General features: G+C 34.1%; 7 protein-coding genes, 1 long non-coding RNA gene, 1 other non-coding gene and 3 pseudogenes across 21 annotated transcripts in view; 6 read left to right on the top strand and 6 right to left on the bottom strand.

Annotated features, from left to right (window-relative positions):
• The first annotated feature begins 8,281 nt into the window (after positions 1-8,281).
• On the top strand, positions 8,282-20,848 carry EMB1895 (ARM repeat superfamily protein). 6 transcript variants are annotated; one of them, XM_022302084.2, is made up of 10 exons: positions 8,282-8,519; positions 8,604-8,718; positions 8,799-8,936; positions 9,017-9,156; positions 9,440-9,885; positions 15,668-15,850; positions 17,602-17,709; positions 17,813-18,016; positions 18,099-19,981; positions 20,098-20,848. In XM_022302084.2, exons 4-10 carry the CDS (start codon positions 9,081-9,083, stop codon positions 20,657-20,659), a joined length of 3,462 nt encoding a protein of 1,153 aa, XP_022157776.1. In that variant the 5' UTR covers positions 8,282-8,519; positions 8,604-8,718; positions 8,799-8,936; positions 9,017-9,080; the 3' UTR covers positions 20,660-20,848. The 6 variants fall into 6 exon arrangements, with proteins under 6 accessions (XP_022157776.1, XP_087973829.1, XP_022157779.1 ...); XM_088117703.1 differs by having other exon boundaries at positions 8,914-9,156; XM_022302087.2 differs by having other exon boundaries at positions 8,282-8,718; positions 8,914-8,936.
• A 1,854-nt stretch (positions 20,849-22,702) lies between these two features.
• NUP155 (nucleoporin 155) lies at positions 22,703-34,719 on the top strand. Its single transcript, XM_022302074.2, has 13 exons — positions 22,703-23,062; positions 23,515-23,684; positions 25,110-25,236; positions 26,713-26,975; positions 27,345-28,974; positions 29,075-29,287; positions 29,786-30,033; positions 30,132-30,546; positions 30,772-30,977; positions 32,042-32,399; positions 33,191-33,409; positions 33,552-33,880; positions 34,385-34,719. The coding sequence occupies exons 1-13, from the start codon at positions 22,904-22,906 to the stop codon at positions 34,500-34,502; spliced, it is 4,455 nt and encodes a 1,484-aa protein (XP_022157766.1). The 5' UTR covers positions 22,703-22,903; the 3' UTR covers positions 34,503-34,719.
• LOC148209229 (U6 spliceosomal RNA) lies at positions 24,060-24,161 on the top strand. Its single transcript, XR_015787511.1, has one exon. It is a non-coding gene; the product is annotated as a U6 spliceosomal RNA (small nuclear RNA).
• A 1,640-nt stretch (positions 34,720-36,359) lies between the features above and the next one.
• On the bottom strand, positions 36,360-42,991 carry LOC111024397 (Tetratricopeptide repeat (TPR)-like superfamily protein). 6 transcript variants are annotated; one of them, XM_088117798.1, is made up of 4 exons: positions 40,254-42,991; positions 40,006-40,131; positions 37,536-37,798; positions 36,360-37,168 (listed from the first exon to the last, which is right to left on the bottom strand). In XM_088117798.1, exon 1 carries the CDS (start codon positions 42,374-42,376, stop codon positions 40,592-40,594), a length of 1,785 nt encoding a protein of 594 aa, XP_087973924.1. In that variant the 5' UTR covers positions 42,377-42,991; the 3' UTR covers positions 36,360-37,168; positions 37,536-37,798; positions 40,006-40,131; positions 40,254-40,591. The 6 variants fall into 6 exon arrangements, 5 of the variants coding, with proteins under 5 accessions (XP_087973924.1, XP_087973925.1, XP_022157769.1 ...); XR_015787286.1 differs by lacking the exon at positions 40,006-40,131 and having other exon boundaries at positions 42,703-42,965; XM_088117799.1 differs by lacking the exon at positions 40,006-40,131 and having other exon boundaries at positions 40,198-42,991.
• A 3,949-nt stretch (positions 42,992-46,940) lies between these two features.
• LOC111024406 (ARM repeat superfamily protein) lies at positions 46,941-73,295 on the top strand. Of its 3 annotated transcripts, none has more exons than XM_088117044.1 (20): positions 46,941-47,536; positions 47,625-47,738; positions 47,854-47,919; positions 48,365-48,454; positions 48,525-48,644; positions 49,255-49,283; positions 49,412-49,554; positions 49,632-49,726; positions 50,273-50,359; positions 50,503-50,610; positions 55,920-56,011; positions 56,220-56,301; positions 59,075-59,140; positions 60,017-60,132; positions 60,244-60,364; positions 60,909-61,070; positions 61,310-61,438; positions 67,262-67,330; positions 72,030-72,314; positions 72,747-73,295. In XM_088117044.1, the coding sequence occupies exons 1-20, from the start codon at positions 47,447-47,449 to the stop codon at positions 72,873-72,875; spliced, it is 2,193 nt and encodes a 730-aa protein (XP_087973170.1). In that variant the 5' UTR covers positions 46,941-47,446; the 3' UTR covers positions 72,876-73,295. The 3 variants fall into 3 exon arrangements, with proteins under 3 accessions (XP_087973170.1, XP_087973171.1, XP_087973169.1); XM_088117045.1 differs by having other exon boundaries at positions 46,946-47,536; positions 48,582-48,644; positions 72,030-72,326; XM_088117043.1 differs by having other exon boundaries at positions 46,948-47,536; positions 72,030-72,326.
• Positions 73,296-89,806: 16,511 nt separating this feature from the next.
• Positions 89,807-90,247, bottom strand: LOC111024404 (ubiquitin-conjugating enzyme E2 11 pseudogene; annotated as a pseudogene).
• Positions 90,248-93,562: 3,315 nt separating this feature from the next.
• LOC148209228 (uncharacterized) lies at positions 93,563-94,090 on the top strand. The gene is made up of 2 exons (XM_088117461.1): positions 93,563-93,789; positions 93,847-94,090. Exons 1-2 carry the CDS (start codon positions 93,563-93,565, stop codon positions 94,088-94,090), a joined length of 471 nt encoding a protein of 156 aa, XP_087973587.1.
• A 1,749-nt stretch (positions 94,091-95,839) lies between these two features.
• On the bottom strand, positions 95,840-96,251 carry LOC111024393 (ubiquitin-conjugating enzyme E2 11 pseudogene; annotated as a pseudogene).
• Positions 96,252-98,770: 2,519 nt separating this feature from the next.
• LOC111024403 (ubiquitin-conjugating enzyme E2 11 pseudogene) lies at positions 98,771-99,211 on the bottom strand (annotated as a pseudogene).
• A 3,165-nt stretch (positions 99,212-102,376) lies between these two features.
• On the bottom strand, positions 102,377-103,459 carry LOC111024405 (putative calcium-binding protein CML25). Its single transcript, XM_088116970.1, has one exon. It carries the CDS (start codon positions 103,318-103,320, stop codon positions 102,733-102,735), a length of 588 nt encoding a protein of 195 aa, XP_087973096.1. The 5' UTR covers positions 103,321-103,459; the 3' UTR covers positions 102,377-102,732.
• Positions 103,460-106,938: 3,479 nt separating this feature from the next.
• Positions 106,939-110,203, bottom strand: LOC111024395 (1-aminocyclopropane-1-carboxylate oxidase homolog 4). The gene is made up of 2 exons (XM_088117914.1): positions 109,231-110,203; positions 106,939-107,333 (listed from the first exon to the last, which is right to left on the bottom strand). The coding sequence occupies exons 1-2, from the start codon at positions 110,161-110,163 to the stop codon at positions 107,085-107,087; spliced, it is 1,182 nt and encodes a 393-aa protein (XP_087974040.1). The 5' UTR covers positions 110,164-110,203; the 3' UTR covers positions 106,939-107,084.
• A 5,590-nt stretch (positions 110,204-115,793) lies between these two features.
• LOC111024407 (uncharacterized) overlaps positions 115,794-115,964 on the top strand; it is a 4,696-nt gene continuing 4,525 nt past the window's right edge. Inside the window, exon 1 of the long non-coding RNA XR_002603327.2 lies at positions 115,794-115,964. This exon is cut by the window's right edge and continues 385 nt beyond it. This is a non-coding gene — a long non-coding RNA (uncharacterized LOC111024407).

The following is a 115,964-nucleotide window of genomic DNA, read 5'->3' as shown; positions in this document are numbered from 1 at the left end:
TAAATACAATTACAATTTTGCTAATTTTATTAATCTCTTATGCATATTTACTTTTTATTATCATACATAATTAATTAAACATGGATAAGATTAATCACTAAATTTTGTTGTAAGTTTCTTTTGATAAATAAATAAAATTAACTTGTGGTTAATTAGTTAGAGCATAAGAAACCTACAATTATCAACTAAGATGAGTTAAAGTTTATTGACATAAAGTTAATTAGATTTGACTAGCTTAGCTGAAAGACAATAATAATATAAAATCATGAAAATACCCTAAAGAATAATTGATAAGCTGCATAAATACTCGCTACAATACTGGAGCATCTGAAACATAGAACAAATAGATTGTGAATAAGAAATGATTTGAATGTAATTCGAGGGGGATTCGCTCAGATACTTTCACCCTTTAGTTAACTATGCTTTAGCAAACCAAAAATATTGAATACCCAAACTGTTGTGGTTCTCTCCCGAGATACCCAAACATGTTTAAACCCAACTCCCGTTGTAATGAAAGCAACCAATAAAAGCAGTTTATAGGCACAATAGGGTGAGTCTCATCCTTGAGTACTCACCATCCTACTTCAAAGAGAGGAATCTAAAGCTAATATAAGAAATCACACTCAACAAGGACGCTCTCAAACCTCAAGCAAAAAAACACACCAATAGAGTTGGCGAAACAAAATCAGTGAGATGGAAGAATAAAAACGCTTCTAATAAAACATCATTTAAGGTCACTAAAGCACAGTAAACAACAAGGTTACAACGAGCTCATCCCCCTGAAGTGGGGTTTAGTTCATAACAAAAGAAAAAAGAAGAAGGGTAGAGAATAAATGGGCTCAATCGGTGAAGAAGATAGCAGAGAAATGGAAGCTTCCTCAGCAGCAAGATGATGACGCCAAGGAGAATCAGCCCACGTCCTTGAGCTCCTTCTTCGATGAGAAAAGGTAATGAATGTTATCTAAGTTCTATGCCCAACTTAATTTTCTGTTATAGGGCTCTCTTTGGTGGTTGGACACTATTCTGCTATTTATATCGGGTCCTTAAAATTAGGGCAACACCTGGAAGTTGTACAGACACGGTCAAACTGGTGTAAATCAGTTGCTGCATAGTCACATGTGCTAGAGCATCCACAGACACCAGACTCCAGCATCATAACTCTCTAATCATCATAAATTCTACAAAACACAACAAAATAACATAAAATCAGCTTAAGCTCACTCAAATAAAAGATAATGAAATTCTAAACAGCTTAGGTGATTTCTTCACTCAATCCCTTTATTTTCTTGTTAATTAACCAAAGACCCTTACGTTTACACACCAAAATTGCCCAGATTACACCACAAAAACACTTTCTTATGGAGAGTTATCACTCCCGTCGATGTCGCGCTGTCCAAGCCTGCCTTTAGTATATACTATTCTCTATCTAATGGTTTCAGGAGAGGTGAGGCTATTGAGACCGCATTGGGTGTTAGTATGGTCGGCCCTACCTCCCCTACGATGGAGATTGAGTTTATCATCATTGCTACTGGAAATAGTCCTACTGAGAAGACCTTGGTCGATTTGGTGGCATAATTGAATGAGCCTTCGGAGGGTGCCCGAGACTCTACCTGTGATTATTGCTTTTACATTTATTTTCTCACTATTGTAGTTTGTTTTCACTATGAACTTTGTTGGCAATTGGCATGTACTTTCTTTTGTTTTTCTAACTTTAAGAAGCGCGACACTTTTATTCTTGGTAAATGACACTTTACTGTCCATATATATTGTTTGTGGGTAGTACAATTTTAAATGTTTCACATTCCATGGATGGGTTAGTGCTCTTTTCGCCGCATCAGGTAGGTAATAAGTTTCGGGTCAAGCTAGCTTAATGACCACATATGGGCCTTCCCATGTGGGTTCATGCACCCCATCGGTTGGTGTTGGACAACACTTTGCATAGAACCAAGTATCCTACTTGAAATGCTCGTGGTCGAATACGAGCATTATAGCATTGTGAATTGCGTTATTTGCACATAGTCATTCGTTGTTGAGCGCATTCTTGTAATTATTCTAGCAGATCTAACTGGATTCTTAGGGATTCTTCATTAGTGTCTGGGTCATAATTTTCTGTTCGAGCGGAAGGTAGTCCTATCTCGATTGGGATTACTACGTCGTTGCTAAAAGCTAAGGAAAAAGGAGTTTCTCCTATCACGGTTTTGGTCGTAATTCGATATGCCCATAGTATACTTGGCAACTCTCCTGCTAATTTCCCTCTGAAATAGTCCAAACGAGCTTTTAAACTTCTCTTTATGATTTTGTTAACGGCCTTCACCTGACCATTGGATTGATGATGTGCGGTACACGATTGAAAGTGTTGAATGCCTGGCTAATTACAAAAGCTTCTGAAGCCTCAACTGTCAAATTGTCTCCCATTGTCGGTTATGATCACGTATTGTTGGGAATTCTCGATCTCGATGGATAAGAGATAGCGTGCAAGCGCACACAGTCACGAGTAATACATGGAAAATATATTTTAAATTCGTATCCCTGGAGATTTTTGATTCAAAAAGAAATTTGTAAAATATTTCAAACTGCAATTAGGTTTATTGGTAAAAATAGTTTTGAAGTCGTGGTTTTGGCTTTGAAAATACCAAGCTTCTATTAAAAGTTAAGCCCTCTGCTGCCTGCCTTAGTTTTAAACGAAATAACACAACGGTGAAAAATGTGTTAGGCGCTACTTTGACTTATTGAACCGCTTTTAGTTGTTTCAGAACCTTGGGCAACCACGGATCATATGTCTATGCATACAAACCTAGAAAATTACTACCAAGTCATCTACTTTTATGGGCCAGATGACCCATGTCTAGGATCATATTTTATGTTCTTATGTCTAAGTTACATCTCATATATTAACTCCCTATTAAAATACTTAACCTAACTCTTTCAGTGTTATGCTTCAGTTTAGCAAAACTCCTTAGCGGCCAACTTAAGAGATTGTTTTTAAGATAAATATGTTGAGGAGTTAATCAACAATGCGTCAGGCGCTACCTGAGCTTTTTCTCCAGTGTTAAATTTAGATAAATTTTCCTAAGGCATTTCACATAGAGGTTGAAAACTAATTTAGTGCATAATGAAAGTGCGGATAATACTCATAAAAATTGAAGAAATTCTTTCCATTGATTGAAACGAAAGCTTAACACATGTACAACGAGCTTTAGCTTAACCTTCTTCTCTTCGAGCTAGAAGATGTTTAAATGTGAAAATAAATGAAGTACAAAAAAAATTGGAACTTGAAAAGATTTTGGAAAAAAAAAAGCTTAACAAACGTAATGTGATAAAATAAGGTTGGAAAAGCATAAAATTGAAAGAAATGAGAAGTTATTTCTAACTAAAAGGTAGTAAAGACTTAATGAATTATGCGAAGCTGTTCGATTTATAGGTATGAAGATGGCTGCAACTTGCCATCAAAATAGGAGGAACTTGGAGCATAAGTCATAGGATTTAGTTCAACTGAACGTATTATGACCCTAACAATGCCAACTTGAATGAGTATGTTGACTTTGGAAATGACATTGCTGCCCTCGTCGAAACGACGAGCTTTTTACAAAAAAGTAGCAAAGAAGTGCCAAGCCCTACTTACCTGCAATTTGATAAACATAAGTTTCTGCTGTATTTTTACCACAAAGTGTGCACTTTTACTTCAAAACGTTCTACTTTGAATTCAATGCAATAATAATATATTTTCCCCAACTTTTAACAACATGTAACCAAATTATGCAAACTATGAGAGGAAATATATCATTTTTCATATCAAAATGTAGCTATGAAATAAGTTTTTTAACCATGAAAAACAAAGCTCATCACGTACGAAATTCCAAAGCAACATATCAAATTTTGCCACACAAACTTGGTAATTTTCTACTTAGTGATTGAAACTAATGCTTCTGCTTTGGTCCACTTGGTGAAGTAGTTTACTGCGACCACTAAAAATTTTGTTTGTATTTTCCCATGCAGAATGGGTCCTATCAGGTCTATAGATTGGATGAATGGTCAGGCTCCAATAATGGCAGATAATGGCTCTGTTAATTGCCTGGGAACGGGGACAATTCGTTGGCAGCGATTGCATTTTCGGATATAGTTCTTAGTGTCTTGGTGCAAAGTTGGCCAATAATACCCTTGTCTGACAATTTTGTGTGCCAAGATCGTGCCCCTAAATGGTTGCCACATACGCCTTCGTGTACCTCTTGCATGACATAAACATATTCTTCCTGGCCAAGACATTTCAGGAGTGGTAATGAGAATACTCGTTTGTACAAGGTCTCTTGAGAATGACATATTGCACCAACCGATGTTGCACATGTCGGGCCTCTATTTTATTTCGGACAATTCTCCCATCGTCAGGATTTTATCAAAGGATCCATCTAGGTACCTCATTGAGGGATGGTCATTATGGAGAGGCTCTTGGGCTTTCCTATGCTTGGCTCTGTAATAAATTTCACTAGAATTTCCCATGCTCCTTCCATTCTATAGGCAACAACTAGTTGCGCTAATGCGTCCGCATTTCTATCAAACCGCAGTATTTTTCGAATTTCACATTCTGCAAAAGAAGTAAGCAAATTTTGTACCTGTGCTTTGTACTTGGCTAGTTTGGTCCCTTGACTTGGTAGTCTCCCTTAACTTGGTTTACTACCAGCATCGAGTCGCTGTGGATGTAGAGATGGGTCGCTTCATGTTCCCAGGTAGCTTTCAGCTCTGCAATTAAGGCCTCGTACTCGGCCTCATTGTTGAGGTTTTGAATCTGAATCGCAAAGCTGTTTCTAGATGGTTCCCCTTGAGGAAACGATTACTAATCATGTCGCACACATGTGGTTATTAGCGTAATCATCTACAAAAATATTCCATAGCCTTGGGGACGAGTCAAGTCCATCTATGGTTTTGTGGCTCAAAGTGGGGCATGTGTCTAATTGTTCTCCTATTGTAGGAGTTAATTCCGCAATGAAGTCAGCCACTACCTGCCCCTTTATGGTTATACGTGGTTTGTAACGTATGTCGTATTGACTAAGCTCTACTCCTCATTTCATAAGTCGGCCTGATGTTTCGGGTTGCTAAATGATCTGTCTCAAGAGTAGGTACGTATGGACAATAATGGTACAAGCCTGTAAATATGGCCGCAAGCACTGAGCATCGATTACAGGAGCTAGTGCGAAAGATATTGTGACTGATATACAAATAAAAAAACAAATTAGAGATTATTTTTTAACACGTGAGCATGGGAAGTAGTTATTAAATGATCAATTTTATGCCTCAATCAACCATAATTTTTGTGCCAACTCAATTTCATTAAAACATTGCTTTATTTTTCATCTTCCTGTTGTTATTGTTTCGAGTTCAATAACATATGAGATGGAGTCCAAATAACCAACCTTTTAATCGACCATATGTATGTCTTGACCAGTTCAATTAGATTCATATTAGATTTGATTTATTTATTCGTTAATATTATCAAAGATTAATGACGGTAAATTTCATAATGTCTATTTGAGTTTATGGTTTAATTTGATTTTTGATTTTTTAATAAAATTTTTTTAATTTGGAAAATATGTATAATTTAATTAAATTAAGGCCAGTTTGATAACCATTTCGTTTTTTGTTTTTGGTTTTTAAAAACAGGGTGTTGACCAATTCAATTTTATGTTTTAAACCATTTTGAAATTCAATTTTCTGCTTTTTTTTTTCTTTTCAAAAGCGATTTTGAAATTCTATGTAAAATTAAAAAAAAAAGATTTCAAAAACAGGTTTTTGTTTTCAAAAACTGTTTTTTTCTTCTAATACTCAACTTTTTTCTTTCTTTCTCGTGTTTATCTCTAAAAAATTTATTCCTCACTCTAAAATCTTTTTATTTCTAAAATTTCTCTTTACAAACTTTATTCTTCACCCTCTAAAATTTTCATATTTTGAATAATTATTATTATTCGTCCCTCTCCAAATTTTTATATATTTTTGTTTTTTTTCTAACATGCCAGTTTCATTTCTCTCTCTAAATATTTAATATTTTTCCTAACTTTTTTCTCTCTAAAATTTCATCGTTTATAACTTTTCTTTCTCTTTGTAATCTATTTTTTCCTCTGAAAATTATATTTTATTTTATCGTTCAATTTTCTTTCACTGTAACTTTTATTTATCTTTGTATTTATTTTTTTTTCTAAAAATTATATTTTGAATCTTGTTTTTATCTCTAAATTTGTTTCCACTATAATTTTTTCTTTCTTTATAATTTCTTTTTTTTTCTTTAACATATATTTTCCTCTCGACTTTATTCTTTTTCTCTAAATTTTTTTTCTTTTTGTCTTTAACTTTTCTTTCACTATTTTTTTCTAATTCTTTTTATTTATCGCTCTAAAATTTATATTCATAGGGTCGGGTCCCCAAAAATAGGAAAACCCCGTCCCCGTCCCCAATTCCATTTTCTAAATAATTAATATATATATTTATTACACTTTTTTTATACTTAAATTATAAAAATAATTAAAAACAATTATAAAACCGATAATTTTTATCGAGAACATCTCTCGGACAAAAGAATGAGGTGGAGACGGGGACTAAAAATTTTCACGAGCACGAGAATGGGGTGAACATCCTCACTCGCACCCATACTATTGTCATCTCTACCCTACATAAAATTTTCTCCCTCTAATATGTATTTTCAATTTTCTAACTTCTTTAAAAATAAAAAACTAAAAATGGTTATCAAACATGTTTTGATTTGCTGTTTTTTAAAAACAAAAAACAAAAAATTGTTATCAAACATATATGGTTTTTATTTTTCAAAAACAGAAAACTAAAAACCAAAAACTAAAAATAAACGGCCCTAAGGGCCGTTTGATGACCATTTTAGTTTTTAGTTTTTGGTTTTTCTTGTTTTTAGTTTTTGGTTTTTGATTTTCTGTTTTTAAAAAACAAAAACCATATATGTTTGCATTTTTGTTTTCTGTTTTTATGTTTGGTAACCATTTTTAGTTTTTTGTTTCTAAAAAGTTAGAAAATTAAAAATTATAAAGAGAGAAAATTTTATGTAGAGTAGAGATGACAGGTGGGAGGGATGATGCTTTCCCCGTTCTCGGGCTCGTGAAAATTTGTAGTCTCCGTCTCCACCTCGTTCTTGGGTTGAGATGTTCTCGAGAAAAATTATCGGTTTTATAATTGTTTTTAATTATTCTTAGAATTTAAGTATAAAAAAAGTGTAATAAATACCTAGTAATTATTTAAAAAATGGAATCGGGAACGGGGACGGGGCGAGGTCGAGATATGCATTTTCTATTTTTGGGACCCGACCCTGTGGAAATTTTTGTCTTCCCCTAATATAGAGACATGGAAATAGAGATGTAAATAAACTTTTGGAAGATAAATTTTAGAGAGATAAATAAAAATAGTGAAAGAAAAGTTAAAAGACAAAAAGATAAAAATTTTAGAGGAAAAAATAAAGTCAAGGAAAGATATGTTAAAGAAAAAAAAAGAAATTATAAAGAAAGAGAAAAATTATAGTGGAAACAAATTTAGAGATAAAAACAAGATTCAAAATATAATTTTTATAGAAAATAAATAAATACAACAATAAATAAAAGTTAGAAAAAATTGAATGATAAAATAAAATATAATTTTTAGAGGTGAAAAATAGATTACGAAGAGAAAGAAAAGTTATAAAATACGAAATTTTAGAGAAAAAAAGTTAGAAAAAATATTAAATTTTTAGAGAGAGAAATGAAATTGGTCTATTAGAAAAAAAAGAAATACGAGACAAATAACAATAAATATTCCAAATATATATAAATTTTAGAAAGAGAAAAATAAAGTTTATAGAGAGAAATTTAGAAATAAAAAAGTTTTATAGTGGAAAAAAAATTTAGAGATAAATATGAGAAAGAAAAAAAAGTTGAGTATTAGAAAAAAAAATCAAGAAAAAAAAAACCTAATTTTGAAATTTTTTTTTTAAAATTTACATAGAATTTCAAAAGGTAAAAAACATAAAATTGAATTGGCCAGTTTCTTAAAAACTAAAAATCAAAAATCAAAAACAAAAAACTAAATGGTTATTAAACGAACCCTAGATACATGTCGTCAAGTTTCGAAGAATGGACTGATTTAAAAATAATGCACATTTGGGCTTTTTATTTAAAAAACCGAAAGTAACGGTTTTCCCGGTTTACTTGAAACCGGAAAATATCCGAACCGGACCAAACCGAAGTCCCAATTTATTTATGCGGACCAAACCGAAAAAGCAGAACAAAAACCGCAGCGCGGCCGTTGAGGCCCTTTTCTCCACCTCTCTCGCCGCCATTGTTGTCGCCGACACCCATCTCCCTTCGTCACGTTGTGGCAAACGAGATAACAAATTTAGCATTATTTTTCATATAGTATTGTATCATAGGATTGGAAAAAATTTGATTCCGAAGGTAGTGCTTATTCGATAAACTCTTGATTTACTGTATAAATTCAAGTTCAATTGGTGAAAGACACTATTTACTCCATGAAGTTCGGAGGTTCGATTCCATCCCAACCATTGTAATTTTGTATTTTTTTTATTTATTCGAAAAATTTACTGGTTCAATCAAGGACCTGGGCAGCATTTGGACTGGAGGCATAAGCATCTTCGTTGGGTGGCGGGAGGCAGTTCGAAACTGAGCACCAGCCCTGTTGTCTAGCCGGCGGCGGTCGGAGGTTGCTCTGGGGTTTAAGAAGGTAAGCGCTTTCTCTCTCTATCGCCTATTCGCTTTTTGCCGCTACTCTTAGTTGGAGATTTTGATCACGGAACAATACAGGGGATTGTGTTTATTTTTCCTGCTAGTGCGAGCCATTCGTTTACTTCTCATTGGCGGTTGATTGCCTAATTGAGAGTTCGCTTAATCTGCGTGGTGTTCTGTTTTATCCGTGTAGTTCAACAATCAGTATCGACCAAGGTTCGTAGTCTGAAGATTTGGGTGCCGAATTTTGCCCTTCCTTTGGTTAGAATGGACTAATTGGAAATGATTTTGTAAAGGTGGGGTCTGTGGGTTCTGAATGTTCGCGTGGCACTGTTATTATTTTGGGTATCTGCATCAAATATGGAGAGGAATGCTGCAGCTTGTGCCATGGAATGGAGTATTGAGCTAGAGAAGGCTCTTCGTTCCAAGAAATCAGGTGTTCATCTGACTATTCTTTGATCACATGGTTTTAGATAAGTGGCGAAATGAAATTTTGATTCCGATGACAAAAGAACAATAATTCACGTACTTGAGAGGGAGTAAATTAATGGGAGAAAAGCAAGATTTACTACTGATAGATAAGATTCCTTTCACTTGATTCCCCATCAGTCGAGCATCTCCATTGAACTAAAAACAACGTTGATTTCTAGTTTGGGTTTGTAGTTATGTATTAACAACTTCTTGATGTAAAATAATACTTGCAATTTGTGATTATTCAGGTCGAGCTGCTGAAGCCATACTTCAGATTGGGTCTCGACTTCAGCAATGGAGTAGAGAGCCAGAACCAAATGTAGCAGTGTATAATATGTTTGACCTTGTTACTTGGGAAGATAGGCTATTTTCCAACACAATTCTCTTACGGCTTGCTGAGGCATTTAAGTTTGATGACAAGCACATTAGACATGCAGTCGTTAGGGTATTCTTATCAGAGCTCTACAGCCGTGACAAGACGAGAAGTAAACAATATCAAGGAATTCTTTCAAAGGCCAGGGTGCAAAACCACCATGAATTACTGACTAGAGTGAAGGTTGTTCTTGATGGAGGGGATCCCGAGTCTAGGGCACTAGCTTTGGTTCTATTTGGATGTTGGGCGCATTTTGCAAAAGACAGTACCCAGATACGTTATTTGATACTTTCTAGTCTGTTATCTCCCCATATCTCAGAGGTGAGTGCCGTATACATTTTCTTATCTTCTCACATGTAATCTTTCTATGACAATTTTAGTTTATGCTATCCAACAGGGATCATTATATAAATGCCCTTATGATGAAGGAATGTTTAAGAAAAACTTTCATCCTTTTTCTTCCTTAATAAGAGTTTCTTATTTGGCATAGAATGGTTTGCGGTGAGAGATAGATTCTCCTTTTTATTTTTTGGTAGACTCATTCTCCAACAAAAGTAGTGGTATGCTAAACATGTCGTTCCTGTAGGCTATAACAATTTGGATCATCAGTATTTAGTAAAATGCCCTCGATGCTCTTGATGCAAAGTTGGTTACCCGTACCTTAACCTACCAAGTGTTATGTTGTCTTCAACAATATCATTTTTGGTGTAATGATTTACTGTGTGTTGGATTATTCAGAATTTAACGAAGTGTATATGTTATTGAAAAGCCAGACCCAATTTTAGTTATATGTGGTGGGCATGCTGTTAGACCCCCCATTGTTAATACTTACCGTATGAGGGGCATAAAGGGAATTGTACTAGGGACAATAGAATGACGTTCGTGAGGGAATAACGGTTTGGGTGGGGCCCAGCTTTGTAATAGGGCAATGAGTATTAGAAGGGTGTCTTGGGATTGGGGAGAATCAGTCTTGTTTTGAGTGTAGAAAGGTTGTAAGGGAGAGAATGCCCACCCTCTCGAATAGGTGGGTCGGCTCTGTATCGCTTGCGGGCTGTTTTCATCATTTTAGTACTAAAAGTGAGGCTAATCCTCACAAATTGGTATCAAAGCGAGCTCAATACTGGTATTAACGATCGACAATGATGGTGAGGGAGTTGGAATCGCGATGTGAGGCAACAGAAAAGGAGATTTCCGATATTAAAGGAGCTATTACCACTCTCTGCGGGAAGGTGGAAGAACAGCGAGCGATGAGCGAAAGGATTCAGATGATGCTGGAGGGCTTTATGTCGGAGATCATCGGTGGGAACTCTCCGTCACTTCCGCAACTTGAAGAAACTTCGGCATTGAAGAACAAACAAATGGCCGATACTTCACGAGTGATTCAGATTAATGACCAGGGGACCGATCGAAACAAATTCAAGCAAGTCGAGATGCCGATTTTCACAGGTAAGGAACTTGACTCTTGGTTGTTTCATGCTGAAAGATACTTTGAGATTCATAAATGGAGAAATTAATTGTGTCCGTGATAAGTTTCGATGGAGTCGCATTGGCTTGGTATAGATGGCATGAGAACAGGGACCGCTTCACTGGATGGGGAACCTGAAAACTCGTTTGCTGGATCGTTTTCGGAGATCCAAAGAAGGCCGGCAACTGGCGAAGCTGTTAACGATCAAACAAGAAGGAAGTGTGACTGAGTACCAGGAGGCGTTTGAAGCCCTCTCAGCACCCCTGCCTCAACTATCGGATGAGGTTCTGGAATCCGCCTTCCTCAAGAGTTGGATCCCGTAATTAGCGCTGAGGTCTTAGCTACAGAGCCCACAGGGACAGACCTTAATGAGCTGGATCCAGTAATTAGCACTAAGGTCTTAGCTACAGAGCCCACAGGGATAGACCAGATAATGTGTCGGGCCCAACTTGTTGAGGACATTGCTGCAGCAGTCTAAGAAGTAGGGGAAGGAACAATTGACCGGAATGCGAAGATCAATGCCATAGGGGGGAAAGCGATATCGAAACCAGCAGAGACCCACGCTACTCATACGGTCACCTTAGCAAGTAAGCCGAGAACGGTGGCAACCTCGAGTGCGACAGCAATGGCGAAGAAGGTGCCCACCTACAAACGCCTTACTGAGGAAGAATATCGAAAACAAGGGAGAAGGGGCTCTGTTTCAAATGTGAAGAGAAATACACTATGGGGTACCATTGCAAAAATCAGCAACTGCGCATAATTGTAGTACACGATGGGGATGAGATGGAAATGGAAGAAGTAGAGCCTGATGTGGTTGAGCCGAATTGTACTAAGGAGAAGGGAAAATCGGTGATGTGCCGTCTGAACACCATCATGGGATTGACAACCCCTGGAATGATTAAGCTTAAGGGGACGTGAAGGGTTGCGAGGTGGTGGTTCTCCTAGACTGCGGAGCCACCCAGAACTTCATCTCTCTTAAGTTAGTGAAGGAGCTAGAGATTACTCAATCGGACACGTTTAACTATGGCATTATCACAGGGACAGGGATGGCTGTCAAGGGTCAGAGAGTTTGTTGTGGCGTAGTGTTAGAGCTACCTGAAGTGACTATAGTCGAGGATTTTCTTCCGATTGAATTGAATGACTTAGATGTGATTCTAGAAATGAAATAGCTCCAATCCATGGGCAAGATGGAAACGGATTGGCCAGCGTTAACGATGTCGTTTATACGAGGAGACAAGAAGATCACCTTGCGAGGGGATCCAACTTTAGCACGTTTGGAGGTGTCCCTAAAACGTCTCTCCAGATCTTGGCAAGACACGGATGAGAGGTACGTTGTGGAGCTGCAGGCTCTAACGGCTCAAGGAGCAGGACAATTGGAAGAAATGGAGGTCAGGGATGTGCATCTCTCGACAGAAGTCCATCAGCTTTTGGATGAATATCGAGATATCTTTCAAAGTACAGAACAGATGCCCCCTCAACGCGCCATTGATCATAGAATTCAGATTCAGGAACGAGTGGCCCCAGTTAATGTAAGGCCATACCGTTATGCACATGTGCAGAAGACGGAGATTGAAAAAATGATAGGGGAGATGATCCAAAAGGGGCTAATAGCCTAATACAGCCAAGCGTGAGCCCTTATTCCAGCCCGGTCATATTGGTGAAAAAGAAAGATGGAAGCTGGCGGTTCTGTGTCGATTATAGGTCCTTGAACAATGTTACGGTGTCGGACAAATTCCCAATCCTAGTGATCGATGAATTGTTGGATGAGCTTCACGGTTCGCGCAGTTATTCCAAGATTGACTTGAAATCTGGTTACCACCAGATTCAGATGGCTCCGGGGGATGTCCAAAAAATAGCGTTTAGGACGCATGAAGGCCACTATGAGTTTCTGGTCATGCCATTTGGGCTAACCAACGCTCCTGCAACATTCCAAGCTCTAATGAACCAAGTATTCCGGCCTTTCCTACGTAAGTTTGTCTTAGTCTTTTTGATGACATTCTGATTTACAATCCAGATTTATCATCCCATATTACTCACTTGACTGGTAAAGGTTTTCAATCTCTTGCGAGATCACTCGTTATACCAATCTCAAGAAGTGCTATTTTGCACAAGAGAGTCGAATATCTGGGCCATTGGGTTTCTGCAGAAGGTGTGGAGGCGGACCCTGAGAAAATAAGAGCTATGCTCTAGTGGCCCCTTCCTACCAACTTGTGAGAACTACTAGGATTCCTTGGCTTAACGGGGTATTACCGCAAGTTCGTGCTGAATTATGGGAGCTTGGCAGCGCCACTCACTCAACTCCTCAAGAAAGATGCCTTTGAATGTAGTGAGCAGGCAACCAAAGCTTTTCAGAAGCTAAAAATGGCAATGGTGACCTTACCCGTGTTGGCCCTTCCAGATTTCAACTTGCCTTTTGTTATCGAGACTGATGCGTCAGGAACAGGCTTAGGGGCCGTCCTAATGCAAGAGCAACGTCCTATCGCCTTCTTCAGCCACACACTCTCAAGACAGGGACAAGCCTAATCCGTGTATGAACGAAAGTTGATGGCCGTTACTCTTGCTATCCAAAAATGGCGACCTTATCTGTTGGGGAAAAGGTTTGTGTTGCGGACGGATCAACAAGCCTTGAAATATCTGTTGGAGCAACGGATTGTGCAGCCCGAGTATCAACAATGGGTTTCCAAACTGCTTGGATACGACTTCGAGATACAGTACAAACCGGGCCTTGAAAATAAGGCAGTTGACGCCTTGTCCCGCATGCCCATCGGCCCTCACTTAGCTGTCATGACCGTGCCCTCTCTATTAGATGTTGAGTTATTGAAAGCTGAGGTGCAGACAGATCCCGAGCTATCCAAGATCATCGCTGAGTTGAGAGAAAGAACAGAACCGAAGCCTCACTATAGTTTGCAACATGGAGTGCTCTACTACAAGAATCGAATGGTGATCTCTAGCCATTCAACCTTGAAGGCTGCTATTTTGCACCTATACCACAACTCCATCTTAGGAGGACATTCGGGATTCTTGAGGGCTTATAAGAGAATTACAGGGGAGTTATATTGGCAAGGTATGAAAGCTTATGTGAAGCGCTTTGTAGAAGAATGCTATGTTTGCCAAAGAAACAAGTCCCTATCCGTTGCATTAGCCGGATTACTTCAACCGTTGGCCATCCCTGAGCGGATTTGGGAGGACATTACTATGGACTTCGTCGAGGGATTGCCAAAATCTCAGGGACATGACACAATATTTGTCGTGGTTGATCGGTTGAGAAAATATGCTCATTTTATCCCCCTCAACCATCCTTTCACTACCAAAGCCGTGGCTGCAGTTTTTATTCGGGAAGTGGTGCGACTTCATGGATTCTCTTAATCCATTATCTCCGATCATGACAAAGTCTTTCTCAGTCACTCTTGGACGGAACTCTTCCAGATCCAAGGTACCAAGCTGAAGAGAAGCAGAGCTTACCATCCGCAGACGGATGGACAGACTGAGATAGTGAATAAATGCCTCGAGACTTACCTACGTTGCTTTTGCAGCGAGTCACCTAAGACGTGGGGGCAGTGGCTTTCTTGGGCGGAGTACTGGTACAACACCACCTTTCATAGCTCGTTGGGTATCACACCTTTTCAAGTCGTCTATGGACACGCGCCACCCCCACTGTTATCCTATGGCAGCCAGAAGACAGCCAATGCCACTTTAGATCAGCAGCTTGCTGAACGTGACACTGCCATAGCCGCGCTGAATGAGAATTTGCTAAAGACACAAAACCACATGAAAAAACACGCGGATACTCACCGCCGTGAGGTGGAGTTTCAAGTGGGCGATGAGGTCTTCCTAAAAATTCGACCATACCGTCAGAAATCATTGGCCAAGCGACGGAATGAGAAACTTGCTGCCAAATAATTTGGCCCCTATAGAATCCTGCAGAGAATTGGCACAGTGGCTTACAAATTGGAATTACCCGAGGAGGCAGTTATTCACCGTGTGTTCCATGTCTCCCAAATTAAAAAGGCAGTGGATGCCAACATACCCGTACAACCCATTCCAAACCAATTGACTAAAGATTGGGAGTGGCGGGCAGAACTTGAAGGGATTTTTGCTACGGGGATCAATGGGGATACAGGCTTGAAGGAAGCATTGATTAGTTGGAAAGGCTTACCGGAGGAAGAGGCCACATGGGAATCATACTTTGATATGCAGAACCAATTCCCAGATTTCCCCGTTGAGGACAAGGTGGAGCTAATAGGGGGGGAAGCTGTTAGACCTCTCATTGTTAATACTTACCGTAGGAGGGGCAGAAAGGGAATTGTACTAGGGACAATAGAATGACGTGCGTGAGGGAATAACGGTTTGGGTGGGGCCTAGCTTTGTAATAGGGCAACGAGTATTAGAAGGGTGTCTTGGGATTGGGGAGAATCAGTCTTGTTTTGAGTGTAGAAAGGTTGTAAGGGAGAGAACGCCCACCCTCTCGAATAGGTGGGTGTGTTTTTCCTGCGGGCTGTTTTCATCATTTTAATACCAAAAGTGAGGCTAATCCTCACACATGCCTGTTTAAGAGAGGAGACTTTTTCCATGATCACATGATTTTCTGAATATACCTGCCTCCACAAAGTGTTTGAACAAGTTTTTGTGTTCTTACAGGTAAAAGCATCTATATTTGCTGCAGCATGCATTGGTGAGTTAGCAGATGACTTTGCACAAGTCTTCTTAACGATGTTGGTTAATATAATGACTCCGTCTGCAAATTTGGCCATTAGAATGGCTGGAGCTCGAGTGTTACCAAAGTTGGGATGCTCACATTCAATGGCAAAAATGGCCTACAAGGTTATTTCTGATTTATCTTGGATTCAAATACAGTGCATATTTTTTTGGGATGATAATCAAGTCCTAACATGGCTTTGAAAGAGGTGGTATGTCCAATTATTTTCATAAATGTCATGCCATCTTGAAGTTGAGGGAGTGTAAAATTGGTTCAAAATGATGTTTACTTGTTTCAACTTGGAAGTACTTGTATATGCCTTAAATTAATGTGCAAGTTGACACACTGAGGGGCATTTTATTTGGTTGAGAGCTTGACAGTTTGGTTATACAAATGACAATATCTTAGATCTGATCCTACTACTGAACCTAAAAAAGTCTATTAAAAAAAGACAGTTTTCGGGACTTGTGCAGGGCTATGGGATATTTCCCATAAGGGAAAATTGGTGGAGATATATATTATATTGCTGACCTTAAATCGAGTACATTCTCTTAAGAACTTCAGTATTTATTATTTTCTTTTATTAAAAAAAAATTGTGGATAAGATGAAATTGTTCACTCCAAGCTTATGAGGATCTTAACCATATCTTGTGGAGTTGTATATTCTTTCATTTTCTCTCAATGAAAGCCGTGTTTCTCGTTTAAAAAAGAAAAATGAAAAAAGAAAAAATCTGAAAAAAATGAAAAAAGAAAAAATCTTTCAGTCCAAGCAAAAGGTTACAAGAAAAGAATAAAGGGTCCGCCCAAGCCGGAGGAGATCATAGGAAAGCACTCTAATTGGACATAATAATAACAATTTACTATGGTAAAAGAAACATGGAACAGCTTTAATAAATCCTTTTGAGGATGTCCCAAGACCCGTTTTCTTCTTTTCCATAAACTCTTTAAATATACACATTCAGCCTGGGGTTTATCTAAAGCCGAGATTATGTGCTGCCTTAAAAATTTCACACCCTTCAAAGGGCCTTTCGAACCAGGTCTTATAGGTCTTGGAAATTGGTTTGCACTACAGCCCTTCCAGGACAACCTTTTCTTCATTACCCTTTGTGTAAAACTTGGTGAATTTTAAAAAAAATAGAACTCCTGTTCAACGTCTCTCTATCACAAGGTTATTCATGGAACTAAAGACAAAATGATCTATGAAATTATTTTCTTTGTCCTGTGATCGATAATTTTATGGAAGAAAGTAGTGTAGCCATTCGCTCCTTTAACCATCAAGTCTTATTGTCTCCAAAGGCTCAGCTCCTTAACCACCTCCTTTAGTGAAATTCTTCACTTCTCTTTCAACCTAACTTGATTGATTTTAATTTTTTCCACCGGGTTCCTTTTTAGCAAGTACACGCAGAGTGTCCTTTTTCCAATATTAAGCTCAATTTTGTAGCGGTTTTAACTTGAGATACAAACCTAGGACTTCTTATCTAAAAAAAGAGGTACAAACCTAGGACATCCATTTACAGCAAGTTGCTCTACTTTTCCTTAACGAAATATGAAGAACCAGGGTCCCAAGTTCAACAGCCTTCTTGGACAAAAACATACGGGTACTAACTTCGATACTAATTCATACGTCAGATTAGATCTCTGCTTCAGCGATGGAAAAAGTTTTAATGATAAATCCAGTAAATACATGGACTAGAATGTATCATTATTGATTTCCAGAGTTACTTTTCTAGTGTTGATGCTCGTATTTCTTTGAACTTCAATTAGATACTTTTGGCTAAAAAATCCACATGCATAGAAAATATATCACTGTGCTGATTATGACTTTGCATTTCAAAATTATATTCTCTGACTTGGTTCAACTATCTAATTGTTTTAGGCTGGACTTGAGCTCACCTCAGACTCTTGTGAAGAGGATTTTTTGGTTGCAATGTTATTTTCACTATCCAAACTGGCTTCCATGTCAATATTTATTAGTTCTGAGCAGGTAACTATTCTACACAGATGGTGGTTGGTTTTTGACATTTAGGATTGTGGTCTTCTTAATCTTAATAGGAATATTGTTACTTTTTTCTGATGTCCCGACGCAGGTGCAATTGCTTTGCTCATTTCTTAGCAACAAAAAGTCTGTGCGTGTGCAAGAAACATCCTTAAGATGTTTGCATTTTATTTTCATGAAAGGAGCATGTCAGTTTACTAATATGGCATGTACGATCAGGGTTTTAGTCAATGCACTAGATGAAGACATGCTTCCAACTACTTTGCATTGCGATGTTTTACGACTGTTGCAAAAGGTCATTCCTGAGCTTACATGGATGAACTTGTATTTTAAATTTTGATCTTGAAATATATTGAATCACAATGGATAAGTTGCAGATTCTTTTCGATGTGCTGCCAAATCCTTCTTTTTTGGATGCAAACGAATACTCTAAACTGGTAACAGCTGTGGAGAGTGCAGCCCGATCTCCAATGAAGTTAAAGAGCCTCCTTGCTGTCCATACCTTGGTGAATTTATCATTAAAACTTTCTGGACAAATGGAAGTAGAATCAGGAGGTCGTTCGTTCTCTTTGTTGCCATCAAAGGTTATTTCACTAATCATGGATCAAATTGCATCATTAGGAAAGATGTTAGTAGATCTTTCTCAGTCAAAGTCTGAAGTGTTTCAAGAAATTAAAGGGCTGCTAAACCTTCTCCTGCTCATTGTAAGAGAACATTCAGACCTGTGGATTTTGCTTTTGGATAGAATATGTTTGACTGTTAAATTATTTATGGATATATATGAAGATTTCAGTGATAGCCAACAAACAGATATGAACTTTGAAGGAGACAAAAAGAATGATATCAGCTTGAGATTTGCATTCATTCTATATGGACTTGTGGCAATCTGCATTGGTTACATTGGTCAAGTTGTCTCCATCACCCCTGAAATATTTGACAAGGTGAAACTAATGGTCAACAGTGTGTGCAAAAGCTATTTGTTCAGTCGCCATACTTGCATGACCTACTCCTTGCTATTGAACTGTAAATTCATTTTGAGTTGCAGGATAACTGAGGATTTTAGTACTTGGAATATTGACAGGTTTCCATGTTTTACTTTTTGTGAAGATTTAACTGAAAACGAGATTCTTACGCTCGAGTGTGCAAACAAGTTGCTAAAGGATGGGGATGAATGGCCTACTTACAAAGCTGGGAGACACGCAGCATGTCATGGATCGTGGTTTGCTGCCACCTTGATTTTCGGCCATTTAGTGTTGAAGGTTCAGTCTGATATCTTCCATTGCTGGTTGAAATCTTTGTTTCAGTTTGCTCTTGCGGAGAGAAAAATCCACTTACTGCTGTTACCACAATATGGTTCTGGTTTGGCTAACTGGTTAGAGAAGGAAATGATTTTAGATATGTTTTCCACTGAAGAACCAATAAACCAACATCAAGCTGGGAGTATCACTGAGGCCATTTACTACGACAAGCTTTTGGAGGCCCACCAGTGTCTTTGCTCTTCAGGTGAGACCTTAAAGGCGGCTGCTGTTTCACCGGTTCGAGCATTTTGTTTCCAGAGATGGTTTTTGTCATTAAGAGCTAGGGTTTTAGGAAATGTGAGGAGCATACTTAAGCTGTTGGAAAACATATCATATTGCAACAGTAGTGACTATGTTAAGCTTGGGACAGTTGATACTGTTGCCATCCACGAAACTATGAAAGAATTTAGCAAATTATCTTTATTGATAGAGAGGTTGTCCCACGAATTGGATCTGATTGTAACATCTTTTATTGGAATAGACACCAAGAGTTCAAACGTTATTTCAGCCCTTGCATTGAATTGCTCTCTGTTGGCCTTCTGTACTGGTTTTGCCTTTCATGTTCCAAACTTGGCTACAACTCTAATGACTGAAAATGTGGAAGATTTCAGAACTAATTTACATGCTGAACTCATTCAAAATCTGGTTGGTAAGTTGTGGTTGGTGGACAGTGAAACAAGTAAGATCCTTCTACAGCTTTTCGAGATCACTGGTGGACCAAATAACTGCTTGCGTTTGCCCTCAAGAAGCCAAATGTTAGATGTGGGATATGAAATAAGAGACATTTTTGCTCTCTGTAGTTATGCTGTTTCCGAGGTCGTCGGTTTGCAGAGCAAATCGAATGGAACGAATGAGGGGACACTTCTCCAGGTTATCAAGAATGGCATGCAGTTTTTATCGAACATTCTTACGCGGTGGATGAGCATTCCATTCCGAGTGCCCAAGTACTTCTTTTGTGTAAGGTATACGGAGTTGTTTTCTCTTATAGTTTTTATTTCCTTCTAGTAGGTTAGCGGTTGGAGTATTTATTTTCATTCAATTCACTCACCTGAGTTCTGGAATTGATTTCAAATTTCAGGCCTTGCGTTGGGTCCGACCTCTTTGCCTCTACGGATGCTCGTAAACCGGATGGAATATCTATCCCATTCGGCTTCCACCTATCATTAAATCTTTGTCTTCAACTGAGAAACATCCCGCCGAATACATCAGTTCAAATAACCAAGATGTACTGCATTTTGTATTGTGGATTATCCTTTCAGGAACCGAGGCACACCGGCGAGAACAACGAACCAAAACAGCAAGCTTGTGAAGCTTGGGAGAACGACGACATGGTAGCAATGCAGAACAAACTGTTCCATTATGTGACCGAGTTGAGCAAAAACGAGGCCGATGTTGGCAAGCGTGGAACCTCGAGTTCTCGCACAACCGAGAGGGTAGTAGAAGTGTTTGTGCAGTTTGAACCAGATGAGAAAGGGCAAGGATTCTCAAATTGCTTGCTTGATGTGTCTAGTTTTCCTGTTGGTTGTTATAGAATCAAATGGTATAGCTGCTGTGTTGATAGTGAGGGGTCTTTGTGGAGCCTCCTCCCTTTGAATTTTGGACCATTATTTACTATCCATCAACTTCCATTGGTTGGGTGATTTTGCATTGGGCTTCCCTCTTGATTTTAATTTAATGATTTATATATTTGATGTAGTTAGTTTGAGTAGTTTTTGTTTAATTATTTTTGTTTTTTTTTCTTTAATAGTGTAATTACTTGATGATTATTTTATTTTTGGTTTTGTCGTAAACATTAAGCTTATAAATATGGGCATTTCTTTGTTTTGCTATCTACCCTTTAAGAACATTTCAAAATCTAAGTCAAAATTTAAAAACTTCAAGGAAAGAAATAGTTTTTAATTTTTTTTTTTAATTTGGGTTAATAATTCAAATGTGTTTTCAATAAATTTGAAAATGTGTTGAATAAATTGCGAGACATAAAACTTAAAACAAAATCGAAAGGGTCTTTAATTGGCTACTTTGATCCTCCACCAATAGAGCCGTTAGCTTTTGTGTTAATAATGTCATAATAAGATTCCATTAGGGAGTCAAATCTCTCATTTTATATATCATTTTTTAGTCTATCGTGGATAGATGTGCGATGCTATATTTACGAGTTCTTTTTTTATTTTTCGTATATTTTTATTTAGATCGAACTTAAATTTTTGTTTAGTACAATAAATTTGGAGACATGAGATTGAACCTTCGACTTTAAAGAAATGAGTAGGGTGTCTTAACCGCTAAATTAATGATTTGGCTATATTTACAATTATTTTGCCTTAGATTACTATTTATTCAATGACTTCTTGTAACTAATCTTCCCAATTTAATTCATAAGAATTAAAATACATTTTTATTTTTCCTCTTTTTAAGTGACATAATTCATGCTCTAAATTTATGTATACTCTCCAAGTATCACTCAATATGAGTTTATCATATTTTAACATTCAATGAAATAAGGACTACAACTTAAAAATGTTAAAATGTAAGGGACCATATTGAAACTTTTGAACTAGTAGGGATTAAATTAGAAAAAACATCCCAGCACTATGGACTAAAACATTTTTTTGGCCTATACTTAAATACATTAAAAGAATGTTAGACTATAAATTTGATCCTTATAGTTTGAGCTTAGTTTGAATTTGGTCTACATGCTCTTAAAAATTATAGTTTAGTCGCTATGATTTGAGCTTATTTTCAATTTGACCTTGTAGTGATAAAAAGTTCCAATTTGGTTTATAATTGATGAATTTTTTTTAGTACAACAAATGTGTGGTTGAGACTTGAACCTTCGATCTCAAAGAAAATAGTAGATGCTGCTAAGTCATTCTTATATTGGCGATAATTGATGAAGTCCAATGAAACTATGAGGACCAAACAAATTAAAATTAAACCCAAATATAACGACTAAGTCCTCGTTTGATAACTATTTTGTTTTTTAATATTAAGCTTAAAACCTCATTCCACCTGAGGTAGTTAAAACAATTATTTTGTTTTTAAAATATGGAAATGTGCACCCGATGAAAGGTGAAAAACAAACTTAAGAAATTGCGAGAGGACAAGTATAATTTAAAAAATCACAAAGCAGAAAAAACAGGGAATAATTTTTAATTGGTTGTTTTGGTCCATGTACTATCATTAATTAATGTACTTTTAAAAAGTGACAATTTTGGTCCATTATTTTTAGTTTAAACCTAATTTTTCTTATTACAATTTCAACGCAGCACTACACTCAATATACTTTTTAAAATATACTCATTGCTTTATACCAAAAGAGTTTTCATTTTGTGTATAATTTATGTTAAATTTTGCAAATAAAGACTAAAAATAATCACCTTTTAAAATTACAGAAATCAAAACAAAATGGTCTGAAAATACATTACTTAAAATGAACTAAAGTTGAAAGCATTGGAACAATGAATAATTCTAAATTACATAAACTAGAATGAAGGCTGAAAATATATGAAAACAAATAGTATTTAACCATTTTAATTTAACAAAAAGAAAAAAAAAAGAGGAAAAAACCGAGTTACAACGAATAACGTTAAAGCATGGAGCAGGCTCGACCGGCGGTCTAAACCGGGTTCGTAACGCTCCCCAATTAAATATCCTAAATTCCCCGCCACTGCGAACCCGCTCAAAAACCCTACCTTTATGCTCAAACACTTCCCAGCTCTGCTACTAAATTCTCTATCTCGATTCTCCAACGTTCAATTGTACAGAAACCAAGCGCCACTACACTGATTCAACGTTCTGATTCTTTATTTTTTCCTTCTACCCTCAAATCCCAGAGGTTGTCCACCCAATTTCGCTCCCCCAAATTCTGTTTTAGGGTTCCGAACTAGATGGCATTGGACGAGGATGTCGTGCTACGCGATGTCACGAATGCCGGTGTCGTCATCAGCGACCGCATTGCCAGAGAAGCTGCCACTCAACTTGATCTGGAGGAAGCGCTGGAAGCTTCGAGATACGCTAGCGATCCATATACAACCCACCCCAGAGAGGTAATTTTGAATCTCATGGATTTTTTTATTTTTTATTTTGGTGGGTTGATGTATTTACGAACGTCGTTACATGCTGGAAGGTTTTGGAAGTGCAGAATTATGTTTGAAGTATATGATTTTGATAATGCCCTCTTTTTTAACTAGCAGCCTGTGTTCTCAAACGTGATATTTGTGGGTTTCTTTTGTTCCATTGCGAAACAAGTTCAACACAATTTTATTTTTTTCTCTTTTTCTTAATGGAAGTCTAGAGCTTCTTAAGTTATACATGAATTTGACTCTATATTGATTAGTTTCATGTAAAAACAATATATATTTTGAATTGTATTTTCTGGTAGTAGTAGTCTTATAGTATTTAAGAGCATCATCTTAATGGTTTTGCTATGTACGACTTCGTTTGCTTGGTTGGACAGAAATTGTATTAAACATGCGATTATGTTCGTTACTTCTTATAGTGGCCTCCTCTGGTGGAAGTGGTGGACACTTGGGAGTTGCCCCAAGTGCTTATAGAAAGATACAATGCTGCCGGTGGGGAAGGAACTGCCTTATGTGGAATATTTCCGGAAATACGAAGAGCTTGGGCATCTGTTGATAATTCTTTATTTCTTTGGCGATTTGACAAGTGGTGAGTAAACTTTTGTCATGTTAGATAATTCCACGTATTTTGAAATCTAATAGTGAACTATAATGTCGTTTGCTGCACTTGGATGACTTCTTGTCCATAATTTTTAACATTTAATGTATTCTATTTGTAATTGTGATGATTTTGGAATCAACGTTCATCACTTGTTTTTTTCCTATTCAGAGAATCAATTATTTTTAAGTATTGAAAATACATTTAGTTAAATATTTTAAAGAACTGTGTGTTGCGTGGTAAGGAACTGGAAAATTGATATTCTTCTCTATTAAAAAAGTGGAAGAAATTGTAAAAAGGTTACTTCGCTTGGATTAAATGATAGTTGGAACAGTCAGTTTGAGTTTAAAGTATTATTCAATCCAAGTCTCTTCGAAGACATCTGATAAAATTGGAACGATACAGAGAAGATTAGCATGACCCTGCGCAAGGATGACACGCATAAATCGAGAAATGGTAAAGTATTATTCAATCTAATCCAAGCCGACCTATGAACCCCTTGTGTTAGTGTATTAATAGGGAAATATTGGGAATGTTATTAGAATATTAGTAGGGTAGAGTGGTTGTAAACAGAGGGAGGTAAGGAATTTTTGGATAATAGGTAGATTATTGGGAATCGATCGCCACTCCCATAAGGTTATACCAATGTGTATTTGCTTTTTTGTATGATAACTACAAGTATGCTAATTGCTACTACTATTATTAGTATTATTATTTTTTAATACAAAAAGCGGGGAGATTGAACCTTTGACCTCAAGGAAGGTAATTGGTGCCCGATTCACTCATCTATGCTCAGATTGGCAACTATGCTACTATTAATACCCTTATAAAATTCTCAATATTTCCTTATTAATACTCTAATAGTTTGATCATTGTTGTGAATCGCATGCTTACTTCAACCAAGATAACATCGGTATGAAATTTAATGTAGTCTTCTTGTAGAGATGTCAAGTTTCCCACATTCTCGTAAGTATCATGAATTGAATAGCTATGTTTATGAGAAATGAGGAAAATTTTGAAGGACTCACAAAAAAGAAAGAGTTTCTCGAATTAGTGTTTTGAGGTATGCTTATCAAAAAGGCACCTCGCTTCCGGTGTGCGTGCATTAGTGGTAGTTCTACACAAAAGAATTAATACTTGTAATGCCAATTTCTCCAAAACCTGTAGTGTATTAGTACTATAAAAAGCCTGCCATGAAGTTTTCACATATAAAACAAGTGCTATTGAGATTTTTCTTGATTTCACTATATTAATTGCAGACTAAGAAATGAGAACTTTATTTGGCAAACAACAGACGTATAAACATTACCAGCTGGCAGTAGATCGTTAGGTGTTTATTGAATATTTATCCTTGAAGAGTAGCTACCTTGTCAAATTACGGTGCTTTTTATTTCTTTACCACTTTATGTTGGTCAGGGATGGTCAATGTCCCGAGTTTAATGTGGAGGAGCAAGCCATATGTGCTGTTGGCCTCACCAAATCCAAGCCTGGTGTTTTTGTTGAGGCAATACAGTATCTTTTAATTCTAGCTACGCCAGCTGAGGTAATAATTTCCCAACAGTTCTTTTATCCTTAACCTGTTTCTTGTATGTTTCAGATTGGCCCATTCTAATCGACTGGTTATTCTAATGCAATATTAATGGAAAAGTAGCACATAGGATATTTTCTTTGAACTTTCTGGGTTGTGTTGACTTACCCATAGCCTGTGTCTGGATAAATAATTTAATTTTTTGGGGACTTTTTTGGTTCCAAGTAGCTTTTTAGTAAGGTTCTCGTCCAAGATTGTGTCTCAAGCAGTGAGTGGTTAAAATAAAGATTTGCAAGAAAACATACAAGAATGCTGCAAGCTCCACTACCTAGAGTTACTTTGTTGATTTGGTTGGATTTCTGCACCATATACATTAACTTAGGCCACTGTTGGAATCTCTTGGTTGGAAAATTCTTCCTAGCGAGGAGGCTCGACCTCTTCCTGAGTCATCCGAGCCCTTACTAGAATTTTTCTGGAAGCAATGTCTACTATGAATGATGCTTTTTTATTCCCTCAAGGAAGTAATGCAACTTTGCTTCAACTCCAGTCTAGGAGAAACTAACCTAATTTTATGAAGTTTAGGATTTTTGTCTTGAATCTTCAAACAACTTTGCTTCACAACCAAAGCTTGTTTGGGGCTTGTTCTTATGTTGGCATTATGCACAAGCACAATAGTTGTAAGTTTAAGAAAACTTAACTCTTTTAGTGTCTCCAATTTAATGCTTCTTCTCTGCTCTTGAGAACTCTTTGCATTTTTCTTGGATAAGTCCCTTTTTAAGTGTTTTGAGACCTCCTTGAATGAAGCCTACGTAAATTATTTATAGATTGCACTGTTTTCTGTCCTTTTGTTCTAAGTTCTATAATGGGTTCACCTATTGCATCCCTTAGTGAATGGCTCGCGTGTGAGCTATATATAACTTCACAGGACACGTTTACTATCTTAATTTGCACCTACAAAGTCATTGGTTCACACATATGAATGGATAATACACCAAAGATTTGCTCACATACTGGACGGTGGATTTGACTTCTTTTAATTGACTTCAACTATGTGACTGCACTTTTTGAGTTTGTTTGTGCATTGTTTGAGCTATATATAACTTCTTGCAAGATAAAAACCTTACACACGTGCTCGAGAAAGTGTATGTAAGTTACCATTAAAGACGAAACTTGACTTGAGCCGTGTTTCATTAACTTACACTAGGTTTTGCTGCTAAAGCTGATTTGAAAATGTTGAAACACTTTTATGCAAATAGATGTATGTGTACAAAATGCTTATCAATTTTCCTACTCTGTTTTGTTTGGTTTGCCTCATCATCTAAGTGTATCTTTCATTGAGCTCAAGGCATATGATAGATTGTGGCGAAGTCCTAAAGTTTCCTTAACTGCTCTAATTGCTCCCTGGATTTCTCTTTTGTCAATAGTTTCATCCTTCCTTGTCCACAAAAAAAAAAGCTCCATTGTTTCTTCTCAGCATCTTTTTGTTACCAGTTGATTCTTGTAGGTGTATGCTCTTCTGGTGGTGCTGATGGTACAGATCCATATGCAGAGATTTCACTCCAGCCTTTGCCGGAGTATACTATAACATCAGATGGAGTCACTATGACATGTATCACTTGCACTGACAAGGGACGAATTCTGTTGGCCGGCCGTGATGGCAACATTTATGAGCTTCTTTACACATCCGGTTCTGGTTGGCAAAAACGATGTCGTAAAATTTGCCTTACTTCTGGTTTAGGAAGTGTGATATCAAGGTATCTTGTGGAATTAAATTCATAAAAGTTCATAATCATAGTCTCCTTATTGATGGTTTTATATTTGTGTTTGCTGGCATGTTCGTGATATGAAGCAATAATTTTAAGTTTTTATTTTCTATATTTATCTATTTATTATTTTATAAATTTGTATGGTTGAACTCCTAGTCTTTCTTTCGTTTGCATTATCTAGTGGAAAGGGTTGTTCATTATCCAAAAAGACATTGAGCATCTCAAACTGACAAATTAGTGCTCTTTTTATATGAATAAGGTTACTATCTAATGAATGTCCTTGCAGCATTTTACTTCTCTAGTGGCATCTGAATTTTCAAGGTTTCTACACTAACCTCAATTGCGTGGTATCTTCAGATGGGTTGTGCCAAATGTATTCAATTTTGGAGCTGTTGATCCCATTGTCGAAATGATATATGATAGCGAAAGATGCATTTTGTATGCAAGAACTGAGGAAATGAAAGTTCAAGTATTTGTGTTAGGACCCAATGGTGATGGACCCCTTAAGAAAGTAGCAGAAGAAAGAAATCTGGTCAATCAGAGAAATGGGTCTTATGGAGGTAGACAAGCAAAAGGACCTAGAGCTATAAATCAATCAGCAAAGCCATCTATTGTCTGCATTTCACTCTTATCTACACTCGAATCAAAGTCTTTACACCTTCTAGCCGTTCTATCAGATGGTAGAAGGATGTATTTAACCACTTCACCATCAAATGGAAACTTGGGAGCATATAGTTCCAGCCATCAGAGGCCAAGTTGTTTGAAAGTTGTGGCTACAAGGCCTTCTCCTCCTCTAGGTGTTGGTGGAGGACTTACATTTGGTGCCAACTCTATTTCTGGTAGACCTCAAAATGAAGAGATATTGCCAAAGGTCGAGACAGGTTTTTACTCTGCTGGAACTCTGGTCCTTTCTGATTCATCTCCACCTACAGTGTCTTCGCTTCTTCTTGTGAGTAAGGATCCAGTAGCACAATCTTCCATATCTGGTACTTCACCCTTAAATGCAAGGACTTCTTTTGCTTTAAGGGAAATTGTTTCTTCCCTTCCAGTTGAAGGTAGAATGCTTTTTGTAGCAGATGTTTTACCCTTACCAGATGCTGCAGCCACTATGCAGTCCTTATATTCACAAATTGAATTTGGGGGGTCAGATTTCCCAGATGAGCATAGTGAAAAAGCAGTTGGAAAACTATGGGCAAGAGGAGATCTATCTACCCAACATATATTACCTAGGAGGAGACTTGTTGTATTCAGTACCATGGGCATGATGGAGGTAGCTTTCAACAGGCCCGTAGATATTTTGAGAAGGTTGTTAGAGTCTAATTCGCCAAGATCAATTTTAGAAGACTTCTTCAATAGGTTTGGAGCTGGTGAAGCAGCTGCTATGTGTCTAATGTTGGCTTCAAGGACTGTACACTGTGAAAGTCTTATAAGCAATGTTGTTGCAGACAAGGCAGGTGAAGCTTTTGAGGATCCAAGAATCGTTGGAATGCCTCAACTTGAAGGCACAAGAAGTGCTGCTGGTGGGTTTGGCATGGGTCAGGTTGCTCAGGAGGCTGTGCCAGTATTTTCAGGTGCACATGAAGGGCTCTGCTTATGCTCATCAAGATTGCTTTTTCCACTCTGGGAACTTCCTGTCGTGGCTGTTAAAGGCATGTCAGATTCTACTGATGCTTCACGTAATGGACTAGTTGTATGTAGACTTTCTGCTGGAGCCATGCAAATCCTTGAGAACAAGCTCCGTGCTCTCGAGAAGTTTCTAAGGTCGAGAAGGAATCAGAGAAGAGGTCTTTACGGTTGTGTAGCTGGCTTAGGAGATGTTACAGGTTCTATCCTTTATGGTAGTGGTTCAGATTTTGTTGTAGGCGATCGGAATATGGTGAAAAGCATTTTCGGTACATACACAAGAAATATGGAGTCTGCTGGGAGTGGAGCTTCTAATAAAAGGCAGAGATTGCCTTACAGTCCTGCTGAATTGGCTGCCATGGAGGTAGTTTAAATTTTCAGCAGTAAATATGGAGGCTTTTCCTTCCTAGGATATGTTCTCATTTTTGTTCTTTTTTCATGATTTTATGCTCGTTCAACTGCAGGTTAGGGCAATGGAATGTATCAGGCAACTGCTTCTTAGATCTGCTGAAGCTTTATTTTTGCTTCAGCTTCTTTCACAACACCACATAACACGCTTGGTTCAGGGTTTGGATGATAGCTTTAGGCAGGCAATAGCTCAGTTGACTTTTCATCAGCTTGTTTGTTCAGAAGAGGGTGATAATATTGCTACAAGACTTATATCTGCTCTCATGCAGGTGAATGGCTTTGTTTCTAGTTTAAAATGGAAGCGACTATTAATTTAGCACACATAAATTACCAGCAAATGTTTTATTCTCCTCTTTTTTAATAAAGCTTTTTATTAAAGAAACAAGATTTTTGGAGGCCCCTTCCTTTGAAGCATTATATTAAAAAGTACAACAAGGCCATAGGCCGTAGAAAAAACACTGCAGAAATTTCATTTGCCTCTTGCCCATTTAATTCTCTCTTTCAAGCTTTTGCTTCCAAGTTATTTTTTTTTTGGTGACTTTCTTTTTTTAACTAAAAACAATTGGATTTTTATATTTTCATTATTTATGGCTGAGATACTTTTTTCCAGGCTCCTTTGTTTTGTGCTGTCTTCTATTTTTTGTATGGCTTACTCATACTTTCATTCCTCCTGACCAAAGCAATATTCGAAGTTCAAAAAAAAGTTTTGGATATTTTATATCTCACTTTGGACCAGCTTCCTTTAGCTGACGTGTTTACTATGCCAGTACTATACTGGTCCTGATGGCAGGGGAACGGTAGATGACATTAGTGGGAGATTAAGGGAAGGCTGTCCAAGCTACTTTAAAGAGTCTGACTATAAGTTTTTCTTAGCCGTTGAGTGTCTGGAGAGAGCTGCTGTGACTCTTGACATAATGGAAAAAGAGAATCTTGCTAGGGAAGCCTTCAATTGTTTGAGTAAAATTCCAGAGTCTGCAGATTTGCGAACTGTATGCAAGCGTTTTGAGGATTTAAGGTCAGTTTATTTTCAGGCTTATTGCTAATGCTGATATGTGTGTTTTAGGAGGCATTTTATTATTTTAGTTCGAGACTTAATATGAGTGGCCATTCCAGATTCTATGAAGCTGTGGTTCGTTTGCCTCTGCAGAAGGCTCAGGCTCTTGACCCTGCTGGCAATGCTTTTAATGATCAAATTGATTTGGCTGTTCGAGAACGCGCACTTTCTGAACGTGAACAGTGCTATGAGATAATTATAAGTGCTTTACGTTCACTCAAAGGTGATGTCTCACTGAAGGAATTTGGGTCTCCCATGAAGCCTGCCGCTTCAAGGTCCATTCTTGATGCAGCATCACGTAGTAAATATATATGCCAGATTGTTCAACTTGGAGTTCAATCCCCAGACAAAATATTCCATGATTATCTGTACCGGTCTATGATTGATTTGGGCCTTGACAATGAATTGTTAGAATATGGAGGACCAGATCTGGTACCTTTCCTACAAAATGCTGGGCGACATCCCATACAGGAGGTTTAAACTTTCTTCACTTTATTATCACTCATTTGTATTCCATGTAACTTGTCAGTCAAGATGTTGAAAATTTTCATTATAACCCTTGATATGGTAGAAGTGGAAATGAACATTTTATACCAAGGGAAAAGGTTGTGATATAGATAGATATATTAACTTTTCACTTCTCTACTCTAAAATATTTATTGGTTTATTGTATTCACATTTCTATTATACATGGTCTAGGTTCGGGCTGTCTCAGCTTTAACTGCTGGGGCTTCTCCAATTGGTCAGTCTGGTGCTGTCAATACATCAAATGAAGCAAATTTTTTTGATCTTTTAGCTCGATATTATGTTATGAAGCGGCAACATTTGCTTGCTGCTCATGTGCTGCTAAGACTAGCTTGTAGACGCTCATCTGATCCTGGTGATGGTCCTACTTTGGAGGAGAGGTACAAATTCCTAACATTTACCCTTTTTGTGTGAATGTTGTTGCCAATATATATAAGTCTATTTAGATTCTCAATATGCGTATAATTTCATGTAAACATGTTTCACCAGTAATGAATATGGTTTAGAGATGGAGAGTGTTTTCATTGATATAGAGACAGAATTGCTGAAAGAATTCTAAATGCTGGGGGTTTTTAATGGTTTGGCAAAAAACAGTGTTGAACAGTTATGATTTGGTCTAAGGTTTAAAGTGAATAGAAATGTCCTGTGGAAAAAATGCAATTACGGGTATGGTGTGGGAGTTATAGCTTATTGAAAATTACCGCATATTCAAAAAACGAGATAGAGATGGAGTCTTCAAATTGACAACAGCAACCTTCATTGTTCATGCGAAGTTCTTTATCAAAATCATCGTTCTAACTATTCTCTATTTGTAATAAATTTTAATTGGTTTTTTAAAGATAAAAGAAAAAGTTATGAAATGTTTCTCCTTGGTTGCAAAGGGGGCCGTGAAATGTGGAAAAGGGAATTAGTGTTGTGGTTTGGGTTGTTCTTTCCTCTTCCCGCACTGGGGTAATAGCTACTGACTGTATCAATGAAAGATCGTATTTCCTTTTCATATTTTCGTGCCTTTTAACTTGTTCTCTCGTTTCCTTTTCTTCCAAGTGTCCTACATTGTGGAAACCATTGTAAAATGATGTGCACCTTGTTTTTCCGTTATTTAAGCAAAATAAACAAATTACATACATACTTTTTGATGGTTGGAATTTTTTAAATTTCTGAATAGCCTTTTATTTTTGCATTTATGTCTTAATAGGGTTTATAATTTTCTTTGGAAGTATGGAGTTTCTTATTATGTACTTGTGCATGTCGTATGAAATATGTGGTTGGTTTTTGTGTCATTCTGAGCTCTACAGCCTTTGTTATACTGATGTAATGACCAAGCTAGCTTTTGGTTTTTAGTCTTGTCCAAATTTTGTTCCTTGAAACTAAGTTTTGGCATAAAAGAGTTTTTCTTGTTGAAGTCTCAGTTATGTTCTTATTTTAAATGACTCGTCCTACTTAGGTGCCAATACTTAAGCAATGCAGTTCTACAAGCAAAAAATGCAAACAGTAGCAAGGGGTTGGCAGGTTCTACTCCTGATACCTTTGACAATGGACTGCTTGAACAGCTCGAAGGGAAACTTGCTGTCCTTCGTTTCCAGATGAAAATTAAGGAGGAGCTGGAGGCTTTAGCTTCAAGAATAGAAGCCATGCCGAGTACATCTAATTCTGTCCAAAATGAAGTGATCCCAGATAGAAGTTTGGCTGCTAATTCCAGTATTGCAAATACTGCTCGGCAAAAGGCCAAAGAGCTGTCATTGGAATTAAAGACTATAACTCAGCTATACAATGAATATGCCATTCCATTTGAGCAATGGGAGGTAATTATTTGGTTTTTTTGTTTTAACTTCATCGAATTATATGATTTGCTATTCTCTTTCTTTTTATGTTTATTCTTAATCCATTTGTGGTGAATTCTTTTATATCCCCGCTCATAACTTTTTGGGTAAGGTTTTCTGAACCGAGTTCAGGTCAATTTTGATGGTTTGGTGTAATAAATATTTGATGGGCAGGCATTGAATGCCAAATTTGTAGACAGAAAATTGTTGATATGGATGGGAGGGGGGCCACGTGCGAGTATAATGAGGGGAGAGTCCAATTAGGCAGGGTGAATAATGGATTATGGAAGTAACATTGAAATCCCCCCCAAGAATTCAGTTATCATCACATAGAATTTAAGAGCTTTTTGTGTGCTTTTAGTGAATAGAATATATATATATATATATATTTTTTTTTTTTGAGATATTAAATCCTTGCAAGTTAGAACATTGCATGTTTTACCCCTTAGATTCAACTTTTGGGGAATGTAACGGGAATTGCCGATGTCGTAGAAGTATTATCTGCTTGCTCGCTAACCTTATTATTTTTAATGTGTTATATTAACATTTTAAATTTGTATTAATGAAAAAACTTACTTGTGAGGGAACATGTACTTTTCTAACGGGTAAGTATTTATGATTTAAAAAAAAGGAATAACCATGCATGAGACTTTAAGTGTCGAGTAAATTTTAGGATGTATTCAAATCAAGATTGGGAATAATTTATGGATTCTTATGTTAAATTGCTCTTCTTTATTCTGTCTGATGATGGATTTTCTACTTGCGGCTTTCAGATATGTTTGGAAATGCTGTACTTTGCAAACTATTCTTGTGATGATGATACTAGTATTGTCAGAGAGACTTGGGCTCGGCTAATTGACCAAGCTATTTCTAAGGGTGGCATTGCCGAAGCTTGTTCAGTATTGAAAAGGGTTGGCTTCCACATTTATCCTGGCGATGGAGCTGGAATACCTTTAGAGACTCTCTGTCTTCACCTTGAGAAGGCTGCATTGGTATGGTTGTGTATGTTAAGACATGTTTGATAATATTTTGTGGCGATTGATTGTAAATTGTAGTTATAATTTTCTATTCATGATGTTATTGATATACCTATGATATCAACTCTTTCTTCTTGTGATGTTTATCTTTATACAGGAGAGATTGGCTTCAGGTGTTGAATCTATTGGGAACGATGATGTTGCAAGAGCCCTTATTGCTGTTTGCAAGGGTGCAACCGAGCCAGTATTGAATGCTTATGATCAATTGTTGTTAAATGGTGCGATCCTGCCATCACCCAAACTCAGGTTACGCCTCCTTCAATCTGTGCTTGTGGTACTCCATGAGTGGGCCATGTCCATATCTTCACAGACTACGGGTAGAAGTGCAACTGGAGCATCTCTAATTCTTGTTGGAAAATACTCTTTGGATCAAATAGCTATTGCCAACCAAGGTGTTCGGGACAAGATAGCCAGTGCTGCCAACAGGTTAACTTCATGATTTTCTTTTGCTCGTTGATACTCATTCTGCTTTATAGAAGTTTTTTTGTAATAATTGTTAGTTTGATATATGTAATCTTATTTGTCAAAGAGAAAACTAGGAGATTTTCTTTGCTTCGCAATTTTGTGGAGAATTTGGCTTGAGAGAGATAACAAAATTTTAGGGGTTCAAAAAACTTGGGAGGATGTGCGGGATCTAATTAGATTTAACACTTATTTATGGGCTTTGGTTTCAAAGGTTTTTTTTTAATTAGTAGTTAGGTGTGATTCTTTTGGATTGAGTCTCCCTTTAGGTTTTCTTTAGGTTTTGGTTCATTTAGTTTGACTATTTTTTTTTATACTTTTGTATATATATTTTTTCATTTTTTGAATGAAATTCGATTTCTTATAAAAAAATTTCTGTAACCAGTCTAAATCAATATCTCAGCATGTTTAAAAGGAAAATATTCAAGTTATTAGTGTGTTAACTTTACTTCTGAACTTTTGTAACAGATATATGACCGAGGTTCGTAGGTTAGCACTTCCACAGGACCAAACAGAGGCTGTATATCGAGGCTTTCGGGAGCTTGAAGAGTCACTAGTTAGTCATTTTTCTTTTAATCAATTTTGATTTATCTTTGTTCCATATAATCTCTGTTGTTGTACCAAATATTTGAGATTTAAATTGATTTGTCCAAGATACAAGGGTAGATTTTTCGTGGCTGAAAAGTGACTTCTGTAACCCTGTACTTGATGTGCAATGTGCAATGTAATATCATTATAAGGTACTCGATGCAATGTGAGGTTAAATAATAGAAACTACCAACTTGTGTTGGCGTTTCGGTAAAGCTATCATAATTTTGTCTGTATGAACCGCTACTCATCATTGGGAAAACGAGAGGTAGTAACATTTCTTTTTTCACAGGTAAATGGCTTTAACATATGTTTTATACAGAGATAACAAAAGGAGGATAGCATTATAACTTGTGCCATTTTCTTAAATGTAAATGTTATCTCATTACTTAATTGCAGACCTCATTGCTGCTTCACTTGAAGTATGTTTGGTGTTACTTTAGTACACAGGTAGCTGGCCCGGGCATCTACGACGAATGTTTCAACCATCGAGGATGTTATGGTTGCTGCACATCTGCTCGAAATTTACAACATTGGTAATGCTTTTGTGTGTGTGTGGATGTAAATATTTGATTCATCCATAGTTAGTATCATTCCTATCCATCATGTTTGTTTGTGCCTGGAAATGCATTTCAGTAGAGTAACTGTTATGAGTTAGATCACCTTTTGAGAAACTCGGGGGCTGATTTGGCAGTGTGAGAGTTTTGAGCTCAATTTTCATTTGAAGCATATTATGTAATACGGACAAATGGCTCGAGGTCGAGGGCGTTGTAACGGTAAAGCGTTCCAAGTAATGTTGATGGTAAATTTCATATTGTACATGGAGCAATGAAGGCATCTGATTGTTTCATTGTATGTGATTTTTCATCTTTATAGAACCTGTGGTTTGTTTTTTTTTTTTAATTATATTTTGAACAGTTAATGGAAAAATAGTCCAGATTTGGAGGTGGAACTGACCCTCTAAAATGAGAGACTAATTGGTTTCTGTTTCCACTTTTTCCATTTTATAATGCATTCAACTGAAGTTAGTTCCATACACACAAACACCAACAAAATTAATAAGTCACAATCATGCCTTCCTTGGAACCCTCGTGAATTTTGTACCAAACTTTTTTTTTTCTTTTTCTCGTGATTCATTCAATAAACGTGAGAATAATACTTTTTAAAACAAAATTTCAAATTGAAAGTTTACTAGAAAGTCAAAACTGCAGCTCGAATATTGAATTTGATGAAATTGAAAGTTATGAATTCTTTTCATTTATTTATTTGAATATATGTTTGAATTATTAAAATATTGATGTTTTTTTTCAGTACTATTAAAATATTAATGTTCATAGATATGTTTAAAAGAATTATAAAAATCATAAACAAGTATCTAACTTAATGAATATTTTGTCAAAGTATTTTGTGAAATAATGGAAATATCGATTTACCTTTTTCTTCTCAGAATAAAAGACTAAACAAACAAATTACAAAAAAAAGTAAAGTAAAAACTAAAGTTTTACTCGCTACGTCTAGCATGGTTTGCGGTTTGCTAAAATGTTGGCCACTTCGTTTCAATCTCTTGAGGTGAGATTGAAAGTCTTCGCTTTCCTATATTTTCACAAGTCTTTGATTTTACCAATGACAGGTTGAATTTCATTATCAAAATGATATTTACCAATTATTAGACTTCGGACAATTTTAGAGTCGATTTCAACTTGCAATGAACGAATTCCTAAGTTTTGAACCAGAATTATTCCCTCTCTCAACATCATCGTCTCCATCAGTTCAACCGAGCCTAGTGGCTACTAGAGACGAGTTATTCTATAGCTACCATTACCTCCCCCATGTGGTTGCAAATAATTGCCCCATATCCAAATAACTCCTTTGAAATGGATGCATTTGAATTAAGCTTATATGTGAGTTCTTCGAGTGTATTATGCTTTAACCAACAGATTAACAATACAATCTGACCCAACAATTCCCAAAGGAGTGTATCAACTAGAACAGAAAGTTCAAATAACAGAAGTAATTGGCTAAATTGAATAAAGTTTTTGATAATCGAAGGTATTTTGAGAAGTACCAGATATGGAAGATTGTGCTACTGGATCCCTGCTCACAAGAAGAAGCGAAGACACTGTAGGTGGAGATGAATCAGAAAGGACAAATGTAAGTCCTTTCTCTTCAATTAGAGGTCTACCAGAAACAGAGTTGGCACCAAATGTAAGTCCTCCACCAACACCTAGAGGAGGAGAAGGCCTCGTAGCCACAACTTTCAAACAACTTGGCCTCTGATGGCTGGAACTATATGCTCCCAAGTTTCCATTTGATGGTGAAGTGGTCAAATACATCCTTCTACCATCTGATAGAACGGCTAGAAGGTGTAAAGACTTTGATTCGAGCGTAGACAAGAGTGAAATGCAGACAATAGATGGCTTTGCTGATTGATTTATAGCTCTAGGTCCTTTTGCTTGTCTACCTCCATAAGATCCATTTCTCTGATTGACCAGATTTCTTTCTTCTGCTACTTTCTTAAGGGGTCCATCACCATTGGGTCCTAACACAAATACTTGAACTTTCATTTCCTCAGTTCTTGCATACAAAATGCATCTTTCGCTATCATATATCATTTCGACAATGGGATCAACAGCTCCAAAATTGAATACATTTGGCACAACCCATCTGAAGGTACCACGCAATTGAGGTTAGTGTAGAAACCTTGAAAATTCAGATGCCACTAGAGAAGTAAAATGCTGCAAGGACATTCATTAGATAGTAACCTTATTCATATACAGAGCACTAATTTGTCAGTTTGAGATGCTCAATGTCTTTTTGGATAATGAACAACCCTTTCCACTAGATAATGCAAACGAAAGAAAGACTAGTAGTCCAACCATACAAATTTATAAAATAATAAATAGATAAATATAGAAAATAAAAACTTAAAATTATTGCTTCATATCACGAACATGCCAACAAACACAAATATAAAACCATCAATAAGGAGACTACGATTATGAACTTTTATGAATTTAATTCCACAAGATACCTTGATATCACACTTCCTAAACCAGAAGTAAGGCAAATTTTACGACATCGTTTTTGCCAACCAGAACCGGATGTGTAAAGAAGCTCATAAATGTTGCCATCACGGCCGGCCAACAGAATTCATCCCTTGTCAGTGCAAGTGATACATGTCATAGTGACTCCATCTGATGTTATAGTATACTCCGGCAAAGGCTGGAGTGAAATCTCTGCATATGGATCTGTACCATCAGCACCACCAGAAGAGCATACACCTACAAGAATCAACTGGTAACAAAAAGATGCTGAGAAGAAACAATGGAGCATTTTTTTTTTTTTTTTTTTGTGGACAAGGAAGGATGAAACTATTGACAAAAGAAAAATCTAGGGAGCAATTAGAGCAGTTAAGGAAACATTAGGACTTCGCCACAATCTTTATCATATGCCTTGAGCTCAATGAAAGATACAATTAGATGATGAGGCAAACCAAACAAAACAGAGTAGGAGAATTGATAAGCATTTTGTACACAGATCTATTTGCATTGAAGTGTGTCAATATTTTCAAATCAGCTTTAGCAGCAAAACCTAGTGTAAGTAAAAAAACTGAAACACTGTTGGAGTCAAGTTTCGTCTTTGTTGGTAACTTACATAAATTTTCTCGAGCATGTGCGTAAGGTTTTTATCTTGCAAGTAGTTATATATAGCTCAAACAATGCACAAACAAACTCAAAAAGTGCAGTCACATAGTTGAAGTCAATTAAAAGAAGTCAAATCCACCGTCCAGTATGTGAGCAAATCTTTGGTGTATTATCATTCATATGTGTGAACCAATGTCTTTGTAGGTGCAAATTAAGAGAGTAAATGTGTCATATGAAGTTTTATATAGCTCACACGTGTGAGCCATTCACTCAGGGATGCTAGAGGTGCACCCACTATAGAACATAGAACAAAAGTACAGAAAACAATGCAATCTATAAATAATTTACATAGGCTTCATTCAAGGAGGTCTCAAAACACTTAAAAAAGGGACTTATCCAAGAAAAATGAAAAGAGTTTTCAAGAGCAGAGAAGAAGCATTGAATTGGAGACACTAAAAGTGTTGGAAAAACATGATTTTGGATACATTTTATGAGATATTACCTAGTGAGTCTTGCATCTTGGATGAATTAATATGATGAATGACCAACATGAGCATAGTTCAGTGATAATTGGTTTGGTACTTACTCTTTTCATTTGAGGTCAGAAGTTCAAACTCCCATACTCTCAAATTGTAATACTAAAAAAAAGAAAAAATTAATACGATGCTTGAGTTAAAATGCATGCTTTAATATATGGTCGATGATTATCATTCAACTAAAATAATGTTTTGAATGTTTGGAATGAGATTGCGAAAGGCATTAGATGATAATACATTTATGAAAATAAATATAGTCATTTCATATTGGTTGAGTTAAAAATCCTAGACTCGTTTATTAAGAAAAGTCTTAAGAGTTATTTTAGGCATGGATTAGGTCTAGGATGCGACCCATGATTTTGACATATGTTGGGTTGAAATTAATAAGACGTTTTTTTTTTAGTATAACATGTGGAGGAACTCACAACGAATGAATTAGGTCTATTTGGTCCCTCAAGTTTCAAAATTGACATTTTTGGTCCTTAATTTTGAGAAATGGTTCTAAATGGTCATTTGACCGTTAGTTGACCATTTGTGATTTTCTCTCTCTTCCTCTTCTCTCTCTCCTATTTCGACCAATGTTATCGTTGCCACCGCTAACCCACCACCCGCCGTCGTCGTTGGCGCACTTTCTCCATCTGTTGTCATTCTGTGCCGTTTACACCGACGAGAGGACAGAGAGGGAGACCTCCTCCTCTCGCGGCCGACTGTGCAGGGGAAGGGAGGCTCCCTCTCTCCATCGTTCCAGATCTGGGACAAGGGAGAGAGGGAGACCTTCCCCCCACCGGTGACTTTGAAGGAAAAGGGAGGTCTGCCTCTCTCCTTCATTCCAAATCTGGAAGGAGGAAGAGAGGGATACCTCCTTCTCTTGCTGGAGACTAAGGATGGGAGACGTCTTCCCTATGCTCAAGTTAGAAAAAAAAATTTCCTCATCTCAATTTCTAGTTCCCGTATGTTTTCTCTTGAGATTCTGTATATTGTATTGCTAGGTCAGTATTTTGTATACTATGTTTTAACTTAGCAAAATTTTGACTTTTTTCTTTTAAATAACCTAATTCCACCTCTAAATATCTGTTAACTCACTAAGTATCATATTATATAAACTTGTCAATTTAACGAAAATTATATTATTTAAAAATGTTAAACCATAAAGAACCAAATTAGAACCTTTTCAATAATAGAAACTAAATTGAGAAAAGACCCAACATACATTTAACCTACTATTCACGGACTAAACAACACAAGAAAAACTTCTCATACGAAACTAAGAAAATGAGTTTCTAATAACCCTGGTTTTATTACAAAAGTAAAAGTGCTACACCTTGAATATAAGAGGCTGCTAATTGCCTGAATGCCTGATCAACAGATTCTTAATCTCTCCCAAGTACCTATATGTATACACACTATACCCCAAAATAACTTAATCTTTCCCATATTAGATGAGATTCTGCACATGAAAAATGAATAAACTAAGAGAGATCTCATAATTTCAATTTCAAACTTTCACACTAACCAGAGTTTTTCTGTGCACTTTGTATCAAATAATCCAAGGATCGGCTGATTAAATACCTGAATGAAGAATGGTAGTAGCTTGAGGAATGTAATCCTGGAGCCCAACAGCCGAACACAATGTATGAAATCGCATAACACTGTCTAACGACCCGCTCAGCTAGAATAACTAATAGAGCAATAAGCTTTGTCCCTTTCTCATTTGCAACATGAGCTCAAAATTCTGTTCAGAAGAATATCTTGATAATCAATCATGTTAGGAGCAGCGTTTCAACATCTCATTGATAACATCCTTGTATCAAATAGTAAGAATGCACATCAAACGCAGGTGCCGTGCATTTGTAATTAAATTATACAACCATCCAGCATAACGAAAATTGTTTGCCACGATTGACTGTTCAACCAGTTTGTAAATTCATTTTTCGTATTTCCACGGTGATACTCCTTGACATTAAGCCTCTCTCTGCAACATGATCCCAGAAGAGATGCAAGATGCGGTTGTCGCATCCGTAAGAAGCATTGAAACATCTATAAATCTTGAGCGTTACCATTAACCTTCTTTTCGTCATTTCGCATAGCATCCCTAATGCGAGATTTGACTTCCCCTCTTTCCAGTAAGCATAAGCGAGACTTGTGTATATCACACTGTCTCCTGATATACCTCTATGTTCCATGGAGTGGTATATTTTTTCGGCATAGCCAACCTTTTCTTTGTGACACAACCTTCTTATTAGTGCCCTACAAACTGATACATCAACACAAGTACCTCTTGTCAAAAACTCATCTAGAAGACTTATGATAGCTCCTTCATTTCCTTGTTCACAGTAACCATCAACTAGCCACGAATATGTACAATAAGCGGGACATAATCCTACATCGAGCATGCTAAATAAGACCTCTTTGGCACTTTCCATATCCCTTACCCGACAAAACCCGTGAATCAGCGCCTTGTATGTGAAGCTGTCGAGCTGCAGTCCAGCATCCAACATTTTGTTCTTCACTTTCAATGCAGACTTCATATCTCCTATCTTGCAGTAAGCATTTATTAGTGTGTTACAAGTGACATTGTCAGGTTCAACCTTCCGCTCAGCCATCTCATTCAAGAGCTTATTCGCATCCCTTATTCTGCCTTCCTCGCACAACTTTCGGAGAATAGAATTATAAGTCACAACTCCAAGGTGCAAGCCCTTAGCTTCCATCACCTTACATAATCTCAGTGCTTCTTCAAGATCATTCACTCTACAATACCCGTCAATTAACGTGGTGTACGTGACATGATTGGGAGAAGCATCCTTAATTTCTCGGAAAAGTTTCACCGCCTCTCTCATCCTGCTCTCTTTACAAAACCCATAGATAAGGGCATTATACGTTACAATGTCAGGTCTTATTCCTCCCCTCTCCATTCTATCTTGAACACACAAAGCTTCATAATGCATACTCTTTTTTGAATACAAAGATATCAATGTGTTATATGTGTAAAGATCAGGAAAAACAGATTTCAATTCCATTTCGCTCAAAATTTGTTCTGCCTTTTCAACATCCCCAGACTTGCAACAAGCATGAATTAGCACATTGTATATATGAATATTAGGAAGAACTCCAATTTGAACCATTTTCTTATAAATCTTCCATACCATGTCCGTTAATCTATCCTTTGCCAGAGAATTTAAAAGTACAGTACAAGCATGTAAATGAGGCCTAATCCCATGAAGCCTCATATATTCAAGAACCTGAATAGCATCCTGGGACATCTTGCAATTCACATATATTATCATAAGCCAGCTAAAAATATGCGCATTGACATCAGGGTTATCACAAGTGGTTGCCAAACAATTTAAAACTGATGGGGAAGACATAAAATCCTTACGTGCAATATTTTCAAGCAAATTTTGTGCAGTTTTGAAATGCCTGTGCTCTGTGAGAATGCAAACCATGGTCCATGAGGATTGCAAAGAGTGTTTATAATCAGGAATCAACTCAACCCACTTGAAAAACGCCCAAGAAAGTGAGGGACCTGAACAATAAAACGAGAGCCGAAAAAGAATCTGGTGGATGGATATTGATGTCAGGCTAGAACTAATCTTAGGCTTCAAGAGGTGCTTCCAGTGACCTTTTACGACAATCGCAAATACACTTTGAACAAAGAGATTCGTCTCGCCGCTAAGCGAAACTAAACCGGCCATTCTTTTCAGAAAGTGAAAACGGAGTACAGAGAGCAGTGAGGTTTCGTATAACGTTGTCTTGTTTTCAGAATATGGCAATTAATCTTCAGTATCACAAAATTCATATAATGAAATTTTGAACATAAATGTGTAGAACACCAGCAAATCCAAAAATTCAATCATGCCGATTTCAAAACTTGACGTTCATGATTGAATTTGAAACGAATGCAGGAAATCAATCTTTCTCAAAGCCTGGCAAACGAAATCCGAAATATTTTGGCCTGTTCTAAGTGGAAACAAAACATTCTGATTATCCATTTTCAATCCCTACAGATGATGATACTCACCCATACCACTTGCGAACCCAGATCGGCTAGAACTCACATCCATGGCGGCCTGATCTCCAGCGTTAACTTCCTCCTGACTGATCGCCGCTGCGTGCTACTGCTGGTCGTGGTGTAGAAACGGCGAGAGAGAGAGAGCGATGTGGGGCGGGTTCGGTTCGAATTACTACCGAACCCGACGCATAACTATTCAGGTCGGGTCGGTCAGTTTCTAACCCGTATTCCGTGCTTCTCTCCGTTTGAAGATCCGACCGATCCGGTGAAAGATTGACTTTTTAGGTTTTCTTTTTTTCCCTCCTTCAATATCTGCTGGCGTCCACTTCAAAAAAATAAAATAAAATTCTGCTTCTGCATACAAATATTGTTGTAATTTGTTTTTTTCTTCTTTTATTAATTTAAATTAACTATGAAATTAAAGCGCACTGATCTTTAATCCCTTTTTAATTTAAACTTAAAGGAAACTTAAATGTGTCTACCTCTCAAAATCTAAACCAAATCAATTTTTTAAATTTACACTTAAATCCACCTTTTTTAATTTAATTTTTTATTATTATGTTTAAACTTATTTTGAATGGAGAACTATTATGTTTTATTTTTAAACTTACAAAATCAATTCAAATTTTTTTAAGAGATTGATTCTGTGGAATCCACTTATGCCAACATACATTATTGAATTAAATATAGTAAACTATATTTAAATAAAAAAATTAATTTTCTAGGTCCACAATTTATTTAAAGGATAGATTATAAAATTAAATTTTGGTATATTGTATTTTTAAAAATGATTTTGTTAGATTTTTAAGAGATGCATTTAGCTAAAGTTTAAAATAATAATAAAAATAAAGTAAAACATAACTAAATAAATATCAATTTAAATTGTAATTGTCTTTTTTATTTATTTAAATTGTAATTGTTATTTTTTTCTTAATTTATTATTTTGAGCACTTTAAATTAATTAAATATCAACCATTCAAAAATTAAAATGGTGTTATGGAGGAAATACTTTATAGTTTGATTTTTGCCCTTTAATTTTTGTGTTTTTTCCCCTTCGAGTACACCTTTACTTTTTGTGTTGTTCCTGTTTTAATATTTTATTTTTTTTAAATCCAAACGTCATTTTTTAAAAGTATGATTTCAATAGATAAATAATATATCTTATTTTATAATGGCTTCATCTAAAAAAAATATTTTTAATTTTCAACAAACATAAGTAATTATAGGCACGTGAATGAATTGTGCTTCTTTTCCAGTTATTTTTTGTTGGTAGAGATTATGGTATTATATATAATTATCCTTTAAATATCGAAAAATCTTATGAATTTCCAATTCTATAAAGTTGCTTGAGAGAAGTAAAACTTGTGATATTTTTAAAGTTGAACGATAAAATAAAAAATTCTTAAAATTTTTAGAGATCAAAACAAAATTTAAACATTTTATTTTGTAATAAATTGAATAACTTTTAAACATTAACATCTAGAATTATTTTAAATATTCAAAGACATTATTTTGTCAACATATTAAAATATAAATATAGCATAAAATTTTTGAATAATTGGTTTAAAAATTTGAAAAATTTTAATTTAAAGTTTTATAACAAGAACAGTAAATTATTATTAAACATGTATTTTTTTAAATAAAATAATAATAAGAAACAAGAAAAAATTATCGAAGACAGTTATGTTTTTAAGAAGAAACCGGACGAAAAAAGAAATACCTACGTTATCTCCTTTTGGACCAATGAGCCACCCATGATGGTTACCTGTAAACTTGAATAATATATGTCGATTTTTAACCTAAACTTTCAATTTCATAGACTTGAAACTAAATTATGATAAGAATTTTTACTTCTAGCTAGGTTTTCGTTTGAATAATATATATATTTTCAATGGACTATAATAAAATTGTTTGAGATGAAATTGACAAAGGTTTTAGAAATAGATGGTGATAGGCATTATGGTTAAATTTGTGATTTTAGGCATTCGAGAGGTCTATTCCATGATCGATCTTGTACATTGATCTACTACACTTTAATTTTGTGCACTAATTAAAATGATTTAACATGCAATTTAGGCTTGTTTGATAATTATTTTATTTTTTGTTTTTTTAAATTTAACTTATACATTACTTTTCGCTAAATATTTCTTTACTCTGTTATCTACTTTCTCAAAATGTTTCCATAATATAAGTTAAATTTCAAAAAAATTTAGTGTATATATATCTATAATGTATTTAAATCGGTGAAAACATACCAAAACATTTTGAGAAGAATTAGACATGATTTTTTAAAAACAAAAGATTGAAAACAAAATTATTATCCTACTAGAGTTGAATAAACTATTAAAAACTTTTTAAAATACAAAGATCGAATAAATACACCCTTTAAAAGTCGAGTGGCCAAACGCACAACAAAAAAAATATATTTAGACATGGTTGAATGATGGTAAAAAACAATCCATTACAGGGTCGTATTTGATAATTGTAAAATATTTATTTTTACACCTAAGCTTAACTGCTAGTTTTTATTCTATAATTTTAATTTCATTAAATTGAATCTTGCAGGTACTATTGATAAATATTATTGCAATAGACTAGTATCATACGAATATTTGGGACAAAATTGACGATGTTTTTGAAAAAGACAAACTTTTGTTGAAATTCATGAGCTTTAGCTTTTAAGAATTTACTGGATGATTGATTGTCTTTTGAATAATATGCAGGTTTTTTTTTCATCATCCTTGAGTGAGTTTGATCAAAGCGAACATAACTCAGCAGTAATTTACATAATCTTTGACGTTGACTCTCACTGGTGTGGATGTAATTAGAGATGCCAATGAAATTTTGTAGGGATCGAGCGAAGATTCCCTATGAACACCCATAGAGGCGATATCAATCATCTCTAATTGTATATATGTCTTAGTCAGCAAAGAAATAGTTCACTTCTCTCACCAACTCAGTTATTTTAATCTAAGGTGGACCAGTGAATTGGATTTTAACCGTCAAAATTTGTCAAAGCTATCGTATAAGTTATTTAACGAACGAGGAAAACTCAATTCGATTGTAGCATAAAAAAACTGCGAACAAAAGGTAAATTGATTCGAAGAAGTTATAAAATTCATAAATGACCTAATTTTGATATGTGAGAGTGTATTAATCCTATGCAATAAATTACTTCAATGTGGTGTAATATTTTATCTTAAAGATTAGTGGATGACTTCGAAGTGGACGTAGATCCAATAAAGGATCAAACTATCATAATTTTTTTGTATTTATTATTTCTCCCTACTTTATTGAGGAATTTCTCCCTACTATCATAATAAAGGATCAAAGGTAAATTCCTTCCTTTTCAATTTCTAAATTTGATATTGAGGAATTTGTGAATCGTCGTAAACTTTGATAGTTTATTTAGTTTATTACTTTAACGATAAATTAAGCATGCAACAACCCCTTTTATTGATCAGGAACCTCTCAAAGCACCAACAATGTACTAGTATATTTCATTGTTTCTACGATGGTTAACATTTATAATAGACCCGATCAAATACTAAATTCACTTCACTAGTTTATTATCAATCATGTAATATATGACTTAAATAAATAGTTTCAAGAGGACTTTTGCACCGATGATATGATAGCAAAGTAAAGGTAGTTAGGTGGGTAATTAGAAATGTCTTAGGTCCAATTCGAGGGAGAATTTTAGAATAAAAATTAGGCTGTATGTTTTAATCCTTAATATTTGAATATTTTTTCAATTTAGTCCCTATTATTTGTTGTATCCTTCCCGTCGGTAAATGTCAAATTGCCCTTTGATAAGTTTCAAGACATGACGAATCAAAATTCCTATAGACTTCATAAAAATGGGATGAGGAATTAGAAACTTGATTTCTTTCTCTGCATTTATGTCAACATTAAACTACATAAATTCATCGTAAACCAGCCAATTTTAATATTTATTGATGAGAGAGGTACAATTGGAAACAAGTTAAAAATATAAATAACAAAATTAAAACTTTTTAAATAAGAGAGGCTAAATTGAAAAAACACTATATATTTACCCTTAAACTAACAACTTACAAGCAAAAGAGGTAAAAAAAAAAAAAAGTTTAGCCCCAAGTCCAAAGGACATGGGGTCCGTTTTGTGCGCAGTGGAGAGTTGAGTTTTTTAAGTCCCCTAACTTCTCTCTCTCAATAGTCACTGCTGTGGTTCCTCCCTACAGTAACGAAACAACGCGCTGTAGCGAGAAAAAAAAGGCGAAAAAGAAAGAAGAGAGAGAGAGGAAAGGAAACGAAAAGAAAAAGAAAAGTCTTTGCATAAAAAAATAAAAGTCAGTAGTCCCCCTCGGCTCAACCCATAAGAAAAAAGGGGGCAAAAAGTTGAAGAAAACTCCTCGCGACGACGAGTTTTGATTTTGGTTTTGATTTTGAATTTTTTTATAATTTTCTTGCGCCTCTTTCCAATTTGGGATTGGATTAGATTTGGGTTTTACCAATTTTTACTTTTTCTTTGGAATTTCTCCGTGTTCTAATCCCGATTGCGCTTTTCCATTGGTGGGGTTGGTTCTGTTTTTAATTTTCAGCAGTTTTGGTCATTTGGGTCTGATTTTGTGTTATTGGGAAAACGAAAAAACTGCCCCGTAGGCCGTAGAGATGTTCCGATTCGAGCAGGAGAAGATCCGAAAACGAATTTGATATTTTCCCAATTGGTTTCTTTGATCAGTGGAATTCGTTTCAGTGCTCTTAGGGGTCTGATATGGCTGATGCTCTCTCTGTCATCCCTGCATTTGTGCTCCGCAACCTGTCTGATAAACTCTATGAGAAACGCAAGAACGCTGCTCTTGAGGTCTACTTCCCCTTCCACTTCATCAATTTCCATTTCTAGGGTTTTTGATTGTCTGTAATCTTCGAAGGGGGTTGCATTATGTGTGTAGGTTGAGGGAATTGTGAAGCAGCTTGCCTCGGCTGGAGATCATGAAAAGATTACGGCGGTTATCAATCTACTGACGAACGATTTCACTATGTCGCCGCAAGCCAATCATAGGAAGGTATGACATGAATGCAAAAAATAATGCTTGTAATACTTCCCGTTTGCCTCTGAGAGTTTGGCTATTCGGTGAAATCTTGATTTTCTCTTTTTTAACCTTCAATTTAATTTTGTAGGGAGGATTGATAGGGCTTGCTGCTGCAACTGTTGGCTTGACTTCTGATGCGTCCCAACATCTTGAGGTTAGTGTATTCTTTGGGAGGTTTCGTAATTGAGTTTTATTGTTTAGTTTGCTTCTATCAGACCATCATTGGCTTCCTATGGGCTATTGCCATTATTTTGTAAAATTAAGTACAGAGTCTACTTACTTCAAGTGTGCCGGAAGAGTTTATTGGTTAGAAGATGGATTTATTATTCTAGCTCTGCAGCTTGTAGGCTAAAACTATTTAACTGCAGAGATTCTGGCTACACTGAATAACATTTCTGCAGAGATCTGTTTACCTTCTCTCTTTATGTGGTGTAACTTTAAGGGCTTTTCCTCGTTCTTGATGTATAACTTATATCATTGCTATATAACTCAGACACAAGTTACCATTTTCTGTGATTATATTTGTTCTGTTTTCTTCCATATTGGTGGTGTTATTATATTATAATTTTCCCTTCTAACATGACAAATAAACCTTCCAGCAAATTGTACCTCCTGTGCTCAATTCTTTTTCTGACCAAGATAGCAGAGTGCGTTATTATGCATGTGAAGCTCTGTATAACATTGCAAAGGTGAGAAGAATTGTCAGAACTGTTAATGTATTTTTGGGCCTAAGCTGAATATGTACTTCTACTGCTGCAGGTTGTTAGAGGCGATTTTATAGTTTTCTTTAACCAGATATTTGATGCCTTATGTAAGCTTTCAGCTGATTCAGATGGCAACGTACAAAGTGCTGCTCACCTTTTAGATCGACTTGTTAAGGTATTTACAACCTTACTCCCCCCCCCCCCCCCCAAAAAAAAAAAAAAAAATCCTTCCTTCCTGACAAGGTTATAAAGAAAAAAGAAAGAAGAATTCCATGTTCCCAACATTCTCTGGCTCACTATGGATTGAGAGGACCGCCAGAATGTTTGATGAATAGCACAAGGAGAGTTATGTATATCTTTGGATATTGTATAACATATGGCCTCATGTTTATTAGATTTAACACTCTTCTCTATGGGGATCGGTCACTAAGGCTTTTTGTAATTATCAATTAGGAGTCATACTTTTGGATTGGAGCCCGTTTCTTTAGGAGTTTCCTTTTGCTGGGCTGTTTTTTTGTATGCCCTCTTATTGTAGTCTTTATTCATTTATCTCAGTGAAAGTGCTGTTTCTTATAAAAAAAAAACATATGGCCTCATGTTGGAATGCTTTACATTTTTACATTGGGTCTATTGTAATTAGTATACCTATCTCATTGATGTATGGCGCACCTTCTTAGAAGTTTAGGGAGATGTCTTGTTCCAATTCTCTCTCTTTTTTTTCTAACTACTCTTTGTCTTAATGTATTTTTTTCCCCTTGTTTTTAATCTTATAAATTATATGACAGGATATTGTCACCGAAAGTGACCAGTTCAGGTATGCCAGTTATTTCTCAATCTGCTTCTTTAAATATTTTATTGAAGGTTAAATTTGAACTGCATTGCTTTGAAATTGTACTGCAAAATGTATTAGTTTATATTTTTTCGGCGATCTTCTTTCTTCAGCATTGAAGAGTTTATTCCATTGCTGAGGGAGCGTATGAATGTCCTAAATCCCTACGTCCGTCAGTTTTTGGTTGGATGGATCACTGTACTTGATAGCGTGCCAGATATTGATATGCTGGGCTTTCTTCCAGATTTTCTTGATGGTGAAGATTCCTGTTAAATGACCTTTACATGTTATTTGCTGAATGTTTATGATACTTAAAAATCCTGATAATCTCAGGTTTGTTTAATATGTTGAGTGATTCAAGTCACGAAATTCGACAACAAGCTGATTCTGCTCTGTCGGAGTTTCTCCAAGAGATCAAGAATTCTCCAGTAAGATTGCTTAGCTAACATTGAGTGCCTATAAATTGACTTCTAGCCTCAAATTGGTGCACACTTCTAAAATTAATTTGTAATCGCAGCCTTATTTTATTTTATTTTTTAAAAATTAATGCTAATTGGAGTTCATTTTATAAGCTCTTTGACAATGGTTTGTATTTTTCTTTTTTTAAATGAAGAGTTTTGGGTTCTTATTCAAAAAGAAAATTAATTTCATGTTTTTACTATTGATTATCACAAATGGTTTGGTCAACAAGAAAAATCAGAAAAATAGGAAAAAGGGGAAATTAAAATGAGAGAACAGATTCCTTGTCCCTTGGTCCTTAGGTTGTTCCCTGCCTTGTCAGTTTTTTTTGAATGAAAGTATTGCCTCGTTTCTTATCAAAACGAAAAAAAAAACATTAGTAATTACATGCAACCATAAAAATGCAAAATGGATTTATCAATCACCATCTACTTTTTCTACCACTTTTTCTTGCATGTGCTAAATTTATTTGTTCATTTAATAATTTTCTGACTCGAGCAGTGCTACTCTTGAAGTCTGTAGATTATGGCCGAATGGCTGAGATTCTGGTTCAGAGGGCTTCTTCCCCAGATGAATTTACTCGCTTAACGGCTATTACATGGGTACTTTGGACTTGAGCATCAATCATTTTTTATTATAATTTCAATAAAACTTGACTCAGTCTCACTTTATTATGAGGACCTATAAGAGATTTTACAGTATTGTGCATTATCTTTATAAACTTATTGTTTTATTGTATTTGCAGATTAACGAGTTTGTAAAACTAGGTGGAGATCAACTAGTACCTTATTATGCTGATATTTTAGGAGCAATTCTACCTTCCATATCTGATAAAGAAGAGAAGATTAGAGTGGTAAGATTTATGTTCCCCCTTTTTATTGTCACTTGTGCCATGAACACATGAATTGCACGTCATTTGATCCTATACTTTATGTTTTTATTTTATTTCTCTTTCAATCATCAATTACATTTTTCATATTATGAGTGTTTTTTATTTTCTTTAATATAAAGTTGTAGTTATGAAATATCTTAGCTATGTTATATTGTTATTTACAACTTATGAATTTCTATAAAATTTTTCTGCACACATGATTGGTTGACTTTCTCAGATGGGGTAATAAGGTGAGGATAATATTAAAACTTTGTCTTGCGCAACAAATTTCTAAATAAAAAGAAAATGAGTATGAATGTAAAAGTCATATGGAGTACAAATTTTGTGCTTAATATTAATAAGAAGAAATGTATTTAGTATAGAAGTAGAAATATATGAGAAAGTTGAGCCATTGACTTCATCTTCATGGTGTGATTTTATTTAAATTTGTTATAAATATACTTTTTCAATTAATTTTTTTTGAGATAATAAGTTAAATATAATTGTAAATATATAGAGAGTTGTGCGGTGGGCATAGAGCGAACTATTCTTTCGCCTTTCACTAAAGATAGTAAATATTTACAAGTAAATGTATAATTGTTACTAAGAATATAATTTTCATTTTAAAATTTGAATTTGTTTATAGAATTGTAAATATGGTGTAGGCAAGTTTGAGAGAAAACGAGGATTGTATTCAAGTGTAGGAAAAGTTACAAATGACCAGCTATTTATAGGAAATATCCTAGGATATGGGAAGAACTAACAACTTAACTATCTAACTAACTAACTAACTCAAAGTTAACTAAAGTAGTTACTCATAGTTACATCAATTTTTCCTCCCTCTAAAAAAAAACTCAACCTCGAGTTAAGAAGCCAATGTAAAAGAATCTGGTGCTGCGTATGGATATATGTCTGCCACATTGAAGATTGGGCTAATATTGAAGTCTGGAGGTAGCTGGATTTTGTAAGCATTTGGGCCGTACTTTTGTAATACCTCAAAAGGTCCCCATTTTTTCTTCTGTAACTTGTGTGCTGTACCAGAAGGCAGTCTTCCTTTAGTTAAGTGTATCATGACCAAATCTCCTTCTTTGAACTCTTGGTTGCGCCTCTTTTTATCTGCCCGTTGCTTGTACTTTGCATTCGTTGTTTCAATATGTTGGCGCACTTCTTCATGTAACTGTTGAATCCTTTTGGCCATTTGTTCGGCTTCTAAACTGAAATCAACAGAAGAGGAATATTAGCGAGGTCGACTGTTAGTTTTGGGAGACTAGTATAAACTACTTCAAAGGGGGACTTCCCTGTGGTCCTGTTTTGCATGTGGTTAAAAGCAAATTCTGCTTGTGCTAGGGCCAGATCCCACTGCTTTGGTCGATCACTACAAATACAGCAGATGAGATTGCCGAGAGTCCTGTTTGTTACCTCCGTTTGACCATCCGTTTGTGGATGATTTGTTGTGCTGTATTTTAGTGAAGTATCAAATTTGCGCCAAAGTGTCTTCCAAAAGTGACTAAGGAACTTGACGTCCCTATCCGAAACTATGGTCTTTGGTATGCCATGTAGGCGGACGATTTCCCTAAAGAATAAATTTGCCACATATATGGCATCTGATGTTTTCTTACAAGCCAAAAAATGGGCCATTTTGCTGAATCGGTCCACAACCACTAACATGGAATCATAACCTCGTTGTGTGCGGGGTAAGCCAAGGACAAAGTCCATAGAGAGATCTCCCCAAATATTTTTTGGTGTAGGTAACGGTATGTAAAGGCCAGTGTTCTGTTTTGTCCCCTTATTAGTTTGACAAATAAAACACTTGGAGACATAGCTATAAACGTCTTTTCGGATTTGAGGCCAAAAGAAGCGTGCTCCCACAAGGGTTAGTGTCTTATCGCGGCCAAAGTGACCGGCCAAACCTCCCGCATGTAGGTCTTTAATCAGAGCTTCTCGTAGGGATGTATGAGGGATACAAAGTTGATCCCCCTTAAAGAGATACCCATCTAGGATATGAAATTCTCCTGTATGGTTGTGTTGTTGACATTGAGTCCATATTTTTTCGAAATCCGGATCAGTTTGGTAAGTTGTAGGTAAGGCCGAGAAAGTAGTAACTTCACTTTGTAAAGTCGTGAGAAGAGAATGTTTCCTACTAAGAGCATCAGCTGCCTTATTAAGGGTACCATCCTTGTGTTTGATAACAAAATCAAACCGCTGCAAAAAGGACAGCCATCTAGCGTGCATACGGCTGATAGATTTCTGTGTGTGAAGGAACTTTAAAGAGAAATGGTCAGTAAATAAGATAAATTCGTGGCTGAGCAAGTAGTGCTCCCATTGTTTAAGGGCTCCCACAAGAGCATATAGTTCTTGCTCGTATGTACTCCAATTTTGGCGAGAGGGGCTTAATTTCTCACTAAAGTACTCAATCGGATGTTGATTCTGGGATAAAACAGCTCCAATACCAACCCCAGAAGCGTCTACGGCTACCTCAAAGGGTTGGGTTAAGTCGGGCAGTTTCAAAACGGGGCTGTTTGTTAATTTCTGTTTCATATGTAGGAAACTCTGCTTTTGAGCTTGAGACCACTGGAAGTTGCCGTTTTTTAGGCAATCAGTGAGGGGGCCCGCAATAGTGCTGAAGTTCTTAATAAATTTTCTGTAAAAAGAAGCTAAGCCGATGAAGCATTGGATGCCTTTTATGGAATTGGGTTCAGGCCAATCAGAAATAGCCTTAATTTTATCTGGATCCATTTGTAACCCCTGCTGACTAATAATAAACCCTAGAAAAGAGATTTCTGAGACTAGAAAAAGGCAGTTTCTGATATTTATGACCAGTTTATTTTGGTGTAGGGCTGAAAACAGAGTGTGCAAGTGTGTAATGTGGTCACTTCTTGTTTTACTATAGACTAAGATGTCATCAAAGTAGACAACTATAAATTTATGTAAAAAAGGAAGAAGTACCTGATGCATTAGGCGCATGAAAGTGCTTGGTGCGTTGGATAACCCGAATGACATGACTAACCATTCGAAGAGCCCTTCGTTTGTTTTGAAAGCGGTTTTCCATTCGTCTCCTGGACGAATTCTGATTTGGTGGTATCCACTGTGGAGATCGACTTTATAAAAGAAGTTTGCACCTCCTAATTGATCAAGAAGATCATTGATGCGAGGGATAGGAAACCGATATTTGATAGTGATCTTGTTGATAGCCCGGCTATCCACACACATCCGCCATGATCCATCTTTTTTGGGCGTAAGGAGTGCTGGTACAGCACAAGGGCTTAAACTAGGTTTAATATGGCCTTTGGCTAACAATTCTGCCACTTGATCATGCAAAATTTTGTATTCATTTGGACTCATGCGATAATGTGGTAAATTGGGTAATGTGGCACCGGGAATGAGATCAATGTGATGTTGAATGTCCCTCAATGGAGGTAAGGACTCTGGTGGATTAAGGAGGTCAGGAAAGGTGGATAAGAGTTGGTCAACCTCCGGTGGTATGGTAGAAGTAATAATAGTATCAGAACTATCAAAGCTTTTTATTATCAAACTCAAAATAGGAGCAGATTGTTGAAACATAAGTTGTTTTGCATTGCAAATGTGGAAAAAGATTGCCTTTGTCCACATTTTTTGAATTTGTAGGGCTGGTTAGAGGGAGTAGAACCACTAGTTGTTTTGCATTGCAAATGTGGAAAAGATTGCCTTTGTCCACATTTTTTGAATTTGTAGGGCTGGTTAGAGGGAGTAGAACCACTGTTTTCCCCATCCATGTAAATTCATATGTGTTTTCACGACCCCTATGGATGGCCTGAGTATCAAATTGCCAAGGACGTCCCAGAAGGATGTGACAAACATCCATATCAAGGACGTAACATGTAATTTGATCCTTGTAGCTGGTCCCAATGGATAATGGGATAGTACACAGGGTATTAACAAGGGCCTCACCACCCTTTCGGATCCAACTGATCTTGTATGGCGTGGGGTGGGGGGAAACTTTGAGGTTTAAGCTTGAAACCAGCTTACTAGAAACGACATTTTCAGTACTGCCACTGTCAATGATAATAGTACAAACCTTACCATTGACAGTACATCGGGTGCGGAATAATGAGTGCCGTTGTGGAGTAGGTTGTATCTTAGGGGTAAGTAAAATTCTTTCCAACACACAAGAAATTTGATCTCCTTCATCGGGTTCCAAATAGGTAATATCTTCGTCGGAGTCATGGCCACAAGCTTCACCCAAATCTTGGTCATCTTCCACAAAGTTAACCATTTTACGTTGTGGACATTCATTGGATAAATGGCCCACTTGTCCACAGCGAAAACATTTTCCCAACCACCGTGGAGAGAGAGCGGTGGTTGGTTCCGCTTCTTTGTCACCGAGTGAAGAATCTTCGCTTACCGGAGCATTCTTTCTTCCCGCCATGGACAATTACCCAAGGACGTTGGTTGCTCTGATACCAAATTGGTGTAGGCAAGTTTGAGAGAAAACGAGGATTGTATTCAAGTGTAGGAAAAGTTACAAATGACCAGCTATTTATAGGAAATATCCTAGGGATATGGGAAGAACTAACAACTTAACTATCTAACTAACTAAATCAAAGTTAACTAAAGTAGTTACTCATAGTTACATCAAAATAACAGGATTATTATTTTTAACATTCTATTAAAAAAATTCATCCTATATTTATACATATATTACACAATTTAATATTTAAAAATGAATTATAAGTGATAGTTCAATATATCAGTTTCTTTAGAATGTAGATTATTAATTTATTGATGTCAATGTAAGACAGGAATTTTTTAAACTATTAGCTCCATAAAGTGTATTTAAAAAATACAATGATATATTGAATAAGATTCCAATTTTAGAACTATTTTGCCTTAAAGAAAACAACATGTAATGTTCTTTAAGTTATCATATTCTTTGTAACTTGAAATGTTTATTAAAAGAAAACAGCACAATAATATTCTTTAATTTATTGTATTCTTTGTTACTTGAAATGATTATTAATTTACACTTAAAGTTCTAGACTTTTCAATTATAAAATTTCAGGGAATGAATTAAAATATAAAGATTAGTGTCTGGCTAGTTTTAGCTACATATTTAATTATTGATGCATTAATTTTTGACTTATTATAATTAGAGAGAGCCTAAAGAGAAATCCAAAGTTTCTCTTTTAAGCCACCTTTGAATATGGTATGGTATAATATAGATTTTCTTTCGCTTTTTACTCCATATGGTGAGGGGACTTAAATGGTTCTAATGAGATTTTAATGTAACTTATTTGCTTACCTTATGTTTGAAGGTTGCTCGGGAAACTAACGAAGAGCTTCGCAATATCAAAGCATTTCCATCTGAAGGATTTGATGTTGGTGCTATCCTTTCTATTGCTAGGAGGTACAGCTCCCCCTCCTTCACCTGCCCCTTCCTCCACCCATCTTTCTGAAAATGTGTTTGAAAAGTTTTTGTAATGGCAACTTTTGGATTCGTAGCATTCATGCATTGTTGGAGTCATTTGGAGTGGTTATGTTGATTTTTTGTTTGATGTAAACTTTTTGCTGTGATGAGTACGTTTTCATGATCATTGGTTATATTGGTTGATCAGACAACTATCTAGCGAACACGAGGCTACTAGAATTGAAGCATTGCATTGGATATCAACACTTTTAAACAGACATCGGACTGAGGTGACTATGACATTGTCTATTTTTTGTTTTTGTGTATTGCAGACAACTATCACTATGTGCTCCATAAGTGCCAAGCAGCCGAGTTAATATTTTGATTCTTTTGAAGTTTGGAAACTTCTCGTCTTTTACTTTACCTTGAATTATCGTATTTGATCTCTATATTATTTTTTCTTTCCATTAGAAATGCTATTTTCAGACTCTTCCCCCCTTTCTATTTGCTATTGGGTTTAGCCAGAAATAACAGTGGCAAGTGATACTCGGCAGTCATCACTCTAATATTTCTAGATAAATGCAGTGTGCTGCTTTTCTGGGCATACATTACCAACAATATGAGCAATCTGCATGGGATAGTGATATTTCAGTATGCAAGGCAATTGGGATTATCTATACATTGGCTATAGGCATGGTGTGGGATGATTACTTGTGTGTACTACCAAAATTAGGACCTTGTAGGCCTTTTACTGCTGTCAGGAAAGCTTAACATACTTTATATTGCCTCATAATGTATTTTGAGAACCATGTTGCTCTCGAAGAGGAAGAGGCCACCAACCGCCTTCACTCCCGGTGAAATAGCAGATACGCCCCTTAGTCCAAAATTTAGGTTGGTAGTGGTACTGGTAACAATATATTGTTGTGGAATGATTTCTGGTCCGGTGACTGGCCCTTCAAATATATATTTCCTAGATTATACAGTTTGGCCAGGTCCAAATCTTGTATGGTACAATAATGCAGAACCTCCAATGTTCATTGGATTATTCAGTTTCATAGGAACCTAACAGATGTCAGTTTTTTTCTTTTTTGGAAGGGTGAGAAACGGATGTGTTATAAGGTATTGACTGCTTATTGATGGAGGCTTTGAATGGTGTTACCGTGAGTTTTGATGAAGTTTGGTCCAGTCTTTGTCCTGCATCTAAGTAGTGCTTTGTCAGGGTGGAAAGGTTTTAAGGCATATAAGGGGCTTACAAGTTTCTGAAGTGCTGTTATGATTCTGAACCAATCAAGGTGGATGAATATTCTTGCCACAACTATCACTATGACCTAGTTACTGTCTACTACCCATTTGATTCATTCTTACTAACCATGCTAATTGAAGGGTCCTCTAAAGGTTTCTTAACCTTGCTGCTTCACTCATTGGCTGACTTACTCATCACTTCTACAAAGATAAGGTTAGTAGGGGAGGATGGGGTTTTAATTAGGATGAAAGAAGTGTAAGTTTGGATTTTACTCCAGGTAATAATCTTAAATGAGCCCAAGAAAGATATTCCAACCAGTTTTTTCTACTCCCTTTGGTTACTATGAGGCAACTCTTCGCTACCATTGTTGATCAAATTTGAAAATTTCTGCTAGGCAATCCCTATTATTTGATATTTTCTTTACTCGAAGCACATAGTCATCACACATTGTTTCTCGAAAGAATTCAACTACCTGCAGTGAGCTTAGCAGGTCTTTTGAATAGTCACAAATCCAAGAGAGACCAACTGAATACTGAATAGTGAAGGGAGGAGGAATTAGACTTTCTTACTTCCTTGAGTTGCACTTGGACGCCCTTGAAGCTACTAGCAAAGTCAAGAAGAAGTCCTTTTCAATTGAACATAGCATTTGAATGGAGCCATTGATTCTTTCGTTGAAACAAAGACGACAGGTTTTATTACAGTTCAGTTATGAAAATGGAGAGGTGAATTGGTGAAAGGTGAAAATACCAGAGGAGGGAAGCATGCCGGAGGGTGGGGGGAGGGAGTGTCTATGGACCTTCTCTTATTGCAATTTCATACATGACAGCTACAAACTAAAACCTTTCTGTTTATGTTCCTTTTCAATCTATCAATGAAAATTTTGTTTCTTGTTCAAAAAACAAAAGAACAAAAATTTTTTTTTTTTTAATTCAAATCTTTCCTCTTGTAAATAATTTAATTTTAGTTCCTATGTCTGGTAAAGTTGATTATTTTATAAGCACGATTCACTCGGTATTAACCAAGTGCTGCTTTTCATGGCAACATTTTGAATTCCCATAAAATTAAATAATTTAATTTTGTATCTTTTTCCTTTTTGTTATTTACTTTTCTCTCCCTTGGAAGTTTGTATCTTTGAACATTTTATTTTCTTTTTCATCTATCGTTTCTTGTTCAAAAAAAATTCCTGTAAAAATAAAATTTTCCTATAAAAGAACAACATTTTGAGTTATTTGTTTTTTAATGAAAATAATATTTATTGAATGTTTTCCCATAGTTTAGAAAAATATATATGAAAGTAAACTTTTTAACAAATATTCTGTGAGTTACTTATGATCACGGAAATCACCTGTTTGAAAAGGAAAAGAAGCTCATTTAGATAAACTTTGTTTGAGCATTCTTATCAGTCACTTGGAAAACGAAACTAAAGAATTTCAAAGATGCATACACTCCTTTGACTGTTTTTTCTATGCCATACTTTTTTGGCTGTAACATGGTGTGAATGTTCCCCCTTTCTTCTCTCATATCCAATTGGAGAATTTTTTTTTTAACTCCCTTGGATGGGATTTTACCCCAGTTTGTAATTTGATATCTTCAATGAAATTGTTTCTTATAAAAAAACCATGATATCATCACACACTCTCAATTCACCATATCATCACTGATTTTTCCAACACATTCAGCAGTGTAATTGAGCTGCCTTAGGAGAGGTAGATTGTTCCTCGTAATTATAGTTAGTCTACCTACTGTTCTTTCCTCTCTTCGTGTTCTATATTTTAGGTGCATTCTTAATGGGTGCTTAATCTTCATTCCATTTTGGATAGGTCTTGATCTATTTGGATGATGTACTTGACAGCCTTCTTCAAGCCTTATCTGATCCTGCTGATGAGGTAATCATTTCTTCTGGTGATTTATCTTCATTTCTCTGCAAAAAATTTTCTGTAATTTTGCATGTTAGTTTGTGGTGGCATTATATTGGTTCGCAATATCTTTTACTTTCTGATGCATCATCTTGTAAAATTTTCCACCCATTTGGCAAATTTAATTCTAATTTGTGGACATGTCATTATCTTCTGATTGCTTGATTATATATCTGTTATTTTTTTTTCGTTTTTTTGGTTAAGTGTCTATAATGTATTTTTTCCACTTGGCTCTAAATGCACTGTAACGATTCCAGAATATTTTTCTGTATAAAGTATATCTCTAGATTATTTAAATCTTTAGTGTTGCCTTAGTACTTTATTTTATAATATGTTGAAGCACTTCAATATTTTTAGAAAAAGAATATGTGTTCTTTATTTATGTTTTTATCATTGTTAAATGTTACTTTTAAACTTTTTGAACGATGGTTACCATGAAAGATTAATGTTGATGAAGAATTTGATGTTCTGGTAAAACTGGCTTTTGTTTTTGTTTTTGTTTTTTTGTTTTTTGTTTTTTTTTTTAAAAAAACTATTTCATTGATGTATGTAATTACAAAAGCCTCAAAAGAGGGGTTACATGAAGCACTTCCAATTGGCTAATAGGGAAGTGTAGCTATAGTGGTGATAGGGGAGGATTTACACCATGTAATGACTGGAAAGACTATAGCTTCATAAGTTCTGCCGTGTGGCTTTTATTACCCTGATATTATTTTTTGACCATTTGAAGTTAGCTGCATAAGTTCTGCCGTGTGGGTTTTTCATCAATTATTATTATTGCTGTTTTGTTTTTATCCCCCTGCTTGTGCTAGTTAACTTACAGTTTTATATTGGATGCTCTCCTAGGTGGTCCTCCTTGTTCTCGAGGTTCATGCTTGTATAGCGAAAGATCAGCAACATTTTCGCCAACTTGTCGTTTTCCTAGTGAATAATTTTCGGATTAATAATTCTCTTCTGGAGAAGTGGGTTTTCTTTCCCTCTCTGCTTATTTGTTGTTGCATACGAAATTCTGATGTATATTGATATTTAATTTTATGATTTACAAAATATATGTTATTTCATCATTTTCTTAGGCGTGGTGCATTGATAATACGCCGATTGTGTGTACTTTTAAATGCTGAACGGGTCTACCGTGAGCTGTCTACAATATTGGAAGGAGAGTCAGATCTGGATTTTGCTTCTATTATGGTTCAGGTTGCTATCTTATCAGTGTAATTTATTTTTCTCTGTTATTTATAAAGCTTGCATAATTAGCTGACTAAAAAAATGGCTAATGTAGCATGGCCAGTGTCTTATAAGTTATTATGATCAATAGAATTTTCATAGTCTGCATGATTTTTATCTTAATTGCCAAATATTTGGGGTGCGTTAGGAACATTGAGTTTTAACAATGTGATTATTTAGCAATTTGCTATATTACTTATTGTTCTTCCAAATGCTAAAAAGATGGAACAAGAATTTATCTGAAACTACATGGTGGTTCACATATGCTATTATTATGAGCGCTTTATCTCAGAACATTTTTTTTAATGACAGAAACAAAGGTGCTGAATTTGTTGCACTCCTTTTCCTCATAACCTGTCTTTTCTTGAAACCCTGACAATTGAATTCCAATTGTGTTTGAACCAACTCCCCCGCTTTTATTTAGAAATTTTCTCTGTAATTCATCGTTATTTTTGGCTAAAAGTCTGCTATCTTTCCCTTTCACCGAGTTCACTCTTTTTATTTATATTTTCAGGCACTGAATTTGATCTTGCTGACTTCCTCTGAGTTATCGGATCTTCGAGATCTTTTGAAGAGATCGTTGGTGCATGCAGCTGGGAAGGATCTTTTTGTTTCTTTATATGCTTCGTGGTGTCATTCCCCTATGGCTATTATAAGTCTCTGCTTATTATCACAGGTTGTTTTTGAATGGTTTTTTAGTTTTATTTTTCGTTTTTTTAGTTCAACAAACGTGGGGTGGGGATTTGAACTTTCAATCTTTTGGTCGAAAATATATGCTTTTAACCAATTGAGCTATGCTATGTTGGCTGTTTGAATGAGTTGATACATTATGTTATGCATCAAATACCTCAATATCTAGATGAGAGCAATACCAAATATTTGTGTTTTAATCTTTTATTAATTTTTGCATGGCAGTCATACGAGCATGCTAGTGTGGTGATTCAGTCTTTGGTGGAGGAAGATATTAATGTGAAATTTTTAGTTCAGCTGGATAAACTGATTCGCCTTCTGGAGACTCCAGTCTTTGCTTATCTAAGACTGCAGGTGCGGAATGACTGAATAGTTCACTTTCTTATTGAGTATATGAAATTGTATTCCATAGGAGTTTCTTGCAATTTCTATCCAGATTAGTAGATAAATTTAATTTTTCGACTGCCTATTCTTTTTCTCTCTTTTTCCTTTCTTTTCTTTTTTTTTTTTTTAAATTTTTGGGGATTAAAAGCTTGCTTTCAGAAAGTCAAATGAAAATAAAATAGAGCCTATAAATAAGCAAGCCTGACCATAGGAGCAACACAAAACAAAAATGGGCTCCATTTGTTTTTCTTACACGTTTGTTCTTACCATCTTCTTTTCTTTTGTTTGAGTAGGAGTGCTACTGCTATTCTCAGCAGCGTTGGTGTTAGACATGATCATGCTTGGACGCATGATTTGGAGTGATTTTTTAAAAATTTTGATAAATCAGGGATCCATGAGAACATGTTTTATAAAAAAAATAGTGATGAAAAAAATGATAGCTCTGCTCCCAAAGGATCACCCAGCTTGTAAGGGCTTGGGATCTCTTGGTTATATTGGCTTAGAGGTCTCAAATTTGAACCTTCCAATAAGCTTAATACCAAAAACCTTGATGTCCGGTTTGGGGGCGGGTGCAGGTGCCCTTGAGTAAAGGAGAGCAAAGCTCAGATTCAAAAGATAGCTTTTTCCCTCAAGATTAGGAATATTTTCATCAACAAAATCATAGATAAAAATGTAATAAGAAACAAAGAATGGTGTGGGGGGGGGGGGGGGGGGGGGATGGGATAGAAAATCTTCTTGACAAAATCCAGTGAAGTTATGTGATGTCAATAATGTTTGCGGTATAAGATTATTTTTGGGAGCCTTCAATTTGTTTTTTGTTTTTCTTTTTTTGGTCAAAATGTGATATAGACATATAATGTGTCGTCTTTTAAATTAGGAAACTGCTTCCATTAAAAGTAATCAAATAACATAAAAAGGCCGTATAAAAATATATGCCAGGACCAACGAAGGAGCCACTGGTAAAGAAAAAAAAAGAAAAAAAGTACAAGAAGCTTGATGTAATTCATCTTTTTGTGATATTTAAATTTGCTTGAAATTGAGTCAAATAGAAGGCAAGTGCTTATGTATTTTGAATCTTAATATCATATAATTTATTATAACTGAAAGCATTAATATGTTTATAAGTATTAATGTATTTTCCAATAAAATTTTAGCATTTCAGCTGTGACATTACCATTCTTTTCACAATCTTTTACATTTCTCAATGAAAGTTTGGTTTTGCATTAAAAAAAACAGAAAAAACAATTATATTTTTCAAAATGACATCATTTTTCTATGGCATGTTGATGACTGTCATCATTTTGTTCTCAATTTTTATTTTGGATTTATGAACTGGCTCCTATATTTTAGAGTTATCTCCTTATTATACAAGTTTCTAACTATATGGAGTGTTGTAACTTGTATTTTCAGTCAGGGGTCCCTAGTTTTGAAATTGTTGAACGCTGAGTGATTTGTGGATTTATGAGTATTAAGAAAAGAAATCGTTTTTTGAATGAAAAATCAGTTTTACTTCTATCATTGTAAAGAAATGGCTTTTGGAGGGCTACTTTGGCTCGCATTACTAGATTGTTACTAGTATATTTTTTGCGAGAATGATGTTAAGGGGTTTTGTGGGTAACATGGCTAGAAATGAATTTTTGGCTTTTTAAGGAATCCTCTAGAGAAAGTGAGAAAGTGTGGGACATCATTCATTTCAAGGTTTCCCTGTGAAATTTTTTTGGAATGTTTTTTTTGGAGAGATGTTTATGTAATCCCCTTTTGGCCCTTTAAGGTCAATTCCTCATCACCAAGTGTAATCTTTGGTGGGGTTGCTAAGACTAATTGGGTTATTATGGATAATTTTTGTCGAGATGGCCATGGAAGTTTAATATGTTCTAATTGGTGTTTAGTTTACACCTTTTCTGTTTGTTATTATATATAAAGGATAATTATAGAACTCTTTGGAACTCTGTGCCCAAAGAGAAGCTTTGATGCACTGCACTTAAAACATCCTTCCTAAACTCGCTACCTATATCTAAACTATTATATTTCTTTCGAGCTACAAATTCCACGAAATAGTGAAGAAAGTTTCTCGCCCAAGAATCCAACTCGTTTTCTGGAAAGGTGGACTACCAAGTACTAATCAATACTCTGTTCATATCACCGGATACTTTAACAAGTGGCTGTGACCTATTTGACCTTTATCTATGTTTTTCTGTTTTGACATGTATTGTGAAACTTTTTCGATTGTCTGCAAAAAGATCAGGGTTCATTAACTAGGTAGCTCCTTCCTTGAACTAACTTTTTGTTTGTTTGAGGAAGCCTTCAAATTCCATCTTTTTGCCAATATGTGGAAGTATATGGAAATCGTTAGATAGTTTCTCAATATTTCTAATTTTTTTTTTTATAAGAAACAAAAATATATTACTGACAAAAGGAAGACAGCCTACAGGCAGGGCTGAGGAGGCCCCCCAAAGAGCTACTGCATAACATTTTGCCAATCTTGCTGAAGCAAAACTATATTGTAGTTACAAAAGAATTTTCTATAGGTTAGGCACCAGGAAGCCATTGTAAATTGTAAGTTTTCACCAAAAAGGTCAAAAGAGAGCAAGATTGTTGAAAACTCATTGGTTTCTTTCCTTCCAAATACTCCAAAGCAGAGCTCGGGCTGCACAACTCCATAATATCTTCCCTTTTCCTTTCAAAAGGCCCCCTTGTGTCACCTCCATAAGCCAATCCTCAATACCTCTAGGAAGACACCCTGAGATTCCACATTTTCTCACTATGAAAACCCACCCTTGGTAAGTGAAAGGACAGTGTGTATCAGAAGGGGGTCAATATCCTCTGCACTTTTAAGGCATAAAGGGCAGACCGAAGGGGATAACACCCAGTTTGGGAGTTTTTTCTGCATCTTATCATATGTGTTAAGGCTTCTATACGCAATACTCCATGAGAAAACTTTCACCTTCTTTGGGCAGGGGAATTTCCATATTGCCTAAATGAAAGGAGAGAAGAGTCTTGGAGTCATCTCCGTTAGCTTGTGAAAGGCTGATTTTGTGGAAAACTTCTTTTCCCTTTCAAGCCTCCATTCCAACCTATCCTCCTCATTTCTAAACCGAAAGGAAGCCAGTAGATTCACTAGCCCGATACAATTATCCACTTCTTGGTCTTTTAGCCCTCTTCTGAACCCCAAATTCCAGTCTGCATGTTCATCCGATCAGCACTCAGCCACAGTGTTGTCTTTTTTACCAGAAATACTGAACAAATCCGGGAAGCAAACCTCCAAATAGTCTTGCCCAATCCAAAAATCTTTCCAGAATTTTAATCTCCCCATTTTGGGCCTTATACGAAGTAAACCTTTGAAAATTAGGTGTTTGCTTGACAATGTCTAGCCAGGGACCACCATAAGCCTTTCTTCTCGGCAAAGAGGGAAGCCAACTTCCATTTTCACCCTTTTCCACAATGAATCTTCTTCTTGGAAATATCTCCAAAGCCATTTCTGTAGGAGGGCTTCATTCTGCTGTCTAAGAGCTCCAATCCCCGGCCCTCCATAAATTCTTGGAAGGGAGGTACAATTCCAATTTACCAGATGGCGTTGGGGATGATGGCGAAACCCATTCCAGAAAAAAGTTTCTCACCAATCTTTCCGTCTTGTTGATGACCTTGGAAGGGGCTTTAAAAACCGAGAAAGCATAGCTGGGAATACTATTTAGAATAGCAGAAGCAAGTGTAAGTCTTCCTCCCTTTGACAACAAAAGGTTTTTCCATTTATCAAGCTTGGCCCTGATTTTGTCCACTGTTTGCTCCCAAAAAGCCGTTCCTCTGTATCTTGCTCCCAGAGGGATCCCCATATAGTTAATAGGAAGATTCTCTGCCCTGCAACAATAGTGAGAGGCTTGTTGTATCAGTCGGTCCTGTTCGATATTTATGCCTACCAGAGAGGACTTCTCCCGATTTAAAAACAGTTCGGCACCCTTCATGAAGAGATCAAGGAAGTCCCACCACCTCTTCAAATTTTCCCCTCATCTTGACAGAAAATCAGAGTGTCATCAGCGTATTGGAGATGGGTAATGGGGATTCTATGATTACCAACTACCGAGCTTGTCAGGAATCTTCTTTCACACTATTTCTAATTTAACCTCATATATTTTGACTTTCAAGTTATAATTCTATGCGGTGTAAAAGAAATTTGGGTGTTTTTAACTCAGCTACAGAACTCACAATTTTGTCCTAATACCTTTAATCAATGCATTATAAACATTCCTCTTGTTATTCATACCAATTGGGCAATCTTTTGTAAGGGAGGATTATTTTTTGAACAAAAAATACAACTTCTCATTGAAATAATTAAAAAAGATAATACAAGTGTTCAAGGACAACAAACTCTCAACAGAGTGCCAGAATTATGGAGAATCAATAAAAACTCCCCAATTAGCATTGATATGAGAGGGAGAGTAATGCAAAAATGAATCAACAAGAGGACACCAATGTGAGACCTTAAACTTAATGGAAGAGAAACACTCATCATAGGACCTTCGCTTGCCCTCAAATAACTGCAAATTCCATTTGAACCATAGCTCCGATAATAAAGCTTTAACAGCATTCAACCATTAATACCGAACTGAAGACGATAAATGGGAAGGCCCGTGTAATGCTGAAGGACATTATTCGCTGCCTTAAGATAAAAAATCCAATCAACATTAAACTGACAGTGACAGAGTTGAGACTAACATTTTTCTGCATAGGTACAGTGGAAAAATAGGTGATCATGATACGCCCCACTTGCTGCACATAAACAGCAAAAGAGGGAAGAAGAGCAGAGGAAGGGAGCTTTTTCTGAAGAACCTTGGCCGTATTAAGGTTACCTTGTAAAAGAATCTAGCAAGATACATTAACTATTCTTGGACTTTTGGATTTCCATATAGCGGCAAATAAATCCTTAGGCATAGATGTGGAAGAATTCTTCATTCTCAAAGCTCTGGAAAAGCTCCTTTTGGATCTAATGACCACACTCTACTATCATCATTAGCAGAAACCGAAAACAAACTGAGAGCTGATAGCAAGGCGGAAACCCCTCCATTTCCTCTTCTTTCAAGGCCCTTTGAGTCACCACATTCCGAGTCACCACCACATTCCAAGATCTAGTATCGGAATCCCAAAAACTTGAAAAAATTCTGGGGAAAACATCCTTTAAAGGCCTACTGCCAACCCAGATAGAATGCCAAAATGAAACTCTAAGGCCATTTCCATCCTTGAAATGAACAAAGTTGCACACTGATTTCCAATGCTTAGAAATACTACTCCATGGACAACATATGCAAACCTTATAACTGACTGCAGTAAACCAATCATGAGGATCAGATCCATAAAGACTTTCCACTACCTGACTCCACAAAGAGGAAGGTTCATTACTATTAACGCCATCCCCATTTTGTTAGTAGAGCTTCGTTTCTTTCTAGAAGTCCTCCGACGCCTAACCCCCCTTCCTCCAAAGGCATGGATGTAATTTTCCAATTAACCCAATGTTTCAAATTACCAGAAGAGCCACCTTCCCACAAGAAGTCCCCCATGGCTTTCTCAATTTGTTTACGAATACCGGAGGGTATTGGAAACAAAGAGATATAATAAGAAGGAAGATTAGCCAACACTGAAGTACAAAGTGTTAGATGACCTGTAAGGGAGGCTTATTATCTTCGTTGGTTTTGTTTTGTCTTGAGGAAATAGTAAATTTTTGTGTAAGATAACTTGGGTAGTTTATTTCTTCTTCAGTGGGATATATCTTTGGAAAATTCAGCACTCTTGTGATTCTTGCAGCTTCTAGAACCTGGAAGATATATATGGCTGCTAAAAGCATTATATGGTCTTCTAATGTTGCTTCCCCAGGTATGCCTTGTTAAACTTCAGTTGCTCCTTTTTCTACTTTAACTGAAGCTTGAATTTCGCTATAATGGCGACATTGTTATTTTTTCTCCCTGTATGTTAATCTTCAGGTTTTTATTTAATTTTTTTTTTAATTTATGAGAAACATATATTTCATTGGTAAGATGAAAATATACAAAGGGGAAAAGGACCCACGGGAGAAGAGTTACAAAATGTTCTCCAACTCATCACCCTCCAACTCATCAAAAGATTTTTCAAAGTATAACTAGAAAAAGAAACAAAGTAACATTTACACGAACTAAGAGCCATAAGCAGAATATTATTTAAGAATCTGAATCTGCTGTATGGTTGAAAATTATTGTTGAAAGTTCTATTGTTCATTTCCCTCCTAGACGCCAAATGAAGGCTCTGAGTAATGACCATAGAATCTGTCTTTTCTAAAGGGGTGGCCCCCAGTGATGCTTGAAGAAGGGGCGTGATGTTAATATGCATAGGAGTCTCCTCTATCAGGAAAGTCCAGAACTTTGAGCAAATTTGCATGTGGCGAATAGCTGGTCTTGCATTTCTGCTTCATTACAGCATATAATACATCAATTAGAGAGAGTTGGCTAGAGTAGGAAATCTTTGTTGCAATCTGTCATGTGTGTTAAGGCTTGATAACTGTCGACTGAGTTCCCATTTAAGGAACTTCACTTTTTTAGGGCATCTCTCCTTCCAAATATTCTCAAACAAAGCATAGGGTTGAGGAACTTGCTTTGAAATTAAATTGTCGACAACAGATTTGACTGAAAATATATTTTTGGAGTGATAGTAGGACGATGATGAAGTGTTGTTATTCCCCCATTTTCGTGACAAATGGCGTTTTCTTTCGCAAGCATGTTTTCTGGTTACTTTTTGGGTATCTGGCTGGAGACGAACAATAGATTATTTAGGGGGCGGAGAAATCTGTGGATTATGTTTGGGACCTCATTATGTTTAATACTTTTTTATGGGGTTCGATCACTAAGGCCTTTTGTAATTATCAGTTAGGTCTCATTCTTTTGGATTGGAGCCCGTTTCTTTAAGGGTTCCCTTTTGCAGGGCTGTTTTTTTGTATGCCCTCCTTGTTTTTTGTATCTATTTTTCATTTCTCTCAATGAAAGTGCAGTTTCTTATAAAAAAATATATATGTTTGGAGTCCGTTGTCCATAACCATTTGTCTTCCGAATAGAATGGAGAAATAGATATCAATTTTTGCAATAGAATCAGCCAATCTGCAATCTTCTCCTTTTTGAGAGGCCTTCTAAAATGGTAATCCCATGAGTAAGTGTTTTGAAACCATACATTGCAGACCCGTGTTCCTTTCCTCGTTGATACGACAAACAAACGAGGACACTCCTATGCCAAAGGAATATTTGAGGCCCGTTTATCTTTCCAGAAATTTACCACGTTGCCATAACCAATTTTGCATATGGCCCTTTCTTTTATGAATATAACATGTTTGAGGATTCCAGCCCAAGGGCCTTCAACAGACTAAGGGCTATTTACAGGCCATGAATCGGTTTCAGATGCTCCATATTTGGCCATAATCAGCTTCTTCCAAAGGGGTAAATTATTGTTCAGATATTTCCAGTGCTATTTTGATAGTAAAGTTTGGTTCCTCTTCCTGATATTCCCTATTCCAAAACCTCCTTTATCATCGGGGAGCTGTATTTTCTTCCAGTTGACCAGGTGCATCTTTCCTTCCATCTTAGGACCTTCTGAAAGAAAATTTCTAAGGACATTCTCAAGTCTATTTGCTGTTCCAATTGGAATTTCAGGAGTGATAAGTAGTAGGTAGGTGGATGTGTGGGGGAAAGCTTGTATTGATGTCATTCTTCATCTCTTGAATATGTGATGATTTATCCATTTTTTAAGTCTATTTTCCACTCTCTCAATCATGGGGCCAAAAAGGGGAGAGATTTATATCTGCCATTCAAGGGGAGTCCCAAGACTCTAAAGAACCAAAGATGGTGCATTTTAGGTTCAAACACGACCCCAAACTTGTTTGGTTCGAATATCTTTTTGTTTGGGGCTTGTTAGAACTTCAAAGAACCAAAGATGGTGTACTTTAGGTTTAAGCACAGCCCCGAACTCGTTTGGTTTGATATATTTTTGGTTGGGACTTATTAAAACTCAAAGAACCAGCTCTCATAGTACTCTTGCGATTATAGCACATGGAATGAGACTGATGGCCTATAGTCTTCTACTGTCCTGGCATCTCTTTTCTTTGACATGAGACAAATTTATATCTCATTTAGCCTAGCATTTATGATTCCATTTTTTGAAAAAATCTTAGAACACAACCACAAGATTCTTTTTATTATGTTCCACGATTTTTTGAAAAATTCAGCTGTGAGTCCATCTAGCCCTATAGTTTGTTTATGCCCAAATTCAGAATGGCTTGGTGAATTTCCTCTTCTGTAAATTATTTCTCTATCATCTGGCTTGAGTCCCTCAAAATGGGATCTCATTGGAGAAGGTCTTGCAAAAATCTTTGATCCTCTTTTCTTTTATACAGCTCTTTGTAGAAATCTAAGAATTTTTTTTTTCTTTTTTTTTTTGATATGAAACGAGTATTTCATTGATGGTATGAAATATACAAAAGGCCGCAAGGGCATTTACAACAACACCTTCCAATTGTAGATAAGTTCGTTCAGGGTGTAGCTATTGAAAGATGGATAGTAACTTTTACACCAACCAAGAGTTAAAACAGTAACTCTGTCAAAAAAGAAGTCAAAAGGAAGAGATTTATCATTAAAGACTCGGTTGTTTCTTCCTAACCATAAGCTCCAAAGGAAGGCTTTGATGAAAAGGGTCCATAGTGTTGCTCTGTTCTGTTTGAAAGGATGACCCACCAAGAGACTATCAAGGAAGATGAGTGGGTTGTTGTGCAGTGCTGTCTCCCATCCAAAGGTAGTGAAAAGACGTCCCCAGAATTTAGAGGCAAAGCTGCAACTGATGAAAAGGTGTCCCGGGGATTCCGATGCCCTGTAACATAGGTGACAGTAGCTAGGGGAGAGGGAGAAATGAGGGAGCTTTCTCTGTATCCGATCATAAGTATTCAAAGCCCTATGGCTTAGCTCCCAGCAAAAGAATTTGACCTTTTTGGGACATTTGCCTTGCCAAAGGTTGGAGTAAAGGGAAGATTCGGTATGGCTTCCATTCATGGTCAAATGCTAAAACAGAGCTGGTAGTGAAGGATTTACTCGGATCCAAGGGCCAAATCCAAAAGTCTTCGCGAGGGGGAGGGGTGCATGCATCGAGTAACTGTGATAGGCCCATCCATTCATCAAATTCCTCATCTTTAAGAGGCCTGCGGAAGCTGTAATCCCAAGAGGAAGAATTCTTGGACAAATTCATCAATTTTTGCATCCTTATCAGTGGCTATAGCAAAAAGTCTCAGGTAAAGGCTGGCAAGGGTCCCTTGTGGATACCATTTGTCCCTCCAAAAACTGCACTGACTTTCTTCCCCCACCTGGAAGAGAGCAAAATCCTTAATGAGATGAGTCTGTTGAAGGATAGAAATCCACGGACCTTTTGAAGGCAGAAGAGCATGGAACAGGCCAAGTGTTCATTGTAGATCCCATGTACTTAGCTGAATGAAGATCCTCCAAAGGTGGTGTCTGTCACTGATAAATCGCCAAATCCGTTTGGAGAGGAGAGCACTGTTTTTGTGCTTGATATTACCAACTCCCAAGCCACCTTCATTTAAAGGGATTTGAACCTGTTTCTATTTTACAAGATGAGGTTTGCCATTTGTGGATGTGCCTTCCCATAAGAAATCCCAAAATAGTTTCTCAATGGTATCCTGTGATCCAAAAAGAGAAGCCATCAGACAGGGTAAAGAATGGAAAGAGTGAAAACACCTTTTATAACTTTCTTATCAGAGATAGATGACACATGCTTGTACATCATTAACAGTATTGGAAAGGTGACGTACGAGCATGTGTCAGCTTAACAAAGATCATACCAAATTTATGTTTGAAATAATCATTCGTACCAGTCTATGTTTGAACAATCCTCCATGGTGGAATCCTTGATTATTGCTCCAGTACTGTTAAGGATACAAGTTGGAAGAAGATCCACTTGTGTGGACAACTTAGAAAACAATCCTGCTATGAACCTTGATCATTTCTGCCTTAGACATCGCCTCCAGTTCATGTCGAGTCTACCTGGATTTGCTTTGCCGCACTTGCCTGTAGCCCTGGACTAGCCAGTCTGCTCAGTTGGTAGACAACGGTCAACAGTGTGTTATGGCAACAAGCTAAGGCATTAAAATGGACAATTCTTCAAACCTAATCCATTATATCTGTTGTGAAAAGAAAAAACTCCTAATTTCTCTCTAGAATTGGTTCATAGGTTAGGTCTTACTGGTAAGAGCAGTATCTACTGTATTTACATTTTCATAATTATGAGATGTGCTTTATATATTGGATTTGCAATTTTCATAATTTATGATAAGATAGTTTATTATTGTATTGCATGATGTTGATTCATGGGCACCCTATTGGAAACAAACTTTGTCTACTACTGGCCAAATGATATTAGTGATGTAAATTTACAAGCTGATGAACTTTTGAGATTACAGAATTGTGTTCATTTCTTTAGTGAATGATAGTACTCTTGTGATGCATTAATTGACTCTTTGTTTACCTATGGGTTTGTTGGCATACAAACACAGCAAAGTGCCGCCTTTAAGATACTACGAACACGTCTCAAAACAGTGCCTCCGTACTCGTTCAGTGGCGAGCACTTCAAGCAATTTTCATCCGGGAACTCCTACTCCTTGATGCATCAGTTTTCTGGGTTGAATATAAATGAAGATGGTGATATAAGCCAGGATGCTGGGAACTCCCGTAATGGAATTAACTTTGCTGCTAGGCTACAACAGTTCGAGCACATGCAACACGAGCATCGCTTACATGCAAAAGAGCAGACACTGTCACGGACCTGTACTCCACCTCCGGTAACAACAACGGTTCGTCGAATATTAGTTTTTCTTTCCAAAATCTTTTAGCTTCACTAGCACCCTAGCATTATTTGACAGCTCCGTTGCAGAGTGATTTTTTTACTTCTATTGAGTGAAAAGCTTTTCTAATGATGGTCTGAAGAGAACTGAATATATTTCATACCTTGGCATACTACAAATAAAAGTCAGTTTAGGATTTGTTTGATAATTATTACTCTAAAAGAAGTTTTCATTTCATGATCAATGTTCTTTTCTGTTTGTTTCTCTTAATGTTGCTTAACTTGTCAAAATTTAAAACCAGTACACAGATCATAAACTACTTCCAACTCAAAAAAGAAGTCTTCAAACTAGCTTCTAATGTTATAAATCTCCCATTACTGACGATAGACCAAGAAAATAGAGTATTGAGATTGTGTTGGAAACATGCAGGGGGTCGAAATCCCGGAAGAAACGGGAGGCGGGGCACAAGCTGCAGCAGCAGCAGGAGCAGGAGACATAGATAGGCCTCCTTCAAGATCAAGGAGAGCAGAGTCAGCGCAATTGCAATTACAGTTATAATTACATGCCCCATTATATACAGTGGTCTCAGTCCATGGATGAGATTTTGTGTAGTTTGTAAAATTGTATATCATAGTAGAGTTTGGTTTAAAGACCTTTTTTTTTTCTTTTTAGTTGTGTGGTTGGGGGACTGTTGGTTTATAAAAAATTGAGATGAGCTCAGTTTTTGGCTGAGCTATTCTTTTCATTTTGTAAAAGGGGATATTTCTTACCCATGTGGTTGTGTTATTTTTTTGTTGAAGCCATAGTGGGTAAAAAGAGGGGAAGCTACTTAGAAGAAGAAGAAGGTTCAGTCTCTTTTTTTTTTGGGTCCTTTTTTTTTCTTTCATTTTACTTGTTCGTCCTCGTCTTGTAACAATCTTGTTGAATAAGTTCAAGCTAATTCATGTACAGACACTTCTTCAAAAGTGCTTTAAAGCAGTTGTAGTTGTGAGAGAACTTTGGCTATCCTTAATCAATCTTTGATTCATTTTGAAGCAGGGGTAAAATGGTCATTATGTAGTTTCTTAAAGAAAATTAATGCTTTTCTAGGGTGCTCGTGGTTGCTTGATTTCCTGAATGTTTTAGTTGGTTTGGGGTCAATCTTCTTTATTACCTTCTGCAAAAAGACATTTCTACAAAGGAAAGGAAATGGCTCAAATGGATTCTTTCTTTCTTATCTTCTCTTTTGAGGTTAACTATGGTCTGTCTTACCAAATTGCTCAAGGTCCCAGGGATGACAGACTTGGCTTAAAATAATTTAGGTTAAAATATTAGTTTGGTCTTCCTACTTTTCAGTTTTGGTTCATTTTGGTCTCTATTCTTCCAAAATGTTCGTTTTGATCGTATACTTTCAATTTTGGTTTATTTTATTCCCTGTACTTTTAAAATGTTCATTTTGGTCTCTTAATTATCTTCTATTTACACTAGAATTTAGACTCTATTTTAAGGTCATTTTGTTACGTGAGTGCTAAGTGAGTATTTTGTTGTGCCATATTGTTAAATTTCCTTCTCAATAACAGTTATCAAACTTATGATTGTATATTAGTGTGTTATAATATTGAAAATGGATTTTTTTTTAAGATTATAATTTCATAAATAGATTCATCCTACCAAATTTACACTTTTGTCTTAAAATAAATCCATTTAAGATGGAATCCATCAACAATTTACTAATATATCATTTTTTATATACATTTAAATATTATTAAATGGATAATTCAAAATGGTTGATTTGAAAGGTTAAATTTTAAATCCTTAACTTTATGCAACTTTTCACTTTCCTGAAATAAAAAATACCAAAATCTCTGTCTTCTTCATTCGAAAACAACTACCCATTGTCGATTTCTTCGTCCTCTTCATAAAAAACATAATTTTTTTCCGACAGTCTTCTCCATTTTCTCCGTTCGCTTGCCAACAGCAGCCCGCTCGCTTTTCACCATTGTTTTCAGGAGGCCGTCTCCTAGTTTTCTGTCGTTATCGTCTCCAGCAGTCTGTTTTCAACAACCTTTTGGTGGGAGATATATGCTAATTACCACTGAGTTATGCTCACTTTGGCTTGTTTGTCAATTGTAGTGGGGTATAACCGTATATACTTTATAGTTTATATATAAGTTTATCTGAGCTTGATTTTGGTGAATCGATTCTTCATACTACAGTCAACACTTATAATTTATACCTAGATATAATTTATATCTTCATATAATTTTATGCTATAATGGTAGTTGGATATATTTTATATTTTCATATAAGTTTATGTTATAACGGTTGCTGGTATAATGAGATTATTTTTATGCTATCTTACTATGTTTTGTTGTTAACTTGTATGTGTGTTTTTGGCTTGTCTATTATATTCATTTGTACAGTTGGAATGAAATGAAAAAATATTTTGTAATAAATTTAATTTTTAGTTAGAATATATTAAGGAGTAAATTAGGCGATTACGACAATAATTGATTTGGGGCTACAATGATTGAACGTTTAGAAAATCAAATTTGGAACATTTAATCTTTTACATTTAAATAAAAAACTAATTATAATAAATATAAATGTCATAAATAAGGGTAAATTTGACATTTGGAAAAAGTTTTAAATTCAGAAACCGAAAACTGTAAAATTTGTAAATATTAAATATTTGTGAAAATAAGTTTAAAAAACAGCCCGTCCAAGACATTATCTGTATTGAAAATGTTAAAATGAGCGGAATTAACATAAGTAGTACGAGTACCACCAATGGGTTGTGGCGCAGTGGGTTTGTGGCCTAATGGGGATACCCCTCCCTAGTTCAAGCCCCGTTGGACACGTAATAGGGGCTTCCCCTATTCCAAGACGAGTATAGAGATCCAACTAACGAAACCACACGACATCGATTATGGATTGTCAAAAAAAGAAAAAAAGCATAAGTAGTAGGATTACGTTCATATGTCGAGTTATGGATGAATTCAAGGGTATAAACATATAACTTTAGCTCATAAAATTAGAAAAATTAAGCTAATCACATGTTTTAAAGCTAGGTTTTCGTATACATATGTTAAAACTTTGCTCAATAACTGGAATTCGGGAATTATAAATATTTTCGAGTATTTATTTCGGGGTTTTCCGTTATTACACAATTTAGCATAGTAAAATGGATTTTAGAAGTTGGTATATTAACATAATCAACATGCTAAGCGCTTCATCTTTTCTTTTCCTATTACATAACAACATATGGGGTGAGAAAGAAGTAAGGTTGCGTCGGGAAATACATACCTTAATTTTTTAAGTTAAGTGATATGTGTTAGAAGTATAAGCCCTCTATACTTCAAAAGTAAGATGATATGAAGCAATAAATATTATAGCAATAAGAGAATAATTAGTAGATTATTTTTTATTTTCTGTTATTTGCTACAAAAGAAAGACACATTTTAGTCCGGACCAAAGTCTTAAATGTCAATATTAACCCTTTGAAATCTCAATTTTCTAGAAATGTCAAGGGAGATCTTAAAAAAAATTTCATGTCCATGAGAATTTATGATAAATTCATTAAAATATCTTATTATTGAAAAACTCATAAAAATTCTTATCATTGATATTACGTCTATATTCACGATATTTTGTTGTTTTTATTTTTTATATATTATCAATCTTTTAACGATATAAGAAAAATAGTAGTGTCGAACTTATAGAAATAAAAATATCTATGAAAGTATCGACATGCTTATGAAAATTTAATACACTGACTTTGACTACTTTGGATAATCCCAAATAAAGTAGTATAATTATAGTTTAATGAGCAAATTTTGTGTCCATCCACGACAAGAGGCCTATTGTTCTTGTAAAGTCTTGCAATCTCTATTTCAAGTGATCATTTGGATTTGGACGAGGCATCATAGAGCAAATTGCAACCAACACAAATATTACCTTTACTATTGATGTTGCGATGGTAAATTTTAGTTTTGAAGCTAACTTTTGGCGGCTTCATTGGGAGGTAGATATATGAAAAGTTTGAATAAACCTCTCTCGTAAGGGCTGCCTTGCCTTACCTTCAGGTCCAACGATGATTGCCTTCCACTGGTTGCAGTTATTGTCGCTGATGATCCCACCACTTCAATTTGATGGTGGGTCTCTTAGAAGATTATCATTTTTCTTTAGAATTCGAGCCATTCGACTACTCATGCAACAAGACATGGTAAATCAGTGAAATTTGAAATCGGCTAAAAGATAAAATTAGAAGAGGTATTCTATTATATTGGTTAGAGCTTGAATGTACAAAAATATGAACCATTTTGAAAGATATAAATTTGGAGGCGTCAGTGAAATATTACCCGATTATAAAAAAAACTTGTTATTATGAACTCACCATCACGTGAAATTACTTTTCACTCCTCCTCTCCCTCTTCCTTAATTTTCTCTTTCTAATTTTTTTTCTAATTCTTTATTTTGTTTCTTAGATCCTTTATTTTGTTTTTCAAGTTTTTCTCGAAATCTTCATATTTCTCATCTCCAGGAGAGAGGAGAGAAAAAAAGGAGCAGAGCCAAAAAAAAAATAATAAATTTTCTAACCTGCGGTCATATCTTATTGACCGTTTAAAATTAAAGTCATTCAATGCAATTTACTCAACCATTTTGCATGATATTTACCATAGTGGGATGTTGTAGTAAATTCAAAGTTTTAAATGTCGATGTTGGAAATTTCGAAATATCAATTTCATAGAAAATATTTCTGTAAAAGTTATAGAAATTAAAAAATCATAAAAATTATTTTAATAACAAATAAACATTTTCATATTTCTGAATAAGTTAAAAAATAATTAATATTAATATTATGTATATATTAGTGACATTTTGTTGATATTTTTCGTATTTTGTCGATTTTTTGGTAATATAATGAAAATGTCGATTTATCCCTCATATCGATGTCGAACCCATGAAAATATATGTATGTCGATGGAAATATCGATGTGTCGACAGATATTTAGAACCACGAGTAAATTACAAAAATTCGCCATGCATACCATCAATGCCTTCACAAAGAAAAATATTTTAAAAATAAGTGCTTTCTTTCCCTCCATTCCAAAAAATTGATGGGAAAATTCGAACCTCTTTAATGTCTTGAGATTTTAGATTTGCTATGAATCAAAATGTTAAAATATCATAAAAACATGAATAAAATATCTGTGTCAATCAATATTTTTTTGGAAGATTACAAAAATTTATAAATTTACAAAAATGATTTAAATGAACTAATAAGTATTTTATCGTTTTTAAATAAGTTTAAAATTTTTTATTATTAGTATTATGTCCATACTAATTAATTTCTATTTTGTTAGTTTGGTAGGATATAATGGAAATATTGATTTACTTTTTCTGTTGATGTTGAATCCCTTGACATATAAAAGTGTCGATGAAAATATCATACATCGATGAGATTTAATATATCGATCTGGACTAATTGAACTAGGTAAGATATTTTTTTAATGCAACTAATTTCCATTTAATTACCAATATTTGCTTATTCAATTCAAATGAATAACTCAAATTTAATTTAATTTAGAAATGATCTTGGATATCAATAGCTTTTGTGCTTCCATTTCCATTTATCTCTAGGGATGTTATTTTTTCCGTTGTGACCTACTTAAAGGGAGTGGAGAATCCCAATTTAAATTCCCCGCAATGAGAAAAGTATTTTTCCCCATTCCCTGTTCCCCGTCCCACCTCACTTTTTTTTAATTTTTTTTATATATACACTATAAAAATCATGTTATTATCTCTATACTAAAAAAATCATATTATTCTCAATTCACTCATATACAGAGGAGGATATGAGTAGGAGTGAAATAAAGTTTTATCGTTGAAAATTAAGCAATTAATTAGAAATTTCCATAGAAAAAAATATTTAACTGAGAAATAATTTTGAATATAAAACAATAAACGGGAAAAGTCCCATGAGGAACCCGATACCTGTGAACTCCTCGTGGGGAATCCCTACCCCAATTCTCACAAAATTTCATAGAGAATCTCGCGGGAATGAGAAATTAAATGGAGGCGGGGATGAGGAAGGCTCGTCCCTAAATTTGTGATGAAAGATCTTTACATTGTGAGACATGTAATTTACACAACTTACGTATCTTTACTTACTCATGAGATTGTATCATAAGAGTCATGTCATCCATGTGTCTCACAATGTAAAAATCCTTTTATCATAAACATGGATATGAGTAAAAAAATTATGGGCAAATTAAACTTAGGCTTAGATTTCTATTAGGTCCTTAAAATTTCAAAAGCAATATTTTCCATCACTAATATTTGAATTTAGTTTCTATTTGGTCCATCGAATTTCAAAAATGACACTTTTAATTCTTGAAGTTTTGATTTTATTTCTTTCTAGTCCCTAAGTTAATTTGACCGTTAGTTGACTTAACAGAAATATTGCTAGATAGTTAATATACAAATGTAAATTATTGACTTCGTTGGGTACACCTTAATTTTCAACTCACTCGAAAACATCCTAAAAGAAGTATACCACGTTGCTACTAACAAATAATATCTTATTCCCAATTAACTTTCCTCATCATGTTAGTTGTGTTGGATGACAACCCTAGAACGGAGTGAATAGGGTTTAATCACAATTTATAAACTTTTTACTATAGTGGGTCTAATTTAAACAATTATGTAAACTTTTTACAAATAAATAATTTTAACACAAAATTAAACAACAAATTAGAAATACAAACATTTCAAGCACCCTAATTAATTTCACCACCCAAATATTGCACATAAATATGGATAACAAATTATAACAATTAATTTCATACAATTTATAATAAAGAAAATTAATTGGAAAAATTAAATAGAGATGAGTTAGAGAAAATGACACCAGAAATTTATAGTGGTTCGGCAACAATCGACCTACCTCACTTCCCAAGCTCCTCTTGGGTGTTAAATTGAAGAACTTTGACTCTTTCCACGGCTTAGAGTCCAACCGGTACAAAGTTCTTTTTACTGGAACAAGAACGAACCTGATCCTTTCCACAATTTAGGATCAAACCGTTACAACACTATTTTTTGGACTCAAGAGCAACCCTTACAAAGATTTGGAATTTTGGATGCACAAGGTTACAAACTCTCTCAAAGAGTAGATATTCAAATTTTTACCCACAATTTTTGCAAGAAAAATTCTTACAAAATAAAGCCCTCAAATTAGCTAAAAGAAAATAAAAATTATAAGCTCAAGATCTCTCAAATACAATATCTCACAACAAATTTAAATGAACATTGAAGTTTTTGGAGAGATATTGAACAATAGATGAATTGGAGAGAAAATTGGGAAAAAAGTGTTGTTGAAATTTGATAGAAGTAGGATTTAAATAGATGAGGAAAAATTAAAAAGAAGTTTGAAATCAAATTTAAATTTGGACCATTGGATTTGAAATGATTAGAGATGAAAGGTTGTGATTTAATTGAATAAAATAATAATTGATTTTGAAAATATAATATAATATAATAAAATAATATAGTATATATATGTGTGTAAACTGTAAAAAAACATTTAAACCTCTTTCTTTTTTTTCCTTCCTCTTCTTTCTTTTCTTTTCGTGTCAGCGTCTCTGTTCATCTTTTTTGTTATTATTTTTATTTGTTATTATTATTTTTTTAACGGCTCTTTCTCTTTCTCTTTTTTTTTTCTTTTCTTTTCATTTCATTTTCTTCATTTCTTTTTCTTTTCCATTTCTTTTATAAACTAAAAAATTTCATGTCCTCCTCTATTCGTCATGTAGATTCAACTGCTACGTCATCCACTTCGAGAATTTATTCTTTCAACTTCAATCGGCTATAACTTCTTCGTTTGAGCTCCGATTTGAGTAATTCAAAATCTGTTGGAATCGTCGTAACGAGCTCTACGATATAGACACTTTAAAACACTAAAATTGTCCAATAACAAAATATGTATTACAATAAATCTTATAATATGATTGAAGCTTATAATAAATTATGCTTTATAACAGTAATTCTTACACACCAAAAACAATTAATACTAAGTGTGTTTGTTATCATCAAAACATTAATTAATTAAATTAATTAACCGAGATTAATGGCCAAAAAGCTAACAATCTCCCCTTTTTTTACGGGACAACGGTACCCCAAGTACCCCGACTATCTCCACAATGATGTAATATTGTCCGCTTTGGGCACAGCCCTCATGAATTTGTTTTTGGTTTCACTTAAAAAGCCTCATACCAATGGAGATAATTGTCCTCTCTTATATACCCATGATCATTCCCTTTCCTAGCCAGTGTGGAACTTTGTTTGCATTCACTTTACAAATCCAACAGAAGACTCCCCTTTTTTTTAAGCAATTTAACACTACCTCATAATAAGGGACAAAAAGACATTTAACAAGTTTTTATAAAACTCCCCCTCTCAAGATGCCTTGTAAGTAAATTAGCAAGAAAAATATGAGGCATCAATTATAAGCAATTCTAAAATAAATTTTACTTCGAAGAGAATTGTTCCCCCTAAATAGATAAACAATATGCATAAGAGGGGTAAAGTTTCAACATACCTCAATAAGCTTTAACATCAACACATTTGAGGTTTAATCCTTGTCAAACTTAGTAGAGGTGCTCATGAGAGTTTTTGCAATTTTAGCTTTAAAAAACTTGAACATTTTCAACAAATTCTCCCAACATACTCAACGTCGAAATCACTATACATACTCTTACATAAATAATAAAAAGCAATAAGTAGAAACAATTTCATCAAATTCATAAATGAAATATTATAACTCCCCCTAAAGATATGCATTCTCCTCCTAAAAAGACATATCAATAAATATCAAGGAGATAAAGGGATACAAGTAAAAATTATCCCAACAACTTGTACAAGATAGATATATTAAAAACAAATCATGATATATCAATCTATCTTAAATAAATTATCAAAATATTCCACAAAATTTTCATTCAATAAAATATGGCATAAAGACAAGTATAATTCTAAGAGAGCAATTTTAATTCTTACTATTAGGCACAAAAATATTCATATACATAAAAGATACTCTCAATTGAATTTATCGACTTATCTAAAAAATAAACATCTAGAGTAATGTATTGAACTCATAATTCATTAGATACTTTATATAGGTCCAGCCCTTCCTGATCATTCATCATTCAATTCGTTGCGTTCTTCTTTCGAGCGGATCCGTCAGCTTCCAGCCACCCAACCAATCCTGTTAAAACACCATCAATATGCCAAAAATATCGTCAAGATACCAAAAATATCAAATGCTAAAAAAAATGAAATTAATAAAGAACAATCAACATTGATATCAATTAACAACAAAACAACAATATCATCATTTATACCACTTAAAAAGTATTACAAATTAAATATAGGCAAATACTGATACCAATTGTTTCTGATTATAGGTACTCTCGATTTATGTCACCAAAAAAATATCGATCAAATAGAGAAAATCACAAAAATCAATTAAACACTTATGAGCACAAGCTAACAAACATTTTAGAAAAACATATTTCATAAATACTCCCCTGTGAAAATGCATTCAACAACTCTTTTCAAACAAAATTTCAAAACAAATCATTTTCAACATTGAGCAAAATTTTGAAATTAATTTTCATAGAGAGCACATATATTATGGCAAAAAAGCATTCAATCAAAATTTGTCAATCTCCTCCAAAGAAGATTCTCATGTAAAAGACATAAAAATCATAAAATAAACTTGTTCAAATAAAATGTATCAAACTATCAATGACCATAATTATCAAAGTAACAATCATCTAATTGACCAAAAATTCAAGACTTTAAAGTTATCAAAGAATCAAGAAATTTGGCTAAATTTACAAATCAATCAATTTGATAAACATCAACATTAAAAATCAATAATCCAATATTCAAGCAAGAAGCAATAAGGATTATGGATAAATCTCAACAAAATCTACCACATACTTTTAAGAGCATTAATTCACTAATTCATGAATAATCAAGTAAAAAGATAATGCCAAAAAAAATATATGCAATTTACTCAAGAGCATTAATTCACTAATCCATAAATAATAGATCAATAGATATAAGTGCCAAACATATTCTCAATTTAGTCAAAGGTATTTTATCTAATAAACAATAAAGTTCAAGAGACAAATTCAAACTTCTCTAACCCATCAAGAAGATATAATTATTCCATAAATTATGTCAATAGCGTAATAATCTAAAAAATATAAAGGTTCCAAATAGAAAATTTTCCTTTTGTTAGGTTCAAGCAAGCCATAACATTGCCTCATTTGAATTAATTTTCAATTTGAAGTCAAAGCAACCACTTGTTTCCTTCAAATCACACCTACAGAAAGAAACTTAACCAAAAGATTTTGGTACCCATCTCTTGGGTTCTTCAGTGTTAGTGAGCAAGGATTATGGAACCCATTTCAAATTATTTCCAATATTTTTAGTGTTCATTTTTTGCAAACAAATATTGAAATTATAATTAATTTTGCCACAATCATTAGACAAGAATTTCTTGTTAACAATTTGATTTTGCACACTATGTTTCATGGATAAATTCTTTCTTGGAGAATTTTTCAATTCAAAACAATTATGCCTAACATGACCTTTAACTCCACAAAAATGACAAGTAGGTACAAATTTGACATTATGCATATAATTTGATTTTCCATGAACATGCTTAAACACAAGTTTAGCACTATGCATATAATTAGTTCTAGTATAAGCATGTTTAGGCATAAATTTGGGTTTTACGTGCATATTTGTCTTTCCTTGCTTAGGCATAAACTTATCATTTGCATTGACATTTGAAACATTAGATTTAGACAAGTAACAAGAATAAGCTTTATTTCCATACTTGCCACATGAAGAACAAACAACATTATGCAAAGACTTATCTTTTTCAACAAATTTATGCACTCTACTTTTCTTACTTTTCTTTGAGAAAATTTCTTTTGGAGCATTGTGAGACTTTAGTCTTTGAGAAAAATTTCTTCTAGGGGAAGTAGTATGAGTATATTTCAATTTAAAGCACTTAGGTCTAATATGACTGTAGACATCGTATTTGGCGCGGCTTCATTTTAATTTTAATTTTTACTATTTAATTTTTGTTTTATTAAGTTTTATTTTTTTTGGTTTAAAATACTATAAGATTATTTTATTATTGGTTATAAGCTAAAGTTTAAATTAAATTAAAAAAATATAGATTTTGTTTTAAAGATTTTGATTTTATTAATAATAAGAATTAAAAAAATAAAGATTTTATGTTAAACAAATAGTTTGATTTTTAACAGAATTGATCTTTTCATCGTCAAAGTTCCAGCCACGTGTGTCTCCTATGCTTTCCTTTTCTTTTCTTTTTCTCTATGGTTTTACTCAACTCACGTTATTGTTATTTTTTTTTTTTGTGTATTTAAAGGGCAAACAACACACAGAAAATACACATAGAGTTAGAAACTCATCACTGTATCTTCTTCTCTCCATCTCTAAAACTCATCTTTTTCCTCAATAACCACCAAATTCATCTCTTCTCATTTCTTATCCCACCATCACCACCTTTTCTCCTTCATACCCACGACCTCCGACGACGCAAGGGAACGGCGCGAACGACACAGCAGCAACAACCTTCTTCACAGCTTATTCCAAGCCCGCTGACACTCCGACGATCTCCCAGTGGTGCGTTTTAAGTAAGTATAAAATACGTTGGAAAGAACCTTTTTTTTTTAAATAAGAGAAAATTGGCTTTGGAAATCATGTTTTTAATTTGAAACACATTGTTTTGTTTCTATAAAAAGATTTTTCTTTAGAAAAAATGTTTTTTTTAAGAAAATGTTTTTTTTTTTACTTTTTTTTTTTGGAAAAAAAGCTTTTAATAAGAAACCATTTTTTTAAGATACAAAAAAATCTTCTAAATTAATTTTAAATAAAGTTTTTGAAAATAAAATAAGGATTTTGATATTTTAAAATTTGTTTTAAAATAAAAAGGTTTTTCCTTTTCTAATCAAGAAGAGTTTTTTTTAAGTGAAATAAATATAAACTTAATTTTATTTTAATAAAAGATTTTACTTTAAAATTTTGGTTAAAATACGTTGAAAAAATATGAGTTTTTTAAAATAAATCTTGTTTAAAAAAATCTGGATTCTTTTAAATTTGGATTCAAAGTTTAAGAGATAGTTTTTATTTAAAAGATTTTTTTTTACAAGGTTTACTTTTTTGTGTCAAATTTGTTTTATTTTTTTAATTAAAAAAAATCTTCTGCGGTAGGATTTTAAAAAAGAGGAGATAAAAACAGAGTATTTTTGAATAAAATCTCATTTTTTTTAAAAATTTCTTTTAATGGTTTGGTTTGGTGGTTATGTTTTTGAAAATAATCTTAACAAAAAATCAGTTTTTAGCAAATAAGTTTTGTTAAAGTAATTTGATTTTATTTTTAAATAAAAGTTTTCTTTTCTTTTAAATAATCTTGTTAATTTCGAAATAAATAAAAAAAAGTTATTTATTTTTTGTTTTAATTGAACAAAATTCGTAGGTCTTTTTTTAGTTTAAAAAAATAAATTAAAACCTTTGTTTTTGTAAAGGAATACAATGTCTACATCTTACGATGTTAGAATAGTGGTAAAGGTTTGGTTTTTTTGATGTAGATGACCCAAGTTCGTGCTACTCATACCTATTAATTCATATCCTATTACAAAATGTGAATTAATATAATATGGGACATTTAAAATAAAATATTTCCTTTTTTTAGACCAAATAAAATAATAGGATAATTTTTTACAAAATGTGGTACCGTTTTCGAACGGGTGTCATAGGGTGCTAACACCTTCCTACGCTCAGTCGACTCTCGAACCAACAATCTGTTTTCGCAGACCTTGCCTTTATTTTTAGGTGACCAATCACACTTCGCAGATGATTGGTGGCGACTCCAAACCCTTATCTCAAAAGAGACCCTTCAGGGGATGACGTCGGCCGCTCCGCGTCGCGACGACGTTGCGACAATGACCTTCAATACCACAATGATGACAAATTGGTACAAAACTAGATTTAGCATTCTTAGACACAACCTTAGGCATATTAAGTTTAGGCACAATAGGAGATGTTTTAACAAAGATATTTTTAGAACTTGAAGGAGTAGAGCATTCATCTACATAACCTAAACCTCTCTTATTACCATAAGATTTTCCTAATTCAATTATTTTGTCTAATCTTTGAGCACCTATTGTCAATTTCTTAATATAATCTTTTGCAATTTCAAGCTCCTTATTAGCAAGCAATTCTTTTTCTTTAAGCCTATGCAAAAGATCATTTTTCTCATTAATATCACATTCAAGGAATTTAATTTTATCAATAAAAGAAAATTTCTCTTTTTGTAAAGATGTATTACTAGTTTTCAAAATATCAATTTCACTTTTTAAGCTAGCAATCTTATCATTTAATTCCAAAGAAAAATATTCAATTTTCTCATTCTTATTTCTCAAATCATTCAAATCAATTTTTAATTCGCATGCTAGAGATTTGAGATCCTCATTTTCTTTTTCAAGAAATTTAATTCTATCATTCAAAACATGTTTTTCATCACAACCATCATCATGCACTACATGATCATTTGTGACTCTATTTTTCAAACAAGTATTTTGATCTATCAAAGATTTATTTTCAATGGACAATGCTTTATACTTTTTTGATAGTTTAATATATTTAGAGCTAACTTTTTCTAAGTCATTTTGCATATTCTCAAAAGTATCATATAATTCATCATAAGAAAGGGATTTTTGATTTACCTCATCCTCATCGCTTTCGAGATCGGTCCCGTTGTTCGAATGAGCCATCAAGCACAAAGAAGATGATCCATCACATTTTTCTTTTAACACTTCATGGAACTATTTTTGATTTTGAGAATTATAATTCTCCTTCACATCAAATAAATCATTAGTAATAAAAGGAGATTTTTCAACACTATACATATTATCAAGAAAATTCAAAATATCATATGCATATGTAAAATGTGAAATTTTATCATATATATTTCTATCTAAAACACAACATATGATATTTATAGCTTGAGAATTAAAAGAAATCATTTCATCATTCAATTTTGCTTTTGAAATATCATTTTCACAAACATACAAAATGTCAAAATCAATAGATTACAAAAAAGTTTTCATTCTATGTGTCCAAACATCATACTTTCTACCATCAAAGAAAGGAGGTCTATCAATGTAATGACTTTCCAAAAAATCTAAAGTTGTCATAGCTCTAGCAATTAAGCTTTTCAAATTATTTTTCAAAAATTAACAAGATACTTAATATCAAAGTAAATTTTGAAAAATAATTTATGTAGAAGAACGAAACCTCGCTCTGATACCAATTGTTGGATCGGTATGACAACCTTAGAGGGGTGAATAGAGTTTAATCACAATTTATAAAATTTTTACTACAGTGGGCCCAATTTAAACAATTATGTAAACTTTTTACAAATCAATAATTTTAACACAAAATTAAACAACAAATTAGAAATACAAACATTTCAAGAACTCTAATTAATTTCACCATCTAAATATTGCACATAAATATGAATAACAAATTATAGCAATTAATTTCATACAATTTATAATAAAGAAAATTAATTGCAAAAATTTAATAGAGATGAGTTAGAGAAAATGACACCGAAAATTTATAGTGGTTCGGCAACAATCGGTCTACTCCACTTCCCAAGCTCCTCTTGGGTGTTCAATTGAAGAACTTGACTCTTTCCACTGCTTAACGGCTTAGAGTCCAACCGGTACAAAGTTCTTTTTACGGGATCAAGAACAAACCCGATCCTTTCCACGGTCTAGGCTCAAACAACACTCTTTTTTGGGCTCAAGAGCAACCCTTACAAAGATTTGGAATTTTGGATGCACAAGGTTACAAATTCTCTCAAAGAGTAGATATTCAAATTTTTACTCACAAATTTTGCAAGAAAAATTCTTACAAAATAAAGTCCTCAAATTTGCTAAAAGAAAATAAAAATTACAAACTCAACATCTTTCAAATAAAATCTCCCACGACAAATTTAAAGAAACATTGAAGTTTTTGGAGAGATGTTGAACAAGGGATGAATTGGAGAGAAAATTGGAGAAAAAATGTTGTTGAAATTTGATAGAAGTAGGAGTTTAAATAGAGGAGTAAAAATTAAAAAGAATGAAATCAAGTTTAAATTTGGATCATTGAATTTAAAATGATTATAGATGAAAGGTTGAGATTTAGTCGAATAAAATAATAATTGATTTTGAAAATATAATATAATAATATATTATATATTTATGTGTGTAAACGGGTAAAACAAAATTCAAACTTTTTTTTTCTTCTTCTTCTTGCTTTCTTTTCTTTCAGCGCCTCTGCTGATATCTTTTTTTTCTTTTTTTCTTTTCTTTTCATTTCTTTTTCCTCCTTTCTTTTTCTTTTCCATTTCTTTTATAAACTAAAAAATTTCATTTCCTTTTCTACTTGTCCATCTAGGATTCAACTGTCACGTCATCCATCTCGAGAATTTATCCTTACAACTTCAATCGACTATAATTTCTTCGTTTGAGTTTCGATTTGGATAATTCAAAATCCGTTGGAATCGTCGTAACGAGCTCTGCGCTATAGATACTTTAAAACACTAAAATTTTCCAATAACAAAGTATGTATTACAATAAATCATATAATATGATTGAAGCTTATAATAAATTTATGTTTTAATAACAATAATTCATACACACAAAAAACAATTAATACTAAGTGTATTTGTTATCATCAAAACATTAATTAATTAAATTAATTAACTGGGAGCCAAAAAGCCAACAAGTTGTCAATTCATTATCTTTCCTATAGACCTAAGATATTTGCTGATCATATAAATAAATAAATAAGACATTCTAGGTCAAATTTTTGGAAAATAAATTTTGAAAAATAACGATATGATGTAAGTTATTTATTTATTTAACATTTTAAAATTAACTCTCTCTCACCTAGATGGGCATAAGCTTTAGCGGTTTAGTCATCTTGTTTCTTCTATAGATAAATTGTTATTTTTAGTTAAATTATAATAAATATAGTACCGGAATTAATTCTCACGATTTTTAACTGATTTGTGAAATTTGCAATACGTCACTAATGTTTATATTTCCAGAAATAATACTAATGAGTTTACAACTGAGACAATTTTGTAAATAAGGTAGATTTTGCAATTTTTAGTAAAAAAAAAAAAACTTTACTCACCTTATATTACTTATTGTTATAAAACAATTGACTTATTAAAATGGTAAAACAGGAATAACAACCAAAAAAAAATTATCATTATTCTTTTTAGTTTAGTGGTTATAAAAACTTAATTGAAAAAATGAATCAAATAAAGAATGAAAGTGAAACTTGAACCAAATCTAAATAGCTGTTTGACATATTTGTTTTTTAAAATATTATTTTTATCATGTTATCGAGATAGTAGAAATTATGTTCAATTTTTTCATATTTAAAATATAAAATATAGAAATACATTAGAAAAGATAAAAATTAATATATAGTTCATATATTTATTTCATCAAAGCAGGTAACATATAATATAATATAAATTCCATAAAATTGAAAATAATAATTATACAAAATTATAACATATATTATTAGTCAAGCCGAGCATAACTCAAGTGATTAAGACACCTATCCCTGACTAAAAAGTCATGAGTTTGAACCTCCACCCCCACAAAGTTGTACTAAAAAAAATTTGGATCGTAACATTAGCCTACAAATATATTAAAATAATGTTTTAAATTGAAATTCAATTTTAAAATATGCAACAAAACAAATATTCAAAAAACGTGTAAGACAACTGTTTTTGATTGATTCCTTATTTTCAAATTTCTTTTCCGAGATCACCGTCCAAATACATCTACCAAAAGCAATTCACACACAAATTAAATTTGACACCTGGCTAGATAATAAAATGTAACATTTTTTTTTTTGAAAAATGATAAAAAGAAAAAAATGACTTTTCATAAACCTCAACATTTTGCTAAAAACTACTCAATGTAATAAAAATTAACTCATTAAAATGGTTAATATACTAAAAAGTGGCAACATCATAAAAATTATGATCATTCTTTTAACCTATGTAATTGGAAAAAAATAAATCCAATTAAGGATTGCGGTGAAACTTCAACCAAACTGAAAAAAGATTAACGGCAAAATTAGATATTTGGCAAAAAAAAAAAAAGTTATATAGAAATATAAAATTTGGCTTGGTAATCGAATGAAACATCTTAATTTTCAATATAAAAATGGGAAGAAAAGGGACTTTATTTATTTTTTTAAAATGATAGCGTAACAACTTTGCTTATACATATCATTAATACTTATCCATTTCAAAACAGAGATAAATGATCACATGTCGGTAGAAATTTAATACATGGATTCCTTCTAAAAAATATTATGATTATAGTTTAGTGGGCAAATTTTTGTGTCCATTCACGAGCAATCTTGTCAAATTGAAGCCTATTGTTCTTGTAAAGCCTTGCAATCTCTATTTGAAGCGGATCGTCTGGATTTGGATCAGGCATCATTGAGCAGATTGCAACCAACACACTTGAAAGTGTAAAGGCAGGACTCCAATTTCCCTTGAGAATGTCAAGGCAAATATTACCTTTACTATTGATGTTAGGATGGTAAATTTTAGTTTTGAAGGTAACTTTTGGTGGCTTCATTGGATACTCGGGAGGCAAATATATGGAGAGTTTGAATAAACCTCTCTCTTAAGGGGTACCTTCTGGTCCGATGATGGTTGCCTCCCACTGGTTGCAGTCACTGTCACTGATGATCCCACCGCTGCAGTTTGACGGTGGGTCTCTTCGAAGATCATTATTTTCCTTCAGAATTCGAGCCATTCGGTTATCTGAGTGGCAAGACATGATAAATCAGTAAAAATGAAAATTGGTTGAAAGATAAAATTAGAAGGGTGTGAATTTATTGGTTAGAAAATTCAAAGAGCTTTCAAGGTACAAAATATATGAACCATTTTGAAGGATATTTATAGGTAGCTTGGAAATATAATAGTGGGACGACGGTGGTAGTAAATTCCATGAGAGCCAATTAAGGATGATAAGGGAATTAATATGCACACAAATAGGCAATGCATGTGTGGTAGCCATAAGGACTGAGAATTATGCAATCAATGCCTTCATAAAGAAAAATATTTGTAAAATAGGTGTTTTTTTTCCTTCGAGATAGGAGGAAGATTTGAACATTTGACATTTTAAAAGTTTAGCGGTAATAGGTGAACATTTAACATTTGACCTTCGGAATAGGTGTTTTAGCAACATGAGTTTAGTTCAGCGGTAATTGACATATGTTACTAATTATTATTTTTTAAAAAAGATAAAAGAGGTAAATAATATCTTGATTGATGTCTTAAAAGTCGATATCAATGGAAATGTTGATGTAAATATGAACAAAATATCGACATATCAATTGATATTTTTTGAAAATTTTCTAAAACTAAAAAACCATAAAAATTTTCAAATTAATAAACAAGCATTTCATAGTTTTTAAACCAGTTTAAAATTTTTATTATTAATATTATATCTACATTGATCATATTATTTAAACTCTTTTATATTTCGTCAATTTTTGTACAATATAATTTAAATATCGATTCATTATTTATATCGATGTCAAATCCATGAACATATAAAAATGTTGGTAAAAATATCGACATATCAATGAAGATTTAATATATTGGTCTTGACTAGTTGAGCTTACCATTTCTCTTTTATTCAAATTTTCATTTAATTACCCTATTTGGTTATTCAATTCAAATGAATTACTCAAATTGAATTTAAATTGGAAATGATCTTTGAGATATGTATTTATAATGAAAGATTTTTACATTGCGAGATACTTAATTTATGCAATTGATGTATTTTTGCTTCGAATCTTGTCATTTATGTGTCCCACTATGTAAAAATTTTTCATTATAAATATCGATTCAAGTGAATAAATTATCCATGACGATGTCGGGCAAATTAAACATTAGTCTCAAGGTTCAAACCTGATATTATCGATCACTAATGTTTTGAATTTAGTTTCTATTTGGTCACTCGACTTTCAAAAATGACACTTGAGATTTTATTTCTATTTATTTTCTAAGTTAAAGATAACTATTCGTTGACTTAATAGAAAATTGGCACAACCCCATTTATATTCAACACTAATAAACACAAATATGGGTCAAATGATTTGTCATCAATTCCAATAATTAAACTAGATTTATCGATGTGGTAGTTACTATGTCGATGTGTATTTTATTGACCTCGTCGGGTTTGCTGTCATTTTCAACTCACTCGAAGATGTCTCAAAAGAAGTAGACGACCTTACTATTAATAAAGAACATCTCATTCTCCATTAAACTTAATGGTCATGTCAATTGTCACGTCATTTTTTATTAAATTAATTAATGGTCAATTCAATACAGAAAAATAGAAATCAAAATCGAATTTCAAAGACCAAATAAAAATAAAATCAAAATCTCATTGAATGAAAAATATCACTTTTAAAACTTGAAATACCAAATAGGATAGAAATTAATTCAAACTTCATGAACCAAAGTTATTTTATTTTGAAACCTCGTGAATCAAGGTAGAAATTAAATGAGGCCAAAAAATGTAATTTTCTCAAAAGAGTACTACGAGCAAATTTGTGGGTCCAATCCGGGAGAAGTCTAAAAATGTGCAATAGCACAAGTATCATGTGTATCAACCTCTGATAAATTATTTTTCTCAAGAAAAATATTTGTATTAGTTATTTTGATTTCTAAGTTTTAGAAGTGAGACCGCCAATTTAAACACAATTAGTTACTGTTCTTACTTCGTGTGTTCGAATTTCTAATCCTACGTTATCGAACTAAAAAAAATTTAGAAACTGCATTTTAGTTTATAAGTTTGAATAAAAAAAATATTATTTTACTCTTTACTAATTAATTTTTCGTCCAATCTACTAACAAAAAATTCTAGATTTTGTTTGAACTTGCAACTGTCAAACCTTTGTTCTTATAAAAACAAGACATTTGCTCATCATATAAATAAATAAAACTGTTATGGGATTGGATCCGGCCAAGGAAATGGGCCTCTACAAACCAGAGAGGCCCAAACCTAGTGACAAACTGAGCGAGCCAAGGCTCAGTCTCGACCCCAGCTCGGCGTCGACCAAGGCTCAGTCCCGATCCCGACTCGACCCGTTGGCCGAGCCCACTTTCTCTCCTCTCCCATTAGTTTAGGTGCCCCGGTCTATGAATCCTTGTGATCCAGTGACAATGTATAGATGGGCTCAACGAGAAGGTTCCAGAAGGCAAGACTCCTATAAATGGAACCACTGGCTGAACCCTAGAGGTAAGCAAGTAAACCCTACGTACTTCACTTAGTAATTCTCCCATAGCTTACTTAAGCATCGGAGCTAGTGTGACTGAAGTCACACCAGGTTAGGTTTGTTCGGTTTTACAGGTATCCAATCTCATGATTATTGAGCTTGGTGCACATTTGGCGAGAACCAAAGAGGCCAAATTTCCACGATCAACAAAAACATTATGAGTCAAATTTTTGGTAAAATGATTTTTGAAAAATAATGATAAAGATGGAAATAATTTTATAAAAAAAATTTAGTACTTATGAGTATTTTGATCTACGAGTTTCTAAAAGTCTGATAACGTTTCTATTTTGTGTTTTTTATTTTTTGCAATATTGATTTGAGGTCTTGAGGAAATACAAGATGAAGTTGAATTCCAGCAAGTGCACATTTGGAGTGACCTTAGAAAAATTTCTTGGATTCCTAGTGCATCAACGAGGAATTGAAGCCAACCTTGACAAAATCAGAGCCGTGTTGGAGATGGACCCACCCAGACATTTAAAGCAATTGTAGGGACTCAACAAAAGAATAGCAGCACTCAACAAATTTGTGAGTCGTTCAACAGAAAAGTGTCTACCATTCTTCAAACTCCTAAGGAAAAAGGGGCAGTTCGAATGGACGAAAGAGTGTGATGTTGCCTTTAAGGAGCTAAAGCAATATCTAGGGCGACCCCATTCCTATCAAAATCGATCACTGATGACGAGCACTACCTATACCTAGATGTATCTGACACTGCGGTGAATTCACCATTGGTAAAAGAAGAGGATGGACGACAATCTCTCATCTACTACACGAGTAAAGTAATGGTGGATGCAGAGATTAGATACCCACAAGTGGAGAAATTGGCTCTAGCTTTAATCACCTCGGCTCGGAGGCTGCGCCCATATTTCCAAGCCCACAAGATAACTGTCCTCACCAACCTTCCTCTACGGCAAATCTTACAAAGTCCAGAGACTTTACGACTGGTAAAGTGGGCTGTAGAGCTTAGTGAATACGACATCCATTACAAACCGAGGACTGCGATGAAAGGGTAAGCCGTAGCAGACTTCATAGTGGAATTAACACCAAAAGAACATCAAATATGTAGTATCAATCCACAGCTAGGTGAGGAAGAGCAACCTTGGACCCTTTACGTGGACGGGTCCTCAAATCTTAAAGGATGCGGGACAAGACTTCTACTAGCTTGCCCAGATAAGAAGAGATTCGAATATGCACTACTGTTTAGTTTTCATGCATCCAACAACAAGGCTGAATACGAAGCTCTGTTAGCAGGACTGAAGGCTGCCACGTACATTGGGGTCATGAACATACTGATACTTAGTGATTCGTAGTTAATAGTAAGTCAGGTGAAAGAGGAGTTTCAAACCAAAGAGCCACATATGGCAAGGTACCTTTCCCAGGTAAGAAACCAGCTCGGCCGATTCTCAAAATATGAGATCAGGCAAATACCCCGTGTCCAAAATGTCAACACAGATGCGTTAGCCCGACTAGCTGCAACCTATGAAACCGACCTGGGAAGAATCGTGCCAATAGAAATTTTGCCTGAGCCGAGCATAGAGTTTCAGGAGGCAATGGATATCGACGAATAAGAGCAATCCGAGGAGAACGGGATGAGCCCTTTGACTAGATATTTAAGAGATGAGACTCTACCTAATGAAAGGATAAAAGCCCAGCAACTCCAACGACGGGAAGCTAGGTATGTTCTTAGAGATGGAAACTTGTATAAAAGAGGCTATTCTTTACCACTCCTAAAATGTTTAGCACCAGAAGAAGCTGACTACGTCATGAGAGAAATACATGAAGGTATTTGTGGTAACCATTCTGGAGCACGATCTCTAAGCCATAAAATCGTTCGACAAGGATATTATTGGCCAACCATGCTAAACGATGCGGCGCAGTTTACTAAAAAATGCGACAAATGTCAGCGGTTTGCAACGATACCTAGACAACCACCTGAACCACTAACAAGCATAATGAGTCCTTGGCCTTTCGCCCAATGAGGAATAGACCTCATAGGACCCCTCCCACAAGGAAAAGACCGGACCAAATTTGGAGTAGTGGGAGTTAATTATTTCACCAAATGGGCCGAAGTGAAGGCCCTAGCTACAATCACCGAGAAAAAGGTCACTGACTTTATCTGGAGAAATATAATTTGCCGCTTCGGAGTACCATACACCATTATCAGTGATAATGGAAAACAGTTCAACAATGTGGCTTTTCGAGACTTTTGTAGGGAGCTAGGCATTAAGCACATTTGCTATTCGCCAACACACCTTTGGTAAAAGCTCAACGGGTTGGAAACCTTAGATGATACAACCAGCCAACAAGAACTCTCAAAATGGAGATCTTGACACTGTCATGCCATTCACCATTCATCTCGAGAGTAGGGGCCACTGTTATGAGATTGGATCCGGCTAAGGAAATGAGCCTCTACAGACCAGAGAGGCCCAAACCCAACGACAGACCGAGTGAGCCGGGGCTCAGTCCCGACCCCGGCTCGGCGTCGACCAGCGGGCCGAGCCCACTTTATCTCCTCTCCCATTGGTTGAGGTGCCCCAATCCATGAATCCTTGTGATCCAGTGATGATGTATAGATGACTCAACGAGAAGGTTCCAGAAGGCAAGAATCCTATAAATGGGACCACTGGCTGAACCCTAGAGGTAAGCAAATAACCCTAAGTACTTCACTTAGTAATTCTCTCATCGCTGACTTAAGCATGGCAGCTAGTGTGATTGAAGATTTAATTATCACCATTCTTTTAACTTTTAATGATTACAAAGATTTAATTGAAAAGAAATCCAATTAAGGACCAAGGTGAAACTTCAACCAATTTGAAAAATATTGAGAGCAAAATTAGATATTTAAATTTGGCTAGGTAATCAAATGTAACCTCTTAATTTTTGATATAAAAATAGGAGAAAAGGGACTTTATTTATTTTTTATTTTTTAAAAATGATAGCGTAACAACTTTGGTTATACATATCATCAATACTTATCCATTTCAAAGCAGAGATAAATGATCACATGTCGGTAGAAATTTAATACATGGATTCCTTCTAAAAAATATTATGATTATAGTTTAGTGAGCAAATTTTTGTGTCCATTCACGAGCAATCTTGTCAAATTGAAGCCTATTGTTCTTGTAAAGCCTTGCAATCTCTATTTCAAGTGGATCATCTGGCAACCAACACACTTGAAAGTGTAAAGGCAGGACTCCAATTTCCTTTGAGAATGTCAAGGCAAATATTACCTTTACTATTGATGTTAGGATGGTAAATTTTAGTTTTGAAGCTAACTTTTGGTGGCTTCATTGGATACTCGGGAGGCAAATATATGGAGAGTTTGAATAAACCTCTCTCGTAAGGGGTACCTTCTGGTCCGATGATGGTTGCCTCCCACTGATTGTAGTCACTGTCACTGATGATCCCACCGCTACAGTTTGATGGTGGATCTCTTCGAAGATCATTATTTTCCTTCAGAATTCGAGCCATTCGATTATCTAAATGGCAAGACATGATAGATTAGTAAAAATAGAAATTGGTTGAAAGATAAAATTAGAAGAGTGTGAATTTATTGGTTAGAAAACCCAAAGAGCTTGAATGTACAAAATATATGAACCATTTTGAATGATATTTATAGGTAGCTTGGAAATATAATGGTGGATGGTGCAGTAAATTCCATGAGAGCCAATTAAGGATTATAAGGAAATTAATATGCACACAAATAGGCAATGCATGTGTGGTAGCCATAACTACTAAGGATTATGCAATCTATTTTCCAAAAAAAAAAAAAAAAGATTATGCAAATCTATTTTCCAAAAAAGAAAAAATTATGCAATCAATGCCTGAAAAATATTTGTAAAATAGGTGTTTCTTTTCCCTACGTAAAGTAGGAAGATTCAAACATTTTGACCTTTCAAAAGTTAAATAATATCCTGCAATATGAGCTTAGTTTAGTGTTGCACATGTCACTGTCTAAAAAATTATAAGTTTGAATCTCCCCATTTCGATCTATTGTTATACTAAAAAACAGAAAAAAATGGTAAATAATATTATGATCCAGGTTTTAGATGTAGATATTAATGGAAATATTGATGTAAATATGAACAAATTTTTTTTATGCAAGTTTTCATTTAATTACCGTATTTGATTATTCAATTCAAATGAAGTACTCAAATTGAATTTAAATTAGAAATGATCTTGAGATACGTATTTATGAAAGATTTTTACGTTGTGAGACACGTAATTTATGCGACTTATGTGTTTTTGGTCATCAATTCCAATACAAATATTTTAAAAAAAATTTGATTTTTGCTAAGATTTTGATACGTTTATAGATCAAATTAAATTAGATTTATCGATGGGATAGTTTTTATGTCGATGTGGATTTTAAAGACTGAATAAAAATAAAATCAAAATCTCACTAAATATAAAATTTCACTTTTAAAACTTGAAATACCAAATGTGGAAACAAATCCAAATCTAAAATAGAAATTAATTCAAACTTCAGGAGGTAAAATTATTTGATTTTTAAACCTCGTGAATCAAGTAGAAAGGGGAAAATTTCTAGTCCTCCGTAGAGAACTCCCATACTACTCCCTCCTAAACTGTGTCATGGGTAAAGAAGTTCTATCATTATTTAAATAAAAATATTTTTAATTTTTATGTGGGACCCGTATTTTTAGAGGTAAAATTGATACAATTTATCTTACTTTCTCTCTCTTGAATTAATGGTGTATTCTCTCTTATTAAATATTATTATATAAATAAAAATATTTTTAATTTTTATCGAATCTCTTCATTTTTTTCCCTTTTTCTTTTTTCGTTGTTATTATTATTATTATTATTTTGTTAACATCTTTAACTTTCTTTGTTTAGTATAATAAAGATATGAATTCAAACCCACAATTTTTTGGTCGGGATATATACCTCAATCAATTAAGTTTTGCTAAGTTTACATTTGATAGCTAGTAAATGGGACCAAAAAAATGTAATTTTCCTAAAGGAGTACTACGATCAAATTTGTAGGTCCAACGAGAAGTCATTTTAAAATATTCGATAGCAACAAGGATTATGTGAATCGACCTTTGATTAATTATTTTTTTCAAGAAAAATATTTGCATTAGTTATTTTTCTATTTCAATTAGATCATAGTTCAACTAGTTATTGTATTTATTTCTGACTAAAAAGTCGTAAGGTTGAATCTCTCATCCTATATATTGTATTGAAGAAAATTTAGAAGCTGCATTTTAAGTTTCTGAGTTTGAATAAAAAAAATATTTTATTCTTTACTAATTAAATTTTTGTTCAATCCTTTTAACAAAAAATCTAGTTTTTGTTTTAACATGCCACTTCAAACATTTGTTCTTATAAAAACGTGATATTTGCTCATGATATAAATAAATAAAACATTATGGGTCAAATTTTTGGTAAAATGGTTTTTGAAAAATAAGGACAAGGATGGAAATAATTGTTTCACTTACTAGTTGTTTTGATCTACGGGTTTTTAAAAGTCTAATAAGATTTCATTTCTTGTTATTTTTTTTAATAAAGAAAAATATAATTGCATTTGTTAAATATTTTTTCTTTTTCCTTTTTAAAATCTTGCTAAAAACTACTTATTGTAATAAAAATTAACTCATAAAATGGTTAATATACTAAAAAGTGGTTAACATCATAAAAATTATCATTATTCTTTTGACCTTTAATGATTATAAAGATGTAATTGGAAAAAAAAATAATAAATCCAATTAAGGACGAAGGTGAAACTTCAACCAAATTGAAAAAATATTAACGGCAAAATTAGGTATTTAGCAAAATAAAAACGTTATATAGAAATATAAAATTTGGCTAGATAATCAAATGTAACATCTTAATTTTCAATATAAAAATGGGAAGAAAAGTCACTTTATTTTCTAATAATGATAGCGTAAGAACTTTGGTTATACATCGATCCATTTCAAAGTAGAGATAAATGATCACATGTCGGGATTCCTTTTTATGATTATAGTTTAATGAGCAAATTTTTGTGTCCATTCACGAGCAATCTTGTCAAATTGAGGCCTATTGTTCTTGTAAAGCCTTGCAATCTCTATTTCAAGCGGATCATCTGGATTTGGATCAGGCATCATTGAGCAGATTGCAACCAACACACTTGAAAGTGTAAAGGCAGGACTCCAATTTCCCTTGAGAATGTCAAGGCAAATATTACCTTTACTATTGATGTTAGGATGGTAAATTTTAGTTTTGAAGGTAACTTTTGGTGGCTTCATTGGATACTCGGGAGGCAAATATATGGAGAGTTTGAATAAACCTCTCTCGTAAGGGGTACCTTCTGGTCCGATGATGGTTGCCTCCCACTGATTGTAGTCACTGTCACTGATGATCCCACCGCTGCAGTTTGACGGTGGGTCTCTTCGAAGATCATCATTTTCCTTCAGAATTCGAATCATTCGTTGATCTAAGCAACGAGACATGGTAAATCAATGAAAATTAATATTTTGTTGAAAGATCAAATTAAAAGAGGTGAATTTATTGGTTAGAAATAACCCAAGAGCTTGAATGTACAAAATATATGAATCATTTTGAATGATATTTATAGGTAGTTTAGAAATATAATTGTGGGATTGTGTAGTAAATTCCATGAGAGCCAAGGATGATGAGGAAATTAATATTCACACAAATGGAAATGCATGCGTGGTAGCCATAAGGATCAAGGATTATGTTGAGATACTCGTAAATGAATTACTCAACCTATCAACTTAAACTTTTGGATTGATTATTTTGATCGAGGTTTTAGATATTATATTAATGAAAATGTTGCCGTAAATATGAACAAAATATCCAAATGTCAATTAATATTGTTTGAAAATTCTCTAAAAATAAAAAAACCTTAAAAGTATTCAAAATAATATATAAGCATTTCACAGTTTTTAAACAAATTTATAATTTTTTTAGTAGAACATGTGGTGGTGGAGGATCGGATTCACAACCTTGTCAATTACCCTGAGCTATATTCGCTTTTGGCAAATTTAAAATTTTTATTGTTAATATTATATCCACATTAATCATAGTATTCATACTATTTTATATTTCGTCAATTTTTTGTATGATATAATGGAAATATAGAAATGTTGATAAAAACATCTACACATCAATAAAGATTTAATATATTTATCTTGAATTGTTTTTTTAGTACAATAAATAGGGTGAAGATATTTGAACTCATGACCTGTTGGAGATATTTGAACTCATGACCTGTTGATCAAAGACACGTGTCAATTACGGTTGAGATAAGATGATGTTAAGCAGTTGAGCCAAGTAAGATATATTTTTTTATCCAACTTTTCAGTTAATTGTCATATTTGGTTATTCCATTCAAATGAATTACTCAAATTTAATTTAAATTAGAAATGAACTTGACCTGCGTAGTTATGAGGAAATATTTTTACATTGTGAGACAGGTAATGTTTGCAATTTATTAAATCTTTAATTTCTCATGAGATTGTATCATAAAGAATGATGTAATTTATGTCTCTCATAATGTAAAAATTAATGTCGAGCAAATTACACTTTGATCTCGAGGTTCGGACCTGATTTCCATTTGTTCCTTGAAATTTTCAAAACCAACATTTTAGATCATTGATGTTTGAATCTAGTACAAATATATCTAGAAAAAAAATAGTTTGTGGCTAAGATTTTGATAGGTTTATAGATCAAATTAAACTAAATCTATTGATGTGGTAGTTAATATGTCGATGTCGATTTTATTGACCTCGTTGGATCCACCTTCATTTTCAACTCACTCGATCGAAAACGTCCCAAAAGAAGTAGACGACCTTACCAGTGAACATCTCATTCTCTGTTAGATTAGATCACTTGATCATATTAATTGTTACGCCTATCTTTCATTAAGTCAACCATAGGGTAATTCAAATTTAGTGACAAAATAGAAAATGTTACTTTTGAAAATTGAAATAGCAAATAGAAACAAATCCAAATCGATTGAATCGAAATTAATTCAAACTTAAAAAGAACCAAAATTATTTAATTTTTAAATCAGAAATTAAATATACCAAAAAAAATGTAATTTTCCCAAAAGAGTACTACGTGCAAATTTATGGGTTCAATGCACGGGACGTCATTTTAAGAATACATATATACATCTTATTTCGATGTAGAACCTATAGATACGTAGAAATGTTGATAAAATTGTCGACATGTTTATAAATATTTAATACTTGGTTATGGCGCTGATGTAGAAGCTGAATTTAGTTTAAAGAAAAAAACTATTTTACTCTTTACTGATTAATTTTTCGTCCAATCCTTTAACAAAAAGTCTAGATTTTGTTTGAACATGCCCCTTCAAACATTTGTTATAAAAATGATACATTTGCTCATAGGGTCAAATTTTTTGGAAAAGATATTTGTTGTCCCTAAATTTTCACTTATGAGTTATTTTGATCTAGAGTTTTCAAAACTTTGATGAAAAAGATAATTGCATTTGCTAAATATTTTTTCTTCTTTACTTTTTCTTAATTGAAAAAATAAAGAAGCTTGATTTTTTTTTTAAATGCTTTTTTTTCCCCAAAATTTTTATATAATTTTGGAAACATAAAAGATGAGAAATAGGGTTCCGCTTGTTTTCCAATGGGCGGCTGCAGCCTGAGCAGCATTTAATATTATAATTTCTTTTTTTTAATATATAACAAATCGATCGGTTCGGTAGGAAATAATATATCCGACCAAACCAACCGACTTTGAGTCGGTTTTTTCTTTTGAAAAATCAAACCGATTTCGATCGATCTTTTTGTTAAATCGACCGACCGACCTCGATCGGTCGGTTTTGATTGATCGGCTCGATTTTTCGTCTCTCAATGCTCACCTCTAGTATAAACTTACGTAAAGTCCCCTCTTGCTATTAAACAAGAAAGAACATAAATAATTAACAAACGTTAAAATTCTCAATAAAATTGGAAAGGAAGAACGAGAACATTATCAAACACACCTTTAATTAACACATAAAAGTAACATTATCAAACATATTAAATGTTGAAATTTTCCCCCTTCTAACATTGATGCACTAAAAACTGAAAATTAATTATTTTTATAAAACAATTGACTCATTAAAAATGTAATACACAAATGATAACATCAAAAAACTATCATCATTATTGTCTTTATAAAAACTTAATTGAAAAAATAAATCCAATAAAAAAATGAAAGTGAAACTTCGACCAAATTGAAGAAATATTAAGAACCAATTTGAATTCTATTTATCCACTTGAATCAACCATTTGACATATTTGTTTCTTTCAAATATTTTTATGATGTGGTAAAAATTATTTTTAATGTTTTTATATTTTAAATTTGAAACTTTAAAATACTGAAATATTAAGAAAAAAAAGATAAAAGTTATAATTAAAATTGATAAATATATTATTAATGTTATAAATTTATTTCATTTTTATTAAAATTAAAACTTTCAAAATATAATATATTATAAATTATATAAAATTATTAAATAAGAATAATACGAAATTATAACATATACGTTATATTAATCAATGATATTTTAGACAGTAACACTAAATATAAAAATCAATATGAAATACATATAATACGAACTCTTTATACTCTTTTTTTTTATTATTATTATTGAAACTTATTTTCGTATCACCAACCAAATGCACCTAAATGACTAAATTACAAATTTAGTCAAATCAAAATATGACACCTGGCTAGTTAATCAAATGTAACATTTTGTCCTTTTTTGGTTAAAAAATGAAGGAAAAAAAAAGGGACTTCATTTTTTTAAAAAAATCAAAAAATGATTATAAAGTCCCAAAGAAAAAAAAATATTATGCAGTGGAAGAAGATGTAATATTTCGTCAGAGAACAGAAAGAAAAAATCTCCGGTCTGGCGAATTGGTATGCACATTCCTCAGGCAAACCGCCGGCCGGGCGACGATGCTCAGTCGCCGGCGACGGCGACGGAGAGGCCCGTGGACATCATGACCTTGAACTCGTCGAAGCTGATCATTCCGTCGCCGTTGCTATCAACGGCGCTGATCATCTGCCGGCAGTCGTCCACCGTGCAATCGTCCCCCAAACTCCTGAGCACCTCGTGCAATTCCTCGGCCGAGATCGATCCGTTGCCGTCGATATCGTACACCGAGAACGCCTCCCTCAGATTCTCCAACAGCTCCTCCGGATCGATCTCCTTGGTGTTCAATTCCACGAATTCGTTCAGATCGATGAACCCGTCGCCGTCCGCGTCGAATTCCTCGATCATCTTGGCCAGATCCTCCTCCGTCGCGCGGTGCCCTAGGCTGCTCATGATCGAGCCTAATTCCGCGGAGGAGATCTTCCCGTCGCCATTGACGTCGAATTTCTTGAAAACCTCCTCGAGCTCTGCGATCTGAGACTGAGATTGAGACTGCTGCGAATTCGCGGAGGAGGATCGAGATCCAAGCCTGGCGGAGGCGGTGGAGACGACGATCGGAGATTTGATGGAGGCGTACGACTTCTTTTTGCGGTAGAACAGAGATCTGAATCCCATGGTTGATTCTGATCTGCTGCGAATTAGAACAATCGAATCGAATCGAATCAATCAATCGAGAAGAAGACAGATTTCAGAGGCGAATTGAAACGGGAGGATTGAGGATGAACGGGAAGGAGAAGGGAAACATTTCGAGGAACTCAGGGGATTTGGGGGATTCGGAGTTTTACAGAGTGGGAATTTCCAAATATATATATGATTGGATGTAGAGAGAGAAAAGCTTAACGAATGGCTCCAATGGAGGAAGCCATGGACGATGAATTGAATTGAATTTGTGTGTATCATGAAGCTTGCCACTAATTGAGGTTCACATTTATTCCTAACTTTCCATTTCATTCATTTTTTTTAGTTCATATTTGGTGGGTGAAGCATGCCTCTCACAGACACTATCACATGTGTATGAATTTGATAACTAAATGATAAATCAACCTTTTTATAGTATTACATAAAAAAAATATAGACATAATATTAATATCAATCGCTTTTAACTTATTTTAAAACATGTGTGATTATTAAAATGTGTGCTTATTCCAAAGAAAAATAGTTCTAAAGAAGTGTCAACTAGAGACCGATTAACCTATAGAATATAAAATTAATATAAAATTCCACTTTATTAAAAAATAATATAAAATTAATAAATTTTCAATTTACAAATGTGATGTTTGCCTTTCGCTAGTCACACTAATGGAATTTTAACTCAAAAAATGTTTTAGAACTATTTTCCAAAGATTTTTTTACCTATTTAAATAGCATCAAAGATAGTATCTGATTTGAGGGCAAGGTTACATGCTTCGAGCATAACCGTAAAATCTCCCCTGAACTATTTTCTTATGATTTAAAAAGTTGGAATATGAACAAGTTTACTTATTACATTCAATAATTATTATAATTTCTAGTTGTATTATATTTAATTTAAGAATATCAAGAATTTTGAAATTCAATTAATAAAATAGTGAATAAAATAGTGTCATGAAATTTTTTAAAATATATATTACTTAACCATCCCTAAATCCAAAAGCAGAGTTTGGTAAATTTAATTCATATATTAGATATCTAACATTATAGGAAACTATACTAATTACACTCTAAATCAGTAACTTCATCCCAAAGTGCCGGCAGAAAAAGTGGTTTTATTTATTAAAAAAAACTTTTTTTTTCAAAAGTCATCCCAAACACACTATAAATCTCACCCAATTTAAAAAAAAGATAATGCACCCGTTTTAGATGGACAATCTTACTAAAGGTATATTTTCTTTTTCCTACTATTTTTGAAACGTTCATTTTTTCCATAAGTTGATGCAAACACGGACCACCAATCAAATTTCTTAGTCAGGTAAAGTTTTAGTCTTTGAAATTAAAAAATTAATAATGATTTTTATATTTATTTTTGTTTTCCTTTTAACAAAGGAATAACGTGGGTTTTAGGATGTGTATATGTTAACGTGCACATATATTGGAACCATATAAATTGATTGAGGTAACTATTGAGTAAGAACATATTAGGTGGCAAAATAATTAATGGCAATGACTAATATAGTTATTTCTTAAAAGTTCAAAAATTAAAATAGATATTTTGAAAATTAAAAGGCTGAAATAGTAATTTTAAAAAAAATCTATAGATTAAAATAGATATTTGAAAGGTGAGGACCCAGAGGAAACAAGATTAAATGAAATATTTCCCGTCAAACCATTTTTTATAAATTATTTTCTTAATTCAAAATTTTCGTCCACGTGATTATTTGGCATGTGCTTGGCATAAAAAATACCATTATTATTAGGGTTGAGCGTCGGTCGAGATCGGTTTTTTACCAACCCCGATGTCGAAAACCGACATAATCGGTCTCGGTCGGTCGGAGACTTTTTCTTTTTACCTCTCTGTACAAACCCGACGTTTAACCGACGTTCGATCGGTCGATTTGGTCGGTTCTTAGAAGAAATCAGCGCTGTTCAAAATGAGTGCTGTGTGATTGAAATGAGGGAAGAAAAATAAGAAGGGTAAAGGGAAGAGTCGAAGAGAGGAAGAAGAAGAACATGGAGGAAGAAAGAGAAGAAAGGTGGAGAGAGGAAACATGAATGAAAAGAAGAAATGGTATAAGAAAGAGAGTGATAAGTAAAAAAGAAAAAGAAGTAACGAGATAAGAGGGAGAAATTAAAATTGAAGGAATGGCTACTAAAGAGCCACGTAGGTTGGAGAAGAAAAATGGGTGAAAAGGTAAAATATAATAATAAATAAATAAAAGTATATAAAAACTTATAGATTTTTTTTTTCTTTTCAATTTTTCCACCCACGTGGCTTTCTATAAGCCATTCCCTCTTTCCTTTCAATTTATTTTTCCCCATCTTTTTTCCCTCTCTTTTTCTCTCTCCTACCTTCTCTCGTTTCTTCTCTTCACCTCTTACCCCCTTTCTTCTTTTGCATTCCATCTACTCTCATTTACCATTTTTTCTTTGTTTCATCTCTTACAGCTCTCTCATGGAATGCTCGAATGGAATTTTATTATTATTATTTTTTAATAAGTCGGTCGGTTCCTTTGATATTGGAAGAGTCGACTAATTCATCTTTTAAACCGACCGACCGACGTCGGTTCGATCGGTTTTGATCGGTCGGATTGGTTTTTCGGTCTTCTATGCCCACCCCTAATTATTATTTCCAAGTGAACTAAAAATGGTAAGAAATTGTTGGGAAGATCCAACTCCCTCTTGTTAAAAAGCCTTTTCAAAATTCAGAATCTTCAGATATTGCCAAGTAAAATAATCAAATCAAAATAAAATTAAACTATGTTAAATTAACTTTGGATCATTTTAGAATATTTTTGTGTAATTTAAAAAAAGTCACCATTGAGATTTATATTTACAATTAAAAACCTTTTATTAAAACAAATTTACAGGTATAATTCATGAAACTTAGTGAATGAAGAAATTCATGTTAATATTTTGATCAAAGAGAAATACAAACGTTTAAAAAGTAATCATCATTAAAATGAACAAAACTTGAAATAAGGACTGAAATGAAAATTTTGAATCAGACCAAAATAAACCTTGGCACCAAAAAATTGGCAGCCAACAACACATAATTGGTTGTAATATAAAGTCATGGTTTGGTTATTTCAAGATAACAACAACAATATATTGAGCCTTAGGCCATCCAAAGTCGAGTACTCTCTTTTGTTCTCACTCCTTCATATGCATTGAGAATTTTTCTTCCCTAAAAGTAAAGTTTTGAAAATTACAATTTTTTAGTTGGAATATATGTTGAGTTATATTCAGATTAATATATTAATTTGTTTTTTAGTGGTTGAGATTTTTATCATGTGATTTCAATAGAGAAATTATTCATCAACATTCAAAATCAAAAGATGAGCCCGTGCCTAAAGCAATTGGGGGAGCTTGCTTTTAATTTTTAAAACAAAATTTATATATTTTATAACCCTATTAAGGCCTTCGTCTTATTGTTGATTATTTAATGAGATTCTCAAGAGTATAAGTAAATCCTCCCATCAATGTGGTTCTCTTGCCATATGTCCTTGATATCATAATTGATTGTTTAAAGAGTAATACAAAACTTAGTAGACACACCTTCGAAAATTGAACGACAAAAAAAAAAAATACTCCAAAGGATTAAATTGAAAACAAACCATATTAATCAACCTGTCCGATTAATTTAATCATCACTACACTAAATTCATGAAATAAAACTATCATATTTGCAAAGTTGTTTGTAACATACAAACATAACATGTGAAATATAGGGAGAGTTTAAGAATTCAAACTCTGTAATGGTTGGGCAAAGATTTGCCGTCCAGTTCCTTATTGAAGAAGCGTGTTATGTAATCATTGTAAGTGAACTGCCTATAAACCGCGGGCGTGTCCCGCGAGATTAGCTCTGGGAATGGGCCGTACAAGTTGTCTCTGATTCGAGGGTTGTAGAAAACTGCGACTGATACTCGCGCTTCTGACTTGGAATTTGCCAGAACCCTGTGCTCCACGCTCTTGTACACGTCATTTGACGCAATCTATTTAAACCATTAAAATAATAAACGAATTTAATAAAATAATTGTTTCAGAATCGAGATGCTGAATATTTTAATAGGTCTGTCAGAATCTAATTTATGATTCTTTTAATATTTGAATTGTTGTTCACCCTATTCGAGAGATTTGTAATGGTATAAAATAATGTAAACTGAATATTAAATACATTATTCAAACTTGAATAGATAAATATAACTAACTCATTTATAAAATTTAGCTTTAAATATAATTTCAGTCTATATACTGTATATATATATATATATTTTTAGTTACTTTCAAAATATCTATTTTAACTAATATACTTTAATTTTATTTCATTTTAGTTCCTATACATTTAAAACGAGTGTTTTGGTATCTGTATTTTTAAAATGGACTATTTCAATCCTTGTTTGTAAAATTTTTATATAAATTTCATATACAATAGAAATCTTTTAGGATAATCTTATAGCTATATCTTAAGAATTTTTGTAAAAGGATAGAAACCAGATAGACATTTTGTAAATACAACTAAGATGAATAAAAGTTGAAAATATAAACGCATAAATTGATGTTTTGAAAGTATAAACACCAAAATGAACTAAAGTCGAAAGTAGAGTGACTAAAATAATAATTAATTTATATTATGATACTTTCTCAAGTTAACTTTATCCAAACCAAAATAGGCATTAAGTCCGAAAATTAAAACAATTCGTTTATGCTATGAAATATATATAAATTTTTTATCATAATTAAAAAATAGATATTTTTTAAAATTAAAAAACCAAAATGAAATGAACTTTTGACGAGATTGGAACCTATTTTAGCCATGCTTTGTTCTATTTGGGATTCAATTGACAATTTTGAAATTGAATGTGGGATTTAATTAAGTTATAGAATTAAAATCAAGATAATTATGTAGTAGATTAAAATTATTTTTTTTTTAAAATTGTATAATTATTGTCCACCGAAAAATAGTTAAAAATGGTGAGTCAATAATAATATCTCGACTAGTGGGTTGGAATTCCATCTCTCTTTATCTGATTTTTCTTCAAAGCTTACGCTCTTATTTTCTTTGGTAGGCAGTCAATGCTTGACTTTTTTGGCTGCTTGAAAGCTTCACACTTTCTTGTGTTTATTATTTTAATTATTGAGTTATGTTTTATCTTTCTTTTTTTATTTTGTCAAATCTATATAAATTTTTAAAGAAAAAATAGTGCATAATGATTTGAAGGTTTTTTCTTAGAGTTCAAAAATCTTTTCATCATTCTGTCGTATGTTCAATAGTAACATTTTGTGTTAAAGCATTGTTTGGGCAACTTTTTTCTAAAACAAGTTTTAATTATTGTTATTCTAAAATAAACTTTATAAATATTATGCTCAAATAATATTAATGTTACTCTAAATTTATAGGTTGGTTATATTTTTTGGATTAAAATATCATTTTGATTCTTCGATTTTTGTTTATTTTCGTCTCTGTACTTTTAAATTATAATTCATTTTAGTCACTGTAATTTCAAAAAGTTCATTTTAATAGCTCTATACTTTTAAGAAATGACTCTGTTGGCAAACTTTCAACACAAATTCTACCTATATTAAAAATCATTTAATATAAAATCATTGTATTTTGTGTGTTATAAAAAAATGAGATTAAAAATATAATTAAGAACAAAAATGACCCCTTTTTTAAAGTCTCTGATAAAAAAGGAACATACATAAATCAAAAAATAAGTCATCAAAATAAGTCATGAGAAGTAACAAAATCCAAAATAGTATTTGTGAGAAATAAAAATATATTTTGCAAATAGTTTCCAAACAACTTAACTCGCTCATTTTTTTCTAAAACAAAAAAAAAAAATTTTCATTAAAAAAAAAACCGAACCCATCCCCATAGCCAGAAGTTACCTGAAGCAAGTCCCCAATATTGATAACAAGAGCGCCGGCGACTGGCTCCACATCGACCCAACCGCCGCCGTGCCGGATCTGCAAACCGCCGATATGGTCCTGCAGCAACACCGTCAAAACTCCCGGATCCGTGTGCGATTTAATCCCCACCGTCAGATCCGGCTGCGGACAGTATGGATAGTAATGCCCAACCATCATCCTCCCTTCTCCGTACGTCGCCTCCTTCAGCCGCCCCGGGCTGAGCCCTAGCCCCTCACACAGCACCTCCTCCAACAAATATCCCAGCCGCTCCGTCTCCGCCGCCCACTCCGCCACCGCATCCCGGCAGATCGCCGGAATATTCTCCGTCGCCGCCGCCACCGGCCCCAGCCATATCTGAATCGTGTCCCTCCAGCTCGCCGCCCTCGCGTTGAACAGGTCGATGTTCGACAGGTACGACACTCCCGTCTCCACGTCCCTCCGGTAGTACGGCGCCTTCGCCTCCGCCGGGAGCTCGTGGAAAGCCCTAACCGAAGCGATTATCCCGTCGAGGACTCTCTGCGGGACTCCGTGGTTGACGATCTGGAAGAATCCGAAGGTCGATGAGGCGCGCCGGATCTGGTCGACGATTGAGGGGCGGAGGTCAGGGGAATCGATGCCGGAGAGGTCGATTGTCGGGATGGCGACGGCGGATGGGGATTTAGGGCTTCGCTTGAGATCGGAGAGAGTTTCCGGCGGGTGGATGAAGATGCGAGGGATACGATTGACGCCAGCGTCGAGAAGGCCTTTGACGCCGGCCTTCGATTCGTCGAATTGCTTCAATTCCGTGGCTCGATCGAAATCGGCGCTCATGTTTAGGATCTGAAATTTCTTGTTCGGAGTTCGATTAGGGTTTTTCGAGGGGGCGGTGACCGGAAACGCAGAGAGGGGATTTGAGTAGCACAGGCTATGCATTGCAGAGGACGAAGAAGGAGAGGAAAATAATAACGATTATAATTAAATATAAAATATATATAGGTAAATTGAATTATGATTTAAAATATAACATATATTTTGATATATTTTGTATTATGTCTAACAAATTTTTAAATTTTAAGAAAGTGTTAACAAGGTTTCTAACTTAAATTATTGACTTTCAATTAAGTGTCATGAATAAGAATCTATTATTAGATATAAAATTAAAAATTTGACCAATAGAATTTAAATTAAAAGTTAACAGATAGTGTGATACAAGAAAGTTTAAAAATTTTTTAGACATTTTTTATAATTCGAGAATTTCGTGTCTAACTTAATAGATAAACCACTTATTACTATTTTAAAATCGATGGTTGAAGTAGATTTAAGCCTAGCTCAACTGTATTGAGTTCAAAACTTTACTCTCACAATGTTATACTCAAAAGAATGAAACAAACAAAGTTGATGATTTGATCTCTGGCAAATTAAAAGAAATTAAACTTTGCAATTTTTTCCTTATTTTTGTCTAGAAAAACAATATTTAGGTGCCATGGGATCAAGATTCATATTTTAATGTCCACCATTAAATTTTTAAAATTAAAATATTATTTTGGTTTCTATACTTTTAAAAAATTATTATTTTTGTCCTCATTTTCAAAATTTTAATATAAATTCAACCTATAAAAGAAACTCTTAAATATAAAGTCATTGTTACATTTTAATAAATATACTAAGTGTAGTATCGTGTTGAAATTGTCATTAAAAATGAGATTAAAAATAGAATTAAGTGACCAAAATGATTTATTGGATTTATCGAAAGATTAATACTAATATTAATATTTTTTATAATGCTACAAAAATGTATAAACACAAAACAATGTTGGTGAAATTAAGATTAGCGGGAAGGTTGGACACGTCACTCAATAGATGACAATGTGATCACGGCAAGAAAGGCGAAATTACGAAAATCGGTGACCGTAGTAATTTTATTTTCCATTTGACTTTTTATAGTAGATGACTAGTCCATGAGATTTGTCACATATAATTTTTTAGTTTTCTCTGATTGGATATTAAAAAGAAAAAAAAAATTACAGGTTTTGAATTTTAAATTAAGTATCACAATTAAAGTATCTAAATCAAACAACTCTATAATTTCTATAATTTATTTAGAGAAATTGGTGTGGATAACAAAAATCTTTTATCTATTTTAAAATATATCACCTATTTTTAAAATTTCTAAATATAGTAAAAATTTTCATTTATATGAATAGTATATCAGATAATCATATAACTAGTATATTAGATACTCATATTAGTAATATATTAGATTTATATCACATACATATTGCATAGATACTCATATCAGCAGTATATCAGATATATATTTTATATATATTGCAAGTATATCAAATGTATATAACATACATATATCTATAGTCAGATATTTTATAAATATATTATAGATATTTTACAAATATATATCATTTGGGTAAAGTTATCATTTTAAAATTGGACTTTTATTTTTTTAAGTAATGTATTTGAAAAAAGTAAATGTAGTTGCTATTTTGCTAATTTTACTAAATGTTTTTGCCATTTTGCAACTGAGCCATTTATTTATATATTAAATTTTTACATATCGTCTCTTCCTCTAGTCGAACACGAGTAAGATAATATTGGGATAATTTGGTCCTGAGTGATAGGGGCAAAACTATTGTGGCTAGCAAGGTCATGCATCTCGCCCCCCTCTACAACTCCACAAGAGTTATGTCTATTATTGATAGAACTTTTTTACGAGTTATCATTTTCTTTTCTTGCTAAAGTGCTAGTGCTCTCCTTATCTCTTCTTTCCATATATTCAATAAGGGAGTGTTATAGTATCGGAGTGTGTTTTGGTACAAGAGCGCACCCGTGTTAGATTTTCTTTCCTAGATGTATCAATTTTTACCTTAAACTTTCAATAATTTCAAATTGTAACTTTCTTTTTAGTACAATTCATGGGGGTGGGGATTCGAACTTTCAATCTCATGGTTTGATATATTTACCTTAATCTGAACTATGCTCTCATTGGTCATTAAAGTTTAGGAGTATTAATTTATTAAATTATTTATACTTATGGAGTATATATATGATTTTTATTTAATTTTTAGTTTTTTGAAATTTTAACCAATTTTAAGAAAGCAAATATCAGATTTTAGAAAGCTTTTTCTTTTTTTTTTTTTTTTTGTTTTTTGTTTTTACTTTAAAGAAGATTTGGTTACGAATAAGATTTCAAGAAATGAAAAAGTAGGTGAGAATAGAAAGAAACTCTTTTTTTTTTTTTCGAAAGAGAAATGTAGAAAGAAACTAATCAGAATAATTATGATTATGATTTTTTTTTAATAGAAACATTTTGAGGGGGTCTCTAGAAAATCATTTTGATACATAGGAATAATTTATAACGTGTACGTTATAAATAAGGAACATGAAAAGGACATTTCACAAATTGGTACACGTGTCGTGTACTAGGGTTTTAGGCAGCACAGGGAAGGGTAATATCGTAATTTCAACTCCCATAAGTTTAAAAGCCAACATGCGACCTGAGCCACAGACCAGACTGTTTTGTCTTATATCCATAGTTGAAATTGTAAGCATAATTAGTAGATTTCCTCATCTTCTCCCTTCTAAGTAAACGTACTTTAGGGAGAATAGGGTCAGCACGAGCAAGGCGACCGCTTAATGTCGCTGTTCTGGAAAGAAATCATATTTTTTCTATAATATATAATATTGATATCTACTTAATTTAGTTTTCAATTATAAATTAAATTTAAATTCTTAAATAATTTACTTATTAAATTTTATAATTTTTTAAAATATTAAAAATGTACACTACTGAAAAAAACATCCACAATTAACAAGGTCTCTCAATTTTGATTGGTTTATATTTCAAATTTGTTAACATCTTTTTATTCATGTTCCTTTCAAATTTCTTTAAACATCTCAACCCATTAACATAAGTTCGGTGGGAGACCTTTCCTATTTATTTATCTTTTTATTTATTTTTTTCACCACCAAAACTTTTCTTATCTAAAAAAACTGGATAAATATATTAGTTACACTATTTTTAGGTTGAATTCTCACCCTCTCCCTCTCTCTCACCCTCAATCACTCTCAAATCTCAAATTGTCATCTTGACATTCTATGTGGTCTCAAAAGATTATCAATTTTTAGAGTAGAAATTGAAGTTTTTATTTCCTCAACTCAACCTAACGACCTCAAAGTTTCAAGTTTTTTTTTTTAAAATTCTTTTACTTTTTTCCATAAATTATTTCATATTGTTGATGGCTCAAAACCTAATATCTAAGATTTGTTTAGATTTGCTTACTTAGAATCTTAATATGTCTACAATAAAATATGGATATGGATATGAAAAGCTAGAAGAAAAGAAGAGGAGAAAAAAATTGAACCTCAGGTGCTCTCGATAAATTTGTAATTGGAAGTAAAAGTAATAAAAATGATAAATAATAGAAGAAAGGATAGGTATAGACAAATCAAGAGATAAATTTTCAAAATTAAGATTAATCGTATTTAAGATGAGCTATGCCACAAGAGAGATTAAATGGATTAGTCATATTGTTTATTAAAAATGATATATCAATGAACTTATATTATCAAAATTTAATACATAATTTTGCATCTCAAAAAGTAATAAAAAATAAAATTTACATGATATTTTTCATAGTAAGGCCTCTTAATCAAAGTTTTGTCTAAGGCCTCGTATAATCTCGAGCCGCCCCTAGGAAGAAACTATATCTAAAGCAATCTGATCAAGCTAGGTTACTCAAAGAATCTCATCGTTTTTTAGGACTGATTTGAAATGATAACTAAGTTTATAGTCTTTCGGATTCTAATTTACTCATTTATAATTTCTTTAGTTAAATTTTCAGTGGTTAAAAAAAAAAAGACCTCCGATTGTAGTAGCATAGTTCACGGTAATTGGCGTATATCTCAAATCAAGAGGTTGCGAGTTTGACTTCCACCCCACTAAAAAAGAAGTAGTTTTTGAAATGATGTAATTTTGTTTTTTTTTTTTGAAGGAAAAGGGAAATATCATCAAGCAAAAGCCTCGGGGGCTAAGGAGGAAGGGATATTACCCTTTACAACATCTAAAAGCCACAAAGGGAAATTGGTAAACCATGAGACAATGGGTAAAAAAAGAAAACAAGTTTTTGCCAATAAATGCGCAGGCTTGTTTCAAACACGAGGAATGTAAAGGAGTGAAATAGCAAAACTTTCCACATCCAGCAGCCAATTTACCTCATCTTCGATGGTAGAGATTTCTCATTGAATGAGCTCTAATAGCAGCCAAACAGTCGGGTTCCACTGGCAAATGGTGGCAATGCATGGCTTGAGCAAGACGAAGACCTTCGAGAATGACATTAATTTCGGATAATGAACGGGTAGGAAAATCGAAGATGCGACAATAATCTGATTGCTATTGTCGCGAAGGATGATGTCAAGACATGTTGATGAGATCTGACTATTACAAACGGAATCGACGACAATTTCATCTTCCTACAATTAGTATTTTTTTTACTGCATTTGCTTGAAAAAAAAATCTTAAAATAAAACATTGTATAATATACTTTGTGCTAGGGGTAAATTTGTGCAAATAAAATTTCAGATGGTATACAAAACAATTAGTTTACCATTTTTACAATATCTAATACTTTTTAGTCATTTAAATGTGTTGCTCTTCTTTTCGCGCTTAGATAGAGAATTTGGATTTGAGAGGAGTAGATTTGGGTAAGTAGGCTGAGTTGCAACCTTGAAGAATAAGTTTTGGGTTATTGTCAAAATTTATAAGTGCAAAATGAATGGTCAAACTCAATAATGCATTTTAAAAAATAGTCAAACATATCAGATATTGTATAAATGGCTAAGCGATATAATTATGTAACAAATTAGGTATATATGCTTAATTTTAGGATTTATTTGATAGAACCAATAGCAAAAACAATGGACCTTAATTTAGAGAATCAACTCTATCTAATAAAATGATCAATAGTCAAATTTAAACAACCTAAATCTAATTTAAAATTGGTATTGAGAGTAGATTTTGAAAATAGATTTTAAAACCATCATGGGATGACTCAAGTGGTTAATGAGGGCCAATGACGTAGAGAGAATGCGTTCAAACCATGGTGGCCACCTACCTAGGATCATTGTCGCGTATCTTATTTGTGTGTGTTCAACATTCAAAAAGCTATACCAACTTCGATGATTTATATCTCTCTAACTTTTTGTTGTTTATAGCTAAATCAGATGTTAAATTGAAGGTTTTTGAAAGAGCTTTTCAAGAACATAAAGATTGCAACCATCCAAGATCTGGAACAAAAGTTGTCGGCGATTAAAGAGAAGGTGTTCACGCAGAAAACTTTCTATATTTGGAGTTGGACGATTTTGGAGATTTTTTTTGAGCAATCAAATTTGAACCAAATCGATTTATTTTTGGCAAGCAGTTTTTATTGGTTTAACTTTAAACTAAAAATATTTATAGATTATTTTATCAACTTTGGACAACCCTAAAGGAGTACAACCACCACACCCCTGGGTCACCCGAGAGAGCCATTAGTGCAGCCCCATATTTTCTTTTAAGAGAGCAGCCCTCCAAACGATTTCAAAACCATTTGATAGCCCACATACGTTAAGTACACTCGTTGTACTTTCATTTGTCACTGGTTTGAGCCTCATCCGAGTCGTATACAACATGTACCCATACTACAAGAAATATATGTTTCAACGACGAAAAAAATTAGTGGCAA

This window comes from Momordica charantia (assembly GCF_013281855.1).
Source record: "Momordica charantia cultivar OHB3-1 chromosome 9 unlocalized genomic scaffold, Mcharantia_2.0 BLBB01000009.1, whole genome shotgun sequence".
Lineage (NCBI taxonomy): Eukaryota > Viridiplantae > Streptophyta > Magnoliopsida > Cucurbitales > Cucurbitaceae > Momordica > Momordica charantia.
The sequence above is the reverse complement of the archived record's forward strand: the minus strand, read 5'-3'. Positions and strand labels throughout refer to the sequence as shown.

Coding starts and splice junctions, on each gene's coding strand:
- EMB1895 (XM_088117703.1), top strand. CDS start 9,081: ATGGAGAGGAATGCTGCAGCTTGTGCCATGGAATGGAGTATTGAGCTA. Junction 9,157..9,439: donor TCTTCGTTCCAAGAAATCAG/GTGTTCATCTGA, acceptor GTGATTATTCAG/GTCGAGCTGCTGAAGCCATA. Junction 18,017..18,098: donor TTTTACGACTGTTGCAAAAG/GTCATTCCTGAG, acceptor GATAAGTTGCAG/ATTCTTTTCGATGTGCTGCC.
- NUP155 (XM_022302074.2), top strand. CDS start 22,904: ATGGCATTGGACGAGGATGTCGTGCTACGCGATGTCACGAATGCCGGT. Junction 28,975..29,074: donor CTGAATTGGCTGCCATGGAG/GTAGTTTAAATT, acceptor GTTCAACTGCAG/GTTAGGGCAATGGAATGTAT. Junction 29,288..29,785: donor TTATATCTGCTCTCATGCAG/GTGAATGGCTTT, acceptor TTACTATGCCAG/TACTATACTGGTCCTGATGG.
- LOC111024397 (XM_088117799.1), bottom strand. CDS start 42,376: ATGGCCGGTTTAGTTTCGCTTAGCGGCGAGACGAATCTCTTTGTTCAA.
- LOC111024406 (XM_088117043.1), top strand. CDS start 47,447: ATGGCTGATGCTCTCTCTGTCATCCCTGCATTTGTGCTCCGCAACCTG. Junction 50,360..50,502: donor GCTTAACGGCTATTACATGG/GTACTTTGGACT, acceptor TTGTATTTGCAG/ATTAACGAGTTTGTAAAACT. Junction 60,365..60,908: donor TTGCTTCTATTATGGTTCAG/GTTGCTATCTTA, acceptor TTATATTTTCAG/GCACTGAATTTGATCTTGCT.
- LOC148209228 (XM_088117461.1), top strand. CDS start 93,563: ATGGTGGATGCAGAGATTAGATACCCACAAGTGGAGAAATTGGCTCTA. Junction 93,790..93,846: donor CCGAGGACTGCGATGAAAGG/GTAAGCCGTAGC, acceptor TCAAATATGTAG/TATCAATCCACAGCTAGGTG.
- LOC111024405 (XM_088116970.1), bottom strand. CDS start 103,320: ATGGGATTCAGATCTCTGTTCTACCGCAAAAAGAAGTCGTACGCCTCC.
- LOC111024395 (XM_088117914.1), bottom strand. CDS start 110,163: ATGCATAGCCTGTGCTACTCAAATCCCCTCTCTGCGTTTCCGGTCACC. Junction 107,334..109,230: donor ATATTGGGGACTTGCTTCAG/GTAACTTCTGGC, acceptor TGGTTTAAATAG/ATTGCGTCAAATGACGTGTA.